Here is a 140,108-nt window from a genome sequence, read left to right on the forward strand (position 1 = left end):
GCGAAAATGGCACTATTAAACTGTTGAACTGTGATTTTACGACAAAATCGGAGCCCATGCGGTGTTCTGTGCATCTGTTTGCAGGGAAGATCAATGATATTTTAGCACTATCACGCTCTCAAAACTGGGGATCATAACACGCACACAACGCTCTCCGCATCTGTGACATAAGCACCGTTTCTTTTAGCATCATTGGTGTTTGCCGAAGTTGAATGCATTTTGGTAGACGCGGCCGTGTTTTTTAAAAGGTTTAGTCTAAACCTCTTGATTGGATGCGTTTCTGGGTTGAGGGCTTATGCTAAGTATCGTTTGCTGCGTTAGCCCTATCCACCCCCCCCCCCCCCCCCCCCCCACCGCCATCCGGTCAGAAAATTCCGTGTCAACGGCATAATTTTTCGGCGAAGGATTAACGTGTCGGAATATTACGGATACCTGAGACGACTCAAACACATCCCGCTGTTGCTGCGCGAATCGAGAGGGGCTCTAACCAACTAAGCTGTCAGACAAGCTATGGTGCATTTCGGACGGGACGGGTTATAGTGCATTTCGGCGACATGCCACACAACTTCCATCTAGTTGTATCAAAATTATATTTTCGAGGAATGCACTTATCACGTTATGACTGGTGTGCTTCAGAGCAAAAGAAATACTGGCGTGGCGTTAGCCATTTTTTTTCTGAAGAAATCTGACCATTCCAAACTTTGGGTTTTCTCAATTTAACGAATGTTTTATTCATAAAGTCGTGGCAAATTGAAGACTTCCAGAACGAGGTAATCCTCATGGTAAACTGAATGTCGATTAACTTAGTGTTAGAGCTGTGGCGTCCCCGTACACGCTGCTCCCTAGCATTGCCCTAGATCTGCCCTTGACGGCTCCCGCGCGCGTAGGAGCCGACGCGTAAGGAGAGGGTCGGCTGATGGCTGCCGCGCGGGTCGTGTGTGCGCGTAATCACACATCAGGGTACGTTCTCGAATACGTATCCAGACCTGACTCCTGAGTGTCAGCGGCGCAGCCGCGGTGACGGAAGACTCGTCATTGAAGACTCAGACAGAATTTGTCATTGAAGAGGACAGAATAAAAAATTATTAATTAAATAACAGAACGTTATTGAAGAGGACAGAATAAAAAAATTATTAATTAAATAACAGAACGTTATTGAAGAGGACAGAATAAAAATGCCAACACATAACCCCGAAGCAGCAGGAGTTAAAGGCCTTTCATGCTTATACAAGTTCCAACGCGCGTCAAAGCATTGGTCGCGCTTTTTTCAAACTCTGATGATTTTATTGTCACCAGCCTTTGCTTTTACCTTCTATGCCCTGATTATTCAAGTGTCCGTTGAAAATGTGGTGCGGCCCATTTAATTTTTATATGGGCACATCTTGACCGAGCACACACAGTTCTTACAACCTCTGGTTTATTGTTTCAGGTCACGCTTTCCTACATGTAACCGTCTGCTTTGGGCCTCGAGCCACCCTTGGAAGGACATAATGTTTTTTTGATCGTAGCCCGTCGATTTATAAGACTTCTTCCTAAAATTACAGCTCATTCTAAGCCTCTTAACAAAACACGTCAGCTTCAGATGAGAAGTCGCTAACCAACACTAGAGCAGTTTTGAAATTTTACTAGATGTTCGATACAGTTTTTCAATTGGGCATCGGGGACGTGAATTAAAGTGGCCGAAATCTGGCTCAGGTACCCGCCCCTTTCCTCTTCGCAACGTCTCTAGGCACTTTCCCAATCTTACCAACAACGGTAACGTGAATTATGTTCCGGACCATGGGCAACAATAATCGACATCATTACATCCATAGATCCTTAGCACCGTATTTCTTCTGCTCAGTGACCGACTACAGCGATAAGAGGCCACGGCTATGAGCAGTTACAATCCTGAGACGGCAATAACCATGCAAAACATAGCTGAGCGAAAACGGAAGCGCTTTTTTACCAGCGTAAACTTCCCTTGTATGCCGTGGTGCTGTTTTTTTCTTCAAATGGGTGTACTCATTAATCAATCATAATTAGTACTAGCATAAAACCATTGCTAAAGCCCAGCGCAATCCACTGGCATCCCATTTAAGGAGGAGTCCACATTTGTGTGGGGATTTGAACTAAAATAGCCATCTGAGATTATTCTGTGCAGCTCACAGCCCTGCCTTTCTGAAGACCTAACCCCTCCAGTTGCTGGGCTTAATACCCGGGGAGATGTGCAGACTATTTCGGAGACTATTTCAAGGACCCAAGCATCCATGACGTCATAATAACGTCGGATTAGATTATCGAGTTGTTCATATGTGGCATCCGCGAGCACAACATACAGATATAACGGCCGTCAGTTGGCTCTCAATCACTGTTGTGCAAGGGACGATGGCGTAATCAAACAATGACGTATCGAAAATCATAGTTAATAAACAGAGATATTGCGCGTCTAGAGCAGTCTTCTCCATTAAAAAGTATATCAATAGTGTTAAGTTAATTTATTGCATCACATCTGATGCTTACTTCAGTATCTCCAACTATGGAGCATTCCTGTACCGCAAAGGCGCCCTGCCCCCTCCCCAGCACGCATCACGTGACGCGGTGGCGTGTGCCAAAGTACGACGCTCGTAAATGCATCCCTCGCAAGGCTTTATACGTTCACTTTGGGAACAGTTTTAAACTAACAGCATTCTAAACAGACGGCCGCTTTAATAATGACGCCTTTTGCGCCGTTCTATCTCCAAACGTACGCTCTCCAAAAGCCATCCATCTTAAGGCAGGCGTCATATGACGATTCCCCCTCTGTCCGAAGGTTTGCGTTCCGTTAGTCCATGTGTAGGCACGTGCCAGTACACACCGTGCCTGCACATGTGTACACCCTGTCGCAAGGACAAGCATATGTGTATAACGATATATTACCAGAAAGCATGCCCACATGTGTACAGCTTTTTGAAGACAGTGCATATGTTACAACCAATGACATGTCAGAACTCTTCGCTCCGCCAACGACCAGGTAAGCAGACTCAGTGCCTCTATGGCACTTCCACAGGCACATACAACAAACATTTCACGGTGTAGCGCTGTCCCGTTTAAACGATTTATCAATATGCCACACAATGGACCGCACACAAGCCCTAACCGACCGGCTAATATTCTCAGGCAGGGACCCCATGGACTGTTCAGTGAGGGCATGTCACCAGCGCAGACGGAGCGGGCGCGGGCAGGCACCAATTCGCCGCCAATGCCCCACAGTCCATCTCGCTACAACTGGCGCCGCCGACGACATTCGGTCCGAGGCAACACGATAGTGAGTACGATTACCACGATGACATGCGACTGAGCTCCGACCCCCCCAGCATACTATCGTACAGCAATGCAAAGCTCTCTGCTCGGCGATCCCGCCTGGCCACCGTCGGCTGATAGCCGGCCGGCGCTCCGCCCCGCGCCAACAGCAGGCTACATGGCTCTGCTTCCCAGTCCGGAGGAGCGTCCGCGACGGCAGACGCACGCCGCGGTGTCACTTGCCGCCCAACTATACACAGGCGCACAGAACGCGCCACGCAGACGGCCGACGCAAGTTAGACGTGTCGGACAAAAAAAAAACCCTGAAGAAAACTTCAGGGACAGCAACATGGAGAGATACGCAGCCCGTACCGCCGCGTGTTTAAATCGTCGAAAAGTGACGGAAACGTACCGCTGCCAAGTAATCAGGAAATTCCATTGACGGAAAATGCTTGAACGCCGTCAAATGTTGCGAACGTCCCGCCCCTGCTCGTAATCCGAGCCCGCTCGAGAAGCCCGTTCGATTTTGACAGCACCAGTGACAATGAGCGACAAAACGTGGCCCGAGATGGCGTTCAAACGTCCGAAGCTGTGGGCTCATGCACAAAATTAAACAGGTATAAAATTACTACCAGCACGGGCGAAGGAAGTAGCACTGCCCACAACCCGTTGACAGAGGTAAAGTCACATCCTGTGTAGATTACACCCTCGCCGTTCACTGGGGTGACCCCAGAGCCTTGACCTCATCGCAGACCCCCTACAGGGACCACACCGGCCCGTCAAAGCGCAGGTGCGACGGTCACGTCAACCCGCAGTCTCACACGTCGACGCCAGATGGCGGGGGCGTCAGCAAACAGCCTGAACTTTGCTTATCGCCTGTAGCTCCCCAGGAACGCCTTGCAGTTGGGGCAAAAGTGCTCCTTGTTCATGCATTCGTCCATACAGCACGGGATCAGACAGCAGCCCATCCAGCATCTGAAAGGTGAATGCAAACAAACATCAGGTGATGCGTGCAAACACACCTATGGCTGGGAGGCAAAATACTCTGACAGACATGATAACAATGCGAATTGACACAGTAACAATGTTCCTACGCATTTCCCTGCAAAAGCTCCATGAGGATATTTGGAGAGGAGCTACCGCCTGACCATGTTAATGAATTGACTAAACGCCTGATAAGCTGCAGAGATAAGACGGCTTACATGTCAGATCACACTGTACACTGGCATGGACAATTAAAATAAACGCTTTCAGGTTCCCCCAAAGTCACGCTGCGCTAGTGACGTGCGGTTCCCAACAGTCCTCGCGGTACAGCAGGCCAAACACACGTGGTCGAGCCCTGGGTGGGGCCGGTTTACAGGGACACGACACCAGCAGAGCCAATCAGGCGTCCACGCGCCGCGGAGCGGCCCGGCTGCGGCGCACGCACCCGAACAGCGCGATCAGCAGGCCGGCGATCCAGGCCGTGGTCGATGGCGACGAGCGCACGCTGGTCTCGATCTCGGCGTGACAGTGCGGGCACATCATGTGGGCCGGGTTGGGACCGGCCACCGTGACCAGGTGCGTCTGTGCCGGCGGCGCCGCTTGCAGGGGCACACCTGCGACGGGTGGCGCACCGCTCAGCCGTGCCACGCGGGCGTCGGCCAGGGGCGCAGTGCCGAGCCGGCACAAAACACCTCATGCGTTCGCCCCATGCGCTCTTGACGGTTCGCGCATGAAAATACAAGCTTCTTAGCACGATCGTAAACTACTGTTCAACGGCTGAAAAGGTACGAGCCTGCCAATGTCCCAAGAATGTTACTTGACTCGCAAGAGCGGCTGACGATAAGAGCCGTCTGCCAACAACTCGAGTGTCTCGACAGCGCAGCCCCTGGAGGTGAGCCACGGGGGTCCCGTGCGTCCTGCGTGCACCATCCTCCTCCCCTGACCGCTCCTGAGACGGTGCGGCGCGTACCTGGCGGAGCGCCGTACTGTCCGTACTGCTGCTGCTGGGCAGGGCCGTGCGGCACGCCGGGTCCCTGGCCGTACGGTCCACCGGGCCCCTGGCCGTACGGTACACCGGGCCCCTGGCCGTACGGCACACCGGGCCCCTGGCCGTACGGCACACCGGGCCCCTGGCCGTACGGCGAGGGTCCAGCACCGCCTGGCGGACCGTACGGAGACGCGACCTGGGGCATCGGTGGAGCCTTGTAGTCGGCAGGACCTGCGCACAAGGCACCCAAGAAGGAGTCACACTCGGGCAAATTCCGCCCGCCGCAGAACACAACTGACGGCGGCTGGCAAGAGGGCCACGGTGTTCCTTGAGGACAATGCGTACCTGGCGCCGACCCCTAGGCGCCCCACAACACCGCTGGGGCACTACACGACGTGTCCACCAATGACCCCATTTGGATGGTCACACCGCATGGCTAGGTGAACAGCTTCCACGGAAATCTCGATTAAGGTCATACGACATAGCTAAAGTGAAAACATTCCGAATCAAAGTGACACTGTCGTCATCGACGGCCCATAACACGTGACCTCACCTGGGTCAAGCTCTGCTCAGGTGACGGCAAGAGAACATCGGCGGCGTAGCGATGTCTTCGTTTGTTTCTGCGTTTTTGCGTGCAAATGCATGAAGAACAAAATGCTATGCCTAATGTAAGTGGAGCTGACAGCTGTGGTGATCTAAATCACATGCGAAAACGCTCAGAATGCCCTCAACCGTAAATGTATGACATCGCCAAACTTAAGTTGAGACAACGAGTAAGTTAAAGCTTACAAATTTCTTTTGATCAGTATACCAGCTGTATCACCATATGGCCTTGGAATATGAGGCACAGTATATTACAATGTTGGTAGAAATATGCAGCCATTTCAGCTCATAATTCACTGTAAGTTCAATCTTAGTCAAATCAGAACCTTTTGTTGAACAAGGAAATTTCTTTACAGCCTTAATGTTTACTGCTTAATGATATTTCACATTGACCAGCGATCTACGGAAAATAAATGGCGCAATCTGATGCGTAATCTGTCGGATTCGGGTGACAGTGCGACGGCGGGGTTACTTGATACCATGAATACCTATGCAGGTTTTAGCCCAAATCAGATCAATAGCGACATGACTAAAAGACCAACGCGCTTTTGAGAGGTCCAAAATGACCATCCACATTTCATAGCATGATGACGATGATATGGGCTGCATGGCACACTGACTACAATGGTGATATTGCTACCATGCGTCTAATAGCAGCTGTTGCGTGGCAAACATTGAGTAATCACAAAACTCTGCGTAGTTTGACCCACACTGAACAAGTAAAATAACTTCAATTTTTAATTTTGGTTCACACTGTTGTTCTTTTGATGTTGCATGGTTGACTGTCACAAAAATAGCATGAAGATGGTAATGAGCAGTTCATGTCTATTTTTGACTGAACTTCCACAGAACAGTAAAAGCATGACAATGGGAACTAGACTTCAAGCTCAACTTATTCAGAATGAAATCATTAACTCCCATATTTGCCACCAAATTTTAGTTTACAACATCCATTCAAAGCCGTGAAATCTGTACCTTTAACCATGGTATTTGTTGACATAAAGGGTAACACAATACAGGGTCAACACATCAAAATGTAAGAAACATGACAAATCCAAAAATTACATGGCCCAAACCTTCAACATGGGTTCCACAACACATTAATTTACATCATTCTGATGGATTTTACATGTTATAGTGACTAAAGGTAACTCTGGTATGGTTTAGTTTTTGGTTTTGGGACTAATCAAAAGTGTTGGGCACCACAGGTCTGTTATTGTCAGTTTCACTGTGATGAAATCACATAGCCAGATTTAAAGCATTACTTACACCACTTTAGCTAAAATGCATCTGCATGCAAGTTATTTCATGCACATTTTCTCAGTCAATATGTGGTGGATTCCTGGAGCACATGTCCAGCCAGTGGCTGCTGGGTGGTTCAAGTTTGCCTTTGTTCTGACAGTCAGTTCATACCTGGTGTTGGCTGGTAGGCAGCACCTTCAGTCATAGCTTGGTTATAGCTGGGTGGCCCATCAGTTGGAGGCTGAAAGTCAGGAGGTGCAGAAGCCTTGCTCATGGTGAGGTTTTCAGGTCCTGAAAACACAATCAGGATCAGAACACTCAATAACATCCGTGACTAATGTGATCCAGGCATCATAGTACTACCATGCCTCTGATGCCATAGTCATCCATAGGCAGAAAAAAATTCAAGGTTTAGCTTAAATACTTAAGGTACCAATTTTGACATCTGTTCTGGGTAAATGAATTACTGGAATGACAATGAAATGTTCTGGGACCAATCTGATCTATGACTGCAATGATTACAGCTTGTTCTCAGAATCTAGAAATTATTCAGGGATCATGTGACCTGCAGCCAGTCAAAAGTCATGCCAGCAGCACTTCAAGCAGGGGACATCTTTGAATACTTTGAGAAGGTCCCCAGTTTGAAAAGACATGCTGTTAGGACTATTGTCCCACTCTATATAATTTTGTTTTTGTGATATTTTTACCATCTACCAGAATTCACATAAACAGCTATCAGTTTCACAATAACTTTGCTGCCAATATTTATTGAGGGTTCATGACAAAACTTCTCATGTCCAGCTGCCACACCATAACACATTATCTTAAAAAGATAGGTGCATACCCTAGTCACATGGCCTAATTTTGGTGCAAGGCATATCACATGAACAAAACTGCCAATCTTGTTCAGTTAACTAAATTCATTGAGCCAAGAAAACACAAAAACTGCTAGCCTCAATCATTGCTGAATAACCTGGGGCAAGAAGGGACATAACAGCTATATATAATGTCATAATACAGTAGACATGTGACATGGAGCATGAGTGCCAACCAGATGTTGGGCTGAAAGGGGATAGGGTAGGGAGGTTAGGTTAGGTCAGGTTAGGTTAGGTTAGGTTAGGTTAGGTTAGGTAAGGGTATGGTAGGGTAGGTTAGGGTAGGTCAGGTTATGCTACACTGTCATTAGGTTATGTTAGATTGGGTTTGGTTAAATCATCTGGGCCCTTGGTCTCAAAATCCAATATTAACATATTAATAGGTCCCTTAACAGTCCCACTTCATGCAACTCCGTCCTCACGTATGATGCAATAACGCTCGACTGCATCAACACACGTTGATGCTGTGACCTCCACCTCGGAACCTACCTCTGTAATGGAACGGATTCCCCCGGGTCTTCTAGGATAGTTGATTCCAGCTCGTCACCCACCCAGTGTAATCCCCACCGACCCACTTACCACCCGCACGTCAACGCCCGTCCCCTGCGCCCGTCCGCGACAAGATCAGCGTCAGGGGACCAATGGGGAAATCCCTCGGCCCTGGTCGGTATCAGAAGGCTGCAAGAAAAATCTGAATACAAAAGTGACGCGATGGAGACAACTGAAACGAATACTTGGGCAGACAAGTGTAGAATTGTTGTTCCTAGGGCCATAGATTTGTTTGTGTATTTACGTGTTTCAGGACATATGATTAATGTTCATGGTCTGCTAGGAACAGCTGGTTGGAGGTCGCATTTCATGGTGAGATGCTTGTAAAGAGACCTAAAGGAGGCCTTGAGCTACTGAAGTCACGTCTGAAGCGAGCTGCTGGAGTCATCATAGCACTTGAACTTGGTGTTGCTGGAGCAGGATACTGGACTTTCAGGAAAGTCAACAGGGATCAAGGTATGTGTCAAATGTAAAAAAGGTGGCACTAATGCTGATTATGATGAATAGCAGCAACTGGCAGATGTGTGTGCATGTATGAGTGCATGCATGCATGCATGCACATGCTTGTGCATGCTTGTTTTTATATGGAGCATGTTACCATGCTTCCAGGAAAGTCAATAGGGATCAGGGTATCAGTCAAATGTAAAAAGGTAGCAATGGTACTGATTATGATGAATAGCAGCAACAGACAGATGTGTGTCTGCATGCATGAGTGGGGGCACTGCAGCACTGCACTGCACTGCACATGCATAGATCACTGCACAAGCTTGTGCATGCTTGTATATTGAAAAGCTCTATCCTATAGCTCATTTTTTTATTTATCCACACTGGCAGGTTAAATTCAAGCTGCTTTGAGCTGTTACTATTTGTCCAAATGGGATGGAGTGTGGCAGTTCATAGCAGCCATGCTTAAGGTTGGGTGACAGAAGTGGTAGGATGGACTATGCCAAGTATTATGGCTAGCTTAACTTTTACAAAAAATATGCTGATGTCCTGAAATGTCACAATTGGATGCCATCCTGGAAATCTATCTGATCAAAGCTGTTCTCAGGTTTAAAAATGTTGTGTGTGTGTGAGAGTGCTTGCTTTGTGAAGATGACTGCCAAAAGTGTGTGCTTCATTGTATGCCTTGGAACTTCATGTGAATGTGGGGACAGGAACTGCCACTGTATGATAGGGTGCTGGCTCAGTTTTCCATTTCTTGATACTTAAAAACTGGGCTTGACTAATTTGCATAGGCCAGAAGTGTTAACCATGACCATCCATGAGCGAAGCAAAATAAGCTACAAACTTGTGTGCCCCTGCTGGCAGAGTTTCGTTATTATTTGCACCGCAACTGGCCGACGGTGCTGTCGGCGTACTACACCTTCTGCAACACCATAGGGGAGGAGTACCGCCAGATTGAGTCGGCCGACATCCAGGCGTGGAAGGACCGGGTCCACAGAGTTCCGGCCTCATCGTCCTCCCCTCAGAGGTAGGGCATGGAGCAGTGTGACAGCCATTCCCCGATTCCGACGTGGGGCGATGAGATGTGCTATTGGCTGTTTGATTCTAAGGTTTGAGTTATTTGATGCATCATGTGAATGCTACCAGTGACAGTGGGTTGACAACACAGTTAAGCTGACCTGTTTGATCGCCTTACATGGGCTTGCAGTGCGGCAACATAAGACATACTGCGCGTGCCACAAGGTGATACTGTCCCCACAGCTGATCAATGGCGGCGGCGCGGGCGCTGGCCCACCTGGTGGTCTGGACGGGGCTCGGCTACTTCCTGATGAGGATGGTCACCCCCAGTGATGAGGAAATGCGCAAGGTGAGAGCTTCGCCAGATTCTGGACTCTGTTACCCATGTATCCTCTGTGACATACATGGTATGTCATTGTTTGAATTTTTGGCATGGTCCTGTGCGTGCAATCAGTGGTATGGCTTGGAGCTGGTATACTTTGTAATTTAACCGTTATGTTCGCAGGCGATAAACCCATACGGCGTGTCAAAGAACGAGAAGGAAACTAAGCTGGTTATGGAGACGTTAAAGAGGTCTGCCGGCATCAAGGGTGAATAGGACCATCTCGGATGCCTAGTCGTAAAAGGTACGTGGACTCCATAACCAGTTTTTAAAGAAATATGTCGTCCTGCTGCCCTCGTGAATCAGACCATTCCAATTCATGTCGCAGTTGAAACTTCCACGCGACCAGAAAAACGAATCGCTCTTCTCGCCAAACGGACATGCACTAGATGTTGACAGTGACCGCCGTATGTGCACATGTGGGGAGGAGAACGGTGCTCTCGTGGGAAGCAGCGAAAACATGGCGGTCATTCCATCCGTTGGGGGGGGGGGGGGGCGTGACACGCCTGACCTGGCCGGATGTCACCACAGTTGATCTTCCGCTCGGCAGGTTGGCGACCTGCCAGTCAGCCTCGGCCGGCAAGGACACTCAAGCCGCGGTTCGGGTGCTCCCGTCCTCTACACGGTCCTTCGACCGAGCTGTGGCGGCGGGGCTAAGGCTGCTGGTGAATTATATTGTTACGTTGCGACGATATAGAATGATGGATGACATGTAGTATGTTAATAAAGATATGATGTGTGTACACACTGTGTTTGGCTAAGCATGGTTCCTAACCTACTGGCATGGCAGCTTTCTTGTCATTTTCCTGAAACCGGCGATGTTCATTGATACTGGTGACAGTCGTTTACCATGGTGCAACACCGCGTTCAGAACGGTTGGGGGTAAAGGCCCGATGAAAGTTGCTAGACATAAAAATAAGAATTGGTTTCGGTAGATCACATTCAGGAAGTAGCAGCTGTGATCATTATCCATTGTCAATTCCGTTTTCCTAAAACCATCCCAGCCGCGTGTACGCGTCATGCGTACTCAAGCTCAGGCCGCAGTTGGGCCGGTTTGTGTGTGGAGAGACAAGACAATACCAATCGAACGTTTTCCTCTGCCAAGCTAAATAATGTTCTCAAACATCAGAAGGATCGAGCTCTTCCACTGACATCTCCAGTGCGGTCGTTCCTCAGTCTAAACTGCACAGTAGGCAATGAATTTACCCGGAGCCGCCTTTGGGGTATAAAGTGAGCGCACCTGTCAAACAGCTTTTCCAACCTTATTTTCACAGCAAGTTGCGTTTTCAGAGTGGCCGTTCAACTTTAAACCCCCATAACGCATGCAATTTAGCTTCTATTATTTGTCCCTGGCCGTAGCAGTGCCGAATAGACTACTGCCACAAAGACATCAAAACACAGACATCTGGCCAACAAAGATCCACGAGGGCCCATCGAGGTTTGTCTACCTCAGGCCCCGTACACATCCTTAAAACTAATTTTACCACTGCATGAATTCAGTTACAAATGAAATCTTTAGACGGATAGAACTTGTCCACACGGTTTTTGGATTTTGTTAGAGGGACTTTCTACAACTTCGTGTGTCAACCTATTCCAGTAGTTCACTACTCTGAGTAAATGACGTCCGCCTCTTCATAGTTTTACTTCTACCTCTTGTTAAATGAAGCTGGTTTCCTTTATGCATCGGCCTAATTTACAGCGTCCCATTCAGATATACCTTGCCTATGCCTTTCATAATTTTGTATACATCCATCAGATCCACTCCAAGACTATGATATTCCAGTGAATACAAATGCAAGGTCCTAAGCCAATCCCTATATTTTAGGTCGCCAGTCCTATTTATCACCTTAGTTGCTTTTCGCTGCGCTCTTTCCAGTCGATCTAATCTTCTTGGAGCATGGGGACCAAGCCTGTACAAAACACTCTAGGTGTGATTTGACAATAGCTAAGTACAACTTTTTGGCAACATCCTTTCTTTTGTAATGGACATGTAATGATGCACAGAATGGCACAATGGTGCACTTCACTTGTGCGCCGTACCTCCGCGGGCTGCACGTCCGTAACAGGGCGTAACAGCACGAGAGCGCCGTACCTCCGCGGGCTGCACGTCCGTAACAGGGCGTAGCATTTCGAGAGCGCCGTACCTCCGCGGGCTCCATCTCCGTTACAGGGCGTAACAGTACGAGAGCGCCGTACCTCCGCGGCCTCCATCTCCGTTACAGGGCGTAACAGTACGAGAGCGCCGTACCACCGCGGGCTCCACCTCCGTTACAGGGCGTAGCAGTACGAAGCGCCGTACCTCCGCGGGCTCCATCTCCGTAACAGGGCGTAACAGCACGAGAGCGCCGTACCTCCGCGGGCTGCACGTCCGTAACAGGGCGTAACAGCACGAGAGCGCCGTACCACCGCGGGCTCCGCCTCCGTAACAGGGCGTAACAGTACGAGAGCGCCGTACCTCCGCGGGCTCCATCTCCGTTACAGGGCGTAACAGTACGAGAGCGCCGTACCTCCGCGGCCTCCATCTCCGTTACAGGGCGTAACAGTACGAGAGCGCCGTACCACCGCGGGCTCCACCTCCGTTACAGGGCGTAGCAGTACGAAGCGCCGTACCTCCGCGGGCTCCATCTCCGTAACAGGGGCGTAGCAGCACGAGAGCGCCGTACCACCGCGGGCTGCATCTCCGTTACAGGGCTTAACAGTGCGCGAGTGTCACACGCATCAAATCCTACGAACCGGCCAAGACGTGCAGACCATGCACACCGACTCTACAACTTTTTTGGATAGTGCCTGCTAGGCTTTTCGACATCGATTTAAGTCGGCGTCGCCGTTTTGTTTTTAGTATTGGAGGTGAAAATCGAGTTTTTTGCGTATCGCCGTAGGCAAGCAAACACATGTCGTCCGAAAAATAGTTTGCACTGAATTAGCCTCCAGATAATGATTTCACGCACCGTTCATTCTGAAAAAAAGCAACGCAGCATTCGATGTGATATATTCGAAGATGATGCGCAACTGTTTATTGCTCAATTACGTATTGCACTTGACTTCTGTGACCGGCCCCATCTTCCCGCTTTGAGCCGGCTTGCGTTACGTGCTTGCTCTCCAGGTGCGGCTCCCTCCGGAGACGCCACTGGAGCAGTTCCGCTCCAGTGGCCCCAGCAGACGCCAGCGGGCTTAGCTCGGGTTAACCTCCGGCCGGGGTACGGCCCGGCGTCTGGCAACGGTGGAACCTGGCGCTAGCCGTCAAAATCACTGTTCTGTCCCCGTCACTCCCTTGACTGTAGCATTGCTGGAGATGCCTATCAGAACATCGCGTGGTGATGAAGCCATGACGAAATACTCGGAACCATCAGCGACCACGCATTCAGGTTATCGTAACCAGACGCTACTACAAATGCTGTAAACCGAGTGCGTGTCCATAGGGCGCATAGTAACCGGAATGTCCGCGTACAGTGCTACAAGAGCTAGCGCCGCCACACGAACCCACCTCAATCGTACTGAGCACGTCATGATGACAAACCCTCCGCCGGGGGACAGCAGATGCCGCTGCAGCGGCGCCGCTCTGTAATCACGATGTATTGTCAGGCGTGCTGCACTAACCACTGCAAGTCACAGCAGAACGAGTGCACCATCTTAAGTGAGGGCATGAAACAATACTTTACGGTCAAAAAGCTTGCGGCAACATGCAACATATACCAGCGTCAATGAAGCCCTTGGTCCGGGATCCACGTCCAGACTGTTAGAGATGAGTGGGCGATATTTCTACAGTTTTGCTGGATCACATGCACGATATCACAACAAACATTGGACACAAATTTGACTACAGATGCCCGAAAGACGCCGGAAACTCCTGCCCTTATCAAGTTATAAGGGGATCCCAGCCATCATCACGTTCTTATCCGCCTGCCACATGTTGCTGTGGGCAAGTACGTACAATGGCAAGGGTAAAAAATCGTGACTTATCAACAAAACATCAGCGACTAACACGCTCAAGCACGCCCCTGCCGCCTGCATCACCAGCCTGACCTGACCGGCGCCTGGCTGGCACCCTCTCACGCGTCGGCGCACAGCTCGAGCCGACCGGTGCGGCGCAGGCAGCGCCAGGTTCGCCGCAGGGCCGCCGGGTCCAGCTGGCCACGGCTGTAGCCGGCCGGCCGGCCACACCACCAGTCCGCGTCGGGCACGCGGCGCACGGACCGGCCCGACAGCCAGATGCCCAGCGACGTGTCCTCGCCCTGGAACCTGCCGGTGGCCGGGCGGGTACGGTGATGCCCGAGTCTCGGGATCCAGACACCCAGTACCGTGTCCTCGCCCTGGAACCTGCCGATGGCCGAGCGGGTATGGTGATGCCCGAGTCTCAGGATCCAGACACCCAGTACCGTGTGCTCGCCCTGGAACCTGCCGATGGCCGAGCGGGTGTGCTGACGCCCGAGTCTCAGGATCCAGATATCCAGTATCGTGTCCTCGCCCTGGAACCTGCCGATGGCCGAGCGGGTGTGCTGACGCCCGAGTCTCAGGATCCAGATACCCAGTATCGTGTCCTCGCCCTGGAACCTGCCGATGGCCGAGCGGGTATGCTGGCGTCCGAGTCTCAGGATCCAGATACCCAGTATCGTGTCCTCGCCCTGGAACCTGCCGATGGCCGAGCGGGTATGCTGGCGTCCGAGTCTTAGGATCCAGGCACACAGCGACGCCTTGGATCCTAAGCGTGCACTTTGAGCTAGCATGTTTAAAAAAACTTGCATTCGACTTTCAGCACACCAGGAGGTGTTGGTTAAGCATGGTTAGGCCCGGCACGCTCGGACGTCGCCCCGAGCGGCGCCCCACCTGGTTAGATGCTGAGCACTGGCGGCCAGCCGGCGCACCGCGTCCATCGAGAGCAGGCTGGCCGTGCCACACGCGAACGGCGGATACACCTCCGCCTGGTACACGTACTCGGCCCACTTGCCGTACCGGTTCGCTGGCCAGTTGTACCTGCGACGGTCAGCCGCCTGAGAGTCACTTTCACGCCGTGGTTTGTTCAGGACTGGCATGTGTTACAGTTGCCGGCAACGCTGCTCGACGACGTTGTTACGTTGTTAAGTAATACGCTGAATAAGCACAACCGGATAATACATCGACAAAAAGATAGTCACCCAGAATAAGCAAATAAGCCATTGACAGCAGCCTATGCACCTCGCAGCTCTGGAAGCATTTGAACTCCAACATATCGAGACAGATAACACACCTGAAGTTTCCCCACCAGAGGTCACTGCCGGTGCGTTTTGGAATGTTCTTCAGTATCCGCGGCAGGTCTAGGATCACGTCGTCGTCACATTTGATGACCCAGTCAGCAGAGCTGTGTGTGGAGACCCTGCCAAGCGAAGACAAGACGCAACATACCATACACGCCAGCCTTCCTTCTGGTTCGTCTCTATCGTGTGTGTTCCAAACGCCACACACTCGCCATCGGTTAGCCATGGGCGGTCGGTCCGAGGTGCAGGACTCACCAGGAGAAGAAGCCGAGCAGTTTGTCGGGCAGACGGCGGTACACATCGACGCCGGGCAGCAAGAGCAGGTCGCCGTGCTCGGCCGCCTCCTCCGCTAGCGCCCGCTGGGCGGCGCCACCGTCGTCCCGGTGGCAGCTCGCCGGTCGGCCCTCTAACAGCTCTGCCAGCCGCGCCGGCTCTGCGGTCGGTCAGCAAGGTCACCAAATTAGAAGAGGCGAATCGGCACACTGACGACGCTGTTAGACAGGGCACCATGCTCCTGACCAAGCGTCGCAATGACTGGTATGTGTTAGGGCCCTCCATCCTGGATTGGACGGGTTGGTTGCTAACGCTTTGCAAAACAGACTACGATCGAATATTACCACTAGAATTAGCGCACCGACGCACTCTTTCACCAATACACTCCGCCATATCACACGCACAAAATAAGCCCCCTGGTGACATTTGCCCTGAGCGTTGTTCCAAAACGCTTGGTGTTGCAGCAACAGTGAGGACCCAGCAGAGGGGGCAGCGGCCAGCCGCGCGTCCTTGTACCGTGGACGGTGAAGACGAGCCGAAGCGGGCAGCAGAGCGGCTCGTGGCCGAGCTTCACCAGGCGGCCGTCGGTTGTCAGCAGGGCGGTGACGTGCAGCAGGCCCGGTACCGGTGACTTCGAGTGGCGGCAGCGACCCAGCCGGGCCGGCTCCTCCAGACGCAGCACGCCCTCGAAGCCAGCCGGCAGCAGGTGCGCCTCCAGCGCGGCGCCAGCGGCTGGCGGCGGCGCAGCGGCGGACAGCCGGCGCCCGTCAGACGTCTCCAGGAGCACGGCACCGGCGGCGGCGGCGGACGCCACCGCCACGCGGCGCACCACCACCGGGTGCAGCACGGTGAAGGCGAGCCCGGCGGCCGGCGGCAGCAGGGCCTGGCCGAGCTGCAGTGCCAGCGACTGCTCCCCGGACGTCGCTGCCGCCGAGTGGAGAGACAGCTGAGCGGGGCAGCGCAGTGGAGCGGAGGGGGGGGGGGGGGGGCTCAGCGGGGCGGTGCGGTGGAGCGGAGGAAGACTGAGCAGGGCGGCACAGTGGAGCGGAGGGGGGGGGGGGGTGCTCAGCGGGGCGGTGCGGTGGAGCGGAGGGGGGAGGGAGGGGGGGGGGGGGGGCTCAGCGGGGCGGTGCGGTGGAGCGGAGGGAAGACTGAGTGGGGCGGCTAAGTGGAGCGGAGGGGGGGGGGGGGAGGGGGGCTCAGCGGGGCGGTGCGGTGGAGCGGAGGGAAGACTGAGCAGGCGGCACAGTGGAGCGGAGGGGGGGGGGGGGGCTCAGCGGGGCGGTGCGGTGGAGCGGAGGGGGGAGGGGAGGGGGGCTCAGCGGGGCGGTGCGGTGGAGCGGAGGGGGGAGGGAGGGGAGGGGGCTCAGCGGGGCGGTGCGGTGGAGCGGAGGGAGGGGGGGGAGGGGGCTCAGCGGGGCGGTGCGGTGGAGCGGAGGGAAGACTGAGCGGGGCGGCACAGTGGAGCGGAGGGGGGAAGGGGCTCAGCGGGGCGGTGCGGTGGAGCGGAGAGGGGAGGGGAGGGGGGCTCAGCGGGGCGGTGCGGTGGAGCGGAGGGGGGAGGGGAGGGGGCTCAGCGGGGCGGTGCGGTGGAGCGGACGGACCGTTGAGGCTGCTCGGGGCGTCCATCAGCGTCACGACACTGCTGTTGCGTCACAAAAGCAATCGTCGTTCGCCTTCGCGTCTCTAGACACGCCACACCGCTCAACTGAATACGCGGCATGAACGGCCCACCTATCCTGAACGGACACACGTACCATTATCAGCAGGCTCCCAGGCTTCACAGGAATATGGGTCCAGTTTGCACCAATCAGCCAGATCGCAAGCGGTGTCTCCCACGACGAAGAGGCCCCGGGCGCCGCCATCGTGCAGGCGCGGCCACCAGGTGGCGCGCACGGCGTCACGCTGCGCCCGGTGGTGACGGGCCGACAGGACGCCGACCACCACCTGCTCCCCGCTGCCGCCTGGTGGCAGCGTGCCGGAAATCCTACAAAGGGTGCTGATGTCCGCCCGTCCCCATTGAACAGCTGATTGAAGGTTGACCTCTTGCATAGCAGCTGTTTCAAGCTGATGCCTCCCTCCCCCCTCTCATTAAACAACTCATTTTGACTTTTACTGGTTACCCTGCCGTCCCAAGGAAACGCCATGGATTACAGTTGTCCAGAGAACCCGTAGGCAAATCGCACTAGGCATGAACAGCGTGCGGCATCACGCCAAGCTTCCAGGATTTTCTTTCTTGCTCAAGTGCAAAAACAAATATTTCCTTCCCGCTATATATTGTTCAGGATCATTCCATTCCTATTCATCATTGTTCCAATCAGAGACTTACCTAGCATGTCAAGTTTCAAAAATGTAATGGCAACGGCAAGAAGGCCAATCAAGGCAGCAAGAGCGGCTGATCTGAATCTGGTGCACATTATGTACCTGAAAAGTGAGTACAATATCAGCGTAATTGTCAACGCTGAAAGATGTAGCTGACTAGGATGTTACCAAAAATGCTGTTGAAAACGAAAATGTAATTGAGCCATGCATCAACTGCAATTAACTAGCACAAACTGTCATAAAGCTTAAGCCAACTGTTCCAAGCAAAATAAAGACTGACGAGAGAGAAATTATTGAAAAAGTTGTGCTAAAGCTTTCTGAAGAATTGTGAAAATGTGAACTGAATGTGAAAGAGTTACCATAAAAATGTTAAAACTTAAAGCAGTTCCTGGATGCCGTCGTGGAATCTGGTAGTGGGAGGAGGGAGAGTGAGTGCTGACGCTTTGTATTCGAAGTGGTAATCATGGGACAGAAAAAGACGATGATTTGGATTCATAGCCCTAGTGTTTCGATAGAATGAACGGAATTATGACTGCGCGTTCCACTCGTTCGGTCACTACTGCACACAGTTATGACCTCCGTGGCCACAACAAGCAGTACTTCCGATCCTGCCAGAGCAGTCGATTGCACTGGCACAGTTTGGCCAGGTACTGCCGACTAACAGCGAGCGACACCACACACACATTCCTGGTCACTGCACCGTCTATTGTCATCCGTGTTGTGCTCGACATGACCTGGAGCGATACAATAGCAACCATGACGTGGCCAAAAACACCCACTTGACAAGCCTCAATCCTCAATCAAGCACAATCTCGGCACGGGCTCACAGCGACGTTGGCTCGGCAAGGTCCAGCAAGGCCCGGATGGTCAAAACACGGCTCGCGTATAAATAAAAACGACTTTACCGCGACCACAGCAAATCATCAAATGGTCACACCACGCCACGGGCGCCTTATAACGCCGCACCAAATGGACAGAAACCCTTTTTATATGTTACAATAACACGTACATGTTATTTCCTTGTTATACCATCGACGAGTGGGATTATGTCAGCGCCAGCATGCGTGTCCCGACCCGTCACAACCAGTTCTCGCACCACGTCTGGGGGCAAGAGAGGCCGGGCAGTGATCCAGTAGGCGCGCACGACCCCTTGCCCTGTCCCCATCACAGCCGCCGGCCGGTGCGTGCCAGTTCAGAATCCGGCCGCCCGCCGCCGGCCCGTGTACTTAGAGTCCCTCGCCACCTCCTTGCCCTGGCGGCGGCGGCGCTCCTTCTTCTCGCGCACCCAGTCGCGCGAGCTCTTCGGCGGCTTGCCGCGCAGCTGGCGCATCCGGTCACGCTTGGCGTAAGCGACCCGCGCTGGCCTGGCCGCCGTCGCCCAGGGCCTCCGGGAGCGGCTGCGGCCCGCCGCTCATCAGCACCAGGAACATCTTCTTGGCCTTGGTGCTGTTGGGGTAGTCGACCACCAGGCCGCCGGTGAAGCCGGCCTTCATGGCCTGCGCCGTGATCATCTCCACCTGGGCCGAGCTCTCCGGGTAGAACTGGAACACGGCACGGCCGCCCCGACCCAGGCAGCCGTACAGAGACGAGAAGAATTTGTACAGCCGCTTCCGCGGCACGTGCTCTTTCTTGTCGGCGTTGCAGAGCCACTGCAGGGCTGATATGCTCAGCGCCCCATCGAAAGAGCCCGCTCGGAAGGGCAGGCCCTGGCCCAGGTCGCTGAGCAGCACGTCGCCCTCCACTTCGCGCTCTATGGAGACGTTCAGCATGGCTTGCGAGATGTCGCAGCCGACCCAGACGTGGCCGGCCTCGGTGATCGTTTCGCCGCTGAGTCCTGAGCCGCAGCCGAGGTCGAGCACTAGATGCGGTATGCCCTCCGGTAGCGCCAGCAGTTCCAGCGCTCGCTCCGTCATGCGCTCCTGCACCTCTATCATCCGGGAGTTCGACGAATATTTTCGGGCCTCCTTTTCATCATAAAAAATCTCAGGAGGAGCTGCGTGCTCTGGACGACGTGTTGATGAAGCCATTTCAACTTCACAGTCTTTGCTGAATCAGTCTGCAACTGCAATGTGTATTGAATAGTTACAGTCATGCTGATCAAGCCCTCACAAACATCAAGAGATGCCGGGATGTCTTGTGTGTAGCTCATGGCATCTGTTGTCTTAATGAGTTTGAAATAGAGAAAAATGGCATTTCCTGGGCAACAAGACATCTTTATAAGCTATGAAGATGTGTTCTATTCTTCCACCCATATGTTATCAATTATCATACTAATAATATATTTTGTACTAATTTTGATACTAATTACTTGCATTTCTCAATATGTCACCTTACAAATTATTTGACTGGACAAACCCCAATGTCACATCATGGTCTAAAATATCAAGTTGGCCCAGTGAAAACACAGATAATTTGATGGCATATCCTGATTGTAAATAAACAGTAATTATAAGCATTTGTCTCTTTAAAAGCTGCACCACCAATCAACCTCATACTGAGATGGTTAGCAGACCTACTAAAATGTTGAACCATGATTAGAAATATGCATCACAGTTGTTGCCAAGCCAATAACAGTGGAGCCAGGACACAAGGCCAAACAAAATACAAATGAATCATTTATCCCATAACATGAGTTTTGAAGATATGCTACAAGTTTATGGTATTTACTAACTTTTTACAGCTTTCAGAACACTGCCTTTATCTAGACTTCTACTTTAGGATGCACCACAATATCAATTGCTCTTCATATAGGCCTTCAAAACATAACTGTTTACATTACACAATGTATTTACACACATTTCACTTTTAGAGTTAACACAGACTGCTGCATCACTTGATCACCAGTGTATGTGCCTTCAGCACCTGACCACATAACTGCATACTGTTTTTCAGATATGTGGGATGTTATATGCCCATGCAGTGCCACATGACTGTTTACTTGTGTGTATTGCTTCACTACTGTTTCCATGCTAGCATAAGCACTCACATTGCCACTTCTCTCTTATTATAGATGAATGCCACTGTTTGGTAATTTTGTAGCAACTACAAGCCTCAGACAAACCTTTGATTTTTTAGCTCTGTGACTGTAAGATGCCAGTCATAACATATGAGTCCAGAGCTCAGACAGCATAGAGAGGAGGAACCATCCACTGAATTCTGTGAGTGCTAACAACATAAGCAGTGATGAGTCAACTATATGGGGTGGGGTGAAAAAATGAGCAAACCAAAGTATAAAAGAAGTATTTTCAGGCAACTGCCAGCACAACGAGAGTGAATGTTTCAAGGAGGTATGATGTTATGAAGGCACGTTCAGGCAAACATATGGATGACACATTTTCAAACAAAAGTTCTGGAAATGAAGCCAGATTAGAGATTCGCGCACAAGCGTGTGCTTACCAATGTCTCGAATGCGTCCAGGGCCGTGAATGATTGTTTTCATCCTGGCACTGGCCACCACGTGGGCCCCCCTTTCGAAGGCTCAAGAAAAGAGCTTCGGAAAGCTTAATTCGCCACCAGGCACGACAGCTATCCCCACCTTTTCATTCGAAGTGTGCTACGAGTGTTCGCCGCTTGACTTGGAACACGCCGCAGGACTCCGAAAAGTCCTCGGGAACACCACACGTCCTTCAGCCCCTGCTTCAGCCCCTGCTCCTGTACACCACGTTAGAGGCGATCGTGACGCCCCGCAATACCAAACTCAGCCGTTGTCGTCCCAATGCCTCTGCACGCGTTTGCACAACAGATCCTCGATAGTATTTAGTACGAATTCTTCCTAAGAGGGGGGCGGTGCTCAGCACTGATTTGCACTAAAATCGACAAAGTTTGATATGTATAGATGCTAAGCAGTAGTGTGTGTCATCGGTAACAAAACCAAGTGAGACGAAGAAATTCTTTAGCGCAAGAGTCCAAAAGCACATAGCATAGCAAACGTTCTTCCCAACAACTTAAATTCGTGAGGCGCGGGTCGATCAAAATATCGCCATAAGCCCACGACCGGTGCTGCAGTCGCCCGACGCTGGGCGGCATCCGTCGCCGCAGGTAACACCAAGCCGTGGGCGGTAAGCGACACAAAATACCTTTGTGTATAAAAAAATGTTGCCACCGAGCGCTATTTAAGCCGTTATACGAGAATGTCCCGGTCTAAGGTCTAATATGCGGATCAGACATTGCCAGATTTATTGGCATTTGGCGGAAACTTTATGTGCTGCGGAGTATGAACTCGTACGAGCATGCTGGTTAGCATTGCCTTATAATTTCACTTCCCTGAGACAACTAACGTGACGCAAATGAAATAATGCATAGCATATGACTCAAAATATATTGTCTGGTGTACAACTTAATGCATACAGCAAGCTCTGCAGCCTGTACCACGAACGTAGAGGTGGGGATGCGGTAAGGTGACCCCATGCACATCTTGCTTTTTGCCGAGCATGTGTATTCGACGCACCGGCCCAAACAGCAACTACTCACAGACTGGATACCCAAAACGCGTGTTGGCAGAGATCGCACAGTAGCAGAAATACTGTCGCAGCTGGGTTCCACGTATTGCAGAAGTTCCAGTTCCAGCCGCAGACGTCCTCGGCAGTGCGGCTCTGCGTTGCATTCCTAGTGTGAACCAGATAGGAGAGATGGTCAGCGGTGCCTGCAATTTGTTCCGCAGCACGCAGTCGCTGAGGTCTCACAATAGAGGCTGTGTGACTGGTCCGTGCCAGGGAATCAGTTCGGTGTACCTCACGGCCTCGAGGTTTACCGCTGAGATGGCGAAGACCCTGGCGTGAAGAAGACCCTCGGTTCACTGTCCACGAGCGGCGCTACGATCAGAACCACCTGTTTGCGGACCATGCGGTTTTCATCCCACACCATGTCCAGCAGCAGCCGTTCCCGCACGGACCCAGCACCCGCTGCGCTGGAGGACTATGTGTGCTGCGGCAGGTCGCGGAGCACCGCGATGCTCCGGAACAAGCTGTGTAAGCCAAAGGCGCAGCAGCTGTTTTTCCGGATGGCGGACCCTACCGGCACATAGTGGCCAACCACACACTGGCCGAGGTCCCTGAGAGCGCTGCTGGAGGTCTCGGTAGAGATGTGAACTAGGAGCAGGCGAGCGGCCAGTGTCAACCATGTGAAAACAAACGCGAATATATTAGAACACTTTGCTACGTACTGAACATTAGATTATTCAACATTGAGCACACGAAATATCAATTGATACTCGATGAACTTTAAACCCTCATTGGTATAAATCGAAGGGTGATGCGTTTTCATATTCACCTGGCATGGTTCGATGGTCCGATTTGCCGCTGGGCCGCCACATTTCAGACAGAGCTGTTTTGAACGTCGGAGGCCAGAAGTTACAGCAGCTGCTGGTTGGTGCTCAGCTGCTGAATCAGTTCGACCGGCAGGTTTGGCACGAACCCCGACCTAGGCTTGAATGCTACAACGTCCCTCTCCTAGACCTCTCCAGCACAGGTCTTGCCGATGGGTCCAGAAAAGCTTCGAGCCCGTGGTCGTGCCATCCAGGCTCAACAGCAGGTGGAGGAGGTTCAGCTTGTTGCCGTGCAGCTGGCAGGTGAACCAGCGTGCGGGTGACTCGGTGGCCAGCTCAAACAGTCGGAACACGTCGCCTATCGTTTCGCTGTTGACGGCCGTGCCATCGCAGCCAAGCACATTGATGCAACCATCGCACCGCGGGCTCACGGAGTGTAGCTCGTTGAACAAGTGCAGGGCGCGGCCGAACTCGGACGTAAAATGAGTCACGTGGCGGTTGCCTGGCTCAGTGATGACAACCACGTGTTTTTCGAAGGCATTCGTCTGGCTCCGTGCGGCTCATGTAGTTGCTGCCTTCACGGCCGTCGGAGTGGAGAATGGTGAAACCTGACTCATGAATTGCTTCAAAATCTTAACGAACCGTCTCCTTTCTCGCTCTGTCTCTTGCGCAGCAGATCTTCTTATGATCTACGATATTTGATTTTAAGCAGCCAGTCCGTCTGTGCTGTCTTGTTCAAAGGCGTTGGTTATAGCAACAGCGGCCCGGTTCAGGCCATCGTAGCTGTCAACCGCCAGAGTGGTGGAAGTCAGATCGTTTACGCTATGATCTACATTGGTAGTGGTCTCAACCGGAACGAACAATCGGTGTCGTCGCCACCTTCTACTGTGTACGGAACCGTGTAAGAATCTCGGCTGACTCACCAGCGCTAAGACCACTTGGTCCCGGAGCAGGCTCGGGGTCAGCACTAGCAGCCAGCGCTGGCTCAGCAGGCGGCGAGGGCTAAGCAGCCGGCGGGAAAGGCGACTCAGGTCCAGCAGCAGACACCGCCTCACTGGCGTCCGAGCCACGACGCCCCGGAAGTTGTCTGGCCATCCTCCGCACCTCGCGAGGCTCCCTTGTCGCAATCGTATCCCTGCCATATGACACCAGGGTAAGCTTCCGGTGCCTGCAGTGGCCCTTCATGACAACCTCCTCCTGATGCACTGGGCAGGCCACCCGGCATGGGAAGATGCACTGAAGCTTGCACTTGCATTTCGCGACATCGAGAAGCTTGTTGAATTTCGCGGTGGCCGCGTCACTGTGTCACTCTCTTTGATTTCTTACTGATAGCCTTGTTGGGATTTTTTCTATCCCTCTCGATCAACTTTTTGACGTATTTTAGACCATGAACAGGGATCGCTCCGTTGGTCCACAGTTCCCTGATTTCTACCGTCGCGGTCTTGAAGATGGTATTAGTGAGATTCATCTTCGATTCGCTCAGTCACTTGATGTAGCTCAAGGCTTTCCAGCAGTCGGTAGTTGGTGGTGGGGTAGTGGAGCCAGGTGGCCTATCACAAAATGTTTTCTGCGCGACCGGTTAGCCTTCGGCACGCTTATGCAAGTAATTGTTCGAAAGAAATGTTTCAGTACCGGCAGAATTAAACTAATCAACCCATATCTCCCACGCAATAAAACACATGAATTGGAAATCAACATCACAATGATGCGTTAGCAATAACAAACTTGAGCCTAACCTAGTCTGCTAGAGCATTCTCATAGCTGCACAGCTTTGGGTTTTACCAAACATTAATGTTTTGCTAAAAGGTTAGCATAAATGCTGTTTGGCAATGCTTTACTGGTGCTCTTCATGACGTCTATTTCATACTTCATCCACCAAGCACCAGTAGTGTGGAACGTGGCAGCTTTGAAGCGTGTTTGATGATGATTCCAGTGCGTAAAATAGGTGGCGCTAGTATCGAATAGGTTTTCTTGGCCTGTCAAAAAAACTGCTCTCGACCAACGGATATTAGCGTTGGTGCGGTGCGACAGACACGAAAGTTTGCCATTAATCCGTGTGCCAAGGAAAAACTTTGTCTCAGCTGATTCCAAGACATGAACCCCCTCGATGACACACCCTACTAAACAGAGCAGCCCGGTAACCCAGGGCATAACAGAGGAAATGAAGCTGTTTAGAGGTGAGCGTCGTGAATGTCTTTAGTCGTTTGATGGGAGTAGAAAACCTTCACCATTTCGGGATACCAATTCCCATTTGAATGAGAGCTGCTACTAGGCCGCGGCAAGGTCGGTCGGTTGGTGGTCAGTGGGGAGCACGGTGGAGGTGGTTAGGAAACGTGCCTGAAGGAAGTGTTGCGCATGATTTACGGAAGAGTGTTATGTACCGGCTGAATATAATATTGATATATCCCGGACTACAGGGCCTTGGGAATGATATCGTCATCCGGGTAGTGCAAATAATGGGATATACTAGTCTCGAGACGTGGTTAGCATCAGACTTGGGTTTGGCCCGAATGTCTTGAGTCAGTTCCGGACTGGCTCACGGATTGTGGAGTCTGATTCAGCTCCGTTACGGTTCAAACGCTGCATACCTGCGGACATTGGGGCGCATAAGGAAAGAAAATAATTATCAAGACGTTTATATATTCCTAGCATTTTATACGAGTATGGCGCGCCTGCGACAGACGTTGCTAATAATTGGCGCTGAAACGGCGGGTGCTTTGTGCGTCCTGTATAACGTTGCCGCCGCTCCGGCTTCGCGCGTTGGAGGTGTGGACATGGTTTTTCAGCAGCAAGGAAGGACGTGTCTGGCGAAGATGGGTGAAAGGTGCGTATTGTGTCACACATGAATGCTGCTTCGATACCCTGATGCATCATCCAATCTTCCTCGTCATTTTTTTCACGGGTGAAAACATGGTATACTTACCGTGGAATTGCATGAGGTTAGATCAGTTAGTTTGATGAACCAAGATCTTTGCGAACAAAACAAAATTGAGAATTTCTTTTAAGCATCAATTGGATCTCACACCTAACAGCATATCTGTATGCCTGCATTAACGAACATGTGCATACATTGAGAGTGTTTCATTTGCTTACACCATAAAGGCTAGCAATGTCTGATTTGCAACATACAGCACCTGATCATAATACCAATATGCATGGCAACAATCTACATTCCAGCACTTTCTGGTCATGCCCACATCTACAACTAAATTGATCTTGTACATTATTCTAGGGTCTACACATCTGAATCCTTTTGAACCTGACTTCTGGCTTCAGAAGCAGCATACTTATATGCAGGAGCAATGACTGGGATTCAGCTGTTGCCTGTTCTTGTTAATAGCCTCCAATAAGCAATGAATGTTCATGAATTATAATTTTGCATACTGCATGGAAGTGTTTTTAACAGGTTTGACAAAAGTATCAATACTATGCAGCCTGAGGTTTCTAGCACAAGTTTCCCATGGTATCAGCACCTACAAAAACCCTCAGAATTCTGACCTCGCCATGCGGGAAGTAAGTCTGATAGAAATACTGAAGAGATCATAATGCTGTGATGGTGATCATATGCAAACAAAACATCAGGATCTTCAGCCCAGCATGGTCTGGGCTATGCTAGCACACCCATGCACCAAACAGTCTGCACATTGATCTTACCTCCATGCCATTCAGCGGATGCCTTTTGCTGATTGCATTGTTGACCTCATTCAGCTGTTTGACAAGGCCTTATTCATTTGAGCACCTTTGGTACCACTGTACAATGTATGTTGACATTTTGCTGAATGCTACATTGCAGTAGGATGAAGTTGGTCTCTTTTGAGGGAGTATTGCCCACTGAATGTCCTTGTAATGATCATGCTTCTGAGCCTTGCATTTCCCAACCCAACCGAATGCTACATTTCTTCTGGCCAGTACACAAACCTATGTTGGTGTTTGATTATCCATGGGAACTGCCAATTTTTTTAAAGACAATTAAAATCAGGTATCATGTGTATCATGGCAAAAGTATCACCATGTGTTGTGACATTTCCAGTTTTCACTCTGTTGGATTTTATTGATGACAGACACTATTCATTTCTTAATTCCTTCAATTTTATTAACTTCATTCTTTTCAATGATGTTATACTGGACAGAGCATAATGCCAAGTCAATTGCATGTTCCACTGCATTTCAGTTGCTCTCCTGCATGACCATAAACATGACTACCATTTTCATCTCACAGCTCATGTGGTACAGAGTGACTGAGTGATGTTCATTTAATGCTTGTTTTTTCCTGAACCATTTTCCATCCTTTTCAGATGAAGAGTATCAGCACCCAGAAGTTCTATGGGACACCTCAGAATACAGTTATCAAATCATCTCTTGCTCTTGTTGCCCAGTCTTTAAACACCAAAATCTTCAAGGCTCTTTGTTTTCCTGTTCGGCAAAAAGCAAGGTGTACTGCCAGTGTGCCAGTTCTGTTTAAAGACCTTCATTATTTTGTGGGCAAAAGTGTGGACACTATCCTAAATAACAGTGAGACACACCAGCAAGGATGGCATGTGCGTTGTGTTAGTGCAGTGGGAGATACCAATGAAGTAGTGCCTTCTGAGTGCACTGTAAGGGTGGGGAAGATGAGAAAGGACAAGGAGTATGTGATGGAGGGTGATGTGATGAAAGAAAAGGAGAGAGAACATGGGTATGAGCTGGTAGTGACCATGTGGCGTAAGCGCAGAACTGGAGCCCTTACGCCCTATCTCCGTATTCTTGGCCACCACTGTCATGAAATTAATTCATGTGTGGGTCGCCTAGGTACCTTTGAACAACAAAATGAATTTAAACTAAATCATTTCGTGACCTCAACATACTTCAGTGCAGCAAACTTCAAACAGGCCCCAAAGCAGATCCTTTTGAGGCGAGCAAGGGTCCTGAATCACCTGCTCTGTGGGTCAAAGAAGGGCGCGTCCAATGCATGAGTGTGCCGTGGCGGCTGTACATCGCAGGCAGACTTGCTAGAACGCTGCCAGGAAGCGCTGCCTCTACGGAGACGCGGCCAGTGACCCAGCCGCATGGAAGATGGTGCGACCGGGCTGGACAGCCACCGAAGCCGTGGTGTCACCCTCGCGTGTAGGCGGGTCGTCGTGGTATCGGCGGCACCGCCGCCATCTGTTATGGTTGGCGTTCAAATTTGTGTGCAATAAAGAAACCTCGTTATTTTTACTGGTTTTCGTTCAGAACCTGGATTTTTGCTATGTCTGTTGATTCTACGGTTGTGCTGAGTTACACTTGCTATATTCTAAGCGCCATATTGATGAAATAAGACCTTCAATTTTCTGCGCGGACAGACGCGGCGCCGTGACCAGATTCGGACACGTTGTGCAAAGGGGGGGGGGGGGGGGGCGGGGCAGCAAAGTGCAGTGACTATGCCGAACATATTTTAATTTTCACATTCTCTGGTTCTGCTGAATCAGCTGCTGATACCAGGGCCCCGTTATCCTTGTAGTGAAGCAGCTCACATTAATGCATACGTTTATGCGCAAACACATTTGCACCTGACCGTTTTCATGTTTATGCATAAAACCATTCACGCATATACATTTCTGCATTTATGCATGAATGTTAAAACTCGTAGACAAGCATCGACCTGCGCACGACTGTCCTGTCACTGACAAGGACAGAATACGCGCACGCCACATCACGGACGTCCTGCGCGCAGGTGACATCCGTGATATCCATTAGTTTAACTGAAATTCGCGACGACACACTAAATCACACCAGGAGATGTGTAACACCATCAAACGGGGAATTAAATTGTCTATCATTATCCGCCCTAGCAATGAAATGATATGACATTTTAACGACCTGGTGCTGCGTTATTTGAATGTTCCGCGCGGGCGCTTCGCGCGGCGATTGAGTCTACACGTGGCAACCCCCTTGACATTGCTCTGATTTAATTACTTTGGCGACGACATGCTCAAAGCTTAACAACTATTTTTAATACCGTCATGTAAAGAATTAAATTCTGCACCAAAATATGGACTAGCAAATGATGATTTATGACTCCATGGCACAGGCGTACGCGCAAACACAAAATTTTACTTCTGAGACAGCAACACTGCGGTAAACACACTAGTTCAATATCCTGCCACCAGGGTCGGCCGCGGCGCCACTAGTAGTCATGTCCGCTCATGGGACGTAACGCGTGGCTCAGGTGTTCCATTTTTCGTTTGACTAAGTTCAGATATATAACATTGAAGCACTTGACTCATGACTCATGGAGGCTGCAAAATCAATTATCGTAAATGTAATAATATGTAAACATATGACTCAACTCACATCTACTTGAAATGTCAGACACGATATACCAAATATTCTTCCAGAACACAAGCAACATGCCAAAATAATGCCAGTTTGCCTGATGTGATCACCATGAGCAGGCAACCACTGCTAAAATGCAGGATTTCCCACATGTAACGATGCTAGCCAGAACTGTGTTCAACTCAAGCTGAATCGTGAATCTGCTCATGAGTCAATCAAATTGGTGTGAGTTATAGGCTGCACCTGCTCACAAAAAAAAAATGCTGGTTTGGGTCATGACCTGAATCAAATTTGTCAAACAGTTCATGAACTGAGTCATGCCCAGCCGATGGTCCCAGAGGCACCAGCATGGTTATTCCTTGCTTGCCTCTGGACCAAGTACAAGCCCAATTGACAGCTCCAGGGGCACTCAAGCACGAAGCCCCTCTTTATTTGACCCTGCTGGTGGGGTTATCGTGGGTCACCTCACTCAGGGTCCTAGTTGTTCTAGGGGCCCTAACAGCACTGATAGCAGCACAGCAACCTCAGTCGCTCAGGATGTATCCATCGATCAACATACTCAGGCTCAGGCTGGTGCTGGCTCCCCAGGTCCACAATGACTACATAATGCTCTTCAGTGCAGTGGTAGGCAAGGTCTGAAGGTGCTGTGCACCAATACAGACCAGGTCCTTAGTAAAAGAAATGATTTGTGTATGCTTATTTTTTTACCGTAGGCCAGATGCTGTTGACCGATGCCCTCCCCAAAGCCCAGAAGCTTCCTATTGCGCCACCTCTCCTATCGATTAGTTCCTTAGTAAAAGAGATGATTTGTGTATGCTTATTTTTTTACCGTGAGCCCGATATCATGCTGTTGACCGAGGCCCTCCCCAAAGCCCAGAAGCTTCCTATTGCGCCATCTCTCCTATCGATTTCCGGGTACACCCTGTGCAAACAAACACCAAACTTTGATACATCTCTGCCCAACCTCGGATCTAGTGGTAGGAGAGACATACGTGTCTATGTGTCCAACTTGCTAAATGCAGCTGAACACTCATTTGGGTCAAATCCTCTGGAGCAAGTGTGGCTGAAGATGGCCTAGAGTGGGAAGGATGCCCCGTTATTTGGCTGCATATACAGAAGTCCATCAGGCAACATCCAAGACAGTGTGCGCCAATTGGAGGACCTTATTCAGAGAGCATGCAGAGCCCAGTTTTTCCACTTGATGGTTGTAGGTGACTAACTTGCCTCATATTGACTGGGCAACAGAACGGTCACCAGCCCCAGAGAGTTACCCCACCCACTCACTGATAGACACCATCCAGGGCTGCTTTTTGTTCCAGCATATCCAGCAGCCAACACGCTACCGGGTTGTGAAGCCCCTAGCGTTCTGGACCTCATTTTTACAAATGAGGAGGGCATGGTGAGCCAAACTGAACTTCTGCTTGGGCTAGGTAACAGTGACCGTGTGGTAATCAGGTACACTTTGGTTTGCTACGCTGGGCTACAAACTCCTCGTCCCGGCCAATTGACATACACAAATTGCGAGCATCTGGCTGACAACCTCAGGTTAATGGACTGGTCTTTGATGGAGAGCCTCAGCCTCGAAGATGTCTACAAGTTCTTCAAGGAAAGAATCGCCAGGGCTACTGAGGTTTGCTCCGTCAGGAGAAGGCCTAAACCTAGGAAGGACTTGTACATGAACCCAATGGCCATGCAGCTAGGAAAAGCTAAGGAAAAATTATGGCGTACATACACGCGAGCCCATGATGCTCTGGACCATGCCAGGTTTGTGCGGTGTCGTAATATCCTTCGGAAGTTGACCAGAAGCCGTCGGAAAGAATATGAGATGAAATTAGTAGCGGACCTTAAAAGAAACCCCGAGGTCTTTTGGAGGTATACCAACTCAAGGCTACGCACAACATTCAGAGTAGAAGACCGTCTTGACGATGATTGAGTGTTGACCAGCAGTAACGAAGGGAAGGCCAATGTCCTCTGAAAATTTTTCGCGAGTGTTTTCACGGACGAAGGTATTAGTATCATGCCTGTGTTGCCGCGCAACTCTACTGGGCCTTTTCTGGATGACATGAACATCTCTAACCAGGCAGTGGCAAATAAATTGGCTGCTCTGAAGACCTCGAGCGCCCCTGGGCCGACGACGTTCACCCAAGGCTTCTTCTTGAGTCCGCAGATGTCCTGGCAGCACACCTCAGCATGCTTTTCCGAAGATCTTTGGCATCCAGAAGGCTCCCCCAGTAGTAGAAGCTTGGCGAGGTAGTCCCGATTTTTAAGAAAGTTAACGGGCAATCTTCAGCGAGCTACCATCTAGTGAGTCTTACTGCCATTCCCTCCAAGATACTCGAAACTTTCGTCCGTGATGCCCTACTTCATCACTTCTCGGAGTCTGGACTTCTGCATGCAGCCCAGCATGGGTTTCTGCCTAAGCGGTCCTGTATCACCCAGCTATTGGAGGTCATGGAAGATCGGAGCGCCGCGGTAGAGGATGGAGAGCCAGTGGACGTGGCGTACCTGGACTTCAGCAAAACATTTGATTCCGTGCCTCATAACCGTTTGCTCTCCAAGCTTCATGCCTACGGTGTGAGAGGTAATTTGCTACGTTGGATCAGGGCTTTTCGTACCCACCGGATGCAGAGAGTGCGGGTCCAGGGCTCGAAGTCGGACTGGACCGACATCGTCAGCGGCATGGCGCAAGGATCAGTGCTTGAACCAACGCTGTGCTTAATTTTCGTGAAAGGTCTGCCAGAACAAGTGCGAAGCGTGGTCAAGATGTTCGCGGATGACATCAAGGTCTACTGTCGTGTCCCGAGGCCCCTGACTAAATCAGCTCTGCAGGTTGACTTCGACGCTCTGGCCAAGTGGTCAGAGGAGTGGCTGCTCCCTTTAGTGCAGCGAAGTGCAAAATAATGCACATCGGGAACTGCAACCCGAGGCTGACCAACTTCTTGGAGGCCGCCGAAATCGCGGCCGAGTCCACCGAGAGGGACCTAGGGATCTTCGTGGATTACCGGCTCAAGTTCTACGTGCAGAAGGCGGAAACGATCTCCAGGACCAACGATGCTGGCGGTCGTGGGACGGTATTTGCCAACGTCGGCGCTCGCACGTTGCCATTGCTCTATAAGATCTTAGTACGTCCGTCCTTAGAGTATGGTAACGTCATCTGGGGCCCGTTCGGCAAACTGGACCAGGAGCGGCTGGAGCGGGTTCAGCGACGAGCTACCCGGCTTGTGTATGAAATGAGGCGTCAGCCATACCCTGAGAGGTTCAGACTCCTTCAGTTGCCTTCGCTGTACTATCGTCTTCGTAGGGGAGACATGGTAACAGTGTACCAGCTGTTTCACGGAGGAATGTCGCTGGCGGAAGAGGAGTTCCTGACAGGGCACAACTTGGAGGTGACAAGAGGACACCACAAGAACCCCAGAAAACCTCGAGCTAGGACTCTGGTCCGTCGTAACTCGTTCTGCACGCGGGTTGTCAACGATTAGAACGCTCTTCCATACCCGGTCGTGTCGTCAACCTCAGTTGACCAGTTCAAGTCTAGGTTTGATATGCACTGGGCTGACATCCTGGTTGACGTCCCGCACTAAATATACCCGTAATTTGACCGTTCGGCTACCGGACCGGGAGCCTGACGATACCGGGACCTACAGGACTAGTGGCCTTTTATAATTCCCGATCGCCACAAGGTAAGGTAGGGTAGGGTATGAACTAATTATTTCCCACGAAGTTACATCAGTGAGTCATATGGCGGAGGTCAAATTGACAGCACAAGGAAAATGGTGCACCCTAGGCAAATTCACATCTCATTTTAGTGTCAAAATACATACCATGCAGCATAAGTCATAAAACTTCTTGCAGCATCAGCACACAATTATCATCACAGTTCCTAAACAGAAAAGCCAATGTTGTTCATCCTGAACTCTGAAGTTTGCCAAATTTCAGCCAGAAACCAGAGGAAAGATTCACTTATATATATATATATATATATATATATATATATATATATATATATATATACATATATATAATGAGCCAGAGTTCTGATAATTGATTTTGCAACCTCCATCAGTCATGAGCCAAGTACCTCAATGTTATATAGTCTGAACTTAGTCAAGTAAAAAATGGAACAGCTGAGTTACGAGCTGAATCAGATTCCACAATCCGTGAGCCAGTCCGGAACTGACTCAAGACATTCGGGCCAAACCCAAGTCTGATGCTAACCACGTCTCGAGACTAGTACATCCCATTGTTTGCACTACCCGGATGACGATATCATTCCCAAGGCCCTGTAGTCCGGGATATATCAATATCATATTCAGCCGGTAGATAACACTCTTCCGTAAATCATGCGCAACACTTCCTTCAGGCGCGTTTCCTAACCACCTCCACCGTGCTCCCCACTGACCACCAACCGACCGACCTTGCTGCGGCCTAGGAGCAACTCTCATTCAAATGGGAATTGGTATCCCGAAACGGTGAAGGTTTTCGACTCCCATCGAGCGACTAAAGACATTCACGACGCTCACCTCTAAACAGCTTCATTTCCTCTGTTATGCCCTGGGTTACCGGGCTGCTCTGTTTAGTAGGGTGTGTCATCGAGGGGGTTCATGTCTTGGAATCAGCTGAGACAAAGTTTTTCCTTGGCACACGGATTAATGGCAAGCTTTCGTGTCTGTTGCACCGCACCAATGTTAATATTCGTGGGTCGAGAGCAGTTTTTCTTTGACAGGCCAAGAAAACCTGTTCGATACTAGCGCCACCTATTTTACGCACTGGAATCATCATCCAACACGCTTCAAAGCTGCCACTTTCCACACTACTGGTCCTTGGTGGAATAAGTGTGAAATAAACGTCAGGAAAAATACCAGCAAAGCATCGCCAAACAGCATTTATGCTAACTTTTTAGTAAGAAACATTAATGTTTGGTAAAACCCAAAGCTGTGCAGCTATGAGAATGCTCTAGCAGACTAGGTTAGGCTCAAGTTTGTTATTGCTAACGCATCACTGTGGTGTTGATTTGCAATTTATGTGCTTTTTTGCGTGGGAGATATGGGTTGATTAGTTTAATTTTGCCGGTACTGAAACATTTCTTTCGAACAATTACTTGCATAAGCGTGCCGAAGGCTAACCGGTCGCGCAGAAAACATTTTGTGATAGACCACCTGGCTCCACTACCCCACCACCAACTACCGACTGCTGGAAAGCCTTGAACTACATCAGGTGGCTGATCGAATCGAAGAGGAATTTCACTAATGCGATCTTCAAGACCGCGACGGTAGAAATCAGGGAACTGTAGACCAACGAAGCGATCCCTGTTCATGGTCTAAAATACGTGAAAAAGTTGATCGAGAGAGATTGAAATAACCCCAACGGAGCTATCAGTATGACATCAAAGAAAGAGAGTGACACAGTGACGCGGCCACCGCGAAATTCAACAAGCCTCTCGATGGCGCGAAATGCAAGTGCAAGCTTCAGTGCATCTTTCCATGCCGGGTGGCCTGCCCAGTGCATCAGGAGGAGGTTGTCATGAAGGGCCACTGCAGGCACCGGAAGCTTACCCTGGGGTCATATGGCCGGGATACGATTGCGACAAGGGAGCCTCGCGAGGTGCGGAGGATGGCCAGACAACTTCCGGGGCGTCGTGGCTCGAACGCCAGTGAGGCGGTGTCTGCTGCTGGACCTGAGTCGCCTTTCCCGCCGGCTGCTTAGCCCTCGCCACCTGCTGAGCCAGCGCTGGCTGCTAGTGCTGCCCGCGAGCCTGTCCGGGACCAAGTGGTCTTAGCACTGGCGAATCAGCCGAGAGCACAGATTCTTACACGGTTCCGTACATGGTAGAAGGCGGCGACAGCACCGATTGTTCGTTCCGGTTGAGACCATTGACTGTAGATTATGGTGTTAACGATCTGACTAACACCGCTCTGGCGGTTGACAGCTACGATGGCCTGAACCGGGCCGCTGTTGCTATAACCAACGCCTTTGAACAAGACAGCACAGACGGACTGGCTACTGGAAATCAAATATCGTAGATCATAAGAAGATCTGCTGCGCAAGAGACAGAGCGAGAAAGGAGACGGTTCGTTAAAATTTTGAAGTAATCCATGTGTCAGGTTTGACCATCCTCTACTCCGACGGCCGTGAAGGCAGCAACTACATGAGCCGCACGGAGCCAGACGAATGCCTTCGAAAAACACGTGGTTGTCATCACTGAGCCAGGCAACCGCCACGTGACTCGTTTTACGTCCGAGGTCGGCCACGCCTTGCACTTGTTCAATGAGCTACACTCCGTGAACCCGCAGTGCGATGGTGCATCAATGTGCTTGGCTGCGATGGCACGGCCGTCAACAGCGAAACGATAGGCGACGTGTTCCGACTGTTTAGCTGGCCACCGAGTCACCCGCACGCTGGTTCACCTGCCAGCTGCACGGCAACAAGCTGAACCTCCTCCACCTGCTGTTGAGCCTGGATGGCACGACCACGGGCTCGAAACTTTTCTGGACCCATCGGCAAGACCTTTGCTGGAGAGGTCTAGGAGAGGGACGTTGTAGCATTCAAGCCTAGGTCGGGGTCCGTGCCAAACCTGCCGGTCGAACTGATTCAGCAGCTGAGCACCAACCAGCAGCTGCTGTAACTTCTGGCCTCCGACGTTCAAAACAGCTCTGTCTGAAATGTGGCGGCCCAGCGGCAAATCGGACCATCGAACCATGCCAGGTGAATATGAAAACGCATCACCCTTCGATTTATACCAATGAGGGTTTAAAGTTCATCGAGTATCAATTGATATTTCGTGTGCTCAATGTTGAATAATCTAATGTTCAGTACGTAGCAAAGTGTTCTAATATATTCGCGTTTGTTTTCACATGGTTGACACTGGCCGCTCGCCTGCTCCTAGTTCACATCTCTACCGAGACCTCCAGCAGCGCTCTCAGGGACCTCGGCCAGTGTGTGATTGGCCACTATGTGCCGGTATGGTCCGCCATCCGGAAAAACAGCTGCTGCGCCTTTGGCTTACACAGCTTGTTCCGGAGCATCGCGGTGCTCCGCGACCTGCTGCAGCACGCATGGTCCTCCAGCGTAGCGGGTGCTGGGTCCATCCGGAACAGCTGCTGCTGGACATGGTGCGGGATGAGAACCGCATGGTCCACGAACAGGCGGTTCTGATCGTAGCGCCGCTCGCGGGCAGTGAACCGAGGGTCTTCTTCACGCCAGGGTCTTCGCCATCTCAGCGGTAAACCTCGAGGCCGTGAGGTACACCGAGCTTATTCCTTGGCACAGACCAGTCACACAGCCTCTATTGCGAGACCTCAGCGACTGCGTGCTGCGGAACAAATTGCAGGCACCGCTGACCATCTCTCCTATCTGGTTCACACTAGGAGTGCAACGCAGAGCCGCACTGCCGAGGACGTCTGCGGCTGGAGCTGGAACTTCGGCAATATGCGGAGCCCAGCTGCGACGGTATTTCTGCTACTGTGCGATCTCTGCCAACACGCGTTTTGGGTTTCCAGTCTGTGAGTAGTTGCTGTTTGGGCCGGTGCGTCGAATACACAGGCTCGGCAAAAAGCAAGATGTGCATGGGGTCACCTTACCGCGCGCTCACCTCTACGCTCGTGGTACAGGCTGCAGAGCTTGCTGTATGTATTAAGTTGTACACCAGACAATATATTTTGAGTCATATGCTATGAATAGTTTTGTTTGCACCACGTCAGTTGTGTTAGGGAAGTGAAAGTCTAAATCAATACCAAACAGCATGCTCGTACGAGTTCATACTCCACAGCACATAAAGTTTCCTCCAAATGCCAATAAATCTGGCAATGTCTGATCCGCATATTAGACCTTAGACCGGGACATTCTCATACAACGGCTTAAGTAGCGCTCGGTAGCAACATTTTTATACACAAAGGTATTTTGTGTCGCTTACCGCCCACGGCTTGGTGTTACCTGCGACGACGCACGGCGCGCAGCATCGGGTGACTGCAACGCCGGGTGTGGGCTTACGGCGATATTGTGATCGACTCGCGCCTCACGAATTTAAGTTGCTCGGAAAAACTTTTGCTGTGCTATGTACTTTTGGACTCTTGCGCCAAAGCATTTCTTTGTCTCACTTTGTTTTGCTACTGATGGCACACCCTTATGTACATATATGTGTGTGTCTGTGCGTGTACGTGTGCGTATGGGTGGGTGTGCATATGCATGTATATATATATATATATATATATATATATATATATATATCCATTAACTATATTCAGACTCTGCCTGGCTGCCTACCTGACTTTGCCTGACTGATTGTCAAGCAGGCGGGCAGTGTCAGGCATGCAGGCAGAGTCAGGCAGGCAGAGCCCGACAGTCAAGCAGGCCGAGCCCGGAAGTCAGGCAGACAAAGTCAGGCATTGAGTGATACAGAATCAGGCAGGCAGGCAGTCAGATAACCAGAGCCAGACAATCAGGTAGAGTCAGGCAAGCAGAGTCAGGTAGACAGATAGGTTGTAGAAAGGGATATGTGTGTGTGTATATATGTGTGTATATATATATATGTGTATATATGTGTGTATGTGTATATATGTGTGTATGTGTATGTATGTGTGTATGTGTGTGTATATATATATATATATATATATATATATATATATATACACACATACACACACATATATATATATATATATATATGTATATATATTGTCATTGTCATATATATTGTCAAAAAATTATCTGCGTAAGTGTCCAGGAACGTGACGGATGAAAAAGCCGCCAACACCTGTTGACAACGCCATCCTTCAAACGTATGGAACCGATCAATAAGAAACCTTTAGAATTTGATGCCGCTTGGTCGATAGCTTGTTCTTCCCAGGACATGGTGACTTTGGGATAGGTCAAAGGTCACCAAAAATTCAAAAAAGTGGGAAAACCACCTGAAAACATCCCCATTTCCAGGCGTATGGAACAGATCCGTACAAAATTTTCGCTTATTAATGCGTCATTGTTGGAATCCTCTGCCCTTCAAAGCATGGTGACGGTTCGTCACGCCAAATGTCATGAAAAACGTTCGATATCTCCGATATTGTCTGCAGACGTCCCCATGTTCTGAGCGTATGCGACCGATCGGCACGAGGCCTGTACCAATCGATGCGCAATGGTCCATAGCCAATCTGTCTAGAAGCTAATGTCCTCGTGTGACTTCAGAGGCCACCATAAGTGCCCCAACTTACAAAAAGTTTGTTTGCAGATGAGTTTCACTGATAATCTATTCCTTCCAGAAGATGGTGACCTTGGATCAGAGCAGAGGACGGAAAAATGCCCAAAACCAAAATTATGGTTTGCAGGCAGCTGCATGCTCCGAGTCCGTAAGACTGATAGGCACAAAACATCTACTAACTGAAATAGTTACCATTTGATGCCGCTTGGTGGATGATCTGGCGAGGTCCATCTTTTCACAAACTAATCCGACCACGATCTCAGCTCAAGCCCTGGCGCTCTCCAGCTATCAACTGCACAGTAGCTGCACCACTGCGACCATATGTCTCAAAAACGCACTTAATCCACACAATTGCACCTCGATTCGAAATCTCCAAGTTTGGACTACCGGCTTTCAAACAGACGTAGGGTCGATTTTGACTATGTTAATGCAGATGAGAGGTCGTTGGTCAGATTATTCTTCCAGTCTAAATTGGTAGCACCTTCGGCTACCCATGTAAACGGTAAGTTTTTGAAGGGATGAACAGCCAACGAACCAGATGACAGTGTGTATGTCCTGGCGCGGATGTCGAGCTAGTGACAATTGCGATGACTTTTGACCCTTGAATCGCATATCAATATCACTTGTGCATTGATATCATTCTGGTTTCTTTTGTCACGTGTGTTATTCCAAGGTCAAGCTAGGTCGAAGCATGATCTTTGTGAACAAATTTGCTTTTCGAAGGTGTTCCTGTGCGACATTTAATGGTCTTGAATTCTGAAAGCTTCCTAATGACGCTGGGTAGGTCAATGCAACAATAGCCTTCCCCGCCTTGATCTGGCATGCCATATCGCATGAGTACCGATAGTGTAGGGCAGCGCGTCTATGAAACCAGAGTTGCGGGGTGGGATTCTTCGCGGTGCCCACTCTTCCTGCCAGGATGGGAGGCAGGCGATGCCCAGCATCTGAGTGCGCTGTAAAAGCCAAATGACAAAAGCGACGTCACAGGTCACACCTGTAGATGTTCACTTTTCTACTCCTGTTGTAAGGTTTTCCGAACTCATGTGACACCATCCTCTGCATTGTTTTAGCAATATTAGTTCCTTACATAAGGGGAGGCAGCTAGGCGTCCTAATGAGATCCATGTGACCTGATTGACCTGTCCAATATTACGTTCACCCATATTCAATCACACCCATCTAATGCAGCTTGACCAGAGCTTTCCGATGCCGTGTCTGCCGTGGCCATAGCCTGCTAGTCTCCGACATCTTTCGGGGAGGCCCTGAGGCCTCATCATTGGACGAGTTTGAAAAACTCGCATAAGGCTGAGCGTGTCATGACCGGGTCTGTCCTTTCCTGTCCCGTCTTGTCTTAAACAGAACGTATGAGCGTGCGCTGGCCAGGGCGGACGGGTTTTGGGTTTATCTGTCTTCTGTTTTTCGTTCCGGCCGTCATTACCCTCCGTACTCCGCTTTCGCTCCTCTGCACTCAATGCTTGGATTTTTGCCCCCCCCCCCCCCCCCAAGTCCTCTGTCTTCTGTCCTAGCCTGCTATCTGTCGTGCACTAACAGAACACTGTCGTGTTCTGCTGCTTTGTTTGTCCCATCCTGCCACGTCGCTTCCAGTATCTAGCTTTGGCGCCAGGAGAACGTCCCTGCTATGCCTCTGACGTCAGAGCATATGTCACGGTGGCCTTTACCTGCAATCGATTTTTCAGCGTTTTTACCAGCATGAGTGAGAGAAACGTTACATTAATTTGCGTTTTATGCTACAAAAGTTAGCTAAAAAAAAAATGTCACGCGGTCTGAAACGCTCACTGGGACAAAGTGCGTTCATATCAGGTGGTTCATTCGAAATTTATCTCCGAAATACGGAACCCCTAAAGTTCCGGCGCCAACAGTACGTTGTGTCTATGATGTCTAAGAATCAAATCATCTAATTAAGAAATTCAAACGGTGGTTATCACGAGCTACTTCACCCAGGCACTGATGCCACATATATGACATGCTTGACGGTGTTACATGCAGTGCAGATTACCTTAGAAATCATCAAAATCCTCAGTGACCCCAGGTCAACGGAAACCAGTATTTTCAAACCAATATCAGAGCAAGTATGCCAGCAATATTGGCCATAGATCTACGTAACTATGTGAAACGAACGAATCACGCCATAAAACTAGAATTTTGAAGTCATGTCAGTTCAGGCTGTCATGTCAGTTCAGGCTAAGGTCATGTCAGTTCAGGCTAAGGTCATATTAGCTCAGGCTAAGGTCATGTTAGGTCAGGTGAGTTCATCCGATACGATTGGTCCGCTTTTCCGATCAGGTGATATGGATTTGGAGGATTATGTTTGATTTATTTGTTACTTCTATTTTTCCGCCTTATTTATCTCAAAACGGGAGTACCAAACGTTTTATCTCAACACGAATTTCGCCCCACGTGACGCCTAATGGTAACCTAAGGTAGGGAGTCTCGTGTAGCGTGAACGGCCCTGGCTGGAGGACGAGACAAAATATGGTCGAGAATCATCTGTTTGTCACGGCGGTACAAGCTGCAACATTTCGTTTCATCCCAATATTACCACGGTCAGCAAAGCGAGAAAAAAAATGGGTTATCAAAACCTTTTCTATCTTATGTCATGGACGGCCTAAGCCATCCGTTTATAAATCATTTCGATGTGTGAAATGATTTATGATGTAGACAGTGGAATGAATTTCCCAGGTTCAACTAAATGTGGTATCAAGTTTGTCATGACATTGTTTGCCGAGCGTGACGTTCTGTTAGGGCTCCCTGTTTTCGCTGTTAGAATTTCAGATACATTTGAATGTTTTTCAGGTGCACGGGCTCCTCCGTTCACGGGCTCCGCCGTGACCGGCTCTGTCGTGCCTACAGATCCGGCGCGATGTCGTCAGTAACAGCACCATGTCACCAGCTCCGACGTAGTTTGACCGTCTTCGGCGCATTATCGCCACCTTCGTGGTACCACGATTAAGGGCTGCGTAAATCCTGCCAAATCATGAGCTGACAAATCTTAGAATTATTGCGGTCTGCAATTCCAAAGTCTGGTTCGGGCAGACCGCATGCACAGCGGGACGAGTTGTAGCAGGTGCTGCCTCTCTCGGAAACCAACTGATCTTACACTGGGGTGGACCGCTGGGTATCCAGCGTTGATGCTCTCCAACCAAGTCATTGTGAGGGCACTGGCTCCGATGCTGGGCATCAAAGCCGTCGAAGAGCATCACCTGTGCTATGGAAGCACCTATCTGTCTCCGGTGCGATGCTGGGAGCTTTGGCATGGCATAGCGACCTCCTCCGCCAGGTCAAGTTTGTTGGCATGCTTCGTGTTCAGAAAAATGTGGTGGACTGTGTACAATTAGCTCAGAGATACAACTTGTGTGTGGTCGTTAAAATGCACGTTGTTGCCGGCACGGGCCATGCGACATTTTATGTGAACCATTGGAATGTTTTTAGGAAGGGTCTAGAGGAAGAAGAAAAGCTTTGGAGAATAATGTTGTGGTACAGAGGTAGGTACAGGAGGTCTTGGTGAGTTGAAAAGGGAGAACACAGCGTAATAAAGACTGCTGATGAAAATCCTCAAAAGTTTACCGAAATTTATCTAATTGTTTTCATCCTGTATTCCGGTTTTGCCGGCGCTCACGCTTTTAGAGGACATCGATGACTTTTACAAACTTAATGGGGGGTCACTGACCCCCAAAGGTTTTTCCGGAATGGTTTCCAATCGGCACGGCGTAGCCTCGCCAATATTGGCATAGCTGTAGACAATTGAATAGCAGAAATTGAAATAATTTTCCTTTATCATGTTTGGTCTCCAAAGTATACCAAAAGAAAGCTGCAAGGAAAATATGATTACAAAAGAGACCCAATGAAGACAACTGAATCAGACGCTTGAGCCCAGCGGGGTATGCGTCCTAATCCAAGACAGGAAAGTGTGCACATCCTTTACGAGGAAAACATGAGAGGTGAACACGTTAAGTATGCCTAATATCGAATTAAGCAATTGCATCGCTTGCGTAGCTTGGCCGATACCACGTTGCGCAAAAGACACTAGCTATAAAGGATACATTTTAACGGCGGGAGACAAGTATTCATATATTTAAATCGTTGGCGCGCAATCGTCAACTTTGTTCGAAGCAATCAGGCATCTTGGGACGTCACATAAGCAGCGTTTTTCATGTGAAGTACATCTAGAAATGATGCTTTAGTAATTGCCTTGAACCCCTTGACCTAATACTTGGTGCTGGTCATCTATGACTTTAAATTTAATCGTGTGTTTCGACCAGCTCTCCGCACGTCCTGGATATGGGGTGTTTCTATAATACCATATTGAATAATATTCACTTCATTCAATTACATTCACTAGTGACGACGAAAATTTTCCGAAGTTTACTTACTATTGCTGGAAACAATCCCATAGTAACCACCACGATAGTGCATGATGCTGGAAACCATTATTAGCCCGAACTGAGTTATTATTTGAACTTATTTAAACTGATCAACCCAAACTTATTATGTCTGCATGATACTGACAATCGAGCAGTCAAGATCGGCGTCCAGAATTGCTCACTGCTAGTGTCGATTTCGACAATTATATTTTCGGGCACAGCGCGGCTATAATTCCGATTCATATTTCGCCTGCTTTCAATGTTTTTAGCAGCCCAAAATGCAGGCAGACCTTACCAGGCTCAACTTTGACAGTCAGCGACCATTGTTCGGCGCGGCAGTTCCAACCGGCTCCATTGCGTCGTGGAGCGGACATGGATTTGTTACTAAGCTAGCAATCCGGCCGGCGAACCCCACGCGCGTGGTCTCCGTAATGGTATCAACTGTAGGCGCGCGGCTGACACTGGGCGGGGCAACGCTGCCTGCCAATAGCGGCAATTATTCATACTCCGGCAGCCGCTCTAGGAACTAGTTTGGAACATTTGGTCTGGACATTCTGTGCCTTGGACAATATGTGCATGGGACATTCTGTACTTTGGACATTCTGGACATTGGGCATTGTGATATGGACTCATTCCACTCTGCACCCTGTTGGAAGTTACTTCCCATTTTGGGCATGGTGTGCGTTGGGCATTATGAACTTTGGATATTCTGTACCTTGGACATTCTGTACTTTGGACATTCTGTACCTTTGGACATTTTGTACCTTGGACACTATGGTACGGACCCCGCCATGCTGACTGGCTGACAAAAAATCTTGGCGTCATCGTCAGCCGGAGCGTGACGTAACAGGCCATGTGACTTTGTGGTGACGTGACATGCGTAGGACGAATACTGGGCCGTGATTGGTGCTGACGACAGACAGAACGCGGCATTAGTAAGGATTCGAACTGAATATCCTCGAGGACGTGTTGACCTCTCTAAAGTAAGGCCTCGATTACTGCCATAGGTACTGTCACAGTTATCTCCACGTCTCGTCTAATACAGGTCCAAAGGATACTGTCCTAGACAATATACCAAGTGAAGTGATCCACGAAAGTTAAGGGTAAAACGTATAGGCACTCCCTAAGTGTAGCTGCTAAACTTAACTGATAAAAAGCTGCGCCAGTCGAATCATGCGCGTCGCAACAGCAATCGGCAGGTCCAGCCCGGCCCATCCACAGACATCCGTTATTCTGAAAGCGTGTTTTACAAACATCCAAGTATTTGAATACTTGACGGATGCTGACAATATGTATTTTCGCGCATCCATCGCCCGATCGATTTAAAAGGAGCATCACCCGCCTGGAACTGTGAAGTTTACTGAATGAGTTAAGTGTGTGGAAAATATGCATAACAGTGGTATTCAACAAACACAGCACACCAAGCCTGACTTGGGAGAAGGGAGCCGATCATACTTCTCGGCTCTCATTTGGTGGTGGGTTGGGTACATCTGAACTGACATGATGTGGGTGGAACGAAGCTGATCCACACCGATTTCACTATGTATCTGCCGTCCGGCGTTGATGATGCAACTGCACACAGCCTGGCCTGAGTTGGGAAGAGAGGATTGGACGCTGGCCCAGTTTCCCAAGTTTCTACCCTCCTGTGGTGGTGATGAGAGTTCACCTGTCCTGACCTCTCCGGAGAGGAACCGGACGGGAACGAGCCCCTTATGCTCTGTGGTGATCACGTCAGTATGCATCATTTGACCCGGCAGGCAAGCAGCCGACCTGGCCGCAACCCGTCTTCGGCTTTATCGCTGCCCTCCTGCAGTACTCCCGTGGGTCGCCTGACTGAATTGAGAGGAACGGAGCTGATCGGGACAGGCCCAGTCCGTCCTCTCTCCGTTTTCATGTGAAAACTGTGCCGTCATGGAGGCCATGACCACGTGAGCAATCTAAGGGTGGCCAGAGGGCGGTGCCGTCAGTTAATGATAGGCGGTGAAGGAGGAGAAAGGTGTTAAGGCAATTTAATGCACGCAGCGATGTGAGTAAACTGTTGAACGTAAGCGTTCCGTGAAATGGCTCTTGTCTTAAATGCTTTGGAATGGATGGAACGTACGACTTTGGATCAACCACGCAATGAGCAGGGAGCTTGTCTTTATTCCGGAGCCGCCAGACTTCCGACTTCCTCTCCAGACCCGGCTGCGGAGGGTCCCACGTACCGTTCAGCACCGCACTACGGACATCCGAGGTCACGTTGGCCCTCTGGCCAGTTAACCGACGCATGTCTGCTCCGGTGGTGTAGTCTCTGCTGGCGCTGAAAACTCAGCGGCCGTGTGAACAACAGTCAGGATCAAGCCGTGTGCTTCGTGGACCAAATGAAGACAAACAAGCCAAAGATATCAGCGTCCCTTTATTCTATATTCGAAAGTCACAATAGCTTCCAGAGCACAAGAAGGCCGGCCACCGAACACATCACGAGTCGCACGACACCAGGTCCGGAAATGTCATGGCACTCATCGCCGAACACATCACGAATCGCACGACACCATGTCCGGAAACGTCATGACACTCACCGGTCTTGGCGATCACAATGCCGCCACCATACGCAAGAGGTCCGTGCTATGGCAGGGCTCCTCCGGTGTAACAATTGAGCGCCACTTACCGCGTGTGGCGTCGATGTACGCACCAAACCGGCTATCACTTTCAGAGCACGGCTCAAGGCGGCCAATGACTGCACCACTGTGAAATGGATGTGGTCTGCCATATCACACCGAACATCCTCGCATTTGTTCAATAAATATAGTATTCATTCGGACAACAAATAACTGATCTTTCTTTCTTTTCCCGTAGACATTTTTCAATTAGGACATTTCCGGAGGCAAACCTTAGCAGCGGGCAGAAGAACAGAACGGAGCATGCGCCAGCTAAGACACGCAACCACTACTTACGGATGTGCTGTACATACCCTGACATGATAGCTATGTGAGCACACTGCGCACACCTGTTCCGAACGCCCCACAAACGGGGTGCGGTGTGACGTAGTGTCTGTACGTCCCCAAGGGAAGCGCGTCTCCCGCGCAGCTACCAGTGGTCACCTTCACACCAGGGATCTGCATCAGCGCTTACGGGGGCCAACGGAAAGCGCGTCTCCCGCGCAGCTACCAGTGGTCCCCTTCACACCAGGGATCTGCATCAGCGCTTACGGGGGCCAACACAACAGTAAAGAACGGCTTGAGAAGATTGTGTGCGACGCGACTGTGGCAGAAAGCCTCTGGCTGTAGGACGGATGGACACTAATAACTAGGCGGAGGACTTCACAGCCTAAAACATGTTCTAGGGCAACGCTCTGAAGGCGTCCATATCACTATATGGAGAGGACTCACAATCCTTCTAATACCCGGCTACAGAACCATTACATGGCGCATAACTCATCAGTGCAAATGGATGAATGAATGAGCCAATTAATACATTTTTTAGTAAATGAGAGTCGAAAAACCCATCATGGCGCGGACTAACCAAAAAGTAACGTATTGAACAACATTTTTTCCATCTTAGCTCCCTCCAAAAAAGAAGAAGTGAACAGTATTGTCCCGAGCTGGGGCAGGGGGTGGCGGGGGGGGGGGGGAGGACGTATACCCGGTGCATTCCCTACAAAAGCCATTGCATGTACACCCACACCTACGTAAGCTTACCGTGTGACAACTAGCGCCTCGTCTTTGCGAAGCTTGTCAAAAATAAACACTACAATATGATGCTTGTATTATGACTGCTTTGCTTGGTGTTTGAGCCCAAAGGAGTCAGGTCGACGATCATACCCGGGCCATTGAATTTCGTGTCGAGTCAGAACAAGAAAAGACCCGAATTGTCCTACCAGAGCCGTTAAATAACAATTATTTTGGCTATGGGGATGGCGACCAGGACCAAAACTGCTCGCCCTATCCCGTAGCTGACCGGCCGTGACGCAGTGGGACCAGCCCGGAGGAACGTCCAGGGCTCGTGTAGTGTTGGGGCATAAAGCCCCGGTACCATGTGCCTCGCGTCACATGCTTTGGAGTCTATCATTCCGCCCACAGAATCCCAGTCCTCGAGTCCAGGCGATTTTCCACTTCATAAACAACGGGCTTTGGGCAACCGAAGCGCTCCGTGCCCCGAGCCGGCAGCCCTACGAGGCCTGCCGTCTCTGTGCGCGCGCCTGCCCGGCAGCTCTGGAGAGCTCTCAGCTCTGGATGGTCTGCCGCTCCACCAGCCGCCGGAAGACGCCGTCACTCTCAGCTCTGGATGGTCTGCCGCTCCACCAGCCGCCGGAAGCCGCCGTCACTCCTGACCAGCAGCTCTGGAGAGCTCTCAGCTCTGGATGGTCTGCCGCTCCACCAGCCGCCGGAAGGCGCCGTCACTCTCAGCTCTGGATGGTCTGCCGCTCCACCAGCCGCCGGAACACGCCGTCACTCCTGACCAGCAGCTCTGGAGAGCTCTCAGCTCTGGATGGTCTGCCGCTCCACCAGCCGCCGGAAGACGCCGTCACTCCTGGCCATGAGCTCGTCGTAGGAGCCCTGCTCCACCACGGCGCCGCCGCTCAGCACGGCGATCGCGTCTGCCGAGGCGAGCATGCGGCTACGGTCAGGGCACGGCAGCCGGCGTACGTGTGACCGCCGGCGCAGGCGGCCCCATCACGTTTGTGGAATGAACAATCGTCGGCGAAACACACCGTGCGCCGCCATGGACTGCTTCTTCTCATTGGCCTTGTACAATCAGGTGCCTTCGATTTCGAGATTGAACAGAGGTCTAGGGAAAACTCTGAGTAAGGGGATCAGCCTGCTCTCCTCACCATATCACCAGTCTCATTTCACAGCCAACAACGCGTCCCGGAACTAGCAGATACAACGCTGACGTTCCGCGGAAAAACCTCCTTCCACACTGAGCCGAGTCATTTCCTTGGAAAGAGGTAACACAAGTGACTGAGCTTAAAAAGCCTAAGGCGGATGCCTGCGCCAGCGCTCGCCTGAGCGGCAGGGGGGGGGGGGGGGGCGGGCACGTTGCGTGTTGGAAACGGTGTTTTCGTCGGGATAAAATTCACGGACGTCTATAAGGTCGTCCTGGTGTGGAGCGCACATCCGGTGTCATAAATAACTGAGGCGTTGGAGCGACGACCCAAAACACACGCATATTAGTAACGCCCTCGCACTGATCAGCAAATACAGAGGTGATATGCGTTTAGGTCATGCACGAGCGGGCCGCCGCTGCCGGCAGGCGCTACACGTACCAGCGCGCCGCACGGTGCTGAGCCGGTGGGCGATAGTGATGACGGTGCGGCCCCGCATCAGCCGCTGCAGCGCCTCCTGCACCAGGCTCTCGCTCTCGGAGTCCAGCGCGCTGGTGGCCTCGTCCAGGATGAGCAGTCGCGGGCTCTGGCGGCGCCGGCCAACCGTCAGCGCCTCCCGCACGGCCCGCCCCGGCGGCACGCGCTCCACAGTCACCGCCATCACTGCTCAACTACTCATTGTAGAAAGCGATGTCGTGTTAAGAAAACAGTTAATAATAACAACACACGCCCATTTCACTGGCATGCTATTTCCATTTCTTTCGAACAAAAATCATTCCATTACTATCCATTTCGCTGGTCGATTACCTTCATTTCATCATATTTCTTCATAACGTAGATGTTGCAAAGGCAGACTAGCGCCTTTTGTCCTCCTCATACCCTTGGCTGTTTTGAGTGAAGCTGGCAGCACTTCTTTGAAGGTACCAGAAACATTATTTAGGCGCAAAAACCATGACATAAGACGCGTTTTTTTCTAACAGAAAAGACGGTGGGCCAGACACTTCTACTTACCTTCAGTATGGCACGGGCTATAGCGATCCTCTGCTTCTGACCTCCGGACAGCATCACGCCCCTCTCACCGACCAGTGTGTCCATACCGTCCTGGAGCCTGAAGACGGAAGCTATGTGTAAATGCTACAAGGCGATTTTCGTTAATTTTGAATACCCCAAAAACATACCGAGAAAGAAACTTCAAATCAAGTTGCGCACCACATCCCCCCCCCCCCCCTCCCCAAATATGTACGTTACAACAGAAGCTCAAATGGCATGGCAGTGATTTAGGTTTTCATGTAGATGTCTTCGTATGCCCGAAAACTGGCAAATATTATGCTTAAGATGAAATATACCCAAAACTGCCGAATAAAATGAAAATTCACAATGCAGTTGAGGATCCAAGAGCCAAAAAAAAAAAAAACGCTGAGACTACACAGATAACGAGCAAAACCGCGCAGCTAAGCACCAACTCCTAACCCCAGCCACTAGCAGACCAAATCTCACACTGTTTGACTGTGTCCAAAGGCGGGGAAATCCCAACCAGTCTCCAATGTCCAGATATGCGCGGTCAGGCAGTCTCCAGTGCCCAGCCGTGCGCGGTTAGGCAGTCCCCAGCCGTGCGCGATCAGGCAGTCTCCAGTGTCCAGCCGTGCGCAATCAGTCTCCAGCCGTGCGCGGTCAGGCAGTCTCCAGTCTCCATCCGTGCGCGTTCAGGCGGTCTCCAGTGTCCAACCGTGCGAGGTCAGGCAGTCTCTAGTGTCCAGTCGTGCGCGATCAGGCAGTCTCCAGTGTCCCGCCGTGCACGATCAAACAGTCTCTAGTGTCCAGTCGTGCGCGATCAGGCAGTCTCCAGTGTCCAGCCGTGCGTAATCTGGCAGTCCCCCGCCGTGCGCGATCAGGCAGTCTCCAGTGTCCAGTCGTGTGCGGTCAGGCAGTCTCCAGTGTCCAGCCGTGCGCAATCAAGCAGTCTCCAGTGTCCAGCCGTACGTGATCAGGCAGTCTCCAGTGTCCAGCCGTGCGCAATCAGGCAGTCTCCAGTGTCCAGCCGTGCACGGTCAGGCCGTCCCGCACGGCCAGATCCACGGCGCACCAACAGCCGGCCAGCAGAGGATCCCGGCCGCCGTCCCACGCCCGCCCGTCCACCCGCACGTGCGCGCACCCTCTCACCTATCGACAAACTCTGCGGCGTTGGCCTGTTCGACGGCGTCGCGCAGCTGCTGCTCAGTGACCGTGCTGGCCACGCTGGCGCCGTACAGAATGTTCTCGCGGATCGAGGTGGAGAACAGCACGGGCTCCTGCCGACGGGGGAGGGGGATGCGTCACGACGCGTCCGCGTCAGTGAGCGGCCGCACCCACGCCGCTGGGGAGAGACGCGACAGGCACGGGCGCAGCGTCCTGCGGCACACCGGCGCCGGCAACAGACGGAGCGCGACCGTGACCGACCACTGAGCCGACCAGTGATGCGTGACACCGCCCGGCCTGACCTGGCTGACGACGCCGATCTGGTCCCGCAGCCACATGGGGTCCAGCTCGCGGACGTCGTTGCCGTCCAGTGTGACGCGGCCCTCCAGCGGGTCGTACAGCCGCAGCAGCAGCCAGGCCACCGTGGACTTGCCAGAGCCGCTCGGCCCGACCACTGCCAGCACCGAGCCTGTTGCCCGGGGGGGGGGGGGGGGGGAGGAACCGGCCGTCAGCACGGGGAGAGCACCAGCCATCAGCACGGGGAGAGGGACCGGTCATCAGCACGAGTAGAGGACCGGCCGTCAGCACGGGGAGGGACCAGCCGGCACCACAGCGAAAACGAGGAAAGCTCGTTGTAAAACACAACGCCAGCGTATGCGACGTGTGCAGCGCCTCACGCGGACATAGTAACTACGACACCGACATCGCTGTACGTCATCTGGGTGGTGCTCCGAATACTTTCGCCCACACACAATGGTCTCGCCGCTTCGACGGATCACAGCACGCCAAACGCCGCTGCTGTGAGCATGCAGGCGGTCCTCGCATGACGCTACCGGCAGGTCTGGGCCGACACACACCCTGCCTGCCGGGGTACACGGCGCGTGGTCTGACCTTCCGTGACGCTGAGGCTGAGGCCGCGGAACACCAGGTCATCGGGCCGACTGGGGTAGGCGAACGTGACGTCCTGCAGCCGCAGGTCGCCGCGGAGGGCGGCCGGCCGCGCGCCGCCCGAGTATGGTAGCTGCGGCTGCCGGTCCACCAGCTGCCAGAGCCGCGTGCTGGCGCCCAGGCCGCGCTGCAGCTCCGAGTAAAACGAGCTGAGGCCGCCTGCAGCCCCACCAACCACACCGGTTACAATAGCCGAACGGCACGGCGCTGGAGTGGGGAGGGACGCGAGGGCACTGGCACAGGTGCACACGGCCCGAAGCCCACCGCGCTGGAGAAGGGTGGGACGTAGGGGGCGCTGCCAGAGGTACACACGGCAGGCAACGCACCCAGGCAGAAACGCCAGTGCATAGTCGCACAGGTACACGCTACACAGGTACTGGCAGAGTGGTGTCCGAACAAGTAACCGTGCCATGGTACACGCGTACATACAGCTGCTGCGGCAATAGCCCGGGCGTCAACTCTGAAACTGTAGCTTTCACAGAAACAAAACTCTAGCTTGGACAGAACAAATGGTGCAAACATCGTCTTTTAGTCTCGGTCTGCACGTGCGCAAGATATTTTATTTTTGACCCGAGCCAACGAGATATTCGAGCATAGAGACAGCAGCAGCTTTGCGATATTCCACTCCGCGGCGTCCGTTAAACCCGTCCACACGGTTCCGCTCCCCCCCCCCCCCCCCCCATTGTGCGGGGGGTAGTCCCTCACCGACGGCCACGCCCACGTAGGCGGCGTACAGCAGGAAGGCGGAGAGGTCACCGACCGTGACCTGGCCGGCGCCCACCAGCGAGCCGCCGTAGTAGAGCACGGCCAGGATCACGCTGTTGCCGCTGAGCCCCGTCTGCCGGCGCGGGCGGCAACGTCACGGGAAGGTGGGGCACGTGTCGTCCGGCTACCCGGCGGGACGGCGACGCGTGAGGTACAACGTCGAGTTTATGCGAGACGCGTGTGAGCGGGCTGAGGACGCTGCTCAAGCTGGGTTATATGACGTTACTCTTTACTGACAATGAGGAAGCTCCAGTTCAACACAACGTGCCTCGTAAATGAGCATCCTATCTATATGCGCAGGATTGCATCAAGGGTCCTCTGCAAGCTCGTGACGCAACATGGAATAATCAATACGCAGAATGAGCCCGATTAGACAATGGTAATACCGCGCCGACACGCCTACACCTCTCAATCAAAACTCATTGAAACGTAAATACAGAAAACAAATATTTGCATACAATGAACCACAATAAACGTATTAAGCGCTGGGATATGTGCCGTGATAACTCAATGAACACACCGAATCGACAGCAGCCAGCAGTCGCCTCACCATTCCAAAGAAGCCGGCCCGTGCCAACGTCTCGCGCTGACACAAGGCCAGCACGTCACGCGTGCTGCGAGCGTACCCCTCGGCCTCGTGGTCCTCGCGCGCGAACACGCGCACTGTGCGAATATTGGCCAGCTTCTCTTCAGCCACGGCGTTGGCATCAGCTAGGCCGTCCTGCCGTGCGGATCAAAGCGGAGGTAGTGGGGGACGATCGGCGCACGCGCAGAGGTCATAGCTTGGTGGTGCGGTTCAAAGCGGCGGTGGAGGGGGACGCCCGGCGCGCGCGCAGAGGTCACATATTTGTCATGGTTTGCCAGACGTGAATAAACCGGCAGTAACACGATATTGAATGACGTGCTGAGAGTAGTGAAAGAGTGTGTGATTTTACTGGTGCCTGTGAACACTCTCCAACTTATACTGTTGGTTTGGTTGGGCGAAAAGCGATGTTCTGACAACACACAGCGCGTGACGAACATTTCACGAGCCTGACGACAACAGTGAGCTGATCACACAGTTCTCTGAATACACAGCACTGCTATCCCGAGAGATCATGGAGAAGTAATACTAAAAAGGTTTGCAAACCGCTGAGACCAACAGCATTGAGCGAGCGCCAGTGGCTACCGGCGGGCCGGAAGGGCAGGTGTCCGGGGAGGAGGGCAGCTCACCTGGACGGCTCTCGTGATCCTGCGCACGTATCGGCCATAAACGACAGCCACCATGGCCACCGGCGGCACGATACTCAGTCCCACCAGCGCCAGCTTCGTCGACACGTAAAACTGACAACAGAGAGGGCATGGCATCCATGAAGCTAGGACAAGTCCGCGATGGGAACCGAGCGCGGCGGATGCTACCGAAAATAAAGTACGATTTGTTATGCGCTCAGTGGTTTACACGGATATAAACCGGACATCTTTTAGCCCGTTGACCTATTATCGAGTGGTAGCATCAAATACCTGGCCACACCAGAATGGTCCAATATAGCCTTCAGACTCGTACCTCTCTGAAAGGAATGAGCAAATTGCGGTCGGTAAAAATGCTAGTGGTGCTATTTTCTTCGTTACCTTTGTTATCTTCGTGAATCGCATGGTATTCAAAACTTTTCTGTGCCTACATCATAAGCGGGGCGATCGCGTGCTACTATTACAAGTATGCTCAGAATCAACTTTCAAGCGTGAAAACTTGACAACCTCGGCATCTGGTAGACCAAGAATATCCCCTCTCCTTCGCCTAAACTCAAACGGAAAATTAAGTCACCAGACAGAGCGACTACGAAGCAAAGATGACCTCCGCCAGTCGACTGCTCCTCCTGAACGCCGTCCAGACATCCGCGGCGAGCGCCTCACCATCATGGAGACGCTGGCGGAGGCCATGGCGGTGGCGCGCAGGCCGTCCGAGATGTTCATGGTGACCGACTGACTGACGAGCGCCGTGTCGGCCGACAGCCGGTTCACCAGCTCGCCCGTCCGGCTGCGGTCGAAGAAGGCCACCTCCTGGCGCAGCAGGGCGCCGAACACGGAGACGCGCAGCTGCTGCGCGATCCGGGCGCCTGTCGACGCCACGCCGCGTCAGCGGGGCGCCGCAGAGCCGGGCCGCGGCCGGGCGACGACGGGCCGCGCCGCTGAGCAGGCCAGGGTCGGCGCGGAGCCGTGACCGGCCCGATCAGCTCCGTGCAGCCACGGGGCCGATCGCCGCTGTCTAAACGGCGGGACCGAAAACAATAAGGCACGGGTGCCTGCAGCGCAACCCGGGCCTGGCCGCCGCAGGGCGAACGTGAGTCGGACTTCTGCAGAGTGGTTCCCAGGCGAACGTGAGTCGGACTTCTGCAAAGTGGTCCCTAGGCGAACGTGAGTCGGACTTCTGCAGAGTGGTCCCGAGGAACTGGTTATGAGTCACAGCTTAAACTCCCGTGTTGTTGTCTTTTGGACGCTGATGGAAGTTCACGCAGTGCGCGCAATACTTCATGAACATCGTGTTCGTGCAGGGAGGGATGAACTTTGAATGACGACCATTAGATCTTATCTAAAAATACCGCGGGCCAATGTCGGACTTACCTCGCAGTTGATCAAAACAACGAAATGGCTTTCAATATCAATACCGGGGAAAGCCCAAGCATCCTGCCCTGAAAACACCAAGTCTCCCTAAGTCAGACACAAAATCATGGCTAAACAAACTACATTCCTTCAGCAAAAAAAAGAAGAAGATAAAACGAGCCACTAATCCTCCCGTCACACCCGGCTATCGGGTTACTCTGGCGGGGGCCGCGCGTTCGCTGCTGCCGCCGCCGCCCACCTGAGATGCCCATGAGGTAGACTCGGCCGCAGTTGGCGGCGGCGCCGACGATGAAGACGCCACCCAGCGCCAGGCAGATGGTGATGAGCCGCTGCCGGGCAGTGTCTGCCTCCTCCTGGTAGATGATGTCCACCACGCGGCCGATGGCAAACGGCACCGTCATGGTCACGGCGCTGGAGACCAGCAGCAGGCCCACGGCACCTGTCGCGGACAGACGGTCACGGTGGACGCCTTCTGTCGGTGCGAATGACGAACGACAGCTAGCGTTGGAGCGCAGCACGTCGGCCGCGATCAAATGCGCGAAACGTATTACCGTTAAGCAATTCCATTACGACCCAAATAGTATTTCTACGAACAACCGCTCGGCCATTTCGTACCAGAGCACAGTACAAAAGGCAGACAATGTCTGCCTTCTCAGAGCACCGTCTCAAAGAGGAATACGCCGTCCCAGAGGGGAGCATGTCATCCGAGAGGGGCACACCATCAGAGAGGAGCATACCATCCCAAAAAAGAGCACACTGTATCAAAAAGGAGCGCACCGTCCCGTTCCTCAGATTCGTCAGCCGCCCGCCAGAAAGAACCGCTCCTCAGACCCGTCCTCCAAGCCCGTCAGCCACCCGCCAGAGAGGAGCACAGTGTCCCGTCCCTCAAAGCCGCCCTTCAGACCCGTCAATCACCCGCCAGAAGGAGGGGGCACACCGTCTCGTCCATCACAGCCGTCCTTCAGTCCAGTCAGTCACTCGCCAGAGAGGAGCACACTGTCCCATCCCTCCGACTCGTCCCTCACACTCGTCAGTCCCCCGCCAGAGAGGAGCACATTGTCCCGTCCCTCAGACCCGTCCCCAAGACCCGAGCACGCCGTCCCGTCCCTCAGTCCCGTCAGTCACCCGCCAGAGAGGAGCACACCGTCCTACCCCTCAGACTCGTCAGCCATCCAACCGCGGGTACCCGCCACCGCGGCCTACGCCTACCTCCGATCCTCCAGCGTTCCGGCCGAGCCAGCGCCATGAGCCGCCGCATCTCTTGCGGCGCGAACCGCGACGCGCCGAGCTTGCCACTGCGCAGGCGCGGCGGCGCCGTGAAGAGCCAGCGCCGAAGCGGACCGGTGCCGGGCGCCACGCGAGCCGTTAGCGGCGACAGCCGCACCGCAGCCACTCCCAGCAGGCGAGCCAGCGCCATTGGCCTGTCTGGGGAGCGAGCAGCCCGCTCGCCTGCTGTCGGCGAGAGACGGCCCCATGAGGAAACTCAGCGCCACTTGCATAACGTTATGCACGACATCGTGAATGTTTGGAGTCACGGAGAAGTGGGCGGTTGCTTGGGGCTTTGTCATGGCAGTGGGAAATGGCTGTGTACTGGCAGTGTACTGATGACAATGATCAGTACAGTGTCTGCATCTTAGATCATACACTCCTGAATTACATCCCAAGCCTCTTAACCTTGCTCCTGTGTTGCCCCCATGGACCTGGACCTGTTAATGTTCTTGGAGCCCCCCCCCCCCCCACGGACCTGAGATCACAGCATCTGCTTGAAAGATCAGCTGACATAGAGCCCAAAACAAACCAGTGTGGTTCCATACAGCAGCAAAAAACAATCTCTAAGCATTTGCTGTTGAAAAGGTGACATCAGAAGCCTTAAATGGGCATAACTACACACAAATTCCAGCTTTTTGAGATAATGACTAGAAATGTTTGAAAAAATAGTGAAAACTTTCCAAAAGCAATGCCTGTTTCAGGTTGAGCAGGTAAATTAATCATTAAAAATCACTTTCATGTAGATTTTATCCAAACATTTTGATATGATGGATTGCTGGGTGGCTACAGTCAAATGACATTGGTATATGCTCAACCCCTTGGATGCACAAGCACTGATTCCCACAACCCAATTATAATATTCTGAGTTGATAACATTATTTTGTGGTGGAATTTTAGTGTTCTGCAATGCTTGGTATAATTTGTAGTATGATTAATAGTAGAAAGGCACACAAAATTGCAACTAATAAATGCAAGCTGGGCACCTTTATTTTTGTCAGAAAATAATCACAGAAAATGCCTGAACCCAGAGGTCATAAGTTAATGTGCATGCCATATAACACCAGCAGCACATAACCAAACACTTATCATGTCTGGGTTACATCTCCAGAGCCTTGCAGTGTAACTACAAACATTGGTTACTTTACACCAGCCATATTGCAATGTTCAGTCACATGGGTCACAGGTATATCAATATTTGTCATACTATTACAACTCCAGGTTAGGTCTCACTGTCTGTTGCCCCTGCCCCTGCCCAAATTCAGTCAATCAGCATCAGACAGATTGGTAGCTGCCCCAGCATCCAACCATCTCAGGCTTGATTAACACACGCTCTGGTGGGGTTGGGTCAAATTGACCCCTCCCAAAGGTATTCCGGAGTGGCTTCCGAACTGTGTGGCTCATCTGTGCCAAATTTTGCAGAGCTGTAGACAATTAAGTGGTCAACCATTTGGCACAAAAAATAAGATACACCTTGTAAGGTTGCCGACTTATGGCAAATCAAGGTCAAGCCACACTTTCAGCACAGTCAATTCCTATGGAATTGTTCAATCTGAGTGAGCAACAACAGAGTGTTATACAAAGGCATAATCTCTGAGATGCTTTCTTAGGCAATGAAAATATTGAATGACCAAACCACATTGACCTAAAGTCAGGTATAAAGGCCAGACAAAGGTCAAAACCAACTTCTTTTATTACTCTTGTGCTTGCTGTATGGGAGTTGCTGGTGCTTGTTTCAACTCTACTGATAGCAGGAACTGCATTATACACCTTTTATAGACTTCTTAGAGGTCAGAATAGGTCATTGACCTAAAATGACCAAGGTGAACATTTTGCTTGTAGAAGCATACTGCCTAGCATAATTTTTGTTGTTTATTCAAATGCAAAACTCTGAGCAGTCTTGCATGGTTTTGTCACCATGGCCTTCAAAAGGTCAAAAAAGGTCAGTGACCTTAACTGAGCATGTGAGCTTTTGGTTAAAAACAGATATCTAGGTTCTGAGGGCACTTTGGAGACCAGCCTGGAATTTAACCTTGCTTCCCCCCTTATGTCACCCAAAGATCATGGCCGAGGAACATCAAACTTTGACCTGAGTGAGTTCACATACAGGTCAACACACCCTGAAAGTTAGGCATCCCTAGCATTTTTAGTTCCTGAGAACTCAGGAGGAGGGGTCAAATTGACCCTTCCCACATGAGTAAAGGGTATCTAGCCAGCTACTCTAGCATGTGTTCATGGGCCAGGCAGGTTAGATGTCTGGATTCAGGGTCAAAGGGTAATGAATCAGCTTCAATGAATTGTGTACAATCTGTGGCAATGGCTCAGAAACCAGAGCTGATGATGATGATGTGAGCTTTGGGGTACACTAATTTAAATCACCATATGGTGCCCATAAGACAAGCAGGCTTCTGGAAGCATGAATTTCTTTTTATATCCTAGAAACCCTAGATAATGAATTTTGGAGTAATGAGCACCAGTGGAGCTCAATCTGCTTTAGAGCCACTTAATACATCACAAAAACAAAGTCAAAATAAACAAAATATTCTACAATGGTTCAACTCTACTTAGAGGGGCATATGCCAGAACAAAAGTTACATCAGTTTTAACAAACCTAGCATTCAAATACCAATGGTCAGGTATTTTTACACTAGCTTTAAATGCTGCTGCGCCCTGAACCATTTTTCCTATCCCGAATGCAAAGGTGTTAGGTGATTATTATTCTTTAGTCTCCAACTAACATTTGAAACTGCAGTTGATGTCACATACGATGTGGAGAACAAATAAAGCTCTTGCTTGGTACGTGCAGGTTCAGAACATGCTCACGCAAATGGAATGAGCCTCCTCGCATCATCTCATGAAAATGAGCGTCACTATTGGCTGGGATGCAGGGCCATCTTGAAAAGTGGGTTACAAAGTCAGAACATGCATTGTTGCACCCGTGTGGACATGACAGTAGAGACCAGGGCGTTTAGTTGCTACTCCTTGCTCTCCCCTCCCCCCTCCAACGTACCCTCTGATCCCAAACACCTACGACTTATGCCTTGCGCCTCCACCAAATCACCCAAGAACACACTGAGGGATGCTCTAGGTATATCCCCGTGGTTTGTTTACTCCCTTTCGTCGCCGTAGCGCCATGTTAACAGGTTTTGACGTCAATTGAGCATTAAAGTACAGCCGGGATTAGTCAGCAATAGATATTTGCAATTTTTCAAGTCTTATTTCGATGGGTTATTTTGTCGTCCTATAAAAACTCTCGATGCTATATTTCATCATATTCACATTTGTGGGTCTGTTTGGTCTCAAATTCAGACGGTGCACCGTGCATGGCTGTACCGTGCTACGGGCTGTTCCACGAGAATATTAGAAACTATTATCTAGCAAAAGGCGCCGAAGCTGGTAAGAAACCTTGTAATACACTTAAATAATGCAGTAGACTATACTCAAGCACACACACACAATGCCTTTCTATATGTTCAATTGAGCTTACCGTCGCATGAACGCTGGACTTCATAAGGGTGATACGTGTTCTGTTCGTCACAAAATAACGATATGGTTTCATCAAGCCTTACAAAATAGTTTATTTACAACGTCACAATATTTTACTGCTCCCAAAGACCCGGGAATGAGTTAAAGTTTTGTTATTTGCTGTAGCCAAATTTCGTTCCAAAAAATTAAAGATATGTCGCCCAGCTCTATTTCAATCGATCCAAAGGAGTATTTATAGCGCTTCTGCGACGATACCCCAAGGCCTTAGTTTGTAAACAATGTGAGGGGGCGGGGTGCGCAAGTTAAAATGATTTCTTTGCACAGATCTCATTTGTGGTGTCTTTAACCAGCAGACATAAGCCACAACCCTTCAACCACAGAGCAAGATGGGCACTCGAGCGGCTGCATGTAAGTGCGCTTTTGTCTCCACACTGTCGCAAGCAAATAATGCATGGGAACATTGAATAATCTTTATTTGACGGGATCGTAAAAGTTCATGCATGCATGGGGCGAAATATTTTCTGCCTTTTCTCCCATCATTGAGTTTTTGGGATTTTTGTCTGCAGTACCATGAACCCTGGGTCCTTTCAGCCTGTTATGCTACTGGCCCACCAAACACTATCTGCAGAATGGCAAGACATGATTTGACACTTCTTACTTGATTTTACAATAATATTGTGAGCTGCACTTTTAAAAACAGGACTTAAATGCTGATATTATCTGCTTATGTAGTGCCTACAAAATTTATAAGGTTTTCAAATGATTAAACTTTGGCTGCAGTGTGCCAGATGTAGACTTGATAGGGGCTTGCTTAGGAGCCTTTGACATTCCAAGATAATTGCTAGAATTTGTTTTATATCACATTGCCAGAAACATGTGTATCACGGTTGACCTAGCTCCATCACAGGCCAGCAGGAGTTTTTTTGCTTGGGCAGCTTGCTCCCTGTTTGAAAACATGCAATAATGACCAGTACATAATTTCAGTCACTGCGAAGATCAAGAATCTGCAGGACTATTATCTGCGTCTTCTGCATGGAATACCATTACCATCAGAGCTGGATATTGCCTGCACACTGAAATACTTCTCTTTGACACTTATGGGTGAGTAAAGCAGATTTGAGGTGGAAGGATTCTGATTCTATGCCTTAGCTCTGTTGTGCCAAGGTGAGAAATGACAGCCCAGAAAAACACCACAATAGTAGTGCTGTATTAATCTAAAAGAGGACCATGATTATCCTGCACATTAGAGTTGTGGGTCATTCTGTGGGTGAGCGGCCCAGTGAGGGACAGCCCCATCACTGACCTGTCCCTCTGAGCAGGCGTGCTAAAGGACGTGCCTGAGGCACCGTTGGTGATGCTGCGCCGGCCTGACCAGGACGCCACACGGCTGGCGCTCTACCCCAGCCTTGACTACACTGGACTGCACCGTGCGCTGGTTCAGCTGTTCGACATCGTCCCACTCCTACAGTACGGCGTGCACGGTCAGTGGCTGGTCCGCCGCTGGTCCGCTGGTCCTCCCGGGCACCAGCGGCGACTGGGGGTGTTGCGGCCGAAGAATGGGTGATGATGTTGGGGAAGTTGCCTGTACCTCGTGGAAAGGCGTGGGTGATGCCGTTCGACCAGTTTCTTCTCCCTGCTGTGATGCAATATCATGTTGTGTCTTATATCCTGTGACCAGGTATGAGGTGTTCTTTTGTAGTAATCTCGATCCTATCCATCATTCTGTCACACTATCATATATGCAACGCCGCCTGGGCTGTACTATGTGCCGGTCGCTACGGCGCACCATGTGTCATGACCTGGTTGCCTGCCGCTTACACATCCCTGTTTGGGCGGCCAGGGTTCGGCCAGTCGCTGTTGCACACCATGTCGTGCCTGGTGCCGTTTCTGGAGCACAGCCTGATCGACACGCTGCCCTACCTGGTGGCCTCCAGCCTGGCCACGTTCCCCGTGTCGCTGCACCGGGACATCGTCAACACACTCTGCCATTACCTGCTGCCGTTCACGCTCAGTGAGTCGAATGCAAGTTTCGTGGTGTGGCATCAGATGTCCTGTCAGTTCCAAACCGCGGTACGGTTTAGGAAATCGATATTCAAATGATACTGCCCCGTTACTTTTTCAGCTGTGCATTGCTTTTTGCTTCAGTTGTTTCAAAAAATAATGCGATCAATTTCCCAAGACGTTTTACCACAACGCTGAGTGAACAGGGCACGTTGGTTCCTCTCATGCTCATCAAAACATTACCCCACATTAGCCTCTTATCCCCTATCTTGCTTCATCCTGCATCCTCGTGACACGCCGCTTGTCCGGGGCAGGCTGCATGCGTCAGCCACATTGGGCCAACAGCCCCGCGGGAAGAGGACCCCGACCGGGTACCCAGCGCGCATGCGCGGGATAAAGCTCGTCGGTTGCCCCCCCCCCCCCCCCCCCCCGGCGCATGCAAGTCTTCTCCACCGTTAACCATTTTCCTCTAGCCCACAGCCCTGAAATGAGCATTTCTGTTCGAAAGGGCTCTAATAAAGCAATTGCCACACATAACCGACTTGTTTTTATGTGCTGTGCCGTTGCATATATGTAGACACTGGCATCCGTGTGTAAATGGCTTACACGTTTTCAGGCCCTGATGTAGAGAATTATACTTCAAGCTCCATCACGGCCATCGTCATGGTGGTGTTCCAGTATACTGACGTCACAGGTAGGGACTCGTACCCCAAATGTCTTAATTGTTGCCGTCTTTTGTGTGTTGTGACTGCTTATTGCTTGCGTAAGTGCCTGCTTATTGCTTGCGTCTTTTGTGTGTTGTGACTGCTTATTGCTTGCTATAAGTAGGCTTTTTGTAAACTTGCGTCATATCAGTGGCTGAAGACATGCCAACATAGTCCATCCCTTTTCTGGTTTGTAGTCGCCGGAATGTCAAGCGTTGTTAATGCAAGCATGGCGTGTGGATGGGATGCCGAAGTTAGGTTTAGCAAAATAGGTCGTGTGGTTAGCGTACGTAGTCTTGATACTAGTAGCGCAGGCAGGGGGGCACAAGGGGCATGTGTCCCCCCCCCCCTTAGGTTCCGAGGGACCCGGGGGGGTCCTCGGAACCTGCGATTAAGGGCCCGAATAGCCAGCCGGAGGTCTCATTCAGGGGCCTGGCCCGCAGGGCCAGGCACTCCAATGCCAGCCAGAGGGCCCTGTGCGCTGATCAGGGGCCAACTTAGTTGATAAGGGCCTATATTTCCGTCAGACTCCACCAGTAAACGCACAGTCGGCTCCGTGGCAGTATGGACCTGAGGGCCCATTTCCCAAGCAGGGGCAAAGCCGGAGGCAGCGATTTACATTGATCGGGCCCTACAGCGTCTAGCAGGGGCGCTCTGTTGTCAAGGGGCCCCAAGTCGCCCAGAGGCGGTGTTTGAGGAAGCCCCAACAGCTTACTTGGCCCACAGGTCCGACGATCAAGGGCCCGATTGGATGTTCCAGGGGCATAAAGGGCTGGTCGGATCCTTATTCAGGGGCCGCGACGTGTGAACACGGACCCTCAAATAACGGTCAGAGGACCCTTTGCGCAGATCAGGGACCCCTGAGTCGATATGGGCCCGTATGCTGGCCGAGCAATACCAGTACCGCACAGTCGGCTCCTTGTCAGTATGGGCCGGAGGGTCCACTTATCAATCAGCTACAAAGCCGGGGCCAGTAATTTGCACTGGTTGGGATCTGTGTCTGTTATCCACCTACAGTGCCTAACAGAGGGTCCTGTGCTCTCAAGGGACCCCGCGCCGACCAAGGGCAGTGTTTGATGAGACCCGAAGAGGGGCTCGGGCGGCCCCCTAGAACCGACGATCAAAGGCCCGGTTGGAAGGCGTAACGACCCGAGGGACTGGCTGTAGGTCTCAAAGAATCGCGGCTTGTAGGGTAGTGACCTGAAATATCAGTCAGTGGTCCTCTTGCAACGTTTGAGGAACTCCTGAGACAATACGGGTGTATAAGTCGGTCGGAGACCACGAACACTGAAAAGTCGGCTCCACGTCCGTCTGAGACCCTGGGACCCATTACCCAAGCAGAAACGAGGCCGGGTCAGCGATTTGAAATGTCCGGGTTCCCTCACACAATGAGGGGCTTCTGTGTCGGTTAGGTGCCACAGTGCCGAACAGGGGTCCTGTGGCGGAAAGTGTTCCCGGGTCGGAGCGGCGTTTGAGGGGCCCAAAGAGAGGCCGAAGGGTCTCGAGACCAAAGATAAAGGGCCCAATGGGATGACTGAGGGATCCGAATGGCTGGGTGTAGGTCACATTAAGGACCCCTCCCACAAGGCCGTAATCTCAAATGTCAGTGAGATGATCTCTTGCACCTATAAGAACCCTAGAGGCAGAGTGTTCTTCTATTTCGACCAGAGATTACAAGTGACGAACAGTCGCTTCCTTACTTGTCTGAGCTCCGGGGCCCGTTTCTCAAGCAGGGACAAGGCCAGGCCCCCGATTTGCATTGGTCGGGTTCCTGTACCGTGCAGGGGCCTGCAGTGCCTAACAGGGCATTCTGTGTCAACAAGAGGCCTCGATTCGGCCAGGGAAAGATTTTCTCAACAGGAACGGGCACGGGAGCCTGAATGACAGAGGATCTCTTACGTTGGTCGGGGCCCTCTGACAGTCAAAGGGAACATAAGAACTTATGATGAGTGCTCGCATTGAGGTACTAGAAGAGTCCTTTGCCAGTCAGGGCTCCACTACCGAACGGTGGACGCTCCGACCCTGTTCCAGTATGGGCCAGTTCAGCCCCACTGGAGTGTATGTGTTAAAAATTTGGCTACCTGCGGCGAACAGTGATGTTATTGCGTTAATGACGGCTCATGCGTCAATCCGGGGCCAACCATACGGATCCGAAGGCCTCTCGCGTCAGGGAGCGGACCAATAGGATGTGATGTATCCCTCTAATGGCCTCCGGATCGGCCAGCGGATGCCGCCCTGAGTCGCCAGAGTGACGGCCAGAAAACACATCGCGACGGGACAGAATGGCGCTGCAGCCCTTGACCGGGAACAACAATGTGCCCCGCAGTGTTTTACTTCAGAGGATCCCTTTGCCGGAATAAGGGGTCTCACTAGTGTTGGATGGAACGGAACCAAATGAGTTCAAAACACGAGGCCGAGCCATGTTTCCCCGAGAGCGTTCATTATTTTGCAGAATCGACTAGTGAAACAAATACCATCAAAAGGTTTGAGCCTGCGCGCCGGGTGCCGCTAGTGTAGTGGTTAACGCCAATGCGTTATTGGGTCGCACTTTTCGCAAAACCGAATGGCGTTGGCCACTGCAAGTAACGTCTGGAGGCGGGTGCCGAGCGCGCAACATTGTGCATTGTAAAACATTGTTTCTTAATGTCTTTTAAAATTAATTCGTGCAGTTCAGCAATTACACTGGGCGTTGTTGTTTACAACTTTGAGGTTGTTCTCTGGACAGGATAAGCAGTTACAGTAACGCAGACATTAGAGATTTCACCCTACTCTTCCACTTCCACGACCAGATTCCAGCACCACTTCGCCTTGCTGTTAATCTTAAATACGTACAGGTGAAATATACGCCCGGCATATCTTGAAATATAAGATTTGGTGTCCAAAAGTGTTCAAAGGTACTTCTTTCAGATGCGGCACCATTTTTGGTCACCTGTTAGCCACGACATAGTGTTAGCCACGAGGCCGGCGCTGCGCGACCTAGGAGACTGCAACGCCTGGCGTCGAGTTTTTTCCAGGATATGCGGGTGCACTTGCTCAAAAGTACGTTACGGAACTTTTACCACTAGTCGATTCTGACTGAATGTTGAACACATCCAGACAAACATGGTTTGTCAATGTTAATACGCATTTTTGACCCATTTTGATCTTCAGTGTACATACACGGAACCCTTGCTATGCTCTGTACAGCCCAGACAGGAATTCTGGCAAAATTTCTTAGCTCTACCCACTTGAGAATCCACTGGATCGTTGTCAAGTGAAGAACGCTGGCGATTTATTTCATACAGTCAGTTAACGCATGGTTTTGTCAGTATGTTTATTGCAAACATAAGGCAGAATTGATTTTGCAGTAGCGTCTCGCCTTTATTCCAGTTAGAGAGGGTAGAAATGTGCAATGCTCACACACACACACACACACACACACACACACACACACACACACACACGCACGCACGCACGCACGCACGCACGCACGCACGCACGCACGCACGCACGCACGCACGCACGCACGCACGCACGCACGCACGCACGCACGCACGCACGCACACACACACACACACACACACATATATATATATATATATATATATATATAACAAAAACGTGTCTCCCAATAACAAACGGACCATATCCGGGGATGTTTTTTGGGGAAAGGACCCTTTTATTGTCAAGACTCAGAAGGGACTGTGTGAACCCTGTGTCCCCCCTTGGCAAAGGTCTGGCTACGCCCCTGCTTGGTACGGTTGGAGGTGGGGATATGCACGTGTTCTTGTGACGTGTATGGTAGCTGCCTGACGTCCTTAAGTCATATGCTGGTGCGCTCGTTCGCTTAGTGGAAAGGTAGGGGGAAACCGTTTATATTACGCCCAGTACTTTGGGGTGGGGGGCACCGATTTTGGGCAGGGGAACCAAAAGTTCACATATCAAAGGAAACTGGTGGGGGGGGAGAGGGGGGGGGCTAGTCTTGAGTGGTTTTAGCGCCATCTTCGCCCGGCTGACCGGTCCCGGTTCGTGTCGTGACGCCGTATTTGCGACGGCAGCGCTGCACTGCCAGCTGCTGGAGACGGTGATGTCGCGTCGGCGCATGGTGATTCGCGACCTGTTCTGCATCATCGCGCACGGCACGGTCAGCGCCCGGCTGCCGGCCGCCCACCTGCTCTTCCACTACTGGCCGGCGCTCAATCCGTCGTCTGCCGACCGGCGCGGCCACCTGCTCAAGTTCACAGGTCAGTCAGTGGGTCACCGGCCCGCTCAGGGGTCAGAGTCACGGGTTACTCGCCTGCTCAGGGGTCAGTGTCACGGATCATCCGCTCGCTCAGTGGTCAGCGTCGCGGTTCACCTACCCACTCAGGGATCAAGGTCACGAGTCACCCGTCTGCCAGGGGCCAGGGTCACGGGTCGTCGGCCCGTTAAAGGGTCAGAGTTACGATCATCCACCTGTCAGGTCAAGGCCAAGGCTGTGCCAAGGCTCCCATCGCTGGATAAAATGCCCGATTGTTACGTTGAATGGCCCGAAGACATAACTCAGCACGGATGCATATTGAAGCGTCCAGAGCTCATAACGTTCACTGGTCAAACGTCTAGAAGCGCAGCATCCAGCGTTCACAACATGCAGAAAACCATCCAATGTCCCTGGACAGAGGAGAATCAGAAAGTCCAGGCGCGCAGCGTCCAGAACCGCAGCATCCAGAGTTCAAAACGTCCAGCGTTCATAAAGTCCAGCGTGCGTGAGATCCACGGGTCGAGATACTCTACCGCTTCCTTGCAACCCTCTGCTTAATGGTTCGGATATTGCCCGATAGAGGCTACCGTAGCCGATTTCGTCCGCCTCAGCCGACGAGTGACGTCATGCGGCACAGTGCTGCCCAGTTAAACCAACGTGCATGGATATGGACAACGTTTTGTTTGAGCATGTAAGCCTTGCCGTGTCAGCACACGCTTGGCAGCAAGCGCATGAACTAATTCAAAACTTGGATCCCTGGCTCGTGACATCGGAAACAGCTGGTTACTCGGCAGTAGCTGCACGGTAACCGTGGGAAGCACTTGTCAGGGCGCCTGCTGTTTGGTATTGTGGGCTGTGGATAAAATACTCTGTGGTATTTTGCTCCGTTATTCACTGCATTTGTTGATGATGTTTCTAATTTTGTCAAGGAATTCGTGACTGATGTGTAACGCTGACTGATTTGATGACTGCTCCAGGTAGGCGCGCATGTAGATCTCCAACTCCTGGCACGTTAACCTATATTTTTAGTGCTTTTATTTGGCTGTTTCCCCTCCCTCCCCTCCCCCCAGTTGCAAGTTATTTCTCACGCTTCTGCAACCAGGACTTATTACAAATTTTACATGCCTTTATTCTCAAAGGAGGGCGGGGGAAGGGGGGGGGGCTGTCTCATCAGCTGAACCCGGATACCACCTCCCTGGTTCGACATGTTCAATGACCTAGTCTACAAACAATGCGTTTCTTCAGTTTGTTTCGTTGAAATCGGGGGCGTGGTTTCCCAAAATAAGTTGGTTGGCTGAGCTATGAAAAAAACGAAGAGTACCCTAATAGAATGCCCTGATAATGTGCCGTCAACTTGGTTTCTCCCCGAATTTGGCTGACTTTTTCACAAATATGCAGGCTGTAGCCAAAGTTCCGGCGTGGGGTGAAACCTCTGCAACTGAACAGGGAACCGCGCTCCTGATTGCAAGCAAATAGGAAATAAAAGAGCACACTTGACTGCGGATGTATTTAACTGCCTGCCAAACGTCATGCAAAACACCACGCAAGTGCTGCGCTTAAATGCGCTGTTGATTCACCATCTGAACAGCGGAGCCGTGTGTATGTCACTGAGTTGGTTTGCGACACATAGGCTGGATGAATTGGGAGAATCGTGGGCTTGTATTCACCATCCAGTTTATCAATCTTGACACGCTGTACTCTTCTTACGCCTCCGAACCTCCCTCGTATAGAATTTGGGAGTCCAGCAACACCAGTCTGGAGTTTATAGAGACGGGTGCAGTTCACGCCGCAGAGGAGCGATGGTGGCATGGTGGTTAGTGGTTAGGGTGCTCATCTCTGGACTTTTCTATCCTGGGATAGGGTCCGGGCCACAGCACTACCGCATCCCACGTACCTAATGCCTGATAAAATACGTAATAGACACGTTCTGCCTCGAAACAACCCTGGCAGCCGGTGAGACGTAAAGCCCCAATCGGTATTAGAGCCCGTCCCGACAAACAAATCGTCGCCCGCCAAACTCGCAAACAACGCTTCCGCTCAATCACTGTATATGTGTGGGGATAAAAATGTGCATCGGTTGGACGCGGAGCTCGGATACACAAGCCAGCCCGGAGGCTGCCCAGCTCGGCGGTCTGGCCGGCAGCCACGCCCGCGGCGGGCCGGCGGACGAGGCAGCCCGGCCGCCAAATAAAGAACGCAGCCACGCGCGCGCCGCCGCTCGGCCGAGAACGGAGCCCCGCCACATGCGCGCGAGGCCTGTCCGTGCGGCAGCTCGTCCGCGGTCGAAACACTGCCAGCTCAGCCGGGCACGCCGCCATCTTTGCGTTAGAGCCCGGGGCCTCTGACTCGGTTTCACTCGGTTCGCCGCGGTACACATCCCGGCGGACCGGACATCCGGACATGTCGGACATCCCTGCATCTCGCTCGTGCTGGACCGGAGCCCCCCCCCCCTCCCCCTCCTCCTTCTTGACGGGCGGCGTAATGGAAGGGTCTGGTGTCAGTCACGGTCCAGCACCGGACAGGGTCGCTGTACCCGTTTTCTGTAGGACCCAGATGGGTTGAACTGGGATCCCTGTGCCATTTATCAAACCGGCTGCGCTTGGGACCTTTTTGAGTCGGCGAGTGTCCCTGCGTCGATCCAGGGTCAATCATCCCGGTCAGAGGGTGTTCGGCGTGAGAGAGGGGACCAATGTATCATGTGTATCAATAGTAATCGATAGGCAATCAGAAAGGATACGGCAAGGTCGTTCAGCCTCAATCGGGAAATGCACGGGGTCTCCAGTCTTGGCTGAAGACTCTATTAGGCTCTGGCTGTTGAAGGAGGAGAGGTGAGGGGTCCGGGAACCCCTCGGAGGAGCTTTTTCGGACCCGTGAAGTTCGAAAAAGGGCCTTCTGAATGACAAGAGCAAAAAGTATTGCCAAACGAAAGTTCAGAAAATACCGTGGCATCGTCTAGCAGCCCGGAGGCCCCATCTGGTAAACTCGGGGTCCCCTCTGGCCGCTCAGTCAGGACTTCCTGACCGCCAGGGATATGGAAGTATTTAAGGGCTCTTACAAGTGCTTGGACCTCTGTTACCCTTCAGTCTTTGGACACTAAGGGACCCGGGAAACTACTCGTATATTCTGGTCGTTCAGGGGTCGCATTCACTCCTCAGGGACCTCCAGTGGCCCACACAGGAGATGTACAGGGGCACGTGCCCCCCCCCCCCTTCCATCCCGCCGTAGTGCTCTGGGGAAAGCGATCAAAGTCCCGATTTGTTGCTCCAAAGGGCTCGAAGGGCTCGGTGGAGATCGTATTAGGGATCCCGGCCATGCGGCCCGGGCCCTCAATGCCTTTCAGAGAGCCTTTTACGCCGGTCGCGGACCTCCAGAGTCGATTAGGGCTTCTACGTCGATCAGGCACCAGAAAGAGCCCTGACCCTTTACCCTGAGAGAGCCATGAACTCCAGGGGCATAAACTATGTTGAGCCTTCCACACTGATAAAATGCTGGATCGGACCCGTAAGCAAGCAGGCGCAGACACCTCCCTGGGGAGGCGGCATCATCTTTATTTTCGAAGGGTACTAAGTCGAAGCAGGCCATTTATAAAGCCCAAAACCATAAATTTAGAAATGTACCAAAACCCAGTGGCTTCACAATCGGGATGCCTTTCACTCTGGAAAATTCCGAATCAGACAGGACGGAATCGGATGGATGGGAATCTGAATTCAGGGAAGGGGCACCCTGTGCAGGGAAACAGGCACTATGAACCTTTGTTGTCATTGTGGCTTTACGACGCACTTAGCTGCTGAGGCAATATGGCGTCGCCTGCCTCTCACCCTGGTGGGAAGGGCGGGCACCACGGAGAATGGAATCCTGTAACTAGGGTTTCCTCGACGTGCAGTAGTTAACGCAGGCGCGTTAACCACTACACTATTGTCACCCTAGTCTTCTAACCAGCAACCTTCCTTTTGGGGCATCGTAGCATTTATTTTCCGGAGGCACATAATTCCAGGAGTCATCACAATACCCAGGCCTCTCCATTAATGAAATCCTGCATTGGCCCGTTCGGCCAGGGAATGCCTTTCTTTCGGACCAGCGCTGCATTTATTTCCTTGAGATGCCAAATGCAAGTGGGCGATTGAAAGAACAAGTGAAGGTGGTCCAGAACTTCTCTTCAAGAGGCACCGAAATACAGGGGCACCACAATTGCCCTGCCTTACACTGTTGAAATCCGGGTTCGGCACCTTCGGTGAAAAGGCATCAAGAAACCGTGAAACCGTTCCGTGACATTATAAAATGTATTTTTATCAGCACCCATTTTCAATCGGAACACCACAAACGGCCCAAACATTCATAAAGCGATACAAAATTTCAGGGGCACTTAAAATGGCCTCTAAAGCTTAATTTTCACCGGGAACCGAATTAAGTACAACTCCCTCCAACCTACCTCTTAAACTCCGAGGGTCCCATGTGTACTGAGATTCCTTTTTTGGCCCCTTGGGGCCGCAGATTAAGAGCCCGATTAAAGCGGCCGAAGGGCAGGTCAGAGGTCGTATGGATGGATCACACCCCAAAGGCCGGATCCTAAAATGTCAGAGTAGCACTGATCGGAGGCCCCATGCGACTTTGTCTCTATTTGAGGCAGCTGACAGAACAGCAATATCGAACAGGTCTTTCCGTGCCATTCTGGGGCCTAGCTGTCATGTCCCGAGCAGGGGAAAGGCCAATATCTCCAAATGTCAATCAGAAGGCAGCCTACATTCGTCGGGACACCTGGAACAATGAAGGACCCACGCTGCTGGTCAGTGACCACAGTCGCTGGCAGGAGACCATGTGTCGGCAGCGAGCCCCAGGTCGACCAGGAGCACATTTGCTTAATAGGGACGATTATGGGACCCCGTATGGTAAAGGGCCTATTGTGCTGGTTTGGCCCCTCCTGGCAATGAAAGGATTCGTGAGATATGATAAAAAGGGCTCACATGTACGATGTGATAGCGGAGAGGCTTGTACCAGTCAGGGACACCAGTACCAGACGAAGGATCCTCCGCACCGTTTCAACCTGGCGCCGATAAGGCGGATAAGTGTCTCGCTACCAATTATTGGACTTCCTGTGCCAGCTAGCAGTGCTTGCATCAGCAAGGGTCCCTGCGCCGATCCGTTGCTGTATGTCTCAGGCAGAGGGTCAGCCGCATCCAGGGGGGGGGGGGGACCGGTTGTGGTGCATCCTTCTGAGGGTCTTCGTACGGTCCTGGGGGTTATCACCAGAATGAAAGCCGCTGTGGACTCCAGGATGAGGTGGAATGCCCTTCAGCTGCTGACCAGAACGTTTTACCAATGTAATTCAGTTGGCTGACCAGTCGATTCTCTGAACGGAAGCAGTTGCAGCGTTACGAGCGAGAGAGGTCACGCCATTGCGCCTTCCCATTGCGCCTTCCCGTAACCCGTCCGTACTACTAATCTAAAAATTGCACTGGTGAAATATCCCGCCCGAGATACCTTTTACACGCGTACCAATTGATTTCATAAAGCGTTGGAAAGAACCGGTTTCCAATGCGTGGTCATTTCCACTCTCCTGTTCACCGCTGCTAGGTGTTCTGCGAGGTTCCGTACCCTACAGTGGTGTGACTACAACATTTTTGTCCCGACGTCTCACAGAGCACCTCACGGAGGGGGCACCAAGGAATCACGTACAGCCCGACCACAATACTCTCCTCTCGCGCCGAGCGCTTACACAAAACACTGCAATTCTATCATCTACACACAAAACAACAAACTCAGCATTCTGGGTGCATTACTGATTCATGACCACAAACGACTTTTAAGGAAACATGTGGATCAAACTATTGAATTATCTCTTTAGAGCAGCATCACAAATAAAACATTTAGACGAGGAACAAGACACTGATGAATGACGCTGGTATTGGGTGATTGGCATGCAGTGTTGTCATTTACCATGTTATTGTGTCATTCACAATGTGCGGTGCTAATGATGTCCTCTGCACGGCTAAAGAATCGTGCGTTGTTGCCAAATCAAAACGGGAGTGGGTGCTATCCAGTGAAAAACCTATTGTTGTTGGCATGTTCGTGTTTATGCTCTGATTTTAAGTGTTTAAGTTGCATAAGTGAAATGAAGAACCAGATATGTAGAAGAGCCAGCCACCATTCATATACCGTGCAAGCTCTGCGAGCTTGGTCTGCCGTTTGTTACAAAACCACATATATATATATATATATATATATATATATATATATATATATATATATATATATATATATATATATATATATATATATATATATATGTGTGTGTGTGTGTGTGTATGTATGTTATATATATATATATATATATACATATATGCATAAATATCCACACATGTACACCGCGAAAATGCTACACAACTGGAGAAAGCCTCCTACTTTGTGAACTCCCAAGGGTTCATTGTTCCATCCACCAGAAATCGTCGTATTCCGACCATCGAGTTTGATATTCTTATGCATGCAGTTTGTAGACTGGAACATACTTTACTGTGCGCAACCCTAGAAAACCAGGCGTGTTCCGTATGCAAATACATGGAGCTGGCTCATTTTCTCCAGATCATGGTGGATCCTGTCATTTTGAGGTTAAGTATTTCGGAGAAAATATTGCAGCATACACTTAGATTGGACGCTTATACCATCAAAATAAAACTCAAACCTGATTTCTAGCTTACTTGTGGCTAGCCGGGTAGTTCATGAGATCAGCTGATGGCTGAGGACTAATGCAGAGGGTTTGCTTTGTCTGTTGCAAGGAAGTACAAAATATCCTATCCTTCAAAATGTATTAAAGATGTAACGTACAAGTACAATAGCTGCCACAAATTCGATAAACAACGGAAACGATATGCATGATATCGGCGGTATGTAGAATTATGCTCGACAGTTACAAGAACAAATTCATTGGTGTAGTCGGCATAGCCGTAAATTCAGTCATCAGTCGATAAGACGCAAAGCCCCACTCAAAACTGTTAAGGTTTAGGTCCAATTCAACGGCGCATGCCCTTCTAAAATTTGGGAAAACCCTAGACCAATAAGGACGGCACCTGAGCGGTCGAAACTACTGCGGCAGCCCAACAAAGAGGCTCCCGTCAACAGTGAAGGGTCCTCGTGACGAGCGAGAAGAACCTAACAGTCATATGGTGGGACCCCGAAATGATCGGGAGTGCCCCGGCAGGCTAACATATAGGGTCCGGCCAGGCACAGGATCCTCTGAGCAGGGGAAATGACCCAAGATCAGTGTGCATGAAGTAATGCCTCTGTGCGATCAAGAGTGCCCGGGCAGGTCAACAGAAAGAGCTCTGACAAGTGAAGGGTCGTCAGCAAATAAGTGCCCCAAAATATGCGCCCCGGTGAGCCCCGGGACGCAGCCGCGCCCAGGCCGGACACGGCCGCCAGGCGTCAACGTAATTTATAGTGACTATGCTCCGCGGTAAGCATCACGTGATCATCGATAAAATGCCAGGTTGGCTGTGCCATCTGGTTACAAAAGCGGGAAATAGCGGCAGGAGTAAAAAATATAATCTAATCTAAGCTTGCATAAGTGCCGGGGACACTGGACATTCTAAACATTGGACTTTACGACTCTGGATTATGCGGCTCTGGACGTTGCGCGCCTAGACCCTTTAAATGCCCCCAATAGGTAAGTTGTTCAGTGCATAACCGAGAAACATTAGTCACATGGATAAGACAGTAGTATTAGCCTTATTCCACGGAAAAACCAGGAGAATGGGGATAGATCATGGCCAATTATGCTAACGTGATGTGTGCCTCTATGTGTGAGGTGCTCTAGCTTAAAATCGATTACATGTGTAAGTGATGCCTGACGCGTGATGTGTGATACCTGCTTAATTAAAGTCGTTTGCTGTATAATTGGTGCGCGATGTGTGATGCCTGTTTACTTCAACCCGCTTGCATGTTTGAATGAAGCGTGATGCGTGATGCTTATTTGCTTGAATTCATTTGCATGTACACGTATGTCCGGGCGTTCTAGATCGCAGATATACGCTGTACCTTGGTAATGGCTGGCAATCGCTCTTTGTGTAATCCCCTGAATGCCGGTGTCTTGTAAAAACTGTGACTTGCTGTTTCAAACAAGAACCCTGAAACATCGAGCAGGATCATCGGCAGGCAATTTTGAATTCATTTCTATTATTGTTTCGAGAAAGGCATTTAGGCGAAATATCAACCTAACTTCATCTCCATTCTCCTGTTTTTTTCCGAGGAATAAGGCTATACTACTGTCTTTCCCCAATAGGTACGGAATTGGACGCATGCTCGACGTTATGAACGCTGGATGTCGCGATCTTGAACAATGTGAACACGGGACGCTGCAATCTAGGGCGTTTTGATGGCTCCCCTTAGAGAGGAGAGCACGGGTTTTTCGTGACTGTACTACACTTTTTGTATCACTGTATTGCGGGTAGAGCTCAGCACCGCGTCTTCGTTATCGTACTACGCTTTTTGTGTTACTGCAGTGTAGTTCTTTGTTGCTCATGCAATAATAGCGCCATGTCACGTTCTTACCAGGCCTGGATATCGAGGACATCGGTAAGTATAACTTACCATCGCCGTTTTTTATCCTTCTTTACGCGTTGTTCAAAACAGACATTGCTTCCAGCGTTACCTGAGTTTTTGGGCAGCTTGCCAACATACACGAACGTATTTAGATCATAACAGCCACTGTTAACTTGCTCAGCTTTATCTAAAAGATGAGGTACCTGCCATCTGTATGTTAATGATCTTGCGTATTCACCATCTTGCCGACATGTCATCTTCATCCTTATGGTTTCATGAAGCGCAAATCCTCTCCCCACGTCTCCATCCTCCAGGGGTTGAGGACATCTGCGTTCTGAGTGGTCATTTTTGTCCGTTGGTGCCGGATGCAGTCCTGTTATGTCCGCGTGCTGATTGCCAAGCCTCCCCCCCCCCCCTCCCCCCTCCCCCCCCCCCACAACCGATCCGCCTTTTCCCCATGCGGGCCTCTTCCGACATCTTTTCCACTCCGGGGCCCTTTCAGAGCGGCGTAGCTCAGCATTGGGTCTGCTGACGTGACAGACTGCGAGGCCTTATGTCGCGGGCCAGAGCAGTCCCTTGCCCCGAGCTGAGGCGGCTGAGCCGATATAAGCCGATACACTGCCCGTCAGGCTGGGAGCCGCACCAGTGCGAGCGCGACAACTGCCCCTCCAACGAGAACAACGAGGCCATCCAGCTGTGTCTGGACCACAACGTGGCCGTACTGCAGGGCTCCGAGTACCCGCCGCCGCTCTATCTCTGCCAGGTGGGGATGGTCCGGCTCCGCTGGCGGCGCGGGGGCACGCGTCAGCGACTCTAGGGACCAGGCGCCTGTCGGCCAGCTGGGCGGCACAGGCAGAGCTCAGGCCTCGTGTTGTACCACACTTTTGTCCGGAGGTTTGAAGTCGCCCTACACACGCTACCGGATGCCTTTTTGGTGTTGCATGTGGTGGGTTGGGATCTGGCTGGGAAGATAGCGATTTTACTGATAGTTACTGTGTCGTCAAATAACCATTACAATTTTACGAAAGCTTACTAATTATGCCTAGTAAATTCACTTATAATACCTTTGGCGGGCACGGAACGGAAGTTCCTGCTTCATAATTGGTGCCAATCTCTAGTGTCGTGCTCACAAACACTGTCGTTTCTTTGCAGCACTGTTCGCAGGATATCCGGGCCGCCAACTCGCAGATCAGCATGTTCGAGATCCTGCTTCCTATGCAGCACGTGTCCACCACTTGTGAGAACAAGGTGCGTGTGGTGCTTAGCTGGCGGAATGAGCTTTTCGGATAAACTAGAGTCTTCAAAGTGGGTGAAGGGACCAGCGAGTGACTCGCCACCGGTATGTAGCACACAAGAATGATGCGTTTTTCGCGTATTCGCGATTTTGTTTGCCCGATCGCCCATTTCGCAAATATGCCAGTAATGACATAATCTTATTTTAGGAATATTTCCTCTGTTCTCAACAACCCGCCTGACGTCAGTTTCATTTTTTGTTTTCATTCCAGAACTGCCGTTCGAACGAGAAGCTGGCCATCTGCACATGCTTCAGCATCGAGTGCGCCTCCTACAACGGTAACCGGCCGATCAGGTACTGTGCCCAGTGCGACAGCATTCGACACAACAACCGGCGTGGCGGCGACCACCTGGTCCAGTACCGCATCGGCTCGCCGTGGAAAATGGCGCCCGACGTCTCCCGCTACATGGTGGAAGCCGTGGTCAGGTGAGTCGATCGGCGGCGCGTGGGCGGCCACGGGGCTGTGCCGCTCCGTCTGAGGCCTGTGGGTGCAGTCGCTGGCAGGACGTGTGTGCCCATCGTAGCAGGTGTTGTGTGGTGCCTCGAAACATTTCCAGTGCCGTGGTGTCAACCACGCCACGCCAGCTGAGTGGCGTTGCCATGACGCTCGATGACGCCCCGTCATACAGGACAGTTCTTCAATGACTCCGCAGTGGCAACCCGATGACTCCGCGGTAAACCCGACGGTTCCACTGTGACTCCATAGTGACTCCCCGTCGACACCAGGTGGCTTCCCGTAACACCCCCTTTATTCCTCGTCGACTCCCGTTAACACTCCAGTGACTCCCCGTTTGCATGCCATTGACTCCCCGTTAACATCCTAGTGACCCCCCGTTTATTCCCCGTCGGCCCCGTGAACACCCATGTGACTCCCATTTACACCTCATTGACTCCCCGTCAACACCCAGTTGACTCCCCGTTAACACCCCATTGACTCCCTGTTAACATCCCTGTGACTCCCCCGGTGCGGTGGCCGGCAGTCTGCTGAAGGAGGCGCAGCCGCTGGCCGACAGTCGGCGGAGTCGCGAGCAGGACCGCCACACCCGCGCCGGCCTCCTGGATGACGCCAACCAGGTAATGGACGGCCCGACTGGCACACTCATCCACTCCACTTGACCCACTGGCACAATCATCCACTCCACTTGGCCCACTGGTACGCTCATCCATTCCACTTGGCCCACTGGCACACTCATCCACTCCGCTTGGCCCATTGGCACACTCATCCACTCTTATTTGCCCCACTAGCACGCCCTCCCGCTCCACTTGCCCCACTGGCACGCCCTCCCGCTCCATTTGGCCCAGTGGCGCACTCATCCACTCCACTTGGCAGGCCTCATGTAGGTAGTAATCCGCAGGTGAGCGTACAGGCCATGTCGCGGGGAGAGTGCAGCTGCGTAGGCACAAGGCGTGACAGGTGCAGTGAGGTCACATGCCTGATTGGACGTTGTACAGATTAGGAGCTCTGAGAAGGATGAGCCACCGGGTCCAGATACTGGGACCTGCCGTATGGTGGTGGGACCGGCCGCGGTACCAGGGTCCCGACTGCGCCGCGGGGTATCCAGGGCGGTGCGCCAGCCTCTCCGCGGTGGTGGTGCTACGCCTCGGTGACGCGTGCTGGCGTGTGGCTCCGGCAGCCGGAGGGTCCGTCGCTGGAGGAACGCCGCTCGCTCAGCCGCTACGGCGTCTGGCTGCTGGTGAACCTCTGTACACCGGACCGCACGACGCCAGACGCCACGCTGGCCCGCCTGCTGGCAGCCCTCTTCAACTGGTTCGAGGCGACCGCTTACCTCGGAGACGGTACGTCAGCCGACCGCTTACCTCGGAGACGGTACGTCAGCCGACCGCTTACCTCGGAGACGGTACGTCAGCCGGCCGCTTACCTCGGAGACGGTACGTCAGCCGACCGCTTACCTCGGAGACGGTACGTCAGCCGACCGCTTACCTCGGAGACGGTACGTCAGCCGACCGCTTACCTCGGAGACGGTACGTCAGCCGGCCGCTTACCTCGGAGACAAATGCGAATGCAAATGCAAGTGCAAATCTATTGCTGTTAAGCTGCCCAGTATCACCCGTCACAAGGTGTTTGCAAGGGAGGGGCAGACCGTTTGCTGCTGCAGTCCGATTACCAGGAGTTCGTCAGTCTCGATATGCTGTTGTCACGTTGGTTGCATGATCACGCATCGTCCGCACATGGAACGGATATCGGTGGCTTCATACCTCTCGGGCATGCACAAACCCCAACAAGAGCTGGCTGGCGCGTCCGGCTGACGGTGGCGGCCGGTCTCCGTGTCTGGCGTGCTGACGGTGGCGGCCGGTCTCGGCGTTGGGTATGCTGACGACGGCGGCCGGTCTCCGCGTGAGCCGCGCTAACGACGGCGGCCGGTCTCCGCGTCCGGCGTGCTGACGACGGCGGCCGGTCTCCGTGTCCGGCGTGCTGACGACGGCGCCGGTCTCCGTGTCCGGCGCGCTGACGACCGCGACGAGTCTCCGCGTGAGCTGCGCTGACGACGGCGGCTGGTCTCCGCGTCAGCCGCGCTGACGACGGCGCGGGTCGTATTGCAGACCAGACGGGCGGCGCGCTGGAGCTGCTTAAGTCCGAGTACATCCACAGCTGGCTGCAGAACATCCTGGCCGGCCACTTCAAGACGTTCGCCTCCTGCCTGCTGCCGCGGCCGCCCGAGTACGCCAGGGTCGGCGGACACTGGTCAGTCCGAGGGTGACGCCGCCACGGTCGTGCTGGTTGCAAGCAGAAACACTGGGCGTTTGGGATTCAGAACACAGCCGCTAGTGCTGGCTGGAAGAGCCCCCGGGTAGTTGGAGCTGGTACCTAGATTCAGCTGTGCTTTTGACGTGTTTGTTGTATGGCTTCTAGATGCATCTCGATCGAGCTTACAACGGTCGTTGTTAAGCCAACATGTTCTCGCAGCATGCCCGTCTAGGGCGTTAAGCCTCGGTGCTGCCTCGCCCGTTTCGGTGGCGTGCGGCCTGACCGACACCGATGACCGCCGGCCCGCAGGGACGGCCTGGTGTCGAAGACGCAGCACATCCAGGAGGGCTTCCACAGGCTGTTCTGCCTGGTGCCGTACGACATCATCAGTGCCGACTTGTGGAACCACATCATGCCCAACTGGCTGGAGGCCATCCTGCAGGACGTGCCCGAGGACGAGCTGCCCGAGCTCAAGATCATCCTCAGGTCAGCGACTGCCCGGCCTCGCGCCGGCGCGCTTCGACGGCTCACGGAGGACATCGCCCTGTTGTTACGGTGCCGGCGAACGATAGCTCTTAGTGTTCCGTGCTACTGGTTTGTGCGCGCAATTTAAGTGTCCCTGGACCCAATCCATGGTCCCTAACAGGGATGACCCTGTTTGATACTCGAAGTCCCTTGTCTTGTGTGTTTGTCCCCATGCTTTTGTCTCAGTGCTTTTGTCCCCCTGCTTTTGTCCCAGTGTTTTAGCCCCATTGCGGTGCTTTAGCACCCTGTTAAAAGTCATACGTGGTTTGGTTAAAAGCTGTGAGGTGTTCCCTTACAATTCCTGGAGGTTGTTTTACTGCGTCACTTGCAGCGTGCAACAAACGATTTTCGAAAACATGATACAGTTAACAGCGGTATGTAACACACACTCGCCAGTGGCGTCGCTTGTGACCCTACTACATGCATGTTATGTTTGCAGCAAGCTGCTGGACCCGGATATGTCTCCGCTCGGCTTCGACGCCGACCAAATGTACCAGTTTGTGTCGGTACGGTTCCACTCGAGCGCGCCACGCGTGCAGGAGCAGGCGCTCGCCTGGCTGCAGGTACGGCACCACGCCACCGGAGCCGCACGGCGCTGGAGTGCAGGTCCACTCGAGCGCGTGCAGGAGCAGGCGCTCGCCTAGATGCAGGTACGGCACCGGACCGCCGGAGCCGCACGGCGCTGGAGTGCAGGTCCACTCGAGCGCGTGCAGGAGCAGGTGCCAGGAAACATATCTACACAGACCGTTGATGCATTCACATCGACTTGAAGCCCGATACAAAATGGTCGGTTTCAAAATGAAAATAAAACAGATAAAGCTACATCAAAAGCCGCATTGTATTGGTGGCAGTCTTATCATATATGCGCAGCACCCTCTTCTATACGATCCGTGGGTCCTCTGCACATCACATTAGCGACCATTTGCGTCGTCACCGAAGCCATCTAACATTCACACAGCACCAGCTCTCCTTTTATCCAGTAAGGTCGTATGACTCGGGTTGCTTGACGCTTGCGGCGTGTGCTGGTCGAGCCGGCCGCCCGCTAACCGGACCCGCCCCGCTCTGACAGATCCTGTCAGAGGTGAACTGACCGGACCCGCCCCGCTCTGACAGATCCTGTCAGAGGTGAACTGACCGGACCCGCCCCGCTCCGACAAATCCTGTCGATGGTGAACTGACCGGACCTGCCCCGCTCCGACAGATCCTGCCGATGGTGAACTGACCGGACCCGCCCCGCTCCGACAGATCCTGTCGATGGTGAACTGACCGGGCCCGCCCCGCTCCGACAGATCCTGTCGATGGTGAACTGACCGGGCCCGCCCCGCTCCGACAGATCCTGTCGATGGTGAACTGACCGGACCCGCCCCGCTCCGACAGATCCTGTCGGGGGTGAACTGACCGGGCCCGCCCCGCTCCGACAGATCCTGTCGATGGTGAACTGACCGGACCGCCCCGCTCCGACAGATCCTGTCGGGGGTGAACTGACCGGATCCGCCCCGCTCCGACAGATCCTGTCGATGGTGAACTGACCGGACCCGCCCCGCTCCGACAGATCCTGTCGATGGTGAACTGACCGGACCCGCCCCGCTCCGACAGATCCTGTCAGGGGTGAACTGACCGGACCCGCCCCGCTCCGACAAATCCTGTCGGAGGTGAACTGACCGGACCCGCCCCGCTCCGACAGATCCTGTCGGGGTGAGCTGACCGGATCCGCCCCGCTCCGACAGATCCTGTCGGGGGTGAACTGACCGGACCCGCCCCGCTCCGACAGATCCTGTCGGGGTGAGCTGACCGGACCCGCCCCGCTCCGACAGATCCTGTCGATGGTGAACATCGCCATCCCGCTACCGATCCTGCACAAGATGCTGCGCAGCGGCGTGCGCTGTCTGCATGTGTCGCGTGACGGACCCAGCTGCCGCAAAGTCAGCTCCATCCGCTCCCAGGTCAACACCGACCTCGGTACGCTGGCCGTTGAGGACCTCCAGATCGCTGTGCTGCTTGACGGCTGTGGCACGTGCAGCCTGCAGCTGTGCGGAAAATAACTCCAGAAATTGTGCTATATTTGGACTGTCATAAGGTTAAGTTGACAGTCTACCTGCCATAAAGCCGTCGTAAACCTGTTTCATCCCGCATGGCTCATACATTAATTGTCCCTTGACCCAGACTTGACTTGACAGGTTCAGTTGTGCAGAGCGAGTCCTGCTTCCCTCTCCCCTCGCCCCTCACCCGTCGTCCATTCCCCTCACTTCTCGCTTCTCGCCCCTCACTTCTCATCCCATTCCCCTCACTCCTCGTCCCACCCCCTCGCCTCTCGTCCCATTTCCCTCACTCCTCGCCCCACGCTCCTCATCCCTCACCCCATACCCCTCACTCCTCGCCCTTCGCCCCTCGCCCATGTCTGGAGGGGGTCGCCCGTGTTGGCGCTGACACGGCCTTGGTCTGGCAGGTCCGGTGGTGCAGAGCGAGTCCCGGGCCGCGTCGCCCCTGTCGGGGGAGGACGGCATGCCCGAGGAGGAGGCGCCGCTGGATACCGTGGACACGGCCGACTTGGTGGTGCCCTGCTTCGTGCTTATGCTGGACGTGCTGCTCAAACAGGTGATGTCATCGAGGCTGTTGGGCCGACTCGCGTGACATCAGGGACTTCGCCCACTAGTTTGTGCCAACGTTGCATAAATATGTTTAAGTGAATTTTGATGACTTGTTTTTAGTATATATGCATTTATACATATATATATATATATATTACTAGCTCAAATGTCAGTATATTGTTGCTGGCCCGAAGTCGTTTGCTGTTTCTTACTTTCCAACCAGGCGGTCCATTTTACCCTTCAGATGGAGATCCAGGACATCCAGCGGAGCCAGGGCGTGCAGAACAGCCTGTCGCAGCAGGCGGTGGTGCTGCTGAAGGCCATGCTGTCCTCGCCCACCGAGGGCCGCCACACCTGTGACCCGGACGACATGCCGGTGTTCGAGGTGAGTGCCTGCCGCCGACAGACGCCGGTCGCTGGGCGTCGTCAGCTGCAGACCGGCCCTGGCCGAACCGGGCCGAGGACTGCACGGCGCGGCGTGGCCACTGGCGCAGAGATGGCGCCCGTCGGAGGAGGCGTAGGACTGGGATGGGAACAAGACTGCGTTTGCACTCCGGCCTGGAGGCTCATTGTGAAGTTTGTTATGTTGCCTTCGTGGGCGAAGTGTTCCTGTTTTGAACACACTGTATGGCTGACCCGCCTGACTTTCTGTGCCATGTCGTCTGCTGCCCAGCCCCGCCCCCACAGTCACCTTTGACCGCTGACCGTGACCACTGCACTCCGTCCTCCGCCCGGAACATGCCGAACCAGCCTCGCCTCCACAGTCACCTCCGTGACCGCCGCACCCTATCCTCTGCCCGGTACCTGCCGGGCCAGCCCCGGCCCCACAGTCACCTCCGTGACCGCCACACCCTGTCCTCCGCCCGGGACCTGCCGAGCCAACCCCGGCCCCACAGTCACCTCCGTGACCGCCGCACCCTGTCCTCCGCCCGGTACCTGCCGGGCCGGCCCCGCCCCCAGTCACCTCCGTGACCGCCGCACCCTGTCCTCCGCCCGGGACCTGCCGGGCCAGCCCCGGCCCCACAGTCACCTCCGTGACCGCCACACCCTGTCCTCCGCCCGGGACCTGCCGAGTCAGGCCCGCCGCCACAGTCACCTCCGTGACCGCCGCACCGTCCTCCGCCCGGGCCTTGCCGAATCGTCCATCTGACGCACCGCCCACAGACGTACCGCGAGAACGGCAAGGACGAGCCGGTGCGCGTGGATCAGTGCGACGCGTGCGAGGCGCTGCTGGAGCTGTACCAGCTGGCCGGCGAGCTGCTCTCTTATATCTGCCCCCAAGAGATGGTCAAGCCGGTCGAGGTGAGGCGAGGTCCGGGCCGGGGGAGAGGTGCCCGGCGACAGACGCGCCGACGCCGCTCGTTCAGCAGCGCAGCCAGACGCTGTACAGAGCGGTGCTAGCGCCCGCTTCTGGTCATGTCCAGATGCTCATCGTAACTGTCGCAGTAGTAACTATCCAACACGGGGATGTGCGTGTTGCGTCGTGATGTTGTAACACAGCTGGACAGGAGCCGTGTCGGTCCGACCGGCGCGTCAGAGGGTCCCGCCCCGCGCAGTGTCCTACCTCCGTCCACGGCGGCGTCAGTGCCGTTCCGACCGGCGCGTCAGAGGGTCCCGCCCCGCGCACTGTCCCACCTCCGTCCGCGGCGACGTCAGTGCCGGTCCGGCCGGCGCGTCAGAGGGTCCCGCCCCGCGCACTGTCCCACCTCCGTCCGCGGCGACGTCAGTGCCGGTCCGGCCGGCGCGTCAGAGGATCCCCGCGCACTGTCCCACCTCCGTCCGCGGCGACGTCACCAGTGCTGTCTCAGCACCGCTGACGCCGCCCCGCCGCTCAGCTGGTGGAGGAGGCCGAGCCGGGCATGGAGTCACCGCCGCCGGCCCAGCAGGAGGAGCCGCCGCCGCACGTTCAGGAGAAGCCGGCCACGGCGCCCGAGGAGCACGTGGTGCCCGTGGAGGCGCCGCAGATGGGACAGCAGTCGCAGGTACGCGGGGATTGCAGGATCGGGTACGGTCGCTGTCTGCTCAAGAAACCGGCTCAGATGCTGGCCTGTCTGCGTGTGGAAAAGTCGTTTGATTTCTTAGCATAAACGCATATTGGGCAGATTGTCACATCCAGAGAATGTGCAAACTACGCATTTTTGTGTAATTAATACCACCAACAGCTGGAATTGTGTGACAATCGTGCATAAAGACGGGAGAGATTGAAGCCACGAAAGCTCATCAGATCGGCTGCGCCTGCAGCAGCGGCGACCGCGGAGGACGCCGTCGCGCCGCCGCGGTGCGGGGCTGCGACACTGACAGAGCCGGACCCACGCCGCCAGGTGATGATGGCTACGGAGACTGTGACGGAGATGGATGTGGCGGCCAGCATGCCGGCTGAGAAGGTGATGCGCGCTGTAGCCAAGGCGGTCACCATCTCCGAGGACGACATCGGTCAGTGCAGCGCCCCGCCCCCCCCCCCCCCCCCCACCCACACCCACCCACACACACTGCAGGCTGAGCGGTAGGTCGGTTCTCATCGTGTTCTGAGGAACAGTGGAGTCATGGACCAGGGAGATGAAAGCTGGTGTGCGTCCGACCGTGCAGAAGTGACCAAGGCGCCATTGCCCAAATGAGTTGCTGCCAACATGCTTGTGGTTTACATGTGAATATTTCAATGTGGATGATCCACTTTCCCACTCCGTCTGATCAGTAGGGGGGGGGGGGGAGGAGGCGGTCTGCCGAGTTACGTCAGCACATTTGGGGGAGAACATGCATGTCGTACCATTCTCGGCGTGTTTGGAACGGGGCAACATCGACGGCACCATTCGTTTCCGTTTAGACGATAGAGCCATGGACCTTCAGAAGTCGTACGCTTCCAGCCGCGCCTCTGCTGCACCTCATCTGACCGCCCCCCTCCCCCCCCCCCCCACACACAAACACACGGCCAGGGGCTCCACCTGGCCCGGTTTACACCCACACTAGGGCGCTGTACACCGCTGGCCCAGTGCGTCGGTTTGCGCTGAAACCGGCCGCGGTCCGTGTGCCGGCAGCGGTGGCCAAGGTGAAGGTGGTGGCGGCCCGGCTCGTGGGCGAGAACGACCAGCCCGTGCTGGTGCCCACCATCGAGGAGGGCGACAACTTCTGGACCACTTCGCACGGACGGTTCCGCTTCACCGTCGACGAGCTGCCGCCCGATCTCCAGCTGCTCTACGGACTGCTCAATGTAAGTGTCACTCCCGCCGTCGCCCCTGTGTTCCTTTGTCCCATTCTGTTGTTTTCCCACTCCCTCATTTTTGCTCTCATCTGGCTTTCTATTCACTTTCGTACTCTCCAACTCGCTGATCTTCGCCTTCACCTTTACAGTTTCATTCTCTCACTTCCCCACGCTCCCACACTCTTTCGCTCTGTGTCTCTCTCTTCTTCTGTTTGCCTTTTCCCATGGTGTTTCATCACCGTTTATCTTTCTTTCGTTTGTTTTCTCCTCTTCACTCGTCTCGTTTGTTGTCGGTCACTTTCCTCTTCGTCTTGACGGGACCTTACACATGATTCCCTTACATTTCCATCATGGGCTCGTGTCCTGTGTCTGCGCGGTGGATGCATTTGTCGTAACGTGTCTGGTGCGCCCGTTCTCTGTGCCGTACGGGGCCAGACCAGCACCGGTCCGGTCCGGCCAGTGCTTGACCAGGCTGCGGTGGTCAGGCCCCAGCCGTACACCCCCGCTGCCCGGTCCCGGGTCGTCTGCTGGCGCGTCCTCCCACGCTAGCCCCAGAGGGTGTGTGCGCGACAGCGCAGCTGACGTGCTGCCGCGCCCGCAACAGCGCGTCAAGGAGTGCGACGACCAGGACGTGACGTCGCACCTGCTGTCCTGCCTGCGCCTACTGGTGCTGCACGCCGACTGCCTGCAGCGGGCGGCGCGCGACCACCGCGGCTTCCACATCTGGTGCCAGGAGAACCTCGTCATCAAACAGTAATCAGTCGTCTGCTCGCCCGCCGCGGGGGCGTGTCGCACTCTCAATGCCGAAATCCCTGCTGCAACCGGCTGCAGCAGGGACTTGCCTGCCTGAATGTAGGGACTTGCCTGCCTGACTGCAGGGACTTGACCAGCTGAGTGCAGGGACTTGACCGCCTGACATGTGTTGGTGTAGGTCAAGTCATTGCAGGCGACGAATCTGGCGAACCGATAAAGTGATTTTTGTCTTTGGACTATTGAAACTTTATACCGTTCGGCTTTTACGTAAGTTGCTCAGTGTAGTCGCGAGGAACATTAGTTACATAGATGAGACCGTAGTATTAGCTTTATTCCTTGGAGAAAACCAGGAGAATGGAGAAATAGATTAGTTGATATCTCGGCAACATACCTTTATCGGAACAATAACGGACGTGAATTCAAAGTTGCCTGCCGATAATCCTACTCGATTTTTCATGTTGTTTTTTTTTAAAGCAGCAAGCCACAGTTTTTACAGGACATCAACATTCCGGGAATTAAACAAAGAGCGATTGCCAGCTATTACCACGATACAGTGCATGTCTAAGAATGAGGATACGCGAACATACATGTACATGCAAACGAATTCAAGCAAACGGGCTTCACGCATCACGCTTTATTCAAACATGCAAGCGAGTTGAAGTAAACAGACATCACACATCGCGCACCAGTTATACATGCAAGCGATTTCAATTGAACAGGCATCGCACGTTACGCGTATATATCGTGTCCTTTATTTTGCGGACAGGAAAAAGTGAAAAAAGTGAAGAAAAAGTAAAAAAGTATTCTTGTAAAAAGTCGGCGACCAAATCTTAAGGTACAGGACTCATCATGGTCGATTATGCGAACGTGATATGTGATATGTGTGATTATGTGTGATGCGTGCTAGCTTAAAATTGTTTACTTGTGTAAGCGATGCCTGACGCGTGACGTGCGATGCCTGTTCATTTGAAATCGTTTGCGCGCCATAATTGATGGGCGATGTGTGATACCTGTTAACTTCAACTCGCTCACTTGCATTTACTCACTTGCATGTTTGAATGAAGCGTGATGCGCGATGCCCATTTGCTTGAATTCGTTTGCATGTACACGTTTGCATGTTTTTGCGTATTCTGATTCTTAGGTATGCACTGTATCGTGGTAGTAGCTGGCAATCGCTCTTTGTTTAATTCCCTGCATGTTGGTGTTCTGTAGAAACTGACACGCTGTTTTAAAAAAAAAAACTGAAAAATCGAGTAGGATCATTGGCAGGCAATTTTGAATTCTATTCTGCTATTTCAATAAAGGCATGTTGTTGAAACACTAACCAATCCATTTCTCCATACTCCTGGTTTTTCTCCGAGGCATAAAGCTGTTACTACCGCCTTACCGTTTGGCTTTTCGTCGGATGCACTTAATGGCGCGGCCGTTGACAGTGCACGGATTTTTGTAAGAAACGGCAGGAAACGCTGACACTCGGGAATCCTGTATGCTACCGTGTGATCTCAGGGATGTCGTGTTCATGGGGAGGCAAATGTTGATGCACGTGAATCCAGCCTTCTGGACGTTTCAACTCATGCGTTCAATTTAATTGCTATCGCTTAAGTTCGGGCATGGATGTGTGTCACCACTGAGCATGGCATGTGAGCACGCTTCTCCGCTGTGTGCGCGGTTCCGTGCCTGCCTGTGCAATTGGTTGACGTACTTAGATACGCTCGTTTTTTGGCTGTTGAAAGTAGTCAGCGCTTTTTGATCTGCCTTCCTTGCCTATTGTTGACATCCCCGTCTCTCGATGTGGCTTTGCTACGTTTAGTTAAATTTTACTACTATTGCTTCACCAATATTTGCCGGTTTGATGTTCGAATCATGGAGTTTGCATGTCCATGTGTTGTGGCGCGTGTTTTGTTAATGCATGTCCGTGGTTTCAACTTTAAAATTGTGTTCTTTGTATGCATTGTGTCTTCTTGCGCCGCTACGCCGCGCACATTTCACACAGTGCCTGCGTGCGCACGCTCACCTCGTTGTTCCGCCGCTGCCGTCCCGGCTACGTCTGCTCTTTCCCGCGGCCGCCGGGCGGGTGTCACCGACCGCCGGGCGGGTGTCACTAACCGCCGCGCAGGTCCCACCGACCGCCGAGCGGGTCCCACCGACCGCCCCGACCTGGGCGCGTCGCGTGACGGGCGGTCCGTGCGCCGCAGACTGTGGGACCTGCTGCAGGCCGAGTACTCTCAGGTCCCGGAGATCGCCGTGCCCGTGCTGCTACATGCCATCACTCTGCCGTGTGGCGCCGACGTCTTCTGGCAGATCGTCGGCAACGAGTTCCACAGCGACGACTGGAAGGTCCGCTTCACCGCAGGTGACTCTCGCGCGGGGGAGAGGGCTCGCTCTGCAGCGGACCGCTGGTCTGTCTCCGCAGGTGACCCACGCGCGCGAGAGGGGGGGGGGGGGGGGCTCGCTCTGCAGCGGACCGCTGGTCTGTCTCCGCAGGTGACTCACGCGCTGGGAGTAGGCTCGCTCTGCAGCGGACCGCGGGTCTGTCTCCGCAGGTGACCCACGGGCGGGAGAGGGGCCCGCTCTGCAGCGGACCGCTGGTCCGTCTCCGCAGGTGACCCACGCGCGGGGGAGGGGGCTCGCTCTGCAGCGGACCGCTGGTCTGTCTCCGCAGGTGACCCACGCGCGGGGGAGGGGGCTCGCTCTGCAGCGGACCGCTGGTCTGTCTCCGCAGGTGACTTACGCGCGGGGGAGTGGGCTCGCTCTGCAGCGGACCGCGGGTCTGTCTCCGCAGGTGACTTACGCGCGGGGGAGTGGGCTCGCTCTGCAGCGGACCGCGGGTCTGTCTCCACAGGTGACCCACGCGTGGGGGAGGGGGCTCGCTCTGCAGCGGACCGCGGGTCTGTCTCCACAGGTGACTTACGCGCGGGGGAGTGGGCTCGCTCTGCAGCGGACCGCGGGTCTGTCTCGGCAGGTGACTCATGCGCGGGGTTGGGGCCTGCTCTGCGGCGGACCGTGGGTCTGTCTCCGCAGGTGATCCACGCCGGGGAGGGGGCTCGCTCTGCAGCGGACCGCGGGTCTGTCTCTGGTTGGCGTTGCTACAGGTAACGGCCGAAGCCCTGGATGCTACATTCGGACTTGCACAGTTATCTTGTGGGATTGGCGTGAGCTCGCTGGGATCTGGTGTTCATGTCTGGCTCCAGGGCCGGCTTGAGCATCGCGGCCGGTGAGCGCCTGCCGCCAGCCCTCTCAGCCTGGCCACGTGACCCGTATCTGCTGTGAGCGTGGACTGAGCTGACCGCGCGCCCGCCTGGCGCCGCCAGTGGAGCGCGCCACCGTGCTGGCGCGTTTCCTGGAGCCGCCCATGGTGCGCCAGTGCGGCGCCAGCATCCAGGCGCCGCTGGCGCACGTCTTCTCGTACCTGATCCACGCCGTGGACGACCTGTCGGCCGCCGTGGCACAGAAGGTCCAGCTCTACATGGAGACGATCCCGGACGGCGGCATACGGGTAACGGTCCGGGCCGGCCGGCCGGGCGAGACACTACGCCTGCGCCCAAGCTGACCTGGCTGGCTCTTCAGGGCAAGGCGGGCGTCCCTGTCTCTGCCAAGAAATCGAGACAGTAACATGATGGAGGCTTTAACAAGTATCGTTTTAGTGAGCTTAGAGTTTGTTTTTTGTTTGTTGTTCTTTGCTGCCAATGAAGTTTTCATGTCTATTGCGTGGTTCAAAGCATCTACGAATTGCTGTGTTCTGCCCGTGTATGGATTATCCGACCTGTTCTTTTGTTCTGTTTTTGTTTGCTTGTTTCTTGTTGTTGTCTTTTTTGTTTCGCTTATGATTTCCTTGCTGTTCACCTGACACTGTGATTCTGGCCAGTATTAGGTGCCACCTGGTCTAATATGTCGTGTTTGTCACTGGATCGTGTACGTATGGGGTGACACGCACTGCTATCAGCAGATGGGGTGATACCGCAGTACCGCAATACCGTCATACCGCAATACCACCCGTATGACACTTAAGGCGTGGTTCGAAACAGTGACCTGATCCACCAGCTGATGTTTTGTCGTTGTTATGCCGTCAGACCATCTGCATGTGTCTGGAGACGCAGTTTGACACGGTGATCGTGGACCGTCCGTTGGTGCTGAAGACGGTGCTGCAGCTGTTCCACCTGCTGCCGGCGCGCGGCATCCTCTCCTGGGAGTTCTTCAACAGCCGACTGGACTCGCTGGTGATGGAGACGCAGATCCGCCTGGAGCGGCGGGGTGATATACCGCTGATGAAGGGTCAGTGCGGGCAGATCCGCCTGGAGCGGCGGGGCGGTATACCGCTGATGAAGGGTCAGTGCGGGCAGATCCGTCTAGGGCGGGCTCCAGCGTGGGCAGTCGTTGGACTTCAGTCTTTCATTAATGACGCGCTCACTCTTTGTATCTGTCATCAGCCGCTGCGGCTTATCTCGATTGGTTGGAGGCAACACACTGGGGTGTGTGTCGGGATCAAGTTAAAACGAGTGACCCATTTAGTGCACTGCACAGCTGTGCCATATGCACGTCGTGACCCGTGTTTCCTATGCACTGGCTAAAAATGGGTGCCTGGTGTGAGACTGATGATCAAAAACTGTCGACTCGTGTGACTGATGCTCACTGCTCTGGAAGTCCCGAACGCTGCGTGTCTGAGCAGGGCGATGTGCCAGAATCAATCAGAACCCCCGTCAATAATCCCATACACTGTATTCAAGGTTTCGCCGAAGCGTGATCATACCATCAGAGTGTCTGGGCTCCATTATCGCTGTTGGCAGCCAGCAGCGACCCCTGCGCCGCTCTGAACAGCTCGCCTGATCTGATCCCGTTCCCCTCCCTCTAGACCTGAAGTCGGACGGCGGCGCGAGCGAGGCGTACCTACGCCGTCTGACGCGCGCGCACGAGGCGCTCACCTCGGCCGCGGCCGGCTCTGGTCACCGGCGCACGCTCAACTCCAGCATTGGCACCAAGTGGCCCTACAAGCGCACCATGTCGGCGCCAGCCGTCGTGCCGCGGCCAGACAAGAACGGTACGACACGCCGCGGCGGATGCGATCGCGGCCGGCGGCGCCGCGGCTGTCGGACAGACACCCAGTCGCGGACTGCGGCCGGGCATGAGATTGGTCGCAGGATTGCGAACGGACCGCGCGTTATGACGAGGCGCACGCTTGTGCCAGCCGGTTAACTGGTGCTCTCCGCCGGCCGGGCCACGACAGGAATGGCAGCTGGGGACGAGGGCGGCACTCGGTCGTGTCCTGTCGCTGGCGGCAGCCACTGCCGGGCGATGCTGCCGAGTGTCAGACGGACGGCGAGGGCAGTGCTGTGGGCTGACCGTCCCGGCACCGTTGCGTTCCAGACATGCAGAAACACAGCTATCCGCGGCAGGCCTCGGCTCCGATCTTGAAGCGGAAGGCGTCTCGGTTCGGCATCTCGCAGGTCAACCACGTGCCGGGTAAGTACTGCCGTGAGGGGGACCATAGGTCGATGGCCCTGACGGCACGGCAGCCTTTTAGGCCGGTGGTCCCGCAGTGCGTGTAGCGTGCGCTGCAGCACAGCATTTGACCTCGGGTTCCGCGGGCATGACTGGGTTGCGCCGCCATGTGTGTGTCGTCTACCACCGCGTGCCATCAGCGGTGTCCCGCCCGCGCGCCATCAGCGGTGTCCCGCCCGCGCGCCATCAGCGGTGTCCCGCCCGCGCGCCATCAGCGGTTTCCCGCCCGCGCGCCATCAGCGGTGTCCCGCCCGCGCGCCATCAGCGATGTCCCGCCCGCGCGCCATCGGCGGTGTCCCTCCCGCGCGCCATCAGCGGTGTCCCGCCCGCGCGCCATCAGCGGTGTCCCGCCCGCGTGCCATTAGTGGCGTCCCGCCCGCGCCATCAGCGGTGTCCCGCCCGCGTGCCATCAGCGGTGTCCCGCCCGCGTGCCATCAGCGGTGTCCCGCCCGCGTGCCATCAGCGGTGTCCCGCCCGCGCGCCATCAGTGGTGTCCCGCCCGCGTGCCATCAGCGGTGTCCCGCCCGCGTGCCATCAGTGGTGTCCCGCCCGCGTGCCATCAGTGGCGTCTCGCCCGCGTGCCATCAGTGGCGTCCCGCCCCCGCCGACAGAGAATAGTAAGACGTCGGCGGCGGCGGCGCCCGGCTCGGACGCCTGTCTGTCGCTTGTCTACCGCAGTCTGGACAGCGACGAGGGGGACCGCGAGACCACCCACCTGCTGGTCGACCTGCTGATGAAGTTCATGGCCCGGCCAGACCAGGTCAGCCGTGCCCGTCGACCCGTGCGGGTCGACGGCGGCGGCGCTGGTGACGGTCATTCGTCATCCGTCGGCTGCTGACGTCAGCGCTCTGTCGCAGCCCGCTCTGCGGCGAAACAATGGCGACAGTATAGTGACGCTTCTTGTAGCTGTGGCTGTTGCCGGTGTTTGATCGTAATCCACCACGTCATCAATGTGCGATGTCTTCTTAGACGCCAGCGTCCAATGGGCGTGAGAAAAGTGTGCGTGCGTGCGTGCGTGCGTGCGCGCGCGCGTGCGTGCGTGCGTGCGTGCGTGCGTGTGTGTGTGTGTGTGTGTGTGTGTGTGTGTGTGTGTGTGTGTGTGTGTGTGTGTGTGTGTGTGTGTGTGTGTGTGTGTGTGTGTGTTGTGTGTGTGTGTGTGTGTGTGTGTGTGTGTGTGTGTGTGTGTGTGTGTGTGTGTGTGTGTGTGTGTGTGTGTGTGTTTGATTGTGTGTGTTTGTGTCTGCTACCGGATCGTCGCTTTCCACATTATAATATGTAGTGGCGAACCCCTTATAGTTAGTTACACGCCTGTGAAACCAGGATGACAAGTTTGGATTTCCGCAGTGCTCGCCCTTCCTGTCCGAGTGGAATGCAGACGACGCCACGTAGCCTCAGATGCTGCGTGCGTCGTAAATCCCTGATGAAAACAACGCTGGAGTCCGATCTGGTGCCGAGCCTCCCCATGTGCCCGCCGAGCTGGCTGCGGCCGCCGCCGGAGCCAGTGTCCTGTAGGTCCGTGGCGGGCTCACGCGACTCTGTGTTCGCTGACATCACTGACATCACGTGTTCGCTGTGTTCTCGCCCGTGCAGTATCGCCTGTTGACAGTGTGCCCGGCCGCGCGCAGGCGCCACCTGGCGACGACAAGCAGCAGTGCCGTAGCCAGCAGCTGGTGCTGCGTCATTTATCCATGATGCTCGGCTTCAATCAGACCGACAAGACGTTCTTCATGTCGCCCGCTCGCCTCAGGTGCGTGCAGAGGCGTGCTTCGGACCCGGGACCGATACTTGGTGACAGGCATTACATGCTGCAGCGATAGAAAGATAATACAAATGTGACGGGAAGTAAAGTCGTGTGGTATAAAATAATTGTGATCGAAAGATTGTGGTTAAACTTGCCAAAGCTGGTCAGTTTTGTATGAATTCTGTGTTGTCAGTTTGTGTAGCCTGATACACACCACAGCCCGCGCGGCGCCAGTTCGGACGCTAGATTGACAGAGGCTCTGGTCAGCTCCGATACAGATCTGGTCGGACCCATGCAATTGCACTGTAGGACCGCACGGAGCCGGCGCCGAGCGCCAGGCTGACCGTGCCCGGGGTCTGGCGCCATCGGACCGCAGCCCGCCTCGTCCGGCAGGTCGAAGGCGGCCTTCAACGCGTTCCTGTCGCACCTGAACCTGGTGCTGGACCACAACTTCCCGCTGGGCAGTGCGCTGCTGCCGCTGTGCCTGCCGGTGCTGCTGTACAGCGCGGCGCCGTCCCGCCAGAGCGCCGAGACGTCCGGCCGGCCGGCCTACAGTCTCTGGCACCTGGAGGAGCGCCAGCGCCATGACTGGCTCTCCGCCCTGCTCACCGTCCTCTACAAGGTACCGGCGACGCCCGCCAGACGCGGCCCCCCGTCCGTCCGCGACAGTCCAACCCGCCGCGAGCCAGCTGGTTCTTCCGCCGAGGGTCAGCTCACGCGCAGCGTTTGGATGAGTGAGGCGGTGATTAGGGTCCTGATTGTGATATGTGTGTGTAAAATCTCATGTCTCAAACGACCATCAAATGCTTCTGTGGCTTACATGACAGAACTACGTTGGTAGCATTTTGTGAGTGAGTGTAAAAAGGCTCGACTAATTGTCTTCGTGTGACTTCAAGTAGGACTTGAAGCTATCGCCAGTGAGATTATTCGACCGTTTAAGTTTATTGGCCTTTGTATGGTACAACTGCCAAATGACCACTGCATTCGGCGCGCCAGAAAACCCCGGTAACGATAACAACAATCTTTGTATCGTAAGATTATGTATCAGGCTCCTATGCTGGCGCTGACCGCTCCCAACGTAATGCTAAACTCGGTACGCTGGTCCATGTTACACTGACGCCGCTGAATAGCGTGCACACCAGTGGTTTCTCTCAATCCGACACGTTGCTTCATCTAGTCGCCACGTATGTCCTTACAATGTCAAGTAACGGGGAGCTTGATGCCTTTCGCAATTACATCACACAAAATCTGTCGGTTTCGTGTCGGTATTTTGATAATGCGACGTTGATTTCACATAATAAAACAACTCTAAAATGTCCATGAGTGAGCGCTACATGGTGTTTGAGTCAATCAATGCGGCCAAGCTGGAATAACCCGTTACGCTTTAAGACGGACTGGGGTGCAGCCTTGTCTTCCGTCGTCGGACTATCGCACACCTCAACTGACCTCATGACGCACCTCAATTTCAGCGCATGATTGAAACATGTAGGGTGCAAATCACGTGTGTGATGTGTTTGTGTTTTATCCTGTTTATGTTGTTTGACGGTACGATATTGCATGACTCCTGTACCCCGACACCCTTGCTGGGTTTAGTGTAAGTTCCTGTTTAGAGCAGCTTTTGCTCATGTTTTGTTCATAATTCTTCATGGTCATTAAAACCTTATAACTGCTTTCCTCGATTGCGATTTTTCGCTTTGTGCACTCAGTTTTTCTACGTACGTACCGGGGCTATTTGACCCGGTGACATCCGTGTGGCCCGGCTGCACCCTCCACCTGATACGGTCGGCTGCTCCTGCCGCCCGCCGCCTGTACGGACGGCCGCTTCTGACCCGCCCGCCGCCCCTGTGGGCTGCTTGTGGCCCGCCTGCCGCCGCCTGGCTTGTGTCGGCGCCGCTGCTCACGCGCCGGCCGGCATCCGCTCTTTGTCTCTATTCCCGGTGTACCCCGCTCTGCCGTCTGTCGGCACCGCTGCTCACGCGCCGGCCGGCATCCGCTCTCTGTCTCTATTCCCGGTGTACCCCGCTCTGCCGTCTGTCGCCGCCGCCCTCTGCCGTCTGCCTGCCCGCCTGCCGCCTGCCGCTGCCTGCAAACGCCGCCCGCCTGCCTGCCGCCGTCTGCTTTCTGGGAACGTCCACCTTACTCTTGCTGCTGTGCGGAAACTCGCTCCCATCGGTCCGCCGTCGCCTGTTCTCGGGGGTCGTCCGCCCGCCTCCGACTGCGGCTGCCTGGGAACGCCCGTGCCGCCCACCGCCGTGCGCTGTCTGGCGTGGCCGCCGCCGTGCGCCGGGACGCGGCCAGAACGTGAGCTGCGCTCCGTTGCAGTACCAGTACGGCGACCCGACCCTAAGCGGGCCGCTGCTGGCGCTCTGCCAAGTGGTGCTCAACACACTGCATCTGTGCCGACCGCTGGCCGAGCCGCCAGCCGCCGCCGCGGCTGCCGCTGCCGCAGCCGCCGCTGCTGCGCCGCTCAGTCGCATAGGTGAGCCGACGCGGGGTGGGAGCTTGGGGGGGGGGGGGCAAGCTGTCCCCGCCTCCGGCTATTGGTGGGACGGGATGTGAACGGCATTCGGCCTGCTGACCGTAGCGGGGCTTTGTCCTTTGTTGCAGCTGTTTTGTACCTGATGATCGTAGCGGGTCTGTGCCCTTTGTTGCAGCTGTTTTGTACCTGATGACCGTAGCGGGACTGTGTCGTTTGTTGCGGCTGTTTTGTACCTGATGATCGTAGCGAGACTGTGTCCTTGGTTGCAGCTGTCTTGTACCGAACGCGTTACGCTTACAGTCATGCCATTTGCTGGTGTGGCTTTAGAGATGTCAGTCACACACATGGTGCACTTCACTGCATATTTCATGGCGGCAAGCTTTCAGACGCGTAGTACGTTGCACCTTGTGATGCTCCTGATTCCTGTCCTTCCCACCCGCCAGGGCACTTTTCGAACAGCTTAAAAGCCTCACTTAACACAGCTAGCCTTCAAGCAGACATAGGGCGACCTGGCATCGGCGGCGGTCATGTCGCGTGAGCGGCCTGACGCCGCGTGTCTCCGGGGCAGGGTCGCTGCAGCCGGCCGCGTGCAGCCCGCCGCCGGGCGGGGCCGAGGACACGCCGCCGCTGACGCCGCGTCCGCCGCCCGAGCTGGCTCCGCCGGCCGCCGCCAGCGCCGTCGGCGACGAGTGGCGCCGCGCCCGACAAGACACCGTCTGGTGAGGGGCACGCCATCATTGCTGGCTGTGTCTGGCGAGGGACGCTATCACCGCCGGCTGTCTGGCGAGGCGCGCTCGAAGGTGTGGCTGTTTGTCTGGTGCGACAGTATGGTACGCTCGGCTGTTGCTGCTGAGATGAAGTCTCGGCCGGAGCTCATGCGGTGAGGCGCGTGCTGAGTGTTCGAGGCAGGAATGGCGTGCGGTGAGCGGCGGCTTTTGACGCATCTGGCGCCTGTTGGCGGTTCAAGAGGCATTCTGTGTGACAAGCGTACCAATGAACCAGTGAAAACGAGTACCGGTCAGTACTGGCTCGTAAGGATTTTTCGATCAAAACGAATTTGTCATTTGGTCTGGAGAGACGCAGATAGTGGTTCGGCTGACGGACCGATCCGCCACCCGCCAGCGGCCGCCCCGGGATGGCACCCATTCAGATTAGTGCAGCCCATGTGGTGACTGCAGTCAGCTGTAAAGCGGCCCGGTTCACCGGTCTCGCGTCTGTCATCCGCGCTGTGCGGCTGTTTGTGGTCTGCAGTCAGCTGTGAAGTGGTCCGGCTCACCGGTCTTGCGTCTGTCATCTGTGCTGTACGGCTGTTTGTGGTCTGCAGTCAGCTGTGAAGTGGTCCGGCTCACCGGTCTCACGTCTGTCATCCGCGCTGTGCGGTGTTTGTGGTCTGCGGTCAGCTGTGAAGTGGTCCGGTTCATCGGTCTCGCGTCTGTCACCCGCGCTGTGCGGCTGTTTGTGGTCTGCAGTCGGCCCACGTTTCAGATTCTGCTTTCTTCGCTCTGCGAAGATCTCGCGGTTGTGTGCGGTGTTGGTAGGCGTGAACTTTTGACGTTTGGTTGTTTTGTCGCCGTTTTAGTTACGGCAGCGAGGACGGCGAAATCGAACCAGAGCTGGAAGCCATCCCAGAGTCTCCAAAGACAGCTTCATCCCACCAAAGCTTCTGTGTAAGTGGTTTGGGATGGAACCATATAGTACCCGCATCCGGCTTACATATAACGTCCCATGTATATTTCGTAGGATTCGCTGGTGCCGCGTACGCCACCTGCGCTGGGTGCTCTCTGTATGTCCGCTTGAAGCACCGCACGTGCGTGACGGCCGCGTTTGGGCGCCGCCAGGGGTCGTTGGTGGACCTGGAGGAGGTGTCGCCCATGCAGTCGGTGCAGCCGGTCCGTGTCGGCTCCTTCTCCGGTCTCGGTGTGGTCGAGGTAGTTCAACCCATCTGCGTAGCCAATGAGGTCAGATAGACCGTTCTCGTCCGTCACATACAACGGCCATTGTCTTCAGTTGCTGCACCGTGCACTCGATTCAATTGAAAGTACATGGTAGCTCCAGCTAATGGACCGCCATTAATGAATGCACCCTTTTAGTTCTTTGCTTTCAATCTGAGTGTGGCCCCATACTTCTTGGATGGAGGTAGAATTACCCAAAATGATTGCACTGTTCGCTGAAGTGTAGTTCCGAGCTGGTCTTTTGCGCGTGATGGACGTGTTCGGCCGACTCCGCGGCGTTTGGCCGCCCGGCTCACTACTAGAGTCGAACTGGCGTCTCCGTCTCCGGGCCTGACTGGACTTGGTGCCGCCGCAGCTGGCCACAGTGGTGCCGGAGCTGGTCACCATGGTGGACCCTGCGCAGGTGGTCTGCCAGCTGGTGGAGCAGGTGCCAGCCGCCGACTGCAAGTACGGTACCGCGTAGGCCCGACAGAGAGACTGTAGACCTGCTGTCGGAGCGTGCTCTGGCGGTACGGGCTGCTCGGGGGGCTGTTTTGTAAGGAGTTAACGATAAATGCATATGTCTGTAATTTTTCTGCGGGGCCTATTTGTGTGAACATTATGTGGGGGAAGAAATGACCGCATATCAAATTGATAAGGCGGTGGTGATAGCCTTATTCCTCAGAGAAGAACCAGGAAAATGGATGTATAGATTGGTTGATAGTTCGGCGACATGTCTCTGTTGAAACGAGAGCAGAAGTGGTGATCAGAAGTTTTCTCAAATTGCTTGAAATTGTCCGTTCTATCGTAGATATGCGCGATATGACTACCTCCAAATGCGCTCCTGGGTGTCAACATAGTGTGATTGGGTACTGCTCGGCGTGACCTGACCTGAGCTGAGCCGGGCTGCGGCCGCTGCAGGGCGGCGCCAGCTGAAGAGAGTGTGGCGCTGGCCCGCTGCCAGCCGGCGGTCGCCGCGGTCGGTCCAACCGTACACGAGCAGCCGATCGTGTCTGCGCTCTCGCACGTCACCAGCATCGGCAGCGTGCCCTTCTTGCCCGGCGCGTCGCCCTTCGAGCACAGTGAGAAGGCGGGCAAATTCGCACCACTCGCGCCATCAGGGATGTGGGAGGGGTATTAATCCAGGCGGTGATCGGGGTCAGACAGGATGTAAACCAATACGATGGGGCAGCTTTGCTGTCGTGCGTTTGGAGCTTGGTATATGTGAACTTTGATGTAAGTTCTCGGCCGGCACCACTCGATGCGTGGGTTATGCCTGCAGCAGAATGTCTGTATCTGTGGCACTGGGCTGCGTCGTCCGGGACCGAGGGTTGCTCTCTGTAGGCGCAGTCTTGGCCATCCCGTTGTGACCTGACCCGGCGAAAGCGTGCCTGAACCTGACACCTGGCGATGTCGGCTGGGTGACAGGTCTCTCCCTGGAGGCGCGGTCTTGGCCATCCCGTTGTGACCTGACCCGGCGAAAGCGTGCCTGAGCCTGACACCTGGCGATGTCGGCTGGGCGACAGGTCTCTTCCTGGGGGCGCAGTCGTGGCCCGCCCGTTGTGACCTGACCCTGCTGAAGCGGGCTTGAACCTGACATGCCTGGCGATGTCGACCGGGCGACAGGTCTCTCCCTGGAGACGCAGTCTTGGCCATCCCGTTGTGACCTGACCCGGCGGGAGCGGGCCTGAGTCTGACACGCGATGTCGGCTGGGCGACAGGTCTCTTCCTGGAGGCGCAGTCTTGGCCAGCCCGTTGTGACCTGACCCGACGGGAGCGGGCCCGAGCCTGACACGCCTGGCGATGTCAGCCGGGCGACAGGTCTCTTCCTGGAGGCGCAGTCTTGGCCAGCCCGTTGTGACCTGACCCGACGGGAGCGGGCCTGAGTCTGACACGCGATATCGGCCGGGCGACAGGTCTCTCCCTGGAGGCGCAGTTTTGGCCCGCCCGTTGTGACCTGACCCGGCGGGAGCGGGCCTGAGCCTGACACGCCTGGCGATGTCGGCCGGGCGACAGGTTTCTCCCTGGAGGCGCAGTCTTGGCCATCCCGTTGTGACCTGACCCGGTGGGAGCGGGCCTGAGTCTGACACGCGATGTCGGCCGGGTAATAGGTCTCTCCCTGGAGGCGCAGTTTTGGCCCGCCCGTTGTGACCTGACCCGGCGGGAGCGGGCCCGAGCCTGACACGCCTGGCGATGTCAGCCGGGCGACAGGTTTCTCCCTGGAGGCGCAGTCTTGGCCCGCCCGTTGCGACCTGACCCGGCGGGAGCGGGCCTGAGTCTGACACGCGATGTCGGCTGGGCGACAGGTCTCTCCCTGGAGACGCGGTCGTGGCCCGCCCGTTGTGACCTGACCCGGTGGGAGCGGGCCTGAATCTAACACGCGATGTCGGCCGGGCGGCAGGTCTCTCCCTGGAGACGCAGTCGTGGCCCGCCCGTTGTGACCTGACCCGGTGGGAGCGGGCCTGAGTCTGACACGCGATGTCGGCTGGGCGACAGGTCTCTCCCTGGAGACGCAGTCGTGGCCCGCCCGTTGTGACCTGACCCGGTGGGAGCGGGCCTGAATCTAACACGCGATGTCGGCCGGGCGGCAGGTCTCTCCCTGGAGGCGCAGCCGTCGCCAGCCGAGTCCTGGCAGCAGCCGCGCGCCCAGAGTCTGGCCATCGCGCGCAGCGAGCCGGCGCCGGCCAACGGGGCGGCCAACGGCACCGAGCGCTCGCTGCTCGAGCGGCTCTCGCTGGTCTTCTCCAAACAGGACAGCCATGGTCAGTGTCGGTGAACGAACCGAAACAGAGGAGAGTCGTGTTTTCTCCGCGGCCGATGTGGTGGGAGTCGACACCTGCGTACTGTAGTGGGTGACATGGGCTAGCCTTCCGCAGAGTGCAAGAACCACACTTCGCGTCTGCGCCCCATGTCGACTCCTCCATATTGCTGGGAGTAGACGTCACGTGTGCGGGTGGGCGAGTACCAGACACCGGGTATGCACCTTCGTCTGGTCACCCGTCGTCAGAGGACCTTCCTTCAGTGCTCGGAGTCACCGACCGCCTGGCCGGTGGCGCACGACCTCGTGACGGCGAGGATTGTGCCAGTGGGGCGGGTTATGAGCTGGCCATCTGACCCTCTGAGAGTGAGGCGGTTTGTGTGACCCTGGCTCGTGACCGCGGCGGCAGGCCCTGGCGCTGCCGGACGCCTCGTCTCGTCGCTCCAGCTGCAGCTGGGCGCCGGACAGGCCGCCCCGGACGGCAAGAGTCGCGAGCCAGACACGCTGGCCAACCAGAGCAGCGCCAGCACCGAGGATGACGGTCAGTGCCGCGCCCGGCCGGGCTACAGATATAAGCGAGGGCGCTGAATTCATCCAGATCTGTGTCGAAACGTCACACGGGCTCGGCTGCCGACCGCGGCGTGCTGCTCTGGATCCACGACTGCTGTGAGCAGCTGCGTTACTTATGACCGGAGTGGTTTATGGAGCAGTTATGGAGCAGAGCGTTACTTATGACCGGAGTAGTTTATGGAGCATAATCCCACCACTGTTCAGACCACGAGTCTGGTCAGGATCGCGAGCTGAGGTCTTGTGTCATTACTCCTGAGTTTAGCTGGAGGCTCAGACTCAGGCCTGAGCGAGCTGTTACAGCCTTTCTTCGAGGCGGGTGTCAGCGCCGCTCAGTGATCCCGTCACCCGCCTTCAGTGCAGTGGCTGCGCGGTGACCGAGCAGGCTCGTGGCGCACTGTGAGCCGCGCGGTCCGTGCTGACACCGCCGTCCTCTTCAGCCGGCACACCCGGCGACGAGCCGGCCGTCCATCGTGCCTACATCAAGCAGCCCAAGTCGAAGAAGCTGGGCCTGAGCCCCGTGGAGCAGGCGGCCGCCGAGAGTCGCACGGCCAGGTGAGGCACGCCCCGCTCCACAGACGGCTAGGTGAGACACGGCCCGCTCCACAGATGGTCAGGTGAGGCGTGACCCGCTCCATAGATGGCCAGGTGACGCACGCCCCGCTCCACAGATGGCCAGGTGAGACATGCCCCGCTCCACAGATGGCCAGGTGAGGCACGCCCCGCTCCACAGATGGTCAGGTGAGACATGCCCCGCTCCACAAAAGGCCAGGTAGGCACGCCCCGCTCCACAGACGGCCAGGTGAGGCGTGCCCCGCTCCACAGACGGCCAGGTGAGGCACGCCCCGCTCCACAGACGGCCAGGTGAGGCACGTCCCGCTCCTCAGATGGCCAGGTGAGGCACGTCCCGCTCCACAGATGGCCAGGTGAGGCGTGCCCCGCTCCACAGATGGCCAGGTGAGGCATGCCCCGGTCCACAGGCGGCCAGGTGAGGCATGCCCCGCTCCACAGATGGCTAGGTGAGGCGTGCTCCGCTCCACAGATGGCCAGGTGAGGCTTGCACCGGTCCACAGACGGCCAGGTGGCGCGCGCCCCTCTTGGCAGATGACCGGTCGGCGGCGCTGCACCGGCACTCGCGCCGGCACGCCGGCAGAAGCTGTAGTTCTAGTTTGTGTTGTGCGAGCTCTAGGTTATGATAGTGGATGGGTATCCCAACAATATGCAGCCGTCGTTGCGATGTGCTCGATCCGAGATGTGCTCTTCCGTGGTCGACATTACGGGTAATACAATCTGACTCATTTGTGGATCACCTGATAACCTCCTGGCGAGGGCTGACCTTGGCCATGTCTTGTGGATGTGGTTGGTTGCAGGCGCTGCTCCGCACGGTAGTGATGCGGCCGGCGGCAGTGCCACAGGCCCCGCTCGGTGCCATAGTGGCGCTGGCAGGTGGCAGTACCACAGGCCCCGCTCGGTGCCATAGTGACGCTGGCTGGTGGCAGTGCCACAGGCCCCGTTCGGTGCCGTAGTGACGCTGGTTGGCGGCAGTACCACAGGCCCCGTTCGGTGCCGTAGTGACGCTGGTTGGCGGCAGTACCACAGGCCCCGCTCGGTGCCGTAGGGACGCTACCTGGCAGCAGTACCACAGGCCCCGCTCGGTGCCGTAGTGAAGCTGGCAGGTGACAGTACTACAGGCCCCGCTCTGTGCCGTAGTGATGCTGGTTGGCGACAGTACCACAGGCCCCGCTCGGTGCCATAGTGACGCTGGCCGGCGGCAGTACCACAGGCCCCGCTCGGTGCCATAGTGACGCTGGTTGGCGGCAGTACCACAGGCCCCGTTCGGTGCCGTAGTGACGCTGGTTGGCGGCAGTACCACAGGCCCCGCTCGGTGCCATAGTGACGCTGGCCGGCGGCAGTACCACAAGCCCCGCTCGGTGCCATAGTGTCGCTGGCTGGCGGCAGTACCACAGGCCCCGCTCGGTGCCGTAGGGACGCTACCTGGCAGCAGTACCACAGGCCCCGTTCGGTGCCGTAGTGACGCTGGCTGGCGGCAGTACCACAGGCCCCGCTCGGTGCCATAGTGACGCTGGCCGGCGGCAGTACCACAGGCCCCGCTCGGTGCCATAGTGTCGCTGACTGGCGGCAGTACCACAGGCCCCGTTCGGTGCCGTAGTGACGCTGGCTGGCGGCAGTACCACAGGCCCCCCTCGGTGCCGTAGTGACGCTGGCTGGCGGAAGTACCACAGGCCCCCCTCGGTGCCGTAATGACGCTGGCTGGCGGCGGTACCACATGCCCCGCTCGGTGCCGTAATGACGCTAGCCGGCGGCGGTACCGCGTGTGTCCTGTCGCTGTCATCCGCCTCACACCGCCATCCCCTGCGTCCGGCGGAGCTGACGGTGACGTGTGTGGGCCCGCAGCCGGTGGTCCCGCCGGGACAAGCCGGCCGAGGAGAAGCCCGCGCCCAACGTCAAGCAGTGCAGCCTCCGCGTCGGTAACGACTGTGTGCAGGAGAGGTGAGAGCGTCCTCCCTCTCCCCCCCCCCCCCCCATTCGTTTGTCTATTCTAAGTGACCCGCGATGGCTGACAATTATAATGATCCCATTGTTTTTGAACGTTGTTTAAAAGTCGGAAAAATCAAGTCAAACTATGTTGTGCTGTGTAGTGTGCCCGTTGGCCGCGTGGTGTCGTACGCCAGTAATTAAGATTAGTTGTTGAAGACTCAAGGCTCTCCCAGCTATTGATGAGTGAATACTTGAAGGACTAGACAGTACTTCCAGAATGATACCCGGTTTGCCGTTGTCCGGCTACTGTCCGGTGCCGAGCCGTCTGATCGTGCCCCCGGCCGGCCCCAGGTGTCCGCAGTGTGGCCTAGTGCCGAGCCGTCTGATCGTGCCCCCGGCCGGCCCCAGGTGTCCGCAGTGTGGCCTGGTGCCGAGTTGTCTGACCGTGCCCCGCCCGGCTCCAGGTGTCCGCAGTGTGGCCTGGTACCGACCGTCTGACCGTGCCCCAGCCGGCCCCAGGTGTGCGCAGCGTGGCCTGGTGCCGAGCTGTCTGACCGTGCCCCCGGCCGGCTCCAGGTGTCCGCAGTGTGGCCAGGTACGCGAGGACTACACGGAGGAGGAGCTCGGCCTCTGCGTGGTCGTGCTGGCCACGTTCGTGCACCGTGAGCCCTCGCTGGCCGCATGCATGCTGCCAGACATGCTGCGTGCCGTCTCCACGTAAGTCGGCCCGGCGCGTGGGCCGAGACCGCGGCTGCAGCTGTATTGGCGGTCCTCCGGGGGCGGCTGGCTGTGGCAGCGTGCATCTAGTGCATGCAAGGGACATTTTCAACAGGAGTTGAAAACGTCCGTTGGCCTGTCTTTGCACTGTTGTATGTGAATAGATATACTTCTGCCACAATTTGATTGTGGTAGTTGTTTTCTGGGTGCAAATGCCTTACAGGTTGTTGGTTTTAATTGTAGGGATATGTAGTCATAGACATCTCTCAAAGCACATTTTTCAGCATTTCATTTGCTGTGTGATGCTAAGTGGCCCCCCGATCTGCTCGGGTTGTCTTTGTGTCATCACTGAGTTCAAAGCGAACCCAGTGGCTGTATTACGCCACTGGTCTGCATCGCCCGGCTACCGCGTGTGAGCGACGACGATCTGACCACCGCTGTGTGCTGGTCGCCGTTGTGCTGACCGCCGCTGTGTGCTAACCGCCGCTGTACTGGCCACTGCTGTGTGCTGACCGCCGCTGTGCTGGGCGCCTCTGTGCTGGGCGCCGCTGTGCTGACGGCCGCTGTGCTGGCCGCCGCTGTGCTGGCCGCCGCTGTGCTGACGGCCGTTGTGCTGACGGCCGCTGTGCTGGCCGCCGCTGTGCTGACGGCCGTTGTGCTGACGGCCGCTGTGCTGGCCGCCAGCCTGGCCGGCCGCCAGCGGTACCCGTGGCAGTCCGAGTCCAGCTACAGCCTGCCCGGCTCCGTCAACAGCGTGTGCCGACAGTTTCTTCGCTGCGTGTTGCACCGTCTGGCCGCACACAACATGTTCTTCAAGCTCTTCCAGGTGGACATGGACGGTGAGCTGCCACCAACGCCCGTAGTCAGAGTGTGCAAAGATTGTATTTGGATTTAGTTTTTCAACCGTTTGAGTGGCAGTCTCTTTACGAAATGAACTTTGCCTCGCGCTTAGGTGGATCACGTTTTCGTGATGCACCTAACGCACCATCATCGTTTTCCTACGGTTCTTAATCAAATGGATTTCAAAATATTTTACCTTCGAACTAACTAGTGCTGGTTTGACTGGGTCATATGAAGCTCCGTAAGGTGTCCTGCACATACGTTATCATCATAATGAGACTGCAATAAATTCACATTAGTTAAACCACTCCACAGCATCTTTCAATGGGTCAGCTACTTTTCATGTTCTCGTCATAGTTTTAACAAACGTTCATGTGCTGCTTTTCAGTGGAAACGACGCACGCGTTTTACCGGACTCTGGCGCAGGCGCTGGCGGACTTCGCCGAGCTGAACACGGCCGCTCCTCTACACCATCTGCTGGAGGTCTGGAACACTGGCTCTGCCTCGCTGCGGTTTTCCTTGATCTACATCCATTGAAACCAATGTGCGAAATGCGCCTGGAGCCTGTGAGTGCAACGTGCGGATATTCTGCTGCGTCGTCTGTGATGTGTTATGGTGAATAGCGCCCTGTAGTGTTCCTATTCAGGATATCATGTTGAACTGAGATGATGGCGTTGCAGCGGCGATGCTGCACTCTTGCAGTCGCACGGTGCGGCTGCTCTTTTGTGACGCGGCGGCGATGCTGCACTATTGCAGTCGCACGGTGCGGCTGCTCTGTTGTGACGCGGCGGCGATGCTGCACTATTGCAGTCGCACGGTGCGGCTGCTCTTTTGTGACGCGGCGGCGATGCTGCACTATTGCAGTCGCACGGTGCGGCTGCTCTGTTGTGACGCGACGGCGATGCTGCACTATTGCAGTCCCTCATTGCGGCTGCTCTTTTGTGACGCGGCGGCGATGCGTTTCAGTACTTGAACCGTCAACGGACGGCGCCGTGCCTGGACGAGATGCCGACGATCCTGTACAACATGTCCGTGTACCTGGAGTCTGTGCCGCTGGAGACGGCCGGCCAGCTGTACGGGCCGCTGGTGCCGCAGCTGGACGTGCTGTTCCGCCGCCTGCTGCCCTGCCTGGCTGCCCTGCCGGAGCTCGACTCTCTGCTCGCCATCATGTGCTCCCTCCTCAAGATACCCACCGTTAACATGTACAAGGTTCGGCCTCAGCACGTGCGACTGTGGCAGCTGCACCGAGGCGCTGTGCACAGGACGCCCTCATTCAACACGTACACGACCCGCGTGGGGCACGGGCGAGCAAGAGCTCCAAGGAAGCGGCGATGTACGTGACATCTGCTCCAGAACCACGTAGTCCGTGGGGCATCAGCTGACGTGGCGCTACGTCCTGTTCTCAGTCCTCGGATCCGGCACATCCGTGCGTCCATCAGTGCAGGACCTTATGTACACCAGTGCAGGACCATAGGTTCACCAGTGTACGTCGTTATGTCCATCAATGGATGTCTTTATGTCCATCAATGAACGTCTTTATGTCTACCAATGAATGTCCTCACGTTCACCACTGTATGGCCTGTCCACCAATGTACTTCCTTATGTCCACCAATGAACGTCCTTATCTTCACCACTGTATGTCCTTAAGTTCACCAATGTACGTCCTTATGTCAACCAATGTACGTCGTTATGTCCACCAGCCCGTGGTGAGGCGCCTGGAGTGTTGGCACGCCTCCGTTCGGGCGGTCAGTCGCCTGGTGCTGCCCTCAGACGGTGCTGGAGCCGTTCTCCAAGGTGGTCAGTCTGCTGGTGCAGAGTCGGCCCATCGACTACCGCCGGCTGGTGGAGCTCTGCCACCTCTGCAACCGCGTCTTCAGTCGGGTCAGTGGCCGCCGCCGGCCGCCGTGTGCCGACAGTAGACCGGGCCCCCGGCACCGCAGTCCGGCACCTCCGCCACCTCCCTGGTCCTGGTCACCGATACAAAGCCGCACTCTTCTGTCATGTTTTGCCATACTAATGTTGGTGTTGAATTCCTGTTGAATTAGAAACTGCCATCAAATGACATTCCAGCGTCGAACTTGATATTTTTGAGTATAGACTTCCGCATACTGGAGCGAAAAAGCTGATGCTTAAATTTTGATCGGTGAGCTTTTTGACAACGGGACTAAAATATCGGTCGTTACACCACTGGTGTGCCCTTCATTTGACGCGCGTGACCCCCAGGAACGTGAGAAGCAGCAGCTGTCGCGTGTGGTAGTGTTTGAGCTGGTGCAGGCGCTCAAGTTCAAGTCAAACCCGCCCGATACCAACCTGCTGCTGCTGGTCCACTTTGTCGTGCAGGTCAGCTGTTATTCAGTTTCGTTCGTCCCGTCGGCCCTCGGCGCCCGTCGGACCTCACTGGCTGGGCCTACTCAAACATGGACTGGTTAAGCATGCTACAGAGCATTATAATTTGTTGTATTGTTGCATTTATGTAATGAAATGTTTTGTAATCTGCTAGAACTAAGCTGTTTCGAGTCAATGGCCAAAAAAGGAAGCATGGTTTGGTATGGATTATATTCCTGTCGGCCAGTAATGACCATTTTCGACCTGTGGGATGAAGGGCAGTGGATGACGGTGAAGCAAAACTGCGTGCACCGGGGGCCCACCCGCCGAGACTTACTTCGCATGAGGACTCCTGCACAGTGTATGTGCTGGGCGCTCTGACAGGGCCATCACCAGGCAACACTTAGGCCCCCTCGTGGCTGGTCCGTGAAGATCGCCTCGGACAAACGGGGCGTCGTGACGATGCAAAACAAAGCGGGAATGAGGCAAGAAGAGCGGATAAAGCAGAAAGTCGATGTTGTATTATCCTTCTTGCAAGGAAGCTGTTCACATTCCGCGGGATCCCACAACGCTGATTGGAGTGCAAGGTCTTTTCCCTTTTCCCGACAAATCTGTGTTTTTGGTAGCGCAGTCTGCCCGGGCGGAGCTCGGAGCTGCATGTATCGTGCCCATGCGAGGTACACCCCAGCGCCCAGTGCGACGGCACCGCGGCCGCAGTACGTGTCCCCCTGCGTCGGCAGGACGCCGGCGGCGCGATGGCGCCCAGCACGGTGCTGGACCAGGTGCCGGACCTCGGGACGGACACGGCCGGCAGCACGGCCGCCTCCGAGTGCATGCGGCAGCACCTCAACGACACGCTCGACTTCCTGGCTGACGTGCACACGCTCACCAAGATCAAGGTAGCCGCGACGGTTCAACTGCACACGGCAGCATGGTGGGAGCGCTCGGTCAGGCGCAGCAGGCGCTGGTGAACATTGGTTTGGTGGAAATGTAGATCACAATCAAACATCCCGCCATCTGGCCAGATTGGAGGCAACGGTTGGTAAACAGTATTGGATTTTGACCGAATATGGTGCGCTTCCTCTGGCGAACGGGGGAGCACTTTGACGACCCGCGACCCAACAGCTGCCAAAGTGCGTCCAACGTACGATCTTGCGTGATCGGATGATGCCGGTGGCATCGTGGCTTAGTTACCGCGTCACTTTTACGAGGTGGTGATCTCCGCTGTGTTGCAGACGGTGTTGCGCGTGTGTGCTACCTGCAGCAGACCTGACCGCTTGACCTGACGTGACATGTCCATGCCTGGTGTCGTCCCGCCTGCAGAGTAATTGCGGTGGTCCACTGCGCGGCCTCAACGAGGACACGATGGGCGGCGTGCTAAAGGCCGGCATCGCGCAGTTTGTGGCGCTGGAGATCAGCCGCGGCAACAGCAGGGAGAGCCGCGCCATAGGCCGCTATCTGCCCTGGCTGTACAACCCGCCCTCTCCCGTCCAGCAGGGGTGAGCTGTACAACCCGCCCTCTCCCGTCCAGCAGGGGTGAGCTGTACAACCCTCCCTCTCCCGTCCAGCAGGGGTGAGCTGTACAACCCTCCCTCTCCCGTCCAGCAGGGGTGAGCTGTACATCCCGCCCTCTCCCGTCCAGCAGGGGTGAGCTGTACAACCCTCCCTCTCCCGTCCAGCAGGGGTGAGCTGTACAACCCTCCCTCTCCCGTCCAGCAGGGGTGAGCTGTACATCCCTCCCTCTCCCGTCCAGCGGAGGTGAGCTGTACATCCCGCCCTCTCCCGTCCAGCAGGGGTGAGCTGAGCAACCCGCCCTCTCCCGTCCAGCAGGGGTGAGCTGTACATCCCGCCCTCTCCCGTCCAGCAGGGGTGAGCTGTACAACCCGCCCTCTCCCGTCCAGCAGGGGTGAGCTGTACATCCCTCCCTCTCCCGTCCAGCAGGGGTGAGCTGTACAACCCGCCCTCTCCCGTCCAGCAGGGGTGAGCTGTACATCCCGCCCTCTCCCGTCCAGCAGGGGTGAGCTGTACAACCCGCCCTCTCCCGTCCAGCAGGGGTGAGCTGAGCAACCCGCCCTCTCCCGTCCAGCAGGGGTGAGCTGTGCAACCCGCCCTCTCCCGTCCAGCAGGGGTGAGCTGAGCAACCCGCCCTCTCCCGTCCAGCAGGGGTGAGCTGTACATCCCGCCCTCTCCCGTCCAGCAGGGGTGAGCTGTACATCCCGCCCTCTCCCGTCCAGCGGGGGTGAGCTGTACAACCCTCCCTCTCCCGTCCAGCAGGAGTGAGCTGTACATCCCGTCCCCTCCCGTCCAGCAGAGGTAAGTTGCTGGCACGGCGCTCATGAACCGGCGGCTGGGTGGACAACAGCTTTATGAAAATATCGCCACTTGTGTAGCTTATCGATGCTCCGCCCGTCTTAAGCTAAGGCATACAGGCGATGTGCGTCCAATAGACGCAATACTACTGCATCAAAGCTGTCCCTGAACTGTCAAACTGCCTGACATTTTGTGTGGTGCGTGCCTCTGCCAGACCGAAGGAGTTTATCGACTGCGTGTCTCACATCCGGCTGCTCTCGTGGCTGCTGCTGGGCGCCATGACACACGCCGCCGTCATGGGCCCGCACGCCACCGTGGTGAGTCGGTGCAGCCTGCTCTCACCCTGCTGGATAAGCCAGCGGCCGGCTGCTCCCGTATCGGCTCTACTGATAGTTTGTCGCAGTGAATTCATCGAGATATTTGCCGTGTATTACCACTCAACATAGCTGATTTGTATCCGTTTGGCCGCTTCTGATTGTCCGCCAGAAGGATTGCTCTGACATTCCGGTGCCTTTAGTCGGTGTTCGGCTCGCCGCCTGCGCCGGCCGGTCTGGCGGCGGGGGCTGTGATGGCGCCGGTCACGGGCGCGGCCGTGCTGACCCCAGCCGCGTGGCCGGTCTGCGGACAGACGTGCCAGCCGGTGCCACTGGAGGCCAGCTGCCACATCGCCGACCACATCCAGGTGATCCTGGCGGGCTTCGCCGAGCAGAGCAAGGCGTCTGTGCTGCACATGAGCTCGCTGTTCCACGCGTTCATCCTGTGTCAGCTGTGGACCATGTACCTGGAGGTGGTGTCGGCTGGCCAGGCGCCGCCCGGGCACGAGCAGCACCAAGCGGCGCTCGCCATCCTGGCCGACTTCTGGGCCAAGGTCACGCCCGGCATCCTCCAGCTGGTCTCGCACTCACGCGTGGTACGTGCGGTCGGCGCCGACCGGTCCCGGTGGGCCTATCGACCATTGCTTTCATTCGCGGATGTTCAAAAGCCGATGGCGCTCAGCAGGGCGGGATATACCTGGAGAAGTCAGGGCTTCAGTGGGAGGCTCTTGATAGTGCGTCGCGTGTCTGCTGGCAAAACCGGCGCACAATTTCGATGTCCAAATTATAATTATTTCGAAGCATGACTGTCATGCTTCATGACATGACACGACATCATGTGGCACATGCTGCATTGCTGACAAATGACCAGCTGTTATTCGGATGTGTCGGAGGGGGGGGGGGGGGCTGTGGTTTGACCACTGTCCTCAGTTGTTTTATTTTGAAGCTGGAGTTCCGCAGCGTCATTGCTTCTCTATGTGGCCGTTATAAGCCGCCGATCTGTGCTGTCCTCTGACGCCTCGGACAGGCGCTCGTGCCGGTCGGGCCGGTCCCGTCCCGCCCGCCTCGCTCTGTCGCTGCCCGGCTCTCCTCTGATCCCTGGCTCCTCCTCACTGTTCAGCTGGGCGAGATGGTGAACCTGCACTTTCTGAGCTTGATGGAGGCGCTGGCCGAGTGCAACGCCTCCACGCTGGCCCGCCTGCTGCCGGTCTGGACGCAGGTGTTCTACGCGTACAACCAACAGGTGAGTGAGAGGCAGCACTCAATACCGCCACTCAAACCTGCACACACTGGTGAGCCGTAGGTGAGTACACTGAGCCAAAACTTTAACCGCCAACAAGGAACAGCGACCAGTTTGATCCTGCTCCCAGTGTAATATTTGGGTGGTACATTTTTGTCGAGTAAACTTGGGGCTATGATGTGCTTTAGATAATGGCGCGGTGTACTGGTTGAGATATATTGCAGCACGGTCATTCAGTTGATTATAAAATCAGGATGTAATTTTTAGCAAGTGTTGAGCAAGCTACAAACATATCCTATTTGGTAATTTTACCTTGTGACATTAGTCTTGGGTGGCAAGGATTGTCAACGGAGATGTAACTGAGATAATTCCTCTGTATTTACTCGGCAAATATACGCGCAGTTCCGCCGGTCAATGTGTTCTTTGTTTGCGTATACGTGGTGGCGAGCGTTATCGCTGTGACAGGTGCGTCGAGTCACGACAGTATATCTGTACTTAAGTGGGCCTCGTCCACCACTGCCGGCCTGCTCCTCCAAAAGGGGAGCTAGCCGGCCGAGCCGGAGATCCACCGTGTCGTGTTCTCCTCCACTGCAGGCTCGTGACCACCCCGGCGGTATGTAGCGTCCCCACGGCGTGGCTGCCCGCCCGCTGACCGTCGTGCGGGCCGGCCCCGACCTGAGCGCTCGGCTGACGGGAGCGCGTCGGCGTGTCTTCTGTTCACAGCTGCCGGGCCACCTGAGCGTGCGGCTCCAGAACTGCCAGTCGCAGCCGGCCGGTCAGGGCTGTCACCCGCAGGGCTGCCAGTCGCACCCGACCGGCGCCGGCGGGTGTGCGGCACAGCCAGGCGGTGCCGGCGCCGGTGCCGCCGCCCAGCGGCCCGGCGGCGCCGCCCAGCCGGCCGGACACAGCTGCCAACAGCTGCTGCTCAGCTGGATCCAGCGGCTGCAGTTCAAGATGGGGCAGATCGAGTTGCAGAGCTCGGCGGCCGCGCAGTTCTACACTGTCTGAGGCAGCTCGGTCCAACACGGTGTGAGGCCACACGGATTGGCACTGTGTGCGGTCGCGCAGATGTACTCGGTTTGACTACGCCCGGTACTCCGTATTGAGATCGTGCAGTTGTACTTGGTCTGAAGGTCAGGTCTCAGGCGGTCTCAGCCGGTTGGGGGGGTCGCAGAGTCCGCCGCACCAGACGCACGGGATGGTGGCGTCGAGCGTCATCCGTCGATGTGATGTCCCTGCCTGTGGCACCCCCGTGTGAGCGGCGAGCACCACCCGTCGATGTGATGTCCCCGCCAACATCCCCCGTGTGAGCGGCGAGCACCACCCGTCGATGTGATGTCCCCGCCAACATCCCCCGTGTGAGCGGCGAGCACCACCCGTCGATGTGATGTCCCCGCCAACATCCCCCGTGTGAGTGGCGAGCACCACCCGTCGATGTGATGTCCCTGCCAACATCCCCCGTGTGAGCGGCGAGCACCTTCCGTTGATGTGATGTCCCCTCCAGCATCTCCCGTGTAAGCGGCGGGCGCCAACCGTCGATGTGATGTCCCCGCCTGTGGCACCTCCGTGTGAGCGGCGAGCACCTCCTGTCGATGTGATGTCCCCACCAGCATCCCCCGTGTGAGCGGCGAGCGCTACCCCTCGATATGATGTCCCCGCCAGCCCCCCCCCCCCCCCCCCCCCGTCACGCCACCAGTCGAGTGTGCACCTGCCGACGAGTCAGGGCCGTCTCAAGGTCTATAACGGTCGCGCGGCGGTGAGCGTGACTCGGTTGTGTGGCGACGCTCGCGGCTTCAGCGGGACTGAGCGAACCGCAACAATCTTCGGAGCTTCGCGTTTGTTGTCGCTACGAAAGTGACTGTAAAGATAGCGATAGTCCCAGGCAGAGTATAGCAGTGGCTCTCTCGACGCGTCACGTACGTACTTCTGTGGTTTATACGAGCCCGTAGGAGCTTGCCAGAAACTAACGGCGCGCACTTGTCATTGACATCGCACGGGACACGTGTGCCTCGCCACATGCGTCAAAGCATATTTGCGACATGACTGCCAGAGGATAGTGCCCAAATTGTCTTACGGAGCGCGCAGCCGATTAACAACGCCGCCCGTACCGCCAAACAATCTGTACATGTTACGTGTTAGGTATGTTACACATTCTGCCGCGTACTGTGGTTGTTGTAAGTGAGCTGCTATTGCTATCGTTGCGCGCATCTAGACGGCTCTATGAATGCACAGAAAACACCAGTACTATTTTGCGTCGTTTCCGTACTTCCCCTAGACTGTTATATGTGTTTACCCCTGTATTACGTGGTATGCCTAGTCTCCACATTTTCGCGTATTGGTCTACGACGCCTCCGTTAAGCGGCTCCGTCTCCCTGTTGGTGGCGCCTCGTCTGCGGGCGGGACTCTGTGCCATTCATTACCAGTGATTGGCAGCATTTGCTGTGCAGTCTGTGTATGTGTAGCCTAGTGCTTGCCCCGGTCCGGGACTGATGACTTAACTGTACCTGCTCTAGTCACTGCTAGTCAATACATGTATTGTACACGTCTGTCTGCGATGTATTCGTACCTGATGAACCTGATGAGTAGACAGGTGCTTTGATGTCAATGATCGAGATGGCGGCAACGCGAATCCGAAAAACGACTATGCATTTGTCTGGCGCAGGTGCAGGGTAGAGTCCCCGCCGGCCCCTCGCAGCATGCGCTTATCGGGCCACTAATAGGGCTTGCTCAGCGATTTCACACCCTACCAAAGCAGAACACGAGCGGCGATGACTGCCTGAGCTCAAGTCGCCATATTTTTACCAGGGACGATATAAGACTGTACCGGCCGCGTGAAGTTCGTCCACTATGGGCGACCCTCGTTCGGTCAATGTCGAACTAGTACGGTGTCAGCTGAGTGAGGGCTGCACGTGTTAGGCCGCGTTGGCCGCCGTAGGCCAACATTACGGGCAGCGTATCAACCGTGAACAACATCGTGTGACCTAATGTGCCTTTACTGCCAGCGGACTTGCGGCCCCAACCTGCCTCGTGGCTGCTTGAGTGGCATAGCGTTGAGACAAGCTGGTCACTTGACCCTTGGTCGCCATCTAGAAGAGCCGTGGCTTAGCCCTGGAGGATATTATAAATCCCTCCCAGTCCTCAGGGTTCCGTCAACGTTATCGCATGTTGTGAATGACCCCTCACAACTTTAAACCTGTTCGGGACGTAATGTCGACTGGAGACTGGCGGAGCCTGTCCGGAGAGTGGGACGGAGCGGAACCCGCCTCGATCCGAACCGGCAACTGACGGCTGGGCCCTGGCGGTCGCCATCGCGAAGCATGTCGAAATAGTGGCAGTCCGGATGATTAAGTATTAAGTAAATAATGGGCATGGCATCCTATATATGTCCTATGAGAGCCGCATTTGTCTCATATGCAACAGGACTGAGCCAGCATTCATCGTTGAGTGTTCTCTTGCGATGAACCGTTGGTATCCAGGGCAGTAGGGCACTTTGTGTCCATCCGTGGTTGGTATGGTACGTGTTGCATTGGTACCCACGATATCCGGAGGTGTTTACCGCGGTCTTTACAGGACTGTAGCAGTGCGTGTGATTAGTTTTTCATGACGTAGACCATTTTAATGACATCAGCGCAGTCTTCTTGCGTTGTGTCCATTTGGTAATGATAAATAGCATATTGGACCTCATTTATGTGCCTTATTATACCAAAGCCTTTCTTTCATACATGCTATGCTGCCAGCATGAGAAGGCTTTTAGCTGGTTAACTACAGCAACATCATTTATTTGTTACAGTTCTAAAGATATGCTACTTGCTACCATGATGACTTACTGCACCAACACTTACTGGATGATGCATGAGGAGCAGGATCAGATGTGTTTATTTGGAAGCCAGTTGTCAACCCAGATGTTAAGAATATAAAGGTAACATAAAAATTTCATGATTGTCAATACATGTTGCGGTGTAGGTGTACTTTCCTACCTAACGCTAGAAAAAATCATTGCACACCATTCGTCGTGTTTAAGGCGGCACAAATCGTAAATAATCTCAAAACAGGTAGAATCATGCTCCTACCTTCGAATTTCAATAACTTCGATGGCGGGCTCCCGAGCGCCGCGCGCACCGCACGGCATGGACTCCCCAGCGCCGTTTCTGCGTTGCTGTTGCGTAAATACAATATTTCTGCTTACCAAGAACTCTACAAAATGTACGGGACCAAGGTAAACCATTCGTCGTGTTTAAGGCGGAACATATCGTAAATAATTTCAAAACGGATAGAATCATGCTCCTACCCTTGAATTTTAATAAATACGATAGAGAGTTCCCGAGCGCCGCGCGCACCGCACCGCACCGCCTCGACTCCCAAGCGCCGTTTCTGCGTTGTTGCGAAAGCACAATATTTCTGCTTATCAAGAAACATAAAACATGTACGGGACCAAGGTAACAATAATAAAGCAACCAAAATCGTTTCTTATCGAGTTTAGGTACATTTATCAAACACACAGGCCAGAATAGTCCAGAACGTATCCTAAACTAGCCTAACCTAACCTGACCTGACCTGACCTGACCTGACCTGACCTGACCTGACCTGACCTGACCTGACCTGACCTGACCTGACCTGACCTGACCTGACCTGACCTGACCTGACCTAACTGAGAATAGACCAGAATCTAAGCTAAGCTAAGCTAAGCTAGCCTGACCTGACCTGACCTAAGCTAACCTAACCTAACCTAACCTGAGAATAGACCAGAACCTAAGCTTAGCTAAGCTAACCTACCCTAACCTAACCTAACCTATCTAACCTAACCTAACCTAACCTAACCTAACCTAACCTAACCTAACCTAACCTAACCTAACCTCCCCACCCTAAAACCCCTTCAACCCAGCATCCCATAGCTAAGCTAAGCTAAGCTAAGCTAGCCTGACCTGACCTGACCTAAACTAGCCTAGCCTAGCCTAACCTAACCTAGCCTAACCTAACCTAACCTAACCTAACCTAACCTAACCTAACCTAACCTAACCTAACCTAACCTAACCTTACCTAACCTAACCTGAGCTTAGATATAAGCTCATAGACCTTATAAGCTTAGATATAAGCTAATAGACCAGAACCTAAGCCAAGCCAAGCTAACCTACCCTAACCTAACTAACCTATCCTAACCTAACCTAACCTAACCTAACCTATCCTAACCTAACCTAACCTAATCTAACCTAACCTAACCTCCCCACCCTATATCCCCTTCAACCCAGCATCCCATTGGCGTCCATGTTCCATGCCATATATGGGTGTCATATATTGAGCTTTTATTTAGCTGTCATGTTCTCATTTTGCTTTACATTCCCCCCTGCAGCCTATGGTCCCGTTGGCGTCGAGGATCAAATTTCATGGATTCTTGTTACCTTGGCCCGGTACATTTTTATGGTTATTGATGCTGCTTAATGCACAGTAATGTTGTGACCCGCGCAATAATGGCGCCGGTGTCGCGGGTGCTGTGTGTGTGCGGCGCTCGGGAGCTCGCCATCGTAATTATAAAAAATTGAAGGTAAGATTATGAATCTACCTGTTTTGTGATTATTTACGATATGTCCTGCCTTAAACACGACGAATGGTTTACTTTGGTCCCGTACATTTTGTAGAGTTCTTGGTAAGCAGAAATATCGTATTTACGCAACGGCAACGCAGAAGCGGTGTTAGGGAGTCCAGACGGTGCGGTGCGCGCGGCGCTCGGGGCCCGCCATCGAAGTTATTGAAATTCGAAGGTAGGAGCATGATTCTACCTGTTTCGAGATTATTTACGATATGTCCTGCCTTAAACACGACGAATGGTGTACAATGATTTTTTCTAACGTTAGGTAGGAAAGTACACCCTGACCCATGTTGCATAGACAATGACAACTAATATGATCCTGGCATTGATTCTGCATAAAACATATGATTAGACATGATGCCAAAACATGCCCTGAAATTCATTCAGCCACCATGAAAAGTTGTTTGTGAAGAACAAACACTCTTGTTGTCTTTTGAGTGGACAATCAATATAATTACAACTAGTTATCCTATGCTCAAAACTTGTTAACCAATCAAAGAAAACTCCTTGCTGCACAGCATATTCCTATAGTCCTATGCACCCCAAATCTATATAATTTTGATCCTGTAAAATGGTTTACTTAGCTCAAGTGGGTACCACCAGCTTAAGTTGGTACTGGTATTTATTTGAAAATTTTACCAGCAACTCACCAATGCTGTTCTTTGGTTTGAATTTTTGGCACATTGTGTCTTCTCACTTGTTTTGTCATTTAAACTGTGCCAGTGCACATTTTTGTACTGTGTTCCTCGGTGTACACATCTTTGTATGTGGAATTTGCTATCGCCTTGCTTTATATTGTATGTCTTCCCATGCAAATCTTTGTATATGCAGATTTTTGTAACTGAAAGACTTAATGCACAAATCTTGGTAACACAGAACTTTGTATTCACAAATTATAATTGTAGAAGTCACAAAATGGAACAAAGCTAAAGAAAGAGATTTTGACATAATTGCCAATTGTGCAAAGTTATAAGTGCCATTTTACCTAATGGTGCTTCAACATCTTCTGTGGATTACAGATGATGCTAGTTTTTCAAACGGTTTACACATATTCTCACCTCAAGTAGTGTCAATCATTTATCTGTGGACTTCCACAGTGCATTGCACTTACACCCAGCTGCTAGCCAGCGGCTCTCCATGGATCGGGAGGAGTCTGTCTCCTCCCTGGGAAGCATCAACCTGGATGCCAAGCCCAAGAAGAGCATCCTGAAGCGGAGCGAGCCGGACGCCGTCGAGTCGGGCGACGGTGGCGGCGGAGCAGGCGGCGGTGGCCGGCGCCACGTGCCCTTCAGCCACATCCTGCCTGAGCTGTCGCGGCTGGAGGAGGAGGACGACCGGCTGGGCAGCGCCGCCGTCGCCGCCGCTGGCTACGACCTGCAGAGTGTCAGCAGCGCGGCCAGCCTCAGCCCACTCAGTTCTGACGACCAGCTGGGCGGTGAGCCGCCGCCGCGCCGCTCCGACAGCCCGCCGCCGTTCGAGGAGGACGCCCTGCTCAGGGGGCCGCTCCGGCGCAGGAAGCGCGGAGTCCGCATGAAGGGCCGCCAGCGCCGGCCGTCCGGCTCGCCGCCGCTGTCGGCGCTGCTCGCCTCGCTGGGCGCGCTGCCGGCGGCGCGGCCGGCGCCGGCCGAGTGGCGCCCTCCCAGCGAGAGTCCGCCACGCCGCGTTCGGTACAGCCCGAGTCCGCCGCGCCGGAGCCGCAGCCCTGCGCGCCGCATTCGCAGCCACCGCAGCCGCAGCCCGGCGCGCCGCAATCGCAGCCACCGCAGTCGCAGTCGCAGTCCGGCGCGCCGCAGTCCAGCCCGCCGGAGCCGCAGTCCGCCGCGGCGCAGTCGCAGTCCGCTGCGGCTCAGTCCGGGCGCGTTCCGCGGCCTCAGTCCGCGCTACCGGCGACCCAGCCCGGGCAGCCGCCGCCACTGGAGCCGCAGTCCGTCGCCGAGGCGACTCCGCAGTCGCAGCCGCTCGCCGCCCTGGGGCAGGAGGTGGGTCAGCTGACGCCAGCTGAGAGGCGCGCTCCGTCGGTCCCATCTGCTACTCAGTTGGGGCACGGCGTTGTACACCCATTGGCCGAGGATGAATTGAGATGAACTTTGCTTTTTCTCTTATGTCGTGCGAAATGGCAGTAGTTTCCATATCACTGCTCCGTTTTGCTATGCATATGATGTGCTGGTTGCTTGCAGTAAGCACCATCGGGATGAGACCCGGGCCTTTTATCCACTGTGTGTTGTGTCCGAGGCAGCACGCCTTCAGTACGATATGAAGACCTGGATGTCTTGTTGGTACCTTGTAATCAAAACCAACTCAATGAGGTCATAACCGCGGCGTTTGCTTCGTCGTCGCGCCGTCTGCTCCCAGCCTGCACCTCCGGCCCATACGTCAGTGTGTTGTGTCTGATGGGCCTGACCCGCTGATGCGCCCCGTCCTGCCGGTGACGCTGACGCTGCTGGGCCGCAGCCTGGAGCGAAGTCTGCTGATGTCCCGCCAGCTGCCGCCGGTCGGGTACCCGGGCGGCGTGGCGGCCGGCTACGCGCCGCCGCCGTACGGGGCGCCGCCGCCGCCGCCGCCGGCCGCCGGCTACCTGCCGGCCATGCCGTACGCCAACCCGCCCTGCCCCGGGCCGCCGCTGCACGCGCAGATGGCGCCGGTACGTCGTTCGTTGGCTGCCCGCCGCCGTGGGGCGGCGGTCAGCGGCCAGCGGGAGCAGCCGCGGTGCCCGCGCTCAGTCCGTGTCGCTGTATCGGGGAAGGCGGTATTCGGTGTGGGAAGGTGTGGCTCAGGAGCCTGAGTCGGCGTCTTATGATGTCTTCGGTGTCCCCTTGCTCGCTAACTGCGATATGCCGTATTCGGAGACTTGTGCCTGACTCGTGGCGCATCTTTTAGAGCGTGTCAGGATAGCAGCAGATAGCAGTCTCGCGCGCGTCACGCTGCCGGCGGACGGCGGCTGGCCGTCACTCGAGACTGGTCTGGCGTGTCCGTACTGATCCTGCTGGACGGTGCTCGCAGGGCATGAACCCGGCGTACGCGCAGCCCATGTACGCGCCGCCTGCCGCGCCCGCGTACCTGCCGCCGGCTCCGCAACCGCAGCCGCCGCCGGCGCCCAGTCTCAGGTGGGTGTTCCAGTCCTCCGCGGCCAGGTGGGGCCTTCGGACTGCGACGATGGAGCGCGCCAGGAGAGTTCTCTGGCAACTGCACAGCCTGTGGTTCGTGCTGCTTTGCTTTGCTGTTGTTCCAGCCGAGAGACTCGCTAAGAACTCGTAGTTCCGTTGATGCTCTTGGGACTGGCCTCCATTGGTAAGCGTTGTTTGAGCTCTGAGTGACGACCTGCTCGGCCATGTACCGTCCAGTGTGCCGGTGTCGGCGCGTGACGGGCCGCGCGCTGCCGCCGTGCGCCGCAGTGTACCGCCGGCGTCCTCGGGCGTGGTGGAGCGGATAGACTCGGATACGTTCCTGCGTGAGGTGGAGAAGCGACGAGAGCGGCGCGGACACGTGAAGAAGCCCGAGCGCGAGCTGAGGACGGTCGACACGAGCGCCACCAACACCACCGTCTCTCCGGACCTGCGCGACTTCGAGACCACCACCAAGGGTCAGAGACAGGCTCGGGCGTGTCTTTACGCAGGGTCGGCAATGGTGACGACTGCGCTCGGCTCCCTGCACGGTGGGCCGATGCTATCGCGTACGTGGTTATAGGTTATAGGTATCCTTGGTTATATATATATATATATATATATATATATGTATATATATATATATATATCCTTATCTTAGATATCCTTGGTTGTAGGTGAAAAACGGTTTTCGCCCTGTGGTATCTTTGGTAGTCCAGTTGGCAATCGCAGTGACATGTGCCCTTTCAGAACTCAACAGAAAGAACTTGAAACAGCTGGAAGAAATTAAAAAAGTAAAACCCTGGATGACAGAAGAACTGCTGGCGCTTCGTATAGAAATGGATGAACACAAGAGCAAGGTTGGGACCAACAACCAGTATTTCAAGGTACGCCAGGAGCGGACTGTTCGCCGTTGGTTTTGGGTAGCAGCTTCAGTACATCTGCGTTGCCGTGGGCTTGCGTGACTAGAAGCTACGCGGGGTGCTGCGAACCCAGACTGCCACGGGCAAGCGCTTCCCGTAATACGAGATCGAGGACAGATGACTACCCGAGCCCGTATGATCTTCTGTGCATTGTTAGCCAGTTGCGATGATAGTGTTTATACAGTTGGCCTCGAATCATAGACATTATGCAGGCACCCTTGCATGCGTACATTATTTCCTTTGCATGCTGGACATGATTGGCCCGGTATTGCAGGGACCGGCTTGATCTACCGCCATTGTTTATTTTTTGTTACGGACGGAATCGGTAGCTTAAATGTTGGCGAGGCAGCACGAAAAGCGTGACTGATAGCCAGGGCATTGCGTGAGTGCTGTGCGCACGGCCAGTGATAATATCAACGGCTCAGCCCCGGGGGCGTCCGCAGCGTAGCAACAATGAGTATCGTTTTTTTCTCAACCCAAATAATCGAGCCCGGACATAAAATGGTGACGCCTCTGCACAGGGGCGCAGCACTCACCGTCAGTTGAGATGCGCTAGCCCAGATATGTCAGTTTTATTGCTTCTGTGAATATTTCTCTGCTTGCGTTTTGCAGGTCTATGAAAAATGCAAACTACGAACAAACCAGTAACATACATAAAACGTGTGCACACACAAAGGAGACATGTAAAGCAAAATTGTACGGATATATTTTGCAATACTGATGTTGCGTCGGTGATTTCATATGACTATGCACTGGTATCAACGGCCACATTTCTTTGTCCAATGTCAGGCGGCTTTTGTCATCTGCCTCTTCCCTCAGACAATGGCTCGGAAGTGGAACAGCCTAGTGGTCGAGTCGAAGAAAAAACTGGACCTGGCAGCGAAAGCAGCGCTGGGCAGCAACGGTGAGCGTCTGGCCGCCCCAATGGTAGGCGCGCCAGAGTGAGGCAGCGATGTTGGACATCGTGCGAAGTAGCAGTCTCTCGGATGACGTCAGTCGTTCGTCACGTGCTGGTCGTGACACGCCGTCACCGATCCCCGGGGGGCACCGCTCCGTCTCGCCGTGCAGACGGCTATATCGGACCGCCCTGGTTACATGTTCATTTTACCTTCCAGTTAACTCGCAGCGACTGGGAGAGCCCGCCTGTGTTCCGACGTAAAATTGGGGCGAGCCACACCGCGCTGTTGTTTGCTTGCATGACCTGCATCAACTCAAGCACTTAACATGCTTTACGTCGTCTGCTAGGCAGTGGCGAATGTGGTGCTCGCGGGGCTCCACTGCAAAGTGACCACTGACATGCGTTCTCATCACTGACACTGACATCGCCTTCTCTTAGATTGGGCCCAGACTATGTATATGAGGTCATATGACGCTCTCAGTTGATCCGTTGCTCTCGAATACCGAACTTCAAGAACCGTTGTGCGAGGAGCAGCATGGATGGGCCGTGTTGTCCTGGGGCTGGCCGCGGCCGGTGGGAGCTCGGTTCGGTGCTGCGGTCGTGAGTCACCGCCGCAGTCCGGCGGCGCGGAACAGCGGCCTGACCGGGGTGTTGTCCTGGAGCTGACCGCGGCCGGTGTGAGCTCGGTTCGGTGCTGCGGTCGTGCGTCACCGCCGCAGTCCGGCTGCGCGGAATAGCGGCCTGACCGGAGCCCGTTCCAGACGGACCAGTGCCGCTGTCGGGCACGACGATAGCGCGGCTGGCGTCCCAGCGTCAGGAGTACGTGGCCAAGCGGGACAGCCTGGCTGGCGAGCTGCATCAGCTGAAGCTGGAGCAGAAGCTGCTCGACAAGGCTGACGTCATCTGGAAGAAGGGCCAGCCGGTCACCAACAAAAAGCTGCACGACAATCTGAAGAGACAGGTGCGCCGAAACCCGACAGTTTCTGTCGCGGGCCTGCTTATGCCGGTGGTCAAACTAGCCTAAAGTTGCATGTTAACAACCAGTTAAGATTTGAGACGTCCTCGGTCAACGACTTTATTTAAAACTTGACTTTGAAGCTGGATGCTTTTTTGACGCAAGAAGAAGATATAGTTTGAAAAAGTCAAGCAATACCATCAAACGCGTCAGCCTAGAATGTAACCAAACCTGCGCACTTCTGCTGAGCGTGTGTCCCGATGTTGTTGCTGAGCTGTGAGAGTTGCCTGCTGACGACGACGCCGGCGTGCTCCGGCGCAGGGTGAGCTGCTGAAGGAGCTGGAGTCGGTGACGGCCGTGGTGGGGCAGCTGAACCAGCTGCTGGAGCCGGCCGAGGCGGGCGGCTCGGCGGCTGCCCTCAACGGCGTCGGCAGCGCTCTTGTGCGGGCCGCTGGTGGAGCTGAGACGGCAGACGACGCCGACGCCAAGCCTCAGGTAGTGTCCAGGGAGCAGGACGGCCGATGGCCAGCGTCGGCGCCGCCGCCGGTCCCGGCCCGGCATGCCGCTCGTCACCCTGAGGTGTGGTGACGTGCCCTCTGCTGATTAGGTGTCTCGAAGCGTGGCAGTCGTGTTATCTCTACCCGATCCCTGTGAACAGGCGGCGACCTCGGCTCGCAACCCTGAATAAGCGAAAGTGATGCCCGGACCTCCGATTGCGCGCTGCTGTTTGCACGTGGACGTGACAGCCCCGCCACCGAGCCGCCCGACACCCAGACATCGCGGCGGGTGCCGCACCGTGCCGTCAGTCCCCCAGCCCGCCGACCGACCGAGCTGGGCGCCTCCGCAGGTGCGCTTCCTGCTGCTGGGCGACGAGACGCTGGCCGCCGTGCAGGTGTACGTGCGCGAGCAGGAGACGCGCGCCGCGTTCGGCACCACGCTGCCGGCCGGCCAGATCCGTCTGTCGTCGCGCGCCGGCGCCGCCCTCTCCGACGTGGAGTTCCGGCTGTGGGTGCGCTCCACCGTGCGCCAGTCGGCCGCCGAGACACTGGTGCTGCTGGTGAGCGCGCGCTGTCTGGACGACGAGCCGTGGTCGGCGGCGGCGGCGGCCGCGCCGCTGCTGCCGCTGCTGCGGGACCTGCGCGCCGACGGTCTGACACGCGCCGTCGTCGTCGGGGTGCCGGCGCTGAGGGGCGCCGGCGAGCGGGCGGCGCTGTTCAACCGCGCGCTGCAGCAGCAGGTGGAGTCGGCCGGGCCCCACGCGCCGCATGTCACCTACACGCCGGTCAAGGCCGGCCCGCAGGACGGCTTCGGCCAGCAGACGGAGGGCGGACTCACGCTCGACCTGTACCGCACGCTGCTGCAGACTATCCACCGCTGTCAGCAGCAGCCGGTGAGTACGCGGGTGGGGCGGGGCTGTGGTCGGACTCACGCTCGACCTGTACCGCACGCTGCTGCAGACTATCCACCGCTGTCAGCAGCAGCCGGTGAGTACACGGCTGGGGCGGGGCTGTGGCCGGACTCACGCTCGACCTGTACCGCACGCTGCTGCAGACTGTCCACCGCTGTCAGCAGCAGCCGGTGAGTACGCGGGTGGGGCGGGGCTGTGGCTGGACTCACGCTCGACCTGTACCGCACGCTGCTGCAGACTATCCACCGCTGTCAGCAGCAGCCGGTGAGTACACGGCTGGGGCGGGGCTGTGGCTGGACTCACGCTCGACCTGTACCGCACGCTGCTGCAGACTATTCACCGCTGTCAGCAGCAGCCGGTGAGTACGCGGGTGGGGCGGGGCTGTGGTCGGACTCACGCTCGACCTGTACCGCACGCTGCTGCAGACTATCCACCGCTGTCAGCAGCAGCCGGTGAGTACACGGCTGGGGCGGGGCTGTGGCCGGACTCACGCTCGACCTGTACCGCACGCTGCTGCAGACTATCCACCGCTGTCAGCAGCAGCCGGTGAGTACACGGCTGGGGCGGGGCTGTGGTCGGACTCACGCTCGACCCGTACCGCACGCTGCTGCAGACTATCCACCGCTGTCAGCAGCAGCCGGTGAGTACACGGCTGGGGCGGGACTGGGGCCGGACTCACGCTCGACCTGTACCGCACGCTGCTGCAGACTATCCACCGCTGTCAGCAGCAGCCGGTGAGTACGCGGCTGGGGCGGGACTGGGGCCGGACTCACGCTCGACCTGTACCGCACGCTGCTGCAGACTATTCACCGCTGTCAGCAGCAGCCGGTGAGTACGCGGCTGGGGCGGGACTGGGGCCGGACGGGGCACAGGCGGCCGCCGACGCGCGATATCCGGGCTTGGTCATGTCTTCTGAGGGAGGCATTGACGGATTTTGTGATTTCGACTCAGGCAGGTGGCTTACGCTTTTGGTGGTAGAATAAGGCATTGCGGCGCCAAAGAGAACCAGTAAAGGCACTTCATGTCTGTTCTAGTTGTGCCTGGTAAGTACAGATTGTAACTGGTAGACACTGCAGTTAAGTCGACCATTGGTGTAGGCTGGACTGTGCGCGATCACCGCTGGTGGTGTGCGCACATCTGCGGGCGTCAGACAGTGCGAGCGACCAGTCGGTGACGGTGTGCGTGTGCGCGCGCAGTCGGCGACCGGTCTGGAGTCGGCGGCCGCGGAGCCGGCGCGCCAGCTGCAGTCGATGGAGGAGGCAGCTGACTCGGTGCAGACGCTGCTGGACGGCCTGCGCGGCCGGCTGGCCGGCGACGAGGCCGCCGAGCTGGGCGCCGTGGCCGGGCTGCTCGACCGGCTGCGCAGCGAGCGCAGCGTCGATCAGCTGCTCAAGCAGCAGCAGCAGCTGGTGAGTGAGCCGGGCCGGGGTATCGGCGGTCAGCTGCCCAAGCAGCGTTGTCGGGTGTTGAGCGCCCCGCACCGGCAGCTGCGTGACCAGCTGCCCGGGCGGCAGCAGCAGCAGCAGCAGCACCTGGGTCTGGAGGCACGAGCAGTGGTGCCGATCTCCAGCACGATGGTGTGGTAGTCTGAGTGTCTGCGGTGCGGCGGGCTCTGCGTGATCGCCGCTGCCGTGTCGTGTGCTGCTGCCCGGTGACAGCCCACCCAGGAATGCGCTGGTGGGCACGTGTCGCCTTCAGCTGGGATGTGGGCTGGCGCGTCTGCCCCGTGCAGCGGCCGGTTACGGCATGACCCGCCAACCCTCGCCGTACCGCAGTTTGCCGTGCTTCTTCGCACGTACCTGAGTGCTGGGATGGTGGCGTGGCGTCCAGACGCGCGCTGTTGTAACCCCGGCCGTGTGTTGCGCTGGGCTGCAGAACCCGGACGCCGAGGACCCGGCCGTCTTCTTCCGGGACCCTGCCGACCACATCTGCCTGCACTGTCAGCAGATCTTTCTCAACGCCAAATCTTACCTGCAGCACCTCCAGTCGGCCGAGCACCTAAAAAAATACGCGGCAAGTATCGGATTTGTGATGGGCCGGCTTGTCGGCGCCGGCGCGCGGGCCCAGCCCGCCGCGGCCGTCTGACAGCCGAGTGCCTTCAGCGGGCGCCGTGTGACGGATGTGGTTGGCGGGCAGAAGCGAGATATCTCTGTCCTGGAACACTGTGTACTCAGCGCACCGCGATTTAGGTTTATTGAGTTGGGTGACCGCTCTTGCGGGCACGCTTGCACGATGTTTTTTCTCAGTCTGTTTTTTTCATACATGGTATTTGTCCCACCTGTCCAGGCCATGCCGTGATGGTCTAAGATTTTTGGTATGGGCTTTTCTTTGATATGGACATGGTCCTAGTAGAGGATGTTCTATTTGCCCAGAGAGTGCATGTCCTGGAGCCTTGCCTTTCCTGACGTGAAGAATGCTGCCAGTGGGTTATTGTGTGTCGCCTGTCTGTTGCCAACCCGTGCCGTCGTCGGCCGACAGAAATCACAGGACGGCGGGGCGGCAGCACCGTGGCGTAAGGCCATTCCTCCGGTGGAGAAGAAGGCCAGAGACGCCGAGTCGAAGCCCATCAAAGGTCAGTAGTGCTGCTCCGACGGGCAGGCGGACGAGACGGTGCGGGCGGTCGCGTGCAGTGTTCAGGCGACGCCGCCAGGTGTTGAGGTCAGCCCAGAGTGTCCGCTGTGCTCGGGGCCCGTGGTAGGCCTCGTGTCGGACGCTGGCGTCGGGGGTGAGTGTCTTTGCGGTATGGTGCGACTCCGGTCCAGGCCGTGCGCCTGTCGATGTCGGCCGCGTCTCTCGAGCGCGCTGACCGCCGTCCGCCGTCTGTCGCAGGGCTGGACATGTTCATCCGCGTTGACTGCTGGTACTGCAAGGTGTGCAACATGTTCGTGGGTGACCTGCGCTGTGCCTCGTCCCACCTCAAGTCTCGCCGGCACAACAGCAACTACGACGTGCGTGGGACGCGCCGCGGCCGGCTCGCAGTTGCCGCACAGATGTCGTGCCATCACGACCTCGCGCCTCGCTGATGTTTCATTAGCTTCGCGTATTTGTTGATGTGGGAGGAATCGCATGCTGGTGTGTCTGAAAAGTCCTTGGATTTTGGCCGGTCTTATTGTCATGATGCATGCGTTACCGAATATTTGGTACACAGTTAATGTTTGTGGTGTTATTTTGACATGCGGCCACCAGCTCTCTGCGTGGTATCCATTGATAACGTTGCGTACAAGAATCTGATGCATGCAGTACATGCAGTATATGTTGTTTTGCACACGATTCATCTTACCTTGGACGTTTTTCAGCATTGTAGAATCCACTGATAAGTCGCTGGAACTTGGAGAATGTTTCAACTGTTCGTAGTCAGCGATTTTTGACAAGCCTCCCCAGGAATCACGGAAAGGGCAAAGCCGTGGCGTATGTGCGCCACCACGACGAAAGTCGTATCCGGCGCCGGGCAGACTCTGCCAGGTGTGTCCGTTCTAGTTCACGCTTTACTGGTAGTGCCGATGATACCGTGGTACCTCCCGCCACGGACCGCCGGCCCGCCGCGCCCGTCTGACACGCCTTGTCGGGCCACAGGAATACCTGGAGAATAACCCGGCCTACCACGCGGTGGTGAGCGAGAGCCGCAGTCGGCTGCTGCTTGACTGCGCCATGCGCGAGCAAGAGCGCACGCGCCGCCGCCGTCGCGAGGAGATGGAGAAGCGTGGCGACCGGCTCAACGAGGAGATGAGGCAGCGGCGCCAGAGTGAGGGCGCCGTGCAGGACGTGACTGATGACGCGGGCGGCGCGGCGGCGGCGGCGGTGGCCGGAGGCGCCAGCGTCACCACCCCGCCGGGCGCCGCCGCCGCCAAGAAGGCCGGCATCAGGCTCAACCTGCTGGCGTCGCCGACCAAGCCGGTCGACGAGCTGGACCAGCTGAAGCGGAAGGTGCAGGCCAACATCGCTGAGCAAGAGGCGAAGCGAAGCCGCGCCGACAGCGAGGGGGAGAAGCCGCCGCTGGCCGGGGCCGGGGCCGGGGAAGGCGCGGCCCGGACCGGGAAGGAGCCACTCGAGAAGAAGGCCGAGATTGCTGTGAAGGTGGAGGTGAAGCGTGAGGAGGGGGTGAACCGGGACACGTGCACCACCGATCCAGCCCCCTCCGCGGCTGCCACCGCTGCCAAAGTGACGATGTCCCTCCCTGCGAAAGGCGCGCAGAAGGTACAAGCGACTGCCGGTGCCGTCCGGAAAAAGGTGGCGCCCATGATTGGCAAGCTGCCGAAGCTGAGGGCAAAGAAGACAGAAGCGTCCAAATCTTGCCCGGTCGAAGAAGCCGGCCAGGCCTCGGGCGGCCAGGATGCGGGAGAGACGAGCGAAGAGACGGCGCGGCTGGTGCAGCACCGGGAGCAGCAGCAGCGGCGGCAGACCGAGCCAGCCGCGGCGCTGGCCGATGTGCCCGCTGCCGCCGCCGGCCGTGCCGGCTGCAGCCCCAGCTCCGGAGCTGGCGCCGGCGCCGGCGCCAGCTTCGGCTGGTCCGGCGCCGGCGCGGCCGCCGCCGATGGTCGGCGCGCCCGACACGGAGGCCATCAGCGACGACGACGAGGACGACGCCGGCGACCTGCTGGACATCGACCTACCGGACGCCGACGTGCAGACGGACGCCGCCGAGCTGCTGATGCTGGGCATCTGCCAGGAGGACGTGGCCGTGCAGCAGCTTCCGGCCACCCGGCCACCGCCCTAGTCCAGGTGAGCACGGCCGAGAACGAGGGCCGGCTTGGCTGCTGGCGTAGTCCAGGTGAGCGCCGTTAAGGCAGCCTCCGCAGGAACTCTCCGGGGTGAGCATGGTCTTTGTGTAGACGGGCTCGAGAGGTGTTCAGTGAAGGCTCCCGAAGGCCATCCGTTTCTGGACGACCTCTGGCGCCGGGGCTGTGTGCCGCTTGTCCACCCCGCCGGCGCCAGGTGTGGCGGGGTGCTCGGAGGCCGCCGGTCCGCCCCGCCAGCGCCAGGTGTGGCGGGGTGCTCGGAGGCCGACGAGCAGGCCGTCCGGTGGCGGCTACCGCGCTCGGCACGCGTGCGCGCTCCTGTAGCACAGGCGAGGTTAAGCCATGTCTACGGCGCCACCTCCTGTCAGGCTGTGGTGCGCCTGACCGTCGCGCACCTCCGCTGCTGCCCAGACTGTAGAGCGCCTGACTGTCGCGCGCCACCGCTGCTGCCAGATCGCTCCCCGCAGGGAACGCGGAGCGAAAGGTGGACTTCCAGCCGGAATCGGACAAACCCGGCGCCGTATTGTTCCCGCTGCTGGATTAGCTCGTTCGCGGGCCTTGTCAGGGATAGTGGGAGTTTGAGCTTCATCAAGGTTATTTGGATTCTCAGTTTATGTCGGGTGGTTCAGCTGGAATGGGCTTTAAGCCTGGTTGAATGTCTGCGCTTATGTGCCGGAGGACGACTTTTAGGGCCGTCGTCAGGCACTGTTGTCACCATTCATAAATGTTGGAGGCTGAAGACGTTCGGCTAGGATCTGCTCGTCGGATGCATCCAGACTATTTTAAATATATACCATCTTGGCAACGTTTGATCTCTACAGCCCTCTCAATGCAGCCTCAGGCGATATGCCATATTTAAAGCGCGCCAAGCATGCGCGTCTATTGGAAATGGCTGTTCAATTGGTCTGGGCGCTTGTTTAAGGGACAGCGGAACGGGGTCGGGGCAGACCTTGCTTCTACGCAATGCTAATTGCGGCTCACCTCCCTTTTGTTTTTGCCGTGTAAAGTCGAATGCTGTTGTGCACCACATGCAGTGCGGGCATCGAGTTCCGTGATAAAAATCACGGCGAGCGTCGTTGAAGCTCGTGATCTCGAGGTCCATGCTCACCCGGCGCTGCCAAATACGGTCCGATGCGGAGGTCTCTGAGAGCGGGCGACGGCTTCCGCGAAAGACGAGCGTCTGGGCGCGGTTCGCACGCCGCCGTCGGTGGATGCTGGTACGGACTCTGCACCATGTGCTCTGGTCTGTAACCTGATCTGTGCTCAGCTAGTCCCGCGCCCAGAGCGCAAAAGCACGGCTGGCCGAAATTAGAACGGTACCATCAATGCAGTTATATTCCTGTTGACTGGATAAATCCATTGTGCGGAATGTGGATGTCGTGTGATCCGCCTAATGAGCTAGCTCAATTAGCCCCACGTGTTGCCTTTCAGGCGTCGTCTCTGTGGTCTATGTTTGAACACGAGCTCGGGTGTCCTGGCCATCTGCTTTTTGTGGATGCAAGATGCTGGTCTGGTGATCCAGTGGCATTGGCTATGAAAATGTACTATAGCCCGTGGACGTCGTTTGGCGTGACTGATGTGAGATGGTCAGCTGACTTTTGGCCAGAGGCTTCGCCTGACCGGGGGTGGCCGTGTCCTGCCTTTGTGCGGTACGCCAAACACGCCTTATGTCTGTCTGGCAAACAGCGCCGAGGCAGAATAATCTGACAAGCTATGTCAGCATAGCTTAGATGGTGGGCTATGCAAGCCCATCGAGTGCGTTTCTAAAAAGGACTGGCAAAGTTTTGTACGTAAGCAAAGTTTTTTGTTACATCACGATGCAGCGTTGTCAAATGGGAGGAAATGCCATGCCATAAGAGCTGAATGGGCTAGAACAGCCAGCAAGAGTTAGTTTTCACTGCTAATGGTAGATTTTACGATACCCTTGTGTCAAATTGGCCAAAAATAACTGTTTGCCGATAGCCGTAGTGTCGCACCACGCACCACGGAACTTAAGGTCAGCTCTGGAACAGCGAATGAAGTACGGGAACGTCATTACCTTTAGCCGCCGTCCGATTGGTGCCATCTGAGGGATGGTTTTCCTGCTGGCCTGTGTTGTGGCAGCCCACATCGCAAAGGCACCCGAGGATACGGTTTGTCTGGGCTGGCTGCGTCCATCATTCCATTCCCCTGTTTCTGCCTCGTCATCTGGACCGGACCTTGAATTTTTCTTGTTACTTTGGCGGCCCTGAGACCCGTGCGACCTTGTGCTCTCGCCGGACCGGGAGCCGTGCGACCTTGTGCCCCCTCCGGACGGGGAACCGGGCGACCTTGTGCTCCCGCCGGACGGGGAGCGGGCGGTCTTGTGCTCTCGCCGGAACGGGAGCCGAGCGACCTTGTGCTCTCGCCGGACCGGGAGCCGGGCGACCTTGTGCTCTCGCCTTCTCGCCGGACCGGGAGCCGGACGACCTTGTGCTCGCGCCGGACCGGGAGCCGGGCGACCTTGTGCTCTCGTCGGGCCGGGAGCCAGGCGGTGTTGTGCTCTCGCCGGACCGGGAGCCGGGCGGTCTTGTGCTCTCGCCGGACCGAGAGCCGGGTGACCTTGTGCTCTCGCCGGACCGGGAGCCAGGCGATTTTGTGCTCTCGCCGGACCGAGAGCCGGGCGACCTTCCTTGTCCTTTGAGCCGGACGTGGGCTGCACACAGTTGCAGCCTCATTCTCTATCCTTCTGCCCTGTCAGTGGACCGGTGCCAGCTGCATGGTGTGGACGGTGGTTACGTCTGCGGTCGGCCGGGCTTCTCCCGTACGGGCAACACCGTCGAACCATATCACTGTCCCACTTGTGTCATGGTGCCCTTGACGGCTGGAGTTGTCAGGGCTATGCCTTATGGTTTAATCAGGAGTGCAGATGGCAGGACAACGTGCTAAGGTAACCCATGACCTTGACGTATTAGTTGGTGCTTAGCTGGTTGGAGGGACTTCTCATCCTTGCGGTCTGCATTACGCTATGTGACGGCCTTGTATAATGCTTACATGCGTGTGTTATGGATCACCCTTATTTAAAATCTTATCGTGGTCCATGTTTTCTTTTCTGGTTCAAATACATCTTCTCTGAGAATTCGATTAAAAAAGTGCTCACGGACTTAAAGTTTTCACCCCCCCCCCTAGTTTTTGTTCCCTGTAGCAAATGACACTTGTCCTCATTATTATCGGGAAGGACGTATTAAGATAGAGCATATTTAAATACGTTATAATAACTCACACCTTGCCATTCGTCTGCTTTAGCCAGGTCCGCTGGGAAAATTGCTGGTCGATTGTCGTTCGTCCCCTACAATATGTTTTGGTTTATGTCACGTCATTGCCTCACCACGCCATTTCAAATCGCTTGACATAGTCGGCCCCATCTGCGGACTTCTCCAGCTGCCTGCGCCCCGCAGCATCGACGTTTCCGCTTTTGTTCGGTGTATGCAGCCCTGGGCCAGAATAGGGCATTCCCGTGCCAGCGTTCACACTGCAGAAGCAGCCGTAAGAGGGACAGGGTCTTCCGAAAGATCGCTTATGAGCTGGACACGTAGAAAGTTGGAGTATGTCCTGATTTCTGGGTGCTTTGTTCTTTTTATTGTAATTTGTTACCACAATTTCGTTTTACGGGCGAATGTATTGGTCACGATGACGCCAAAGAAACCATAAGATCAATCCGTAGAAGACCCGTAGGAGATGCCGCAGCTTTCTACGTAGCTCCTATGCGACTTAAAAATCGGCAGGTCCCATCCGAAAGTACCGTTTTTGGCACGTGATGTTCGGCACCGTGATGTGCCGCACGTGTGCCGCTGTGCGGCCGAGCTCGTGTAGAGCTGACGCCGGCAGTGTTTGGGAGTCTCCGCTCTGGCCCGGGTATGGTCGGCCGCCTCGCTGGCTGCCGGCGGGGCGTGGCGGCAGCCAGCGAGGCGCGTGTCGTGTCGCGCCATGTTCGTTGTCACGCATGGTGTGCAAAAATGCGTGTGACGTTGCACCCAATCAACCCCATGCACGGGTGAAGAATGCTGAGCTGCTGATGTCGCTGATGTAGGCTGGCCGACGGAGCGTTATTCAGACTGGCAAAACGTTCAAGTCACACAATAATCAATAGAAGTTGGCCAGGCTGCCGACAGACCTACCATGCTGCATTCTCCACTTATGTACCGGTGGTAGTATATTGCCTTGCAAATGTCGCGTCATGCTTATATTTGAGCGATACATTGTTAGCGTTCAACTGCGTTCATAACTCGTATTTCCTATGTGTCCGCTAGCAGTAACTATTCACAATAAACAATGTTCAAATGCTCCTTTGAAGATTCAGACTACCACTCAGCATGAACAAACTTACTTTTTGATTACCTCGTCACTGTGCTATGCAGTGATGACACATTTTGTTTAGAGTCTTTAAACTATTTTAGAGTCTGGTTTATCTTTAATTGTCTGCCTCCCATCGTAGAGCGTGAACATGAGCCTCGCAATGTTGAATTCGACCCCCATACATTTGCTCAAAACGCATCAGACCATGTATTCTCGTGGAAGTCCCGACATTATCAGACAGTGATCTGATGAGACGGCCTCAGGGTTTCGTTGTTCGACGCTCTCTCCGTGGCCTTACCGCCAGGTGACCATGAACAATAAGCATGCCCGGCAGTTACTGCATCTTGCCGTAAGCGGAACACCCGAATAAACGCTGTCTTGAGCCCTCGCCAGCGTGAGTATTTCAAAACTATTCGGTTAAAATTGCAACGCTTAGCATTAACATCAGCGCTTGAATTTCTTTTCACTAATGGTAACATAATTTTACGAGGAATGAAGTACAATGATGAACAAGCTATAAACACAGGCGACACAGTCTCAGCGAGTGATGAGCAGTGCATGCAGTTGTTGCATTATTATTTTCGCGTATCCGGCGGCGGCCTCTGGTATTTTTCTTTTCGCTTCTGCTAGAAACTTTCCAGTTAGTACCCATGACACAAGCACACGCGCAGTGTACAAAGCAGAGGTTCTGTTTCCGGCACTCGGGCGAGATAGCCCGGGTCATGCGCGTGTTGTCGGGCTGGCCGCCGTGGCACGTATGTATGTGGCGGGCCTTCCCCGTTACATTGAGCACGGTGGTCAGAGGATTGATCTAGTGACCCAGAGCGAGGCAGTGTCCTCCCGGATAAAACAACGGACCGGAGGGTCGGTTTGAAGACGAACCATGCCCGTGAACGTCCTGCCGCGGGTGCTGGTTGGTGCAGCGCAGTCCCGCGACAGCAGTCAGCAATTGACTCCACAGTTGCTGCCGTCTCCTGGGAAGGGAGCTGGTCGAGGAAAAGCCCACCGTGTTGCGGCCGAAACCAAAGGCCCGCCACCTACATTGGCACGCGCATTAAACTACTGGTCGGCCGCCGCGGCTGGTCCGGCGTCACGTAACGTCAACGCACGCCGTCTGTTCCAGCCGGCGCGCCGTGCCGTGCCGTGCCGTGCCGTGCCGTGCCGTGCCATGCCGTGGAGATTGGCGTCAAGTCCCGCCCGTGCGCTGGCCCAGTGTGCAGTGACGGCTTTGTGTGGCGCTCGGGCCAGCCAGGCTGCCTTGTGGGCCGGCCCGACTGCCCGTGCGCGTGCCGCCCTTCCGCGGCGCGGGAGTGTGCGGCGGCGGGCGGCGCCTCCGACGGCGCTCGGACGCCCGGACCGGGGTGGTGCGCCGGACCCGGACCCGGGCGCGATCCGGATCGGAGGAGTGGTCCGGATCCGGCCGGCGGGCCAAGGCCGCCGCAGTGAGACAGTGGACCAGCCAGTGAGCCGGGACCAGGCCAGTGGTCGGACCGCGCCGCTCTTCGTCTCTGGCCAGGCGTGCCGCCCAGCGTCGGCGTGTGACAGGCGACGGCCGTTCCGTGTACGGGATGTTCCCAGCGGATGTCGCTCATTGTGTGCGCCGGTGCACTTGCAGGTGCACGTGCTCTGGTCACCAGTGCTGTGGCTTGTGTTCTCGAGTGTTCGAGTGGCGAGTGTTCTCATGACTTTCTTTGGTGCCCGAGGACCGAGTGTGCGAGGAGCCATGACTGCCAGCCGAAGTTTTGTTTTAACGGATGGCATGTATGGGGCTGTGCATCCGCTCTGTGTTGTGTCGATTGGCGTTGCCATAGTAAGGCTACTTGGAAAACGACTTTTGTCTTGTGGTTAGTTTGCATCTTGTCATATGTTGGTAAAGCAATATACATTTAACCTCACTACCTGGGTATATCTTTTTAATTTGCATACATTGTGCGGTGTTCCATGCCGCGTTTTCGATGCATCAAATCGCTGGTTGCTTGATACATACATTACTGAGTGATGGTTGCGTGTTGCCGTCACAAATGCATGGACCGTCGGTAGCAAGGAAATGCATCTATTCATTGCAGACTTTTAAATCTAAAACTGATCTTAACTATGTCTTCACATAAACGTGAGATTGCTCCATGCCGTTTTGCATGGAAGTTCGGTGCTAATAATTGATCGGTAGAACTGATGCATTTTAAAGCGTGAACTATTAACTCGTTAACTTTCAGTTGTACAGAATCAATGCATTTGCGTGCACACGGTTCAGTGAACATTTTTAAAGACAGACGGTTAAAAGAGTCAAAATTCTTTCAGACTTTTTAGAAAATGTATAAAATACGTCGAGGCGTAGAATAGGAAATCAAAAATTTAAGACAAATTAAGAGCGGCCAGCAACAAGGAAGGCCGCGACGGCTTGGGTCCCGCTGGCACGGGAATACTGCCAAACATTTAGCAAATGGGCGCCCGAAGACGAAGAGCAGACACCTGGAACGGTCCCTGCCCAATCGCAATGAAGAGGAACATTTCTGTTCGCCAGATTTCTTGTCATCAAAAGAGGCGAGACGAACTACAGACGGATTGTCAAACATGTGACTGAGTTTGTGAGCGACTTCACGGCGACTGTCGGCTATCTAAGCGACTTCATGGCGACTGTCGGCTATCTAAGCGACTTCATGGCGACTGTCGGCTATTTAAGCGACTTCATGGCGACTGTCGCTCTCTAAGCGACTTCATGGCGACTGTCGGCTATCTAAACGACCTGTAACTAGCCCGTCGCTCCGCCGAGCTTCTAGATTCCGTGCCACTGTCGAGGGAACGATGCGCCGGGCCAAGTGTGAACGGCTGGCATCGTCGTTGTATATCGCTCGCGGATGAGGGGTGAGGTGCTGAGAGGGGATGGCTCGCAGTGATGGAAGTGATAGGGTCCGGACATTCCTATGGCCTGTGTGCTTCATACCGTCATTTAGGCTCATGCCTTCAATTTTGTATGTATAGTTGCGCATGGGTGTTCTTGTGACTGCGGCGCTTGCCTTGAACAGACGTTTTTGGATGACATATAAATGCATGGTTAAGATGATGGTGATGAATGGCACAGGGATGTATGCCGAACGTGATGATGAAAAGTGACCGGCATGGCACCGCGGACGAAGAACGCCTATGACAAGTGGGACTGCGAATAGATTTCATGGTCATGGTCATGTGTCATATGGTTGAGTACAAGGAATAAACATCCCACAGGTCGCGCCGTTGTGTGTGAATTGCACGGTTCTCAAGACGCGTATTAGCTACTGCGTTCAGCTGTTTATGGGCGCGTGATGTCACCACATTGGTCAACGGGTACGGACAGTTCCCGCTCATTCTGCCAGAGTGCGGATGTCACTGGTGTCGCGGCACGAGATCACGACACTCGCTTTATGGGAGGCATGTCAGGTCATGCGGGACGCACCGAGCCGCTCAGCCGTGCTGGGTCTACGCCAGGTGGTGTCACTGTCGCTCCCGCCAGGCTGGGCAGCATGACGGCCGGAACGCCTCGACAGTCGGCGAGCGGCCATACGCAGTGCCGCCCCGCTGTGCCGGCACGCTGCCCGTAGCCCCTCGCTCGGCCCGGAGGCCGGTTGGCGACCGGTGTCGACGGAGCGGCGGCGCCGCCCGGCCCTGACGGAGTGAGCGCGCGCGCGCGCGCTGGCAGGCCGTCGGCGCTGGTCGGCGCCGACCGCCAGTGGACGCCATGGTCTGGGCGGGCGTGCTGGCCGCCCTGCTGCTGGCGCGGCTGGCCTCGGCCGGCCCGCCGGCCGCCGCTCCGGTCGGTAAGTGCTCCGGGCTCGACCTCTGACAGAGGAGGAGACCTCCGTCGCCTCTGAGGACCTGCGGGCGCTGTGCGTGCGTCTCGCGGCCCCTGCGGCGGCACGCACTCGAGTCGCCTGTTGAGCGCCGGGCAACGGCAGCTTAAGTCCGAGCCTCGCACCGAGAGCCCTGTGCCCTTCAGGAGCAGCCCTCCACCCCATGCTCGCAGCCTCCTTCCCCCCCACACGCGTCGGGTGACTACAAATTTGGATGTTGTTTTGGAAACGTCAACGCGCTGTTGTGCGCGTGTCGAGCAATCGGCCGCATAGACAGAGGACAAGCAGCCGATGGCGTGGACGAGTCACTGAGGGGAGGCGAGTGCCCGCAGGCAGGGCTCGGGACCAATCAGAGCGGACCTGACACCGGACGTGACGCCTCACCCCCCTCCCGCGGGGTATGCACGAAAAGGCCTGTGTGGTAGCTGCCTATCTGCGGCACAACGTTCAGTAGTCATCTGTGGCATGACTTTGTTGGATGGTGGGTACTCATTTGCGGATCTGGAGAAGCCAGGGCGATTATGGCCTCACTCCCCGCCTTCCAAAGCAGTGTAATAAGTGCGTTTTCCTCCCGGGCTTGGTTTTTAGATAGTGAGTTATGTATGGGTGCGGTGCCCGGACCGTGTCTCCTTCCTCAGCATTCAGTATTGGGCCGGCCCGTGCACTTGATCGGTAATAAGCTGTGGTAGTTCTTAGCTGTAGAAATGGGGACGAGCTAAGGATTTTTTCATGCGAAAATGACTGTCCAGTAACCTTCGTAATTATGCAGTGTATGTATGTATATATATATATATATATATATATATATATATATATATATATATATATATATATGTTCGTTGGTTGCTAGAATAATGTAGCAATGATCAGTTGCATTCGTAGTAATAAGTCAGTGTCAAGACATTCATGATAAAAATAGGCTGACGTGCCCGGAGCGAGCTACGATACAACTGACGAGAACCGCATGAAAGGCGTGGAGTACGGCGACTGTACGGCGGTATTTTTCAGTATCGTACCAGCCCCAGCGTAATATGATGTAAAACGCCATGGGACGCACGTGATTCGCTTCCGCAACGTGGCGGACAATGAACATAAACCATGCACACTTAAAAAATATATATTTATGCTATGACCGTTACCGTTCGGAACAAGTCCATTTCACCATCTCAGATCAAGTACGTGCGCCGTTAGTTACCTGATTTCGTGTTATAGAGTATTGCAGATAACGTCGTGTAACCCGAAGAGCGACGGAATGACAAGACGCACACTCGCATACGCGCAGTGTTACATAATCATGTCCCAAACGACCAAATCATAGATATCAAAAAGCATCGCTGCACACTTCATACTGGCATATAGATGCATACAAACAAAGGAAGTGCATAATCAACAAAAGCCATTTGGCCCGGTGGTGGACGTAGAAGTCCTGCTTCTACAAGCGTTCGCCAGTTTGCTCGCGGCTGGCATCCGTTGCACGTGACAAGTTACGCGGTTATCTGCCGTACTGGCGACTAGAACCGGCCTGCGTAGCGGCGTCGACCCTGCCCCGGCCATCACTCGCTCTTTTTGCTTTCGTCGCGCTTGTTCATGCAGTCGCGCACAATGCCGTCCCAGGAGTAGTGGAAGAAGGCGACGACCAGGCGGAACAACGGCATGAGCAGCACCTCGCGCGCTAACTGGCCGGCCGAGCTGACCGGACCCATGCCCAGACCGACGGTGGTCATAAGCATGCCTTCCGAGCCCACTGTGCTGGTAATGTTTCCGCGCATCATGTCGCGCAGCAGCTGAGCGGCCACCTCGTCCGGCGAGAAGAGCCCGGCCGTGGCGCAGATGAGCCGCGTCTCCTCCGGCTTGGTGCGGTTCTCCTCCTCGAAGCCGGCTGTGTCCGTGTCGGGTGGGTAGCAGAGCGTCACGCCCACGCCGTACGGCTTCAGCTCCTGCGCCAGCGTCTGGCCCAGCCCGACCAGCGCGTACTTGGAGGCGCAGTAGCCGGCGAAGCCCCACAGGCCGACCACGCCGCCGAGCGAGCTCACTAGCGCCAGCCGGCCCTCGCGCCGCGCCTTCATCGCCGGCACCACCGCGTGCAGCACATTCACCACGCCAAAGTAGTTGACATCCATCAGCCGGCGGTACGTCTCCAGCGGCATCTCTTCGAAGCGCTGCGCCAGGGCGAAGCCGGCGCAGCAGGCGGCCAGGTGGATGGGCCCCAGTTCCTGCTCGGCGCGCGCCACAACGTTGCGCACGGCCGCCGCATCGCCGGCTACGTCCACAGGCAGGCAGAGGACGCGCGCGCCCGGCGTGGCCGCCAGCAGCCGGGCGCGCGCCGCCTCCAGCCGAGCCGCGTCGCGCGCCACCAGCGTCACGTGCGCGCCGTGCCGCGCCGCCCGCAGCGCCAGGCTGCGGCCGATGCCGCTCGCGCCGCCCGGCCCCCGCACATGGCGGCCGGCCCGCGCATAGCGGCGCGGCCAGCGGGCGGCCAGCAGCCGGCGGCCGGCCAGCAGCAGCAAAAGCGCGGCCAGCGCCGCCAGCAGCAGCCACCACATGGTGCCGAGCGATGGACGTGAACGCGGGGCAGTCCCGAGCGTGGGGCGCGTCCGACCGGCGTGGAGCGCGGCAGACTCGTGTGTGACCCGGCCGGCGGACGGCGGCTGAAATTACAGGACACGTGCAACTGACAGCTGTGGTAATTGGCCCCGATAGCGGGGTCGATACGGCGTAATGAGCTGATTAGCGCGGTCCTCCTGGGACAATGAGCTGAACGTTTAGCCGAGAGTGACGTCGGCTGGGAGTGGGCCCAATCTCGCCTTTCATTAGCACCGTCGTCAGCCATCAGCGGTGAAGAGTGATCGCTGGTGACGCTTCGCCCGCGCGCGCTGCTAGGGAGGAGTCCCAAAGTGCAAGGAGACCGAAGTTGTTCACATTTATAAATGTGCTGAAACCACCTATGTCATGGAGGTCATTCATTCATTCATTCATTCATGGTTAGTCAACACTCAGCGAAGCAACGATACGATAACGCGATAGACGATAGTGCTGGTGCATTCGGCAAACGGCGAAGAAACCCATGTCCGTTACTTGGTTATCCCAGGATGCAGCTCTCCCAAACACTTCATCTGAACACGTGAAACCCCAAACCCCTGTTATTGGCCCTGTCGCACACCCAATACCGATCCTAAACACATTCAGCAGGTCCCTGTCAGATTATCGACTTCATGCTGCGGATAACTGCAGCGCTGTGATCAGCGTGCCTGGTCCGGCACGATATCCATACGCGAAAGAGCTCCAAAT

General features: G+C 55.0%; 8 protein-coding genes and 1 long non-coding RNA gene across 10 annotated transcripts; 4 read left to right on the forward strand and 5 right to left on the reverse strand.

The window, feature by feature from the left end:
- Positions 1-3,326: 3,326 nt before the first annotated feature.
- Positions 3,327-8,623, reverse strand: LOC119107040 (lipopolysaccharide-induced tumor necrosis factor-alpha factor homolog). 2 transcript variants are annotated; one of them, XM_037230394.1, is made up of 5 exons: positions 8,533-8,623; positions 7,250-7,369; positions 5,216-5,464; positions 4,691-4,859; positions 3,327-4,236 (listed from the first exon to the last, which is right to left on the reverse strand). In XM_037230394.1, the coding sequence occupies exons 2-5, from the start codon at positions 7,350-7,352 to the stop codon at positions 4,131-4,133; spliced, it is 627 nt and encodes a 208-aa protein (XP_037086289.1). In that variant the 5' UTR covers positions 7,353-7,369; positions 8,533-8,623; the 3' UTR covers positions 3,327-4,130. The 2 variants fall into 2 exon arrangements, with proteins under 2 accessions (XP_037086289.1, XP_037086288.1); XM_037230393.1 differs by having other exon boundaries at positions 8,443-8,557.
- A 53-nt stretch (positions 8,624-8,676) lies between these two features.
- Positions 8,677-11,083, forward strand: LOC119107041 (uncharacterized). The gene is made up of 5 exons (XR_005095187.1): positions 8,677-8,958; positions 9,814-9,976; positions 10,210-10,315; positions 10,472-10,592; positions 10,899-11,083. It is a non-coding gene; the product is annotated as an uncharacterized LOC119107041 (long non-coding RNA).
- Positions 11,084-13,940: 2,857 nt separating this feature from the next.
- On the reverse strand, positions 13,941-18,188 carry LOC119107034 (UDP-GalNAc:beta-1,3-N-acetylgalactosaminyltransferase 2). Its single transcript, XM_037230387.1, has 8 exons — positions 18,182-18,188; positions 16,667-16,776; positions 16,369-16,564; positions 15,835-16,012; positions 15,573-15,698; positions 15,173-15,319; positions 14,510-14,587; positions 13,941-13,947 (listed from the first exon to the last, which is right to left on the reverse strand). The coding sequence occupies exons 1-8, from the start codon at positions 18,186-18,188 to the stop codon at positions 13,941-13,943; spliced, it is 849 nt and encodes a 282-aa protein (XP_037086282.1).
- Positions 18,189-18,858: 670 nt separating this feature from the next.
- LOC119107043 (putative 18S rRNA (guanine-N(7))-methyltransferase) lies at positions 18,859-21,827 on the reverse strand. Its single transcript, XM_037230396.1, is given in 3 exon segments — positions 18,859-19,532; positions 19,534-20,236; positions 21,710-21,827. Coding segments are annotated over 2 exon segments (834 nt in total). The 5' UTR covers positions 20,202-20,236; positions 21,710-21,827; the 3' UTR covers positions 18,859-19,366.
- Positions 21,828-47,700: 25,873 nt separating this feature from the next.
- Positions 47,701-56,035, reverse strand: LOC119107038 (ATP-binding cassette sub-family B member 10, mitochondrial). Its single transcript, XM_037230390.1, has 12 exons — positions 55,799-56,035; positions 54,828-55,028; positions 53,882-54,084; positions 53,204-53,314; positions 52,542-52,712; positions 51,932-52,064; positions 51,170-51,385; positions 50,581-50,747; positions 50,264-50,391; positions 49,115-49,211; positions 48,545-48,689; positions 47,701-47,875 (listed from the first exon to the last, which is right to left on the reverse strand). Exons 1-12 carry the CDS (start codon positions 56,004-56,006, stop codon positions 47,757-47,759), a joined length of 1,899 nt encoding a protein of 632 aa, XP_037086285.1. The 5' UTR covers positions 56,007-56,035; the 3' UTR covers positions 47,701-47,756.
- Positions 56,036-59,632: 3,597 nt separating this feature from the next.
- Positions 59,633-112,730, forward strand: LOC119107035 (protein unc-79 homolog). Its single transcript, XM_037230388.1, has 52 exons — positions 59,633-59,749; positions 60,326-60,442; positions 60,661-60,822; positions 61,182-61,352; positions 61,959-62,036; positions 66,084-66,269; positions 74,810-74,830; positions 75,427-75,560; positions 75,950-76,045; positions 76,303-76,517; positions 77,072-77,165; positions 77,726-77,888; positions 78,654-78,795; positions 79,108-79,284; positions 79,763-79,886; positions 81,138-81,282; positions 81,770-81,918; positions 82,156-82,296; positions 83,076-83,213; positions 83,747-83,893; positions 84,233-84,344; positions 84,944-85,116; positions 85,712-85,860; positions 88,056-88,213; positions 89,172-89,356; positions 89,931-90,132; positions 90,710-90,895; positions 91,222-91,317; positions 91,968-92,116; positions 92,982-93,103; positions 93,491-93,719; positions 95,396-95,506; positions 97,415-97,504; positions 97,884-97,987; positions 98,429-98,589; positions 100,099-100,269; positions 100,675-100,806; positions 101,273-101,387; positions 103,248-103,343; positions 103,908-104,048; positions 104,733-104,887; positions 105,277-105,371; positions 105,855-106,097; positions 106,659-106,769; positions 107,112-107,228; positions 107,954-108,112; positions 108,537-108,712; positions 109,738-109,840; positions 110,152-110,433; positions 110,958-111,080; positions 111,801-111,848; positions 111,972-112,730. The coding sequence occupies exons 1-52, from the start codon at positions 59,728-59,730 to the stop codon at positions 112,083-112,085; spliced, it is 7,230 nt and encodes a 2,409-aa protein (XP_037086283.1). The 5' UTR covers positions 59,633-59,727; the 3' UTR covers positions 112,086-112,730.
- Positions 112,731-114,507: 1,777 nt separating this feature from the next.
- On the forward strand, positions 114,508-119,132 carry LOC119107037 (uncharacterized). Its single transcript, XM_037230389.1, has 3 exons — positions 114,508-114,591; positions 117,759-118,207; positions 119,113-119,132. Exons 2-3 carry the CDS (start codon positions 117,799-117,801, stop codon positions 119,130-119,132), a joined length of 429 nt encoding a protein of 142 aa, XP_037086284.1. The 5' UTR covers positions 114,508-114,591; positions 117,759-117,798.
- A 9,361-nt stretch (positions 119,133-128,493) lies between these two features.
- LOC119107042 (uncharacterized) lies at positions 128,494-134,947 on the forward strand. Its single transcript, XM_037230395.1, has 2 exons — positions 128,494-128,665; positions 133,301-134,947. The coding sequence occupies exon 2, from the start codon at positions 133,880-133,882 to the stop codon at positions 134,843-134,845; it is 966 nt and encodes a 321-aa protein (XP_037086290.1). The 5' UTR covers positions 128,494-128,665; positions 133,301-133,879; the 3' UTR covers positions 134,846-134,947.
- A 2,974-nt stretch (positions 134,948-137,921) lies between these two features.
- LOC119107039 (3-ketodihydrosphingosine reductase) lies at positions 137,922-139,225 on the reverse strand (the record flags this gene model as incomplete). Its single annotated transcript, XM_037230391.1, has 1 exon — positions 137,922-139,225. A coding segment is annotated over one exon (852 nt), but the record flags the coding sequence as incomplete, so codon positions are not given.
- Positions 139,226-140,108: the final 883 nt, after the last annotated feature.

This window comes from Pollicipes pollicipes, unplaced genomic scaffold (genome assembly GCF_011947565.3).
Source record: "Pollicipes pollicipes isolate AB1234 unplaced genomic scaffold, Ppol_2.1 Scaffold_6672;HRSCAF=7903_pilon_pilon_pilon, whole genome shotgun sequence".
NCBI lineage: Eukaryota > Metazoa > Arthropoda > Thecostraca > Pollicipedomorpha > Pollicipedidae > Pollicipes > Pollicipes pollicipes.

Excerpts from the sequence above, each read along its gene's own strand:
- LOC119107040 (XM_037230394.1), bottom strand. The coding sequence starts at position 7,352 with ATGAGCAAGGCTTCTGCACCTCCTGACTTTCAGCCTCCAACTGATGGG. Across the intron at positions 4,860-5,215 it reads ACAGTACGGCGCTCCGCCAG|GTGTGCCCCTGCAAGCGGCG; the intron begins GTACGCGCCGCA and ends CACCCGTCGCAG. Across the intron at positions 4,237-4,690 it reads CTGCTGATCGCGCTGTTCGG|ATGCTGGATGGGCTGCTGTC; the intron begins GTGCGTGCGCCG and ends TTCACCTTTCAG.
- LOC119107034 (XM_037230387.1), bottom strand. Across the intron at positions 16,013-16,368 it reads GCTCGTCTTCACCGTCCACG|AGCCGGCGCGGCTGGCAGAG; the intron begins GTACAAGGACGC and ends GACCGACCGCAG. Across the intron at positions 15,320-15,572 it reads CTCTGGTGGGGAAACTTCAG|GTACAACTGGCCAGCGAACC; the intron begins GTGTGTTATCTG and ends TGACCGTCGCAG.
- LOC119107038 (XM_037230390.1), bottom strand. The coding sequence starts at position 56,006 with ATGGCGCTGGCTCGCCTGCTGGGAGTGGCTGCGGTGCGGCTGTCGCCG. Across the intron at positions 55,029-55,798 it reads GGAACGCTGGAGGATCGGAG|GTGCCGTGGGCCTGCTGCTG; the intron begins GTAGGCGTAGGC and ends TGTCCGCGACAG. Across the intron at positions 50,748-51,169 it reads CAGCCTCAGCGTCACGGAAG|GCTCGGTGCTGGCAGTGGTC; the intron begins GTCAGACCACGC and ends CCCGGGCAACAG.
- LOC119107035 (XM_037230388.1), top strand. The coding sequence starts at position 59,728 with ATGGGCACTCGAGCGGCTGCAT. Across the intron at positions 75,561-75,949 it reads CGCCGCTCTATCTCTGCCAG|CACTGTTCGCAGGATATCCG; the intron begins GTGGGGATGGTC and ends GTTTCTTTGCAG. Across the intron at positions 111,081-111,800 it reads TCTACGCGTACAACCAACAG|CTGCCGGGCCACCTGAGCGT; the intron begins GTGAGTGAGAGG and ends TTCTGTTCACAG.
- LOC119107037 (XM_037230389.1), top strand. The coding sequence starts at position 117,799 with ATGGATCGGGAGGAGTCTGTCTCCTCCCTGGGAAGCATCAACCTGGAT. Across the intron at positions 118,208-119,112 it reads CCGCATGAAGGGCCGCCAGC|CCTGGAGCGAAGTCTGCTGA; the intron begins GCCGGCCGTCCG and ends GCTGGGCCGCAG.
- LOC119107042 (XM_037230395.1), top strand. The coding sequence starts at position 133,880 with ATGCCCGTGAACGTCCTGCCGCGGGTGCTGGTTGGTGCAGCGCAGTCC.